The 140,953-nt window shown below is 49.8% G+C and overlaps 2 protein-coding genes across 14 annotated transcripts in view; both read right to left on the minus strand.

The window, feature by feature from the left end:
- Positions 1-4,201: 4,201 nt before the first annotated feature.
- Positions 4,202-69,217, minus strand: NLGN3 (neuroligin 3). Of its 6 annotated transcripts, XM_081897232.1 has the most exons (8): positions 69,031-69,217; positions 35,538-36,248; positions 34,171-34,230; positions 27,146-27,208; positions 23,075-23,224; positions 20,123-20,308; positions 8,603-9,392; positions 4,202-7,235 (listed from the first exon to the last, which is right to left on the minus strand). In XM_081897232.1, the coding sequence occupies exons 2-8, from the start codon at positions 36,016-36,018 to the stop codon at positions 6,389-6,391; spliced, it is 2,577 nt and encodes an 858-aa protein (XP_081753358.1). In that variant the 5' UTR covers positions 36,019-36,248; positions 69,031-69,217; the 3' UTR covers positions 4,202-6,388. The 6 variants fall into 6 exon arrangements, with proteins under 6 accessions (XP_081753358.1, XP_081753361.1, XP_081753359.1 ...); XM_081897235.1 differs by lacking the exon at positions 23,075-23,224; XM_081897233.1 differs by lacking the exon at positions 34,171-34,230 and having other exon boundaries at positions 69,031-69,216.
- A 24,811-nt stretch (positions 69,218-94,028) lies between these two features.
- MED12 (mediator complex subunit 12) overlaps positions 94,029-140,953 on the minus strand; it is a 50,200-nt gene continuing 3,275 nt past the window's right edge. Inside the window, exons 3-44 of one of the 8 annotated variants that reach the window (XM_081897070.1) lie at positions 140,511-140,702; positions 139,506-139,665; positions 137,906-138,081; positions 137,685-137,795; positions 136,603-136,857; positions 135,142-135,288; positions 134,792-134,891; positions 134,298-134,434; positions 131,768-131,899; positions 130,638-130,764; positions 130,258-130,484; positions 130,046-130,129; positions 129,267-129,440; positions 123,078-123,222; positions 121,715-121,833; positions 121,002-121,145; positions 119,131-119,294; positions 118,170-118,301; positions 117,841-118,068; positions 117,073-117,217; positions 116,029-116,149; positions 115,793-115,894; positions 114,602-114,715; positions 114,307-114,461; positions 112,928-113,107; positions 111,740-111,811; positions 111,144-111,298; positions 110,814-110,975; positions 110,597-110,708; positions 109,919-110,008; positions 109,476-109,585; positions 108,943-109,078; positions 107,848-108,009; positions 105,895-106,269; positions 105,077-105,227; positions 101,337-101,545; positions 100,675-100,752; positions 99,459-99,673; positions 98,131-98,284; positions 95,599-95,742; positions 95,400-95,481; positions 94,029-94,449 (exon numbers count right to left, since the gene is read on the minus strand). In XM_081897070.1, coding sequence (XP_081753196.1) covers positions 94,406-94,449; positions 95,400-95,481; positions 95,599-95,742; positions 98,131-98,284; positions 99,459-99,673; positions 100,675-100,752; positions 101,337-101,545; positions 105,077-105,227; positions 105,895-106,269; positions 107,848-108,009; positions 108,943-109,078; positions 109,476-109,585; positions 109,919-110,008; positions 110,597-110,708; positions 110,814-110,975; positions 111,144-111,298; positions 111,740-111,811; positions 112,928-113,107; positions 114,307-114,461; positions 114,602-114,715; positions 115,793-115,894; positions 116,029-116,149; positions 117,073-117,217; positions 117,841-118,068; positions 118,170-118,301; positions 119,131-119,294; positions 121,002-121,145; positions 121,715-121,833; positions 123,078-123,222; positions 129,267-129,440; positions 130,046-130,129; positions 130,258-130,484; positions 130,638-130,764; positions 131,768-131,899; positions 134,298-134,434; positions 134,792-134,891; positions 135,142-135,288; positions 136,603-136,857; positions 137,685-137,795; positions 137,906-138,081; positions 139,506-139,665; positions 140,511-140,702 — 6,222 coding nt within the window. In that variant the 3' untranslated portion in view covers positions 94,029-94,405. Of the gene's footprint in view, positions 94,450-95,399; positions 95,482-95,598; positions 95,743-98,130; positions 98,285-99,458; positions 99,674-100,674; positions 100,756-101,336; positions 101,546-105,076; positions 105,228-105,894; positions 106,270-107,847; positions 108,010-108,942; positions 109,079-109,475; positions 109,586-109,918; positions 110,009-110,596; positions 110,709-110,813; positions 110,976-111,143; positions 111,299-111,739; positions 111,812-112,927; positions 113,108-114,306; positions 114,462-114,601; positions 114,716-115,792; positions 115,895-116,028; positions 116,150-117,072; positions 117,218-117,840; positions 118,069-118,169; positions 118,302-119,130; positions 119,295-121,001; positions 121,146-121,714; positions 121,834-123,077; positions 123,223-129,266; positions 129,441-130,045; positions 130,130-130,257; positions 130,485-130,637; positions 130,765-131,767; positions 131,900-134,297; positions 134,435-134,791; positions 134,892-135,111; positions 135,289-136,602; positions 136,858-137,684; positions 137,796-137,905; positions 138,082-139,505; positions 139,666-140,510; positions 140,703-140,953 lie in introns of all 8 variants that reach the window. The other 7 variants (XM_081897069.1, XM_081897068.1, XM_081897067.1 and 4 more) reach the window with 7 other exon arrangements.

Genomic DNA, 140,953 nt, shown 5'->3' on the forward strand with positions numbered 1-140,953 from the left:
GGCTGTTATTATTAGGTACAAATTGAGTACACACCAGGGACTGGAACGCCTTGCGAGAAAAATAGACGAACACACACAAACCTCCAAGAGGAGTACAGTTAGAGGATACAGAATATCAAGCCAGGGAAGCGGGAAGCATCTCAATATTGTTCACTCCTCCTGCCCTCCAAAGCGACTGAACAATTCTCAGAGCTGGTGGTTGTAGGATCTAAAGAGAAGCGCCAGAGCTCAATGGCAGAGCAGCTGCTTTGCATGCAGAAGGTCCCCAATAGCTGGCGTAGGAACTGGCAATGACCCAGATCCACCCAGTGGCCTGGCTCTTCTTCCCCTTCCCTCTCTTCTGCACTGGAGGACTCCAGAGCTTCGGTGAAAGCTTAGCCAGTCCTGGAGACAACACAGAGAGCTCCATAACCTGAACTTGTTTCAGAGCTCAGAAGGCCAGCAGCTTCCATTTGAGCTTGTTGTGAATTCCTGCTGGAGGTCCATGCTTGGTGGCACAGCGTCCTCGTTGCCTGGAGAAGGTCCAGGGTTCAATCCTTACCATCTCGTGGTGGGTCTGGGAGAAACCCTTGCCTGAAACCTGAGAGCTGCTGCCAGTCAAGGTGGACCAGTGGCCTGGTTCAGGATAAGGCTGTTTCCTGCATTCTCACCATCTTTCTAGCGGATTCTCAAGGATGCTGCTCCAGGGCTAGCCCTCAACCTCAACCTTCAGGCCACGGTTTGGGTTTTGGGGGCAGAATTTGATGATGAGTCTCTGGATGGAGTGTTGGAAGCTTCCGGAGGTCTGGACCCTTCAGGAGCAATGCCGACGCTTTGTCCTTTTTGTCTTGTTTGCTGCCTTTCTGCTTCTGGACTTGACCTGCTTTGGCTGCAAGACCCCCCCACCCCACCCGCCCAGTCTGTTTGGGCTAAAGTCGTATGCAGGGGCCTCTACCACACAAAGACTAAATTAGGCAGTGCACTTCTTTCTGAGTCCCTGTGCTGCTCTCCCCTCCTCTGCCGAGGCTGCTGCCTCGTGGCTGTGCTGAGAACGTCAGCAATAAGCACCTGGATAGAACCACAAGGGTCCTTGCTGAGCTGTTATTTGGGGGGACAGGTGGCTACTGAGAACAGGGCTTCCTTCAGTCAATTGCATCGCCTCTCAATTGGATTTCAAAGAAAGCTCCCCTCCCCCCTTCTGTCCATGCCTGGTGTGCCCTGCGCAATGTAGGCCTCCCTGTTAGGACGCTTTGATCTGTGCATGTTGGAGTGAGGGGTCTGGTGCCCGTGGGTCACCTTGGCAGGTGTAGAGTCCAGCTCCGTGAAGCTGGGAGCTTGTTATTGCTCACTTGTTGTTTGTGGTGGTCTGGCAACGGCCAACATTGATGCTGAAATCCAGCATCGCCTGAGCTCTGTGAGTGCGGCTTTCTCCCAATTGAAGTGCAGAGTGTTTGAGGACCAGGACATTCGCAGGCAAACCAAAATGCTTGTTTACAAGCTATTGTACTACCAACCTTACTGTATGCTTGTGAAACATGGACCACTTATCAACGCCATCTCCAACTCCTCCAAAGATTCCATCAACGGTGTCTCCAAAAAATTTTACACATCGTTTGGGAAAACAGGTGAACTAATATCAGTGTACTGGAAGAAGCAAAGATCACCAGTGTTGAAGCAATGATTCTTCAACATCAACTTCGTTGGACTGGTCATGCTGTGCAGATGCCTGATGATTGTTTTCCAAAGCAACTACTCTATTCCAAACTTAAAAATGGAAAGCGTAATGCTGGTGGTCAACAAAAGAGGTTTAAAGACTGTATCAAGGCAAATCTAAAAAAAAGTAGTATAAACACCGACAACTGGGAAACACTGGCCTGCGAGTGCTCCAGTTGGAGAACAGCCTTGACCAAAGGTGTTATGGGCTTTGGAGACACTTGAACTCAGGACACAAGGGAGAAACGTGCTAAGAGGAAGGCACGCTTGGCCAATCCACACTGTGATCAACTCCTGCCCAGGAACCAATGTCCCCAGTGTGGAAGGACGTGTGGGTCCAGAATTGGCCTCCACAGTCACTTGCGGACTCATTGTTAAAACCGTGTTTATGGAAGACAATCTTACTCGGCTACGAGTGATTGCCAAAGAAGAAGAAAGAAGAAGGTGGTAACTGGGAGCAGGGCTTCCTTCAATGCACATTCAGTTGATCTCTTCAAATTGGTGCAAGGGGATGTGTGGGGCAGGGGGGCCTACTTGAATAAAATATTAGGGTGGGGCAAGTAAGGCCTGCTCCACATAAGCAATCGCAAGATGCAGCACATGCATGCCATATGAATGGCAGTGCCCCTCAACCTGGGAGGGGGCACTCCCCTCAAATATTTTATTGCAGGGACCAAAAGGACCTTGGCCCCCAGGACATGGCCCCTAGGTTAAGACCTGCAGCTCAGCAGTAGAGCTTTTGCTTTGCATGCAGAAGGTCCCAGGTTTGATTCTTAATGGCATCTCCAGGCAGAGCTGGAGAGACTCCCATTTCATTTTTAAAAAAAATATTATTAATTTTTCACAAAAATATATTTACATATTTTGACATAAACCGTAAATTGCTTTATCTGTTGACTTAGCGCCCTCCCCTTCCGTGGTTTCCATATTTACCCTTAAATGCTGCATATTCCGCCTGTACTATTCAATATATCCAATTTAACCTATTTGAATTAGAGAGACTCCTGTCTCAAAACCTGAAGGGCTGCTGCCAGTCAGTGCAGGGTACACTGAACTAGAGGGGCCTATGGGCTTGGAATGAAGGCAGCTTCCTGTCCCAGGAAGTGCCCTTGTAGCAGTGGGTACTTGGCAGAGCCTGGGCTGCCCCCAAAACTGCCTGCCTGCAATCCTTTCCCTATCCTGGCCCCCTTGCTCTTGAGAATCAGGGGCCACTCCTTCCGCCCTCTGTGGCTCCCCCTTCCCCAATGCACATGGGCCAGTCCATGCATGTGCAGAGTGTGCACCCGGCTCCCTGCTCTTCCCCCACCGCACACCATTCGCCCGGTGCAACGGACCATGTGCTCGCTGGGAGAGGACTCAGCCCTCAATTCCTGGTTGCCATGGAAACGCCATTAGAAATTGCATTAAAAAGAAATGAAACCAGGAGCTCCTTGGCTGGGCACGAAAGGAGATCAGGGAAAGAGCATCTGTGCGTGCATGTGCTTAGGGACCCGGGAGCCCCTTTCGCTTGGGCTGATGCAAGAACAGAGGGAGGGAGGGAGGGAGGGATGCAATGCTTCTGCCCCCCTGCTCCTGGACAGGCCCGGATACATGCAGAATCACCACGTTTGCTCTCAGGGATGTTTTGGTGTAGATGGATCTCTTGCAAGAAAACACAACAGCAGTGGGGCAGCACTGCTTTACTAAAGGGCAGTAGCTGTGGGGCAGGCAGAAAGTCAACAGGTGAAGCTTTGCCCTAGGCTTGAAGGGGTAAAAAATGGGTGGAAGGAGCAATAATGTGGGGTTACCCCTGGAGTACGTGGAAACGTTTGGGTCAGGGCCTTGAAAACTGAAATGTCTCTTTCTCCCATCCATGCAACAAAGTGGAGCGCCTCTCACTTCTCTGTGTGCTTCTAGGCAAGGAGCAATCTCTGGTCATTTTTGTGCTTGATGGGATATTGGGTCTCTGTGTGTGTGTGTGATGGGGTGGTTGCTAGGCAACCACAGGGCACAAGGTATCCTCATTATTCATGTACATTTATATATTTAAAAAAACTTTTTAAAAGGTGCTTCCTATTTCTGGGCTTTGTTGTCATCCTCTTGCTGGGCAGTGGTGGTCCTCCTCAATTAGGCTGTTTTTAGAGCATATTGCTCAGTGGCACAGCATCTGTGTGCAGGAAGACCCAGGGGTTCAATTCCCAATGAAAGCTCCAAGCATAGATGCCCTCTAGGTGGAACCCTGAACAGCCTCTGCAAGGCAGGGCAGGCGATGCTCGCTAGGTGGACCAATTCAGCCTCAGGTGGCTTTCTCTGTTCTCCGTTAAGTCAAAGTGGTCTTCTGACCCCCTGACAAAGATGCGGGGCAATTCTGGGGAGCAGGAGTTGTTCTCTGGGGGCCCAGATGGACCCTGCTGCACTGCTCCCCCACCCTCTAACTACAACAAAGAGCATGGGGAGCCACGGTCCCCCTCCCCCACTGCTGTGCCAACCCCCACACCCGCCCCAAGAAGCAGACAGGACAGCAGACAGCTAAAAATGCCCCTTCCGCTTTATTTGGATTTCTTTTCCTCTGCGCAGGTGATTGACAGGGCCGCGTAAATACATTCTCAGCCAGAACCGCTCGCCTGCAACCCACCTTCCGCTGCTGGCTCTGTAAGGTACCCTCTGAAGCGGGACAGGGGGGCAGGTCAGGTCTAGAGCCCTCTTAAATGCCCTCTGCACCCTGCCCCCCGAAGTTGAGTTTGCAGCTTCCAAGGGGGGGGGGGCGGGCAAACAAGCGGCACCAAACCATCCCGGCTCAGTCCCCATGTGGGTGACGCCTGCAGCCTCCCCAGCCTCGGTGTCCATCTGACCCTTGGGCGGTGCTCCTGCCTCTCCCTTAATCCTGCGCAGCCCCCGCCCCACCCCATTGCCACAAGCTGGGCCCAGCTCCTGCTGCCCAACGGCAGGGCTGTGCCACCTCCACCACAGGACCCCCATTCCCCCCCAGACCTCCAAGACCCCACCCCACCAAGCCCTGGTCCTACCATATTTGGGCTGGCTGCACCCCAGTCCCCCGGATCGGCCGGCGGCTGAGTTTCTGCCAGCTCTGCCAGAAGCACCCCCCACCCACCAAATGCAGCCCTCTGTGCCTTCCCCCATGACCTTGAGCACCTGGGTTTTGCAGTGGGCGAGGAAAGCCAATTGTGCGTGAACGCAGCACCCCTGCCATCTCCTTGGGCACACTGCATTTACACTGCGCTGCCCTGCAGCTGTACACCCTCCCCCCTGCCCAACCCTCCCAGTTGCTCCTCTCTGTGCCCAGCCTTCCCTTGGCCTCCTCCTTCTCCTGCCCCACCTAATGCCACTGAGGTCCATTGGCCTGATCCAACCCAAGAAGGCAAGGCGCTGGGGAGGCCAGGATAGGTGTGTCCGGCTGGCATGGAGCAGGGAGCGGTTGAGGGGGATGGGATGGTGGGCTTGGCCAAGCTCCAAAAGGGGTTTGAAAACTACGGGAGGTTTGGCACAGCGGGTGGGGAGGGGAACGGAGCAGGCTGGCCAATGCAATGGGGGGGGGGGCAGCAGCATGGAGGAGAGGCAGGAGGCGGAAGGAACTAGGTCATCCCTTGGGTGCCTCCAGGCCACAGGTTGGTTGGTTGTCACATACAGGAATGAATGGCTGCGGAAGGGCATATCAAAAGTACAAAAGGACCTGGTGGCCTGCTGGGGGCCACTGCTGCCCAAAGGGAAGTCTGGCTGGTTTCTCGGTTTGGCACAGGACAATGCTGGCAGGGCCACGGGGGTGGGCAGAGGGGGGCTACAGCACAGATGGGGTTGGCGGGTGCATGTCTGTGTTTCCCAGTGTATGGGGAGGGGTCTCTCTCTCTCTCTCTCTCTCTCTCTCTTTCTGTGTGTGTGTGTGTGTTTGTGGTGTGTGTGTGTGTGTGTGTGTGTGTGTGTGTCTAATTGGCTTTTTTTATATCAAGAACACTTAAGTTTAAAATCTTTACAAAGGACAAAACACGGCGTCTTCCGTTAGTGTTTTAAAGAACTAAAGATCTGCTTAAAAAAAGTCTCTTGGAAAGAAACAGACGGACAGGAAAAAAGTTTTCTCCACGACACGAAGGAGAGGCGTGAGGGTTGCGGGGGACGGGGCGGGGGGGGAAAGGAGAGCCACCTGGACAGCATCTGTTTGGGCCCAGACCAAGCGCAGGCTACATATCCAGGACACAGCACTGGGGCTTTGGGCACCGGATTGCACCTGCCCAGGGCTCCCTGGCATGCGGTCCCAAGCCGCTGTCTCGGCATGGCAACTCAGCCCACGAGAGTTGTTTTCCCATGGCACTGACTGGTAAATCTCTAGTGGTAAGGAGGGAATGGCAGGCAGGAGCCACCCCGAGGCCCACAGTTGGGATTCCCCAGGCAGTGCCCTGTGGCTCTGGGGAGGTGCCGGGAGGGGCCTCCAGCAGGCTCAGAGGGCTCCCCGATCCCCTCCTGCACAGTGTCTGGACTCGGGAGCAGGGAGCGAGGCGGCTCTGGTCGCAGTTTTTGGCCCCCTTCTGCTCGGCCAAGACCCTTGCCGGGCCTCCAGGAGAGTCAAAGCACTTGATACAAATGAAATCCCCAAAGGGCGAGTAGTCCAGGGACGCTTGCCACACCTTGCCGCCACTCCCCCCTCCCCCCGGCAGTGCCAGGTCCGGTGAGGGCGCACGGGGAGTGCACGGGTGCTTGGGGCAGGCTATACCCGGGTGGTGGAGTGTGAGTGCGGGAGCCCAGTACTGCTGAAGCTGGCGGCGAAGGTGTTGTAGGGGTGCAGGGTCTGCAGCCCCACCAGGGAGTTGGGGATCATCGTGATGGTGTTGGGCGTCATGAGCGGGATGTCGTCCGGCGAGCGACGAAGGGTGAGCGTGTAGTCGGGCAAGGCGGCAAGGCGCAGGGCGTCGTGGGGGGCCTCGCAGTCGCCATGGTGCGCCTGGTTTGCCTGCAGCGATGGCATCTCCTCCTCTGGGGTGTGACCGATGTCGTTGGCGGCGCTGGCGGCCCGCTGCGGGCTGGGCTGACGGTGTGTGTCCTGCCGGCGCTTGTCCTTGCGGTAGTAGAGGGCGGCGAAGGCCAGGACGTTGAGGAAGAGCAGCGAGGCACCCACGGCGATGGTGACGCTCAGCTCGGTGGAGTAGTCCCGGGGGTTCTCCACCAGCAGGGTCCCCGCCCCATCCTGCTCCGGGTTCCACTTCTCCTGTGAGCCCTCGCTGGTGTAGGCGGTGGAGATGGCTGGGCGCTTGGTGCTCCAGGCCTTGCCATTGGGCCGGCGGGTGATGTGGGAGTTCTGGGTAGTGTCGGGCGGCGGCACCTTGGTGGTGGTGGAGGTGTAGTGGAACATATCATGCAGGTTGTACAGGTGTGGCACCAGGTGCTTCCAGAAGGCAACCTTGGTGGCGCGGTAGTGATCTCGCACGCGCGGCTTGAGGCCGATGTGCAGGTAGAGCTGGTCGCGGGGGTTGTACTTGGACCACGCCACCTCCTCAAAGCGGTTGGCCTTGGTGTGGATGAACTTGGTGTCCTGAGGCACCGGTTTGTTGGGGTCCCTGGAAGTGTGAGAGAAAGAGGGAACACAAAGTCAGCAACGTGACGTTGGACAACATTATTATTATTATTAGATTAAATTTATCTACCGCCCTTCATAAATGGATCCCAGGGTGGTTCACAGAATAAAATACAAGCTAAAACACAAGTAAATAATTAAACCAAAACAATAACACACACACCCTCCCACAGATACATTTAAAAAGACTGCCATATTTTTATTTATTTATCACATTTATATGCCACTTTTTCCTCCTTGGAACCTCAAGGCAGTGTACATGGCGCTCCTTCTCCTCCGCTCCTCATCCTCACAACAACCCTGTGAAGTAGGTTAAGGTAAAAGATGCCCAAGGTGGTACCCAGTGAGCTTCACGGCTGAGTGGAGATTCAAACCCTGCCCTCCCAGATCCTAGTCCAACACTACGCCAGCTGGGCCCTCGAGGGAGAAAGAACCACTATGCCAGCTTCAGAGGCCTTAGAAAGACAAGTGGCCTATCCGGGGTAGTTAACATCAAAGCAGAAGCAACAAGGTATTAAAACATAGGCGGTTGATTTAAATGGCAGGCCCTGAAATTCTGGTTCTGTAAATCTGAGCTTAGTCTAGAGCAGGGATGGGGAAACTTTTTCAGGCCATGTTCCTGTCTAGGCAAGCTTCTGAGGAAAACATGCCACTCATGGGTGGGCCAGAGGTGAAGTGGGTGAAGCAACATGTGTAGTTCTAACCTCTGTCCAGTAAGCTGTGCATTCACTTCCCCACCCTCCATCTAAACATGCTTGAGATGTTACCAGAGTTCAAGGACACGTTCCAGCCAATCAGAAGCACTAGGGATGAGAGGGAGGGTCATAGCGGGGTGTGGCCTGGAGAGAGAGAGCCAGGGGCCAGGTGGAGAGCCCCGAAGAGCCTCATCTGGGACCAAGATTCCCCACCCCTGGTCTGGCAGATGGAGACGAGGCTTTTTTTGAGGAACCACCTTTTGCTTAGTCTGATGGTTGATCCTTTTTATTCTGTACTGCCCACTCCAGTGGGAAGTGGCCCCTTTTGACTTCAAACCCTTTTAACTGAAGGAGGTAGGGATCAGACCTAGGACCCTCATGCCTACACAGCCTAATGAGCTGCAGCCTTTGTCTCAACCTCCTGCTCCATCACCAAAATCAACCAACCTGTTTAATGCACAACTTTGCACAGGGAGGCAGCATGGCAGGAGGTGTCTACAGCTTGCAAGTAACACAGCCCCTGCAACCATTACATATCCCTGTCCTGCACCCCCCTCACCTCTTTTTTTGATTGAGGTTCTTCCACCAGGGAGATGACTGGTATCCCCCACCCACTTGGCCCCTGGGTTGGGAAGGGGTGGTGGTGGAAACCTACCCGGTCTTGGCAAAGTTTGTCCAGTAGGTCATGACCACAGCACTCAGCATGACATCGTTCTTGGAGAAGTTGCAGGGGAAGAGGTCAGTGGGCCCAATCATGGGGATCCCGAAGACGTAAGGCACCTCGTCCCCGTGGGCGGCGTCGGACCAGGGCGGCTTCATGAGGCTCTGACAGTGGTGGTAGAAGGCGTAAAAGTACGTGGGGGAGCCATAGCGGGCATGCAGGTCAGCGGTCACCACTGAGGGCTCCACCCACTGATGGTCAGTGAACAGGGCCACCAGCGTCTTGCGACGTGTCTCGGGGTTGTCCCGGTCAGCCCAGTCCGTGTACATGAACTTGATGGTCTCACGGAGCGTGTCCTTTCCCTCAGGGTAGCCGTACAGGTTGTCCACAAAGTTGGAGACGGAGTAGTCGAAGTCGCTGCCCGAGACACCGTCCTCTGGGTCCACCACGCCCTCCACGAACTTGAGCCCCTCGCCTTGGTTGACGCCCAGCATGATGTCGTAGTTGAGGAACTCGCCCTGTTCCATCAGGATCTCCGGGTCGTCAGGGATGACGTCCCCATCAATGACGGGCCCGAAGGCCACGTGGTAGCGTGCCGGCTGGATGTCCTGCTCCACCAGCTCCTTGGCGCTCTTCTGCCGCAGGCAGTCCACCATGTCCACCGTGTCCAGCACGTTGCAGCCAACCTTGTCAGCCAGCAGGCTGGTGTACTTCACTGGCTGGTAGTTGACAGCCCAACTGGAGAGGGCAGAGCCGCTCTGGATGATGGCTCTCTGGAAGAGGCCTGCAGGTGGGAGACACAGAGGTGAGCAGAAAAGGCTTGAGCATCAACATCAACCTTCTCTCTCTCTCTCCTGCCTAGGCTGAGGAACCCCTTAGGATGCCACCCTGCCACAAGTGCTGAAACGGCAGAACTGACTGCTGAATTAAGAGGATGTCATGACAAGAGTGTTTACGGAGGAACAGAAACCCCTGAGGGATCACCTACCAAAATATCAGCAATCTATGAAGTTGTGGGCGGGATTTGGCATACGAGCAGCAGATGAATGAAAGATTGAATGGTAGCGGGGTTTAGATAATGAAAATACATGTGTTATGAAACAGCTTATAAAAAGGAGTATAAACCAAACGTCAGGAAAGGAAGGGTGGTGGGAAGTCAAGAAGGAACTTGCATGTTTTTTAAAAAATGTATATGGTGACAAATGCTTTGAAATATTGCTGGAGACTTAATAAAAATGATATATGTACACATACAAACGCACAAACTATACGCCACCCTGTTTTCCTGCCCACAAACAATGTGGCAGCCATCAGCCTCTGCGGGAAGCTAGCTCTAAAGGGAGAGAACAGTTGATGCTGCCCTGCGGACCTTTGGCCTCTCCTGAACTATTTCTGGGAAACACAAGAAGCCACAAGACACACCCAACAGCCCCTCTTTCTGTTGCTGGGCTCCAGAAATGGGAAGAAACGGTGCCACTTTCTTCTTAGATGCTGGCCTGGCTGCAGAGTGTGGGGTGCCCTGGGGCATTAGCTGAAGCCCCCCCCTCCAGTGTTCACTAACCCATCACCAGCAGCCTCTGGTGGGATGGTCAGGCAGGGCCAAGTGTGGCTCCGTCCTGCCCCGCCCGCCACAATAAGCAGTAAGGGAAGGAGGGGGTGTTGGCAGCGGCCTCCCTCCTGCAGGCAGGGCTCTTGGAGGCTGCAGGCTGGCGGCTTGGGGGTTAAAGCCCCACACCACTTAACCCTGTGCATCCCACCGGGAGCAGCCCTCGCTTCCTGCCCAGCTGGGCCCCGCTCCGTGCCAATGCCCAGTGGCACAAAGAAGCCTTTTTGCTGGAGGGAACACAAGCGGCAGGGGCGGTGGTGGGGGTGGGGGGGCGGCGACGGCAACGCAGAGCCTAGGAAGCAGGCCCACAAAGGGCCTGGGGCTGGCAGAGGAATGCTGGGCTGGGCGCCAAGGCCCCTTCCATGCAGCTTGTCCTCTGAATACAAAAAGGCCCCAGGAAACGGCAGCCTCCGCAGCTGAGACAGGGGGAAGGGGCCAGAGGGCAGCGTTCCCTCTGCGGCGGCAGAAGCACTCAGCGCTTGGCCTGGGCTCCCCAAAAGAGCAATGCCACACAGGGAACCGAGGCCAGGCCTCGTCTCTCTGGATGGAGGAGGGAGAAGCCCCCTGGCTCCCGACCTGGGGAGGGGGGCAGATGTCTATTTATAATCACACACTCTCTTGCTGCAAAATATCCTCTCAACCAGCTGCATACCTCGTCAGCGTTAATTGCCTCTTGCCTACATTTTCTGTCGGTATTTTAACAACCGTTGCAAGGGCGCTGCGTCACCAAAGCCTTCCAGGACATCCGCCGAGTGGAGGAGGTCTTGAATCAGCCACTCAAGCGCAGCTGGGCATGCTTGGAAGGCATCCTGGCTCTTGCAAGGCTGGGGCAGCTAAAGAGACCAAGCTACGAGCTGGGGGAAATCCCTGGTTTGAATCTTGCCCCAGCCATGAGAACATAATGAGGGCCTGGCTGCTAGTTTGGGCCAAAGTCCAGCACCCTGACTGGGGCCAGCGGCCAGCTGGGGGTCTCGATTGGAAGCCCATATACCAGGCCTGAGCACAACAGGCAGCACTCTCCCCACCTGCAATTCCCAGGTATTCAGAGGCTCAGTGCCTCTGACCAAGGGCAAAGAACACAGCCAGATCCTCTGGGATTTGTCTAATCCTCTCTCAAAGTTGTCCAATTGAGTGGCCATCGCTGCATTGCAAGAGAGCAAAACTACATGCTGAACTATATGCTGTGAAGAGTTTTTCCTTTTGTCTCTTCTGAACATTCCAACATTCAGGTTCATGAGCGGCCTCAAGTTCTACGGTCACTGAGAGGGAGGAAAATACTTCTCATCCTCTCCCCCCCCCCTTTCACACTAGGTGTAATTGTACACACCTCTGCCATGTCTCCTGTCACTCGTTTTTCTTCTTCTAAACTTATTCACACACCCTCTGTCTTTTTTCTTCTGTAAGCCTCTAGCCACTGTTACACAGTGATAACGATGCTCCTCTACCTTACAGAGGTGTTGTAAGGCAGAGTTTTCCAGACTGTGTTGTGACACGTTAGCATGTCAGCTGCAGTGTGCAGGTGTGTTGCACGAACGCTTCCTGCACTGCTGCCGGGGCTGGAAAGGGGTTTGTTTAACTTCCAGTTTGCTAGTGAAACTGAATTACTGAATGATGATGCATGTCTAAAAAGTGTGTCACCAGCATGAATAGTTTAGAAAGATCTGTTGTAAGGATTACGAAGGGGCCCTTCTCTCAGTCCCACCACCCTTACAGGCATGCTTGGGGGACACACACACGGGACAGGGCTTCCTTGGTGGTGGCTGCTGCCCGACGACTTCAGAACTCCCTCCTGAGAGACACTAGACTGGCTCCCTCACTGTGGTCCTTCTGCAAGCAGGTGAATACTTCCTCGTTCCAAGAGGCTTTTGGGAACTGACTGCTTTTAAGAAAAGGGCTGGTGCCATGCTGTTTTTATAGTAATTGCTGGAACACACACACATACACACAATTTAAACTCTATCAATGTTTAATTTGTTTTTCAATTATTTTTTTTTTCTGTGTTTTAGCAGTTCTTATTTTTATCAGTAAACTGCCAGGGAAAAAGGCAGGGAACCCACAGGGACCTCCCTGCAGCATCACAACTGGGTCAGTGGGCATTTAAAACCAGTCCAAAACTAGCTTCCTCCCACAGCCCTCATCTGCGGATGCTGCCATCTGGGCTGTGAGTCCTGGAAGGCCTGCTGCCTGCCTTGCAGGCCTTTTTTCACCTGGACTGGGAGGCTGGGACCCGGTCTGACTCCAGCTGCAAAAGCTGAGGCTCCTGAAAATACACTTGGGCTGAGTCATTGTTTAGGGAGTGTTTTTTTTTTTTTTGAGGGAGGTGTTATTGCTATTATTTGTATCTTTATTTTAGATCTTGATGCACATGTGAAAATTCTTTAGTTTGGTTATGCATTTTTTAAATGTTTTATTTATTGCTTTTGTTATGTCGCAGCTATGTATTTTCTTTCATGCTGCAAGTCGCCTTGAACATGGTTTGAACTGTGCAAAAATATACAAATAAAACTACATATGCATGCATGTATGCCATGAGAAGAGGACCCTGGGTCCATTCCTTCTGCTGATCATATCAGCAAAGTCATAGCTACTGTTTGAGGGCTTATTTTTTTAAGAAAAGCAGCAAGTTGAAACTTTGGAAGCCCATTAACAACAGAAGCAAACACACATACACTTTCCTATCAATGGGGGGGGGCACCCTAGATGGGCACGTATTCTGACCTATGAACGGATATTCCAGTGCCTTTTCGGGAGGAGGGTGGAGTAGCGGGCAGCAGCACTAGGGGAGGGTAGTTGTTTTTAAAACCCTCCCCTCCCACCCCACAGGCCCAATATAAAAATCCACTCTTCCTCCCCTACCAGGAGCTATTATGGGAAACACAATATAAGTATCTGCATCCCCCCCCAAAAGAACTGCAGGTTTGGCGAAGGGGGGGGGGTTAAACCCGGCCGACAATGGCCGTGGAAGGAGAGGGACCCCCTTCTCACAGGGCTCTATCCTCAGTTGACACATCTCTCTTCCTCAGATACAAACACACAGGCTAGCTCTCTCCCCGTATATGTGTGCACACACACGTGGTTGGGTTTTTTGTTGTTGTTTTTTTTTTGTGTGTGTGTCTGTTTTTAACCAAAGAAAAAGTCACTGGGAGCTCTCATCGCGTCACTGTCTAGTTCTGGCCCCCTGGCACTTAACACGTCTCCCTTTCTCTGTGCTCCCAAACCAACGCCGTTTGTTCACTGTGACTCATCTTGGGCCTTCGCCTTGTTGGATGCAGTCCTGACAGCTTTGTGCTTTCCTTCTCCTTAGTCACATGTACTGCCTCCCGTTTCCTGTAAGTTCTGCTTTTATAAAATCTCCAGGCTGCTAGGAAATCTCCTTCTGCAGCCACATCAATCTGCTGGGGAATCGTTCCAGGTTGTCCTTTGCATCGGCACGCCACAAGGGTGTGCCTCTCCCCTATTGCCCTTCTGAAGAACTACCAGCCCCCAGCTCCCTCCTTTCCCCTCTTCTGTGCCCAGGACCAGATTTGCCGGTGTGCTGAAGCTCGTGCTATTGAACTTCACATCCTTCACTTGCCAAGCATCAACCCCACCCCCAACACACATCCTGCCACCACTGCAGGAAAATACAGAACGATGTGATTTTTATTGACATGTGAAATGTAGGTGATCACATTTCAACCTCTGCTGTATACACATTGGCTGGAACCGGAGGGAGCATTGTGCCTCCTGAATTCAGGTTTGGAAGGTGCTGACAGCCTACTAATTAAAGAGAGGAACCCATAGCCTGCAACCAAGTAGCCACTAATACTGAGCTCCCAGGACAGAGATGAAGGAACTGGGAGCCCTCCACATGTTCCTGGGCAACATCATGTTTCCTGACCATGGAAATTGGTGTTGAGTGACATTTGGAGGGTCCCAGTTTCCACACACCTACCCTTGAGACACACCAAGGGTACAAACCAACCAACCAACCAACCAACCAACCAACCAACCAACCAACCACCTCCTTGCCAATTGGTTAGATGAGCAGGTGTGACCATGAAACCTTATCTCAAAAGCTTTCTTTGAATATTTACTGCATTTCTATCATTAGCATTGCATGTATGTACCACCCTTCGTCCAAAGATCACAGAGCATTTACAAAATAAAAACACAAAACATTCATAAATAATAATCTTTTAAAAACACACAGAAAAAAAATCATGTTTAAAAGGCCATAGATTGTCTATCAGCCAAAGGCCTGGTTGAAGAGAAATGATTCCACTATGTTCAGCTGTGGACCGTGGTTGTGACACCTGTGATGAAGCCAGTGAGCAATACGAACAGATGAAGCAAAAGCAAGCAAACAAACAAACCCCACAAGCTTTCCCATATCCTCAGCATACAAGGATGCTAAAAGAAAACAACAGCCAGCTGCCCCAATGGAAAGTTTGCACAAGTGGGACACTGACTGTCTCCAGCAAAGGGGCTGTCTCCCGCCAGCCAACTTGCCCCCTTTCTCAGGAAGGGCAAAGGTTTGTGTCAATTCTGCTGCAGAACAGATGCATCAAAAGGTCCTTGAGAAAAGGGCCAAGCCTGTAGCTATTTCTGAAAGAGGGTGGTGGTGAGAATAGTTTTGTGGGGCTCATTAAACTGCATCGACATCTTCTCCCCCCATTCTCTTGGCTGGCCCTGAAAGGATCACTTCAAGGATCCCAGGGCAAGGAAGTGTTCGCTATGCAGTAGTTTGGTCACCTCTATGCGCTCACTAAATTAAAGGTGGGGAAGCTCAGGGCCCTGGGAATTAGGCAGTCCTCCAGGTCCCTAGAACTCTCCCCAGGACACATTCCTCACTGCCCCTGCTTTGCACCTTCCTCCTTGGATGCTTTTGCCTGGCTGGAATGTGTCCCTGGACTCTTGCTTGCCTGCATGGAGGACAGAGAGGGACGGGCGTGCATGCACATGCAAGCTACCCAATTGCACAAAGGTAAACCTGGCATTCATTGCTCTGCGCACTTTTGCCTCCAGCCCCGCTCGCCACTGGCATGTGGCCCTTGGAAAGCAGCACAGAAAGGGATGTGGTCCTCTGACTGAGCATTATTCCCCATCCCCGTAGCATGTGCAACAAAAGCAGCCATGTGCTAAAACTGTCCCTTGTATCTGCCCACATTGTGCTCACCACTAAGCTGCATGTCGGCCCATTTTTTGCTTCCTATATACACTTTTCCAGCATGGTTTCATTGGGTTCCAGTGGCCACAGGGGCATCCTTTGCCTTCCCAGCTCGACAGATAACAGATATTGCCTTTCAGTGAGGTAATATCCAAAAGGAAACATTCTCCCCGGTACATGCACTGGTAGGGGAAGGCACCCCACACCTGCTGCCATGCCATTAGAAAATGGTCTGCTAGCTCCCTCCTGCCTGGTCCTGGTCCCCTCCCCTGGCTGACTCAAAGAGGCCTGTTTATTCCTGCCAGCCTCCTTTGCTAGCACAGGATGATACCGCCTCTAGCTTGAGTGACAAGTTTTGCAGAAGCTGCACGACAGCAGCAGGGGGAGTGGCAGAGACCCTTCCTGCGTCTGCTGTTTTATGAGCCTCGGTAAAGTGCGAAGAGGTTCCATCACAGATGTACAAAAGCCTGTTTGGAATCAGTTCCCTGCAGGCAGAAGTGAGGAAGGCCAGGATGATGAGAGGTGTATTGCTGGCTCTTGACAGAACCATCAGCGGGCCAGAGAGAGATTGGCAGCAGCCTCTCTCCAACTTCTTTGGGGCTGCTTAAGGAAGATCTGTGGGGAAGTAAGACACCAGACTACGCATGCTAAGCACATGGCTCCTCCCAAACAATCATGGGCACTGTAGTTTGTTTGCAAAGGGTGCTGGAAACTGTAGTAAGATATTGGTAAGGTACAGTGCCCAGGATTCTTTGGGTGAAGCCATGCGCTTAAAATGTGTGATGGGGTTGTTGACCGAAAGGAGGGCCAAGTTCAGGAAGCATGCGCCAGCCATTCCTGAAGAGGCTTTCACTTGGCCTGAGGGGGACTCATATTGCTCTGTGCTTTATACCATGTATTTGTTTCTGTATTTTAAAGCTGAAAACTGCCTTGACGGAAAGGAGGCATATAAATGAATGAATGCTCTAGGCCTCTGCTCTGCAGGCTGGAATTTGACCAGAGTTTAATGCTTTAGAGCGACAGAGGGAAAGAGAGAGAACACAATCCTGGATGGGCTCAGCATGTGCAACATGAGCAATAGGCTCCCAGCATTTATCAGCACAGTGCAGACATGCCCTCCCCTGTAATCAGCGACATTCTGGGTGACCTTTTAATAATAATAATAATAATAATAATAATAATAATAATAATAATAATACAACAACAACAACCACCCTTTATCCAGAGATCCCAGGGTGGTGTACAACATCAAAAACATAATTTACACAGCATAATAATAATGACCAAAGATCTGGGTAAAGAGGAAAGTTTTCACCTGGCACCTAAAGTCCTGCAATGATGGTGCCAGGTGAGCCTCCCTGGGGAGAGCATTCCACAGATGGGGAGCCACTGCAGAAAAGGCCCACTATTGTGTTGTCACCCTCTGAACCTCTTAGGGAGGGGAGGACACAAAGAAGAGCCTCAGATGACGAGTGCAGGGTCTGGAACGATTCGTGAGGCGAGAGTTAATACGAACTACCTGCCGTTGCCCCACTCCCATCTTGCTAATTCAGTTTCCATTTACATATTCCATTAACACACACACACACACCTCTGAAGATCCATGCAGTGAAAGGCAAAGAATCATGGATCATGAAAGACTCATTAATGCTTCTCCTTATTTACATAACTGCTGCTAAAACATAAATATAATAAGGTCATATGAAACTGCCTTTATATCAAGGTCACCTGCATTGGCCCGGTCCTGTCATCTCTGACAATGGTTCTCAGAGGTCAACTTGGACAAAGGTGTTTCCTAGCCCTGTTGCCCAAGAACATTTTAACTGGGGTAGACTGATTCTGAGATTTTAGGCACACAAATGATAAGCTTTCCACTAAGCTATGAGCCTTTTCCATAAGTCAGCCTCTTCCATAGTGCAAGCTCACAGACAGAAATGACTGACAGCCTCCATCCTGCTCTATCTCTTTTAGCAGCAGCCAGTTTGGGTTTTCATTCTGGAAAATAGCACAAGGCACAAGCACAATTCATTCCACACATGCATCCAGAGACTCATGCACACATAGGTCACATTCCAGAAGACCAACAACAACCCTGCAATTTCAAATTCCTAGCAGAATTTCTGATTCTGCATTGCAGCGGTTTCCTAGCCCCAAACAAGTCAATGGAAAGATGAAATTAACTACACCAGAGTCAAGCAGCTTCTGGTCTAGTTAACTGCAGCCCAATTAAAATAGCTCTTAAATTGTGAGACAGTGCTGAGAAGGAAAGTGGCATGGCATTACTTTCTTCAATCTGTAAAAACAGATCATATGATTGTTTGGTCAGTTAATACATGGACCCAATACCCTTCTAAAAATGTTATGCAAAGCACTGATGTATCTGCTATGTGATGTCTTTGGTGATGTCACAGGCACTGCCCAATAGGGTCTGCTGACAACTGTTCACATTCAAACAACAGCAGTACCAATAGCGCCCCCGGGCTTGTACTGGGGCCTGTGATGTTCTTGATGTTGGCACCCATCTGTCTTAAGACAGAATGTTCTTGATGACCCAGCCTTGAATCAGCTCTGCCAGTTTCCACGGTCAGTTTACTAACCTCATTCTGCCCAACCTTTGCTTCACTTGTAAGATACTCTCACTGCAACCTGCCAGCCACGATTTAGAGTAAGTGAGAGCGTGAAGCCTTTGACCTAATTAAAACTCTTGAGTATTGCATTAGTCAGCCCCACAGGTTTTGTAAAATACAAATAAAAATAAAAGATTAAGCAGGTATTTTGTTCACAGCTTCCTTAGTTATGCATGGCAAGCTTCCAGACCTGTTTTACAAGGTCACTTGGAATGGATGGGCTGCTCTGGTTCTTTGCCGAAGCTGAGCAGAAACATCTCACAACAGACCTGACCTGCTGCAGCTGTTCTTTTTAGACTTGAAAAATGCCTCTACAGCACTTTTAACCCCTATCGGCCTTGGCTATTTCATGGGCTATCAAGCTGTTTCCCATCACTGCTGCTGATTTCCCCTTTAGGCCCATTATACAGCCACCATTTCTTTTAGCGTGGCTCCCTCTGGGGCTCACGAGTTTTGCATGCCTCTGTTCAACTCCTCATGCCTTCTATGAATCTGACCCTAGGAAGGTCCTCAGACCATCTTCAGTCCACCCAGCTCCTTTTTTCTTCTTCTCAAACGAACAGTTCCTTCTGCCACATTTGAACTCTACCGCCAAACCATTCCACACCAGCAAGAGCTATGTGTTTTCATTTCTTTGCAAGTGTGCAAAGCACAGCACAGGGCACCAAACTCAGCACCCTGAGAATCATCCTCATTACAGAGGTTTTCTACAAGAAATATCAAATGTAGAATGCTAACCCTCTTTCCAAACCATTCCAAACAGGAGTTTTTAACTTGGTTAAATATATTACAAACGTGCAGAAGAACCAGGTGCCTGTAGGAAACCCGCCAGCAGGACCCTGATATTTCTAGCAACTGGTATTCGGAAGCGTTGCTGCCTCTGACAGTGGAGGCAGAGCAGAGCCATAATGGCTAGTGGCCACTGATGGCCTTATCTTCCATGACTTTGTCTCATCATCTTTGAAAGCCATCCAAGTTGGTAGCCATCCCTGCTTCCTTTGGGAGCAAGTCCTGCAGTTGAACTATGCACTGCACAAAGAAATACCTCTGCCTCTCACATATATATGTGGATTTGCAACATTTCAGATAGATTGCTTGTTAATTTCATTTACCTGTTTCCTGTAAAGCAGAGGAGCAGCATAGGCACTTCCTGATCCCTCAGTGCCGACACTTTCAGAAGCCTTTGTTACCATGCGCCACTCCTTCTTTCCTGAATCTACTTTGCATTTTACTTAGATCTCCAAGATCTGGACCAAGGTACAAGAACCACACACTTGAAGGGCATGGTGCCTCTCAGCACTTGCTGGGTTAAAAACGGGGTTTTGTTCTGAACACCAGGACTGAGTAAAGGCCACTGTATTAACAATAATAACAATAACAATAATTTATTATTATTATTATTATTATTATTATTATTATTATTATTATTATTATTATACCCCACCCATCTGGCTGGGTTTCCCCCGCCACTCTGAGCGGCTTTCAACAGAACATTACAAATTTCCACAAAAAAATATTTTCCTATTTACCCCAAGGTCTCTTTGACAGTCTCATTTTGAGTGGAGGGCACTAATTTTGTGATTGATATTGTTAAAACAATCAGGAGTCCGAAATCCTTGCAAATTGCCCAAACCTCTACAAGTAGAGCCTGATCTGCCGACGCCTATGGTATATCTTTGCAGTCAAGATTATGTGAGCATTAATTCAGAATTACTTTAACAAGAAGAACAAAGAGGCATACACATACCGGCTAAGCACCCTGGAACCTGCCACTCCCAGAGGAGCTAATGCATCAATGGGAGGTGCACATGAATCCTGGGAACTGCAGCTTACCCCTCACAGAGCTACGGTTCCCAGCACCTTCGACAAACTACAATTCCCAGGATTCCTTGGGTTTGGGTGAAAGTCATGTGCCTTAAATGTATATGGTGTGTTTGTGCACAGCCATACATAAGGATAAGGAGGGTGAAAAGCACGGCTTCTCATGTCAGCACTGCTGGAGAGGCAGAGAAGTCCAGTAATTTCAGGATGGAGATAGGGAAAAATCTGCGCTCTTTCCATACCCTTCTCCGACACACTCCACCTACTTGGCAAACGCAGAACTGGGTGCTGGAATGACGCCGGTCTCTTACCCTCGGAGTGGTGCGACAGCGTGAGCAGGCTGACGCAGGAGGCACCAATGCCCGAACCGAAGACAGTGATGCGCAAGGGGTCGCCGCCAAAGAAGGCGATGTTTTCGCTGATCCAACGCAGAGCCTGGATCTGGTCCAGCAACCCATAGTTGCCCTTGGCAGCCTGGTCCCCGGTGCTCAGGAATCCTGCAGGCAAGATGATAGCAGTAAAATGGGCAGCACTGGCCCCAAGGCAATTCTCGCCTGCCCTTGCCCCCCATGCTACGCACTACAAAGGGCAAAGGCCACTGCCATGGGTCCCAGTTTCTCAGCTGCGACTGACCCCTTCCCTCCATCCCCTCTCAATATTGCGGAGATCGCCACACCGTGCATTTGAAGCGCACCTCCTCACCCTGGCCCAAAGAATCTTGGGGACTTGTCATTTACCCCCACAGAACTGCCATTCTCAGCATGCGTAACAAACTGTGGAGTTACTGGGATTCCTTTGGGTGGTGGTGGAGTTAATGTGCTTTAAATGTATGGTGCATACACAGCCAAGAAGAACAAATGGGTGCAGTCTGCTCTGCATGCGGCTGTGGCTCTTTTGGTGTCTGCCTGTGGCGTACAGCCATTTTGGAGGGCTTGCCTCAGGAACGAGCCACCGTATTTTGGGAGAAGTGATGGTCGTGTTTGTGTGGGTGTTGGGTCAAAACAAGTCAGCCCCTGTGCGAGGGGGCAGCTAGGACCTTGTCGGGGGTCAAGACTTGTCCTCTATTCCCTCACAGCTGACCCAGGCTCCCTCTGCCATCTTGGGCCTGCTGAGGGAATCTAAGGCCTCCAGGCCTTAACTAGGTCAGAGCCTTTACCTACTTTAGCACACTGAACAAAGCAGTTAGCCTTTTGGGGGAATATTTATCTGGTTCCTTTTGGATGCTTTTTTCCCTTTTTTTGGAACAATTGATATATTTTACAGACATACTTTCCTGCAAGCTGCTTTTGGGCAACGTTTAAAAAAGCAGCTTTCGGACACTAGTGAGTCAAGTGGGATGTTTTACTTTTTTGTTTTACACACACACACACACACACCCTGATGAATCTTAATGAGCTAGGTGCGGTTTGTTCTTCTCCCCTGATTTTATGGTGGATATTTCCTTTGGTTTCTGGCCCAGGCCTTCCCTCCCCATGTAGTTATGAATGCTGTGTGATTCTTGTTTTTATTTATTTATTGTATATGATATATATCTTAAGAGCAAATGTCTCTAACAAACATTAATTTGCTAGGATGCAAAATGCACAATTTGACCCTAGTGCTCCTGCTTAGAAGGGTTGCCAACTTACTAAAATCTTCTTTTAAAGTAGCAAATGTATCTTATTTCCAGACAGTGCCCCAGATTACCACACAGGAACCCACAAAATCAGAGATGCAGTTGCCATGAACAGTGGCCAAGGTCCCTCTGTCTTCCGGTGCAGAAGAAACAGGTCCTCGGGTAGGGACTTGTTAGGGAGGGTGGCTTGTTTGCTTTTTTGTAGGGCAGACTGAGCTCCAGGGTACAGTGAGCAATACTCCCTTAGGGAAAAGGGAAGGCCCATATTCAGAATGCAAAGGAACGTGGAAGCCTCCTCAGGTCCCCCAAAAGGTCTAGCAATGTTGCCCCTTTAGCAATTAGCCATTGCCAGTCCATTTCCAGAGGAGGCTTGGCTGCACCCCAGCGATGGGGACAGAGAATACTCCCTCTGGTGCAGCTCATTAGTGGCGCTTGCCAGGCTCCGCAGGAGGGAGGAGGTGAGTAAACACGTTTATTCAATATTTAACCGCAGATCAATATTTGCTCTGTGCTGTGTCAGGATGTGTAAATGAGAAAGAATTCCCAAGCAAGGGACCTAAAGCCCTTCTGCACAGCCGACTGGCCACTGCCACAGCTTCTAGCTTGGAGAGAAATGGAGGGTCTGTGCTGGAGACACGTTGCCCGTGGAGAAATGCCCCCACGCCAGCTAGACAGCAGGTATGGGGCAGGGGACCTTCCGCCACCACACCTTCTCAACATGCCTTTGGCACGTAGGTGGAGCAGTTAGGCAGGGGTGGAAGAAGGCAAGAGGGTCCCCTGCCAAGGAAACATCATTGGGGCAATGTCTGCGCCCCTCAAACACCTGGTCAGACATGCCCTTCCCACCCTTCACAGATATGTACACTGCCAGGAGGTGATGGTGTATTTATTAGTATCGAGGTTGCAAAATGCTCTGGCTGCTAGAAAATTAAGGGCGAGGCATTAGAAACAAACCAACCTAGAAGGGCGGGTGGGATGTTCTTTTGCTCCATCATGCACTAATTTATATGATGTCCCTTTTGTTCTGGAGAGGAAGTCTTATTTTAACCCCCCCCCTTCTTTTCCTTATGCATATCATCTGATGGAATGTTCCTGGTGCAATGTGTTAAAATTGACCATATTTCTGGGTATCGGACTGCAATAGAGCTAAGGCTCTAAGCGATAAAAGGTTCAGTTCAATTCGCCAGGCCAGGTCCTGGGGTGGTGGGGGTCAGCATGAAGCATAGCATTTGGGGGGAAGGGGTGGCTACTGAGAAGAAGGCGGGTTTGAACAGTCTTGCTTGTATCCAGGCACCAGCTCCATGCAGAGCAGAACAGGTCACACTCCCTTCCTCATCCTTGCAAAGTTTGCTCCCAACATGGAAAGGAGCCTACGAGGATGTGATGGAGATAGGCAAGGACAACTTGCTGAATGGCTGTGGTTGTGGCCATCCACCAATGTGGCTCTCACGGTGTCAAGAGAAGCCAGCATGCCTTTGGCCCAGCAGGAAAGTTGGGTCACCCAGATTCTGACCCACTCTGGTCTTGAAGGCACAGGTCGAAGCATCTCTGCCCATCTAGATGCTCATGACCTACTGCAATACCTCTTTCCCCCCTGCCCCCCACAGCACCTCTGCCCCCCTGTGAAGCGGGCCCATTGGATCCATACCCAGCACTCCCACACGGTAGTTGAGGGTGATGACGATGACATTGCCGTAGCTGGCCAGCACGCTGCCGTCAATCATGTTGCCTGTGCCTTCCATGTATGAGCCGCCATGGATGTACACCATCACCGGCTTGGCCCCACTGTCTCGGATGTCTGCAAGGGGGAGAAGCTAGAGACAGGAGTCCGACAGAACCACCTCCTCACCTCCAGCCTCATTGAGCCAATGGGGGGCAGCTCTTGGCACAGGGGTGTGGGGAAAGACGCCCAGCCCGCCCACCTGCATCCAGAGAGACCCCGGGCTGATGCTCAGCCCAATGACTTTTCCAGCAAGGCAGCCAGCATGAGGAAACCCTGAGGACTTGGCAGGATGCACAGCTCGGTTGAGTCTCAAATTGCTGCACTTCCAAAGCCAGACCCAGGATGGAAAAGGGCCAGGGGCGGCCGGCGCAGGACCAGCGTTCCACCTTGTGAATAAACCATTGTGGTTTGCATTGCCTCCCCTGGGAGGGGGCATGGGGAGCCAGGAAGGGAAATGGGCAACCCGCTCCCTCCCCCCAGATTTGTGTGATAAGAGGGTGATTTGAAAAGTGGGATGATTGGGGCCAATAAGGTCTCAGGGCCAGAGGGAGAGGACAGAAAGCAAACACCGCCTCTTCGCTCTGTCAGGGAACCAGCCCTTTCCACAGATGCTGCCAGAAAAGGCTTGCACCAGAGTGATCCCACCTTGCTCAGCCACCATATTCCCCTCTCTCTCTCTCTCTCTCTCTCTCTCTCTCTCTCTCTCTCTCTCTGTGGGGTGGGGTGGGGTGGGGGGGTGTTGCTCTTTAAAGACAACACATCCATCACAAGCAAGCTTTGTACTGGGAAGAGGCTTGGGAACGCCTCCTCCCAAAGAGCCCACCCATTCTGCTCTCATGGCCCCATTGCATCCACAACAGCTGTGCCTGACCCAGCTTCACGGAACTGGACTCTACACCTGCCAAGGTGACCCACGGGCACCAGACCCCTCACTCCAACATGCACAGATCAAAGCGTCCTAACAGGGAGGCCTACATTGCGCAGGGCACACCAGGCATGGACAGAAGGGGGGAGGGGAGCTTTCTTTGAAATCCAATTGAGAGGCGATGCAATTGACTGAAGGAAGCCCTGTTCTCAGTAGCCACCTGTCCCCCCAAATAACAGCTCAGCGAGGACCCTTGTGGTTCTATCCAGGTGCTTATTGCTGACGTTCTCAGCACAGCCACGAGGCAGCAGCCTCGGCAGAGGAGGGGAGAGCAGCACAGGGACTCAGAAAGAAGTGCACTGCCTAATTTAGTCTTTGTGTGGTAGAGGCCCCTGCATACGACTTTAGCCCAAACGGACTGGGCGGGTGGGGTGGGGGGGTCTTGCAGCCAAAGCAGGTCAAGTCCAGAAGCAGAAAGGCAGCAAACAAGACAAAAAGGACAAAGCGTCGGCATTGCTCCTGAAGGGTCCCGACCTCCGGAAGCTTCCAACACTCCATCCAGAGACTCATCATCAAATTCTGCCCCCAAAACCCAAACCGTGGCCTGAAGGTTGAGGTTGAGGGCTAGCCCTGGAGCAGCATCCTTGAGAATCCGCTAGAAAGATGGTGAGAATGCAGGAAACAGCCTTATCCTGAACCAGGCCACTGGTCCACCTTGACTGGCAGCAGCTCTCAGGTTTCAGGCAAGGGTTTCTCCCAGACCCACCACGAGATGGTAAGGATTGAACCCTGGACCTTCTCCAGGCAAAGAGGACGCTGTGCCACCAAGCATGGACCTCCAGCAGGAATTCACAACGAGCTCAAATGGAAGCTGCTGGCCTTCTGAGCTCTGAAACAAGTTCAGGTTATGGAGTCCTCCATTGCAGAAGAGAGGGAAGGGGAAGAAAGAAGAGTGTTGGCTCCTGGAATAGCTCTCCAAGTCCAGTCCCTGTTTGCTTTTCACAGAGGCTGCCCACTATCATGGGTGGCGAAGTTGCTCCATGGGGTTGGTGAAATGCCTTATCACAGTGGTGTTTCATTAAGTACTCAGAATTTTGACCCCCTGCTGGGAAAAAAGGCAAGTCTGATAATCAGCTTCCAACATGGGTACAGCTGGGTGGAGGTCGAGTTCATCAGTCTGAAGTGAAGCCATAGGTCCTTGACAACAGTGGGCATGATCTCAATGCCCACCCGCCCGCCCACCCACTTGCCTCCAATATATCATTGCAGCACTTCCGAAACTTTCCATGATGCAGAATGCTGTTCATGCCTGGTTTCCATTCTGCTGGTCTCTGGGGGTTACAGACACAGTCTTACGGTGGCTTCACAGCCTCCAGCTGATGCCTCAGTGCCCTGATCAGGGTGGTGGAAACAGTTGGGAAGTTACCACCTAGAAGGAAACACATAATGCTCCCCAAAGCATTATGAACCCATACGGGGGAAAAGCCAGGAGAGGTGTCTGGAAAATGGTTGAACGTCTCTTGACATTTTCAGCGTACCCAAAGAGTGAACCAATACAATGGGGCTTACAGTGTCCCCCCAGCATGGTAGCTGTTTTGTAAAATTTGGTGTCCATCAAGGAAGACAAGTTTATCCCTTGATTGATTATGATTCAGGAGTGGTGAGTGGTAGGCATGAGTTACCATGTGCTCTTTCAAAGGACTACACCACAAGGTATGCAATGGTATCCAACTTGAGCCTTTCAGATGCTGTGGACTTAAATTCCCACCAGTCCCAACCAGCAGAGCCAATGACCAGGCATAACACCTGGAGGGCACCACCCTGGCTACAGTCTCCCAGACTGGCAACCAATGTCAGATGGCTACTGGCGACTGTTGGTTCCAAGTTTAGTAGCTTGGGCTGTTGAAAGGTGGCTGCACACACACGCAATTAATTCATGAGTGAGTTCTTCATTGCAATGAATCTGCCAGTGCCCCAAAGAGGCACACATCTTGCAATTCAGGAGGGGGGCCTGGGATGGCCTGCTGCAGTCTCTGGCTTCTCCATCATCCACTGCATCTACCTGCCCTAAATACAGCCACTGCCTAAGGACAGCTTCATTCTCCACACCTGGGTGCTGGTGTGAGCATTCCATCTGCTGCAGAGTGATTTGACCTGGACCTTCTGCACATGAAGGTCTGTCCCCATTCCCCCCCCCCCCCAGATTCTGCATCTCCTGATCGCTTTGTCTGCCCTCTCGGCAACGGGATGGCTGCGTCCTCAGGATGCCTGCCTGGGTGCAAAAAAGAACAAGTCTCTTTTCAGCAATTTTTTTTGCAACAGTCAGGTGACAATGTCCTCCTGCTCCTGGCAGATGCAAAGCCCCTTCTGACCAACATGAGAGAGGCTGTTTGTGCCAGAGGGGCTCAATCTTGTTCCCCACCCCTCTGGGTATAGTTGCTTTGGGAAAAGATGCTGGCAGGCACAGCTGAGTGGAAGGCTACTCTCCCTCCTGGGGGTGGGGGGCAGGTGTCAAGTGTGAGAGAGAGAAACAGAGAGAAAGAGCTGTGAGAGACACGCATTGCTGGTTGCAGGGTGCACAGAGGTTCTTCAGACCTGAGCCTTCTCCTGCGACCACAATACATGCTCCCTGCAACAAGCCAGCAGGCAGCAGGCCTTTGGGAGACCAGACCTGCTGAGCAGGAAATCCAAAGGGGACACCTTTTTGTCCAAACAGGAGATTGGTGACAGCTGGTGTGTAACATTTATCCCAGCTCACCATGCTACCCACATCGCCAAGTGAGACAAGGTGGGGTTGGGGATGGGGGCAGTGAGCAGGCTCCCATAAGCAACCACACACCCAGATCTGGGTGCCCCTTCCATCTCCCTCCTTCACTGCCCCCTGCCTGCCCACCCTGCCCACCTCCCTGGAAGAGGAGGCCGAGGCTCAGAGAGCATCACCACCATGCCCCTCCCATGCAGCTGCTCAGCACAAGGAGACAGAAAGACACACACACAAAAAGAAAAAACCAGCGGGGACTTCCTGGGATGGCAGCAAATGAGGAGCGCGCATGAAAAGGAAAGCGTGAGAGAGAAAGAGAGAAAGAGAGCAGGTTCATGCAGCCACAGCCACCTGGCGCGCACACAAATACCTTCGTCTTCATCCCCGTCATTATCCGCTAAGTCCTCGCCCTGTTTCTTAGCACTGGAGCCGCCTGGGGGGGACCAAACATGAAGGAGACAGAACAAAAAAAGGGGGAGGGAGAAAATGAAGAGGAGGGTGGGGGGAAGGGAAGAAAAACAAAAAAGGAAGAAAAAGAGAAACAAAAGAAAAAAGAAACAAAAAGAGAATTCAAAAATAGCATGATTGCAGAGAAGGTGGCACGTTACCTGGGTAGCGCTTGGGCTCCACACTAAAAAGCATCTTTTTGCCCCCCATTCTCTCTGACCTCCAAAAGCAGCACTGGGGGGGGGGGAGGCAGGGGCTGTCTGGAGCAGTTTCCCTTCCATTTCCAGGTGAGGCAAGAGGCTACTCACAGCAAGGGGAGAAGGGCAAGCAGGGACACCTCCTTCAGGGTGCTCACCTGCCTGCCCTCTTCCAGGCAGGGGATTCTGGAAGTCAGGCCCGAGGAAGGTATGGGAAGAGAGGGGTTGATAGAACCCATGGGGACCCTTCACACTGCGGCTTCAGGCCAGGTACCCGCCTGTTCCCTTCCTTATCCCATGGCGGGCGGGGATGACTCCAGGACTGATGCCCGAGTTTTGGGAGGTACCAGTTCCCTTGGAAAAGTCAACAACCCTCAAGAGACCAGAGGGGAAGTTGTGGGGGAAGGAGAGAGAATTGCCACAGCTGCCTTTGCCTGGGGAGGCAGCAGCATACATGATCAGTGTATGCCTTGTGATCAGACTCAAGTCATCGGTTGCTTGCACATGGGTGCCAGTGAACAAGAAGGCCCTCACTTGCCCATTGCCAACCACGCTGTACATGCACAATTCCAGTGTGTGTTCGTGGGAGGGAAGGAGGGAGGGGAGGAAGAGGTGTGTGCGTGCACATTGGTGTGAGCATGCTCACATGCATGTGGCAGAGGCTGGTGGGACAGTGGGAAGTCCTAGCAAGGGACAGAGAGGAGCACCCCATCTTCCCCAGGTTCCTGGGGATAAGAGGCTGTGTCCATCTCATCTGGCCAACAACTTGGTTGCTCATGGCAGTAGAGCCTTCTATGAACATATGAAGCTTCCTTGGAGTGTTGATGCACCAAGCCCAATATACCACCTACTCAGACTGGCAGCAGCTCTCCAGGGTATCAGGCACAGAGAGGGCGAGGGGGGGGCTTTCCTGTCCACTTGTTTGATCTTTTCTACTGCAGTTGCCAAAGACTGGGACTTTCTGCATGCAATGCATAGATACAATATTCACCACAGGGAGGGCTCATTTAACTTTCCATCACTTTGCAGGGTGGTGTTGTGGAGGAGGCAGGCAGATTGCTACTTTAGGAGAACTGCAGAGAGGTAGTTCAGCAAGTTACTTCTTTGCCTGGCAAATCACAGGATGGCTCCTAGCAAGTTCACACGCATGGCACCACGGACGCCTTTTATTCTCTAATGCCTGAGCATTCTTCATGTGCTCCAGAAAGCATAAATGAGCCACTTGCTGAATCAAAGACATGTATTCTAGTATGAGTAGCCCTTTCATTATTATTTTTTTAATTCCCTTATTTTTCACTTCCCTTGTGAATGCACACTCCAGAAAGCCACCTAGCACAGACTACCTTTCGAGTTTCCCTTGCCTGAAGCCAGCTTGGTTTTCCAAATGTAGACAGCCAAGGGCTCTTTGCCTTGCAGGCCCATCACTGGCATGGCTGTCAGGAGACAGCTGGGAACAGAAACTTGGCTGTGTTCATCTTAAAAGTTATTGCTTGCTGGAAAACGGGCAAGCCAAAGGATATGCATAGAGGGAGCCATGGGCTCATGGAGCAGCCACAAGCAAAGACAAGCCAGCATATTTTTACCCAGAAGAACTAGGTTATCAGTTCAGCTTGCAGGACCCATTATGCTGCTCCCCACCACTGCCTCTGGAAGACAGAAAACCCTGACCTTAACCACCCACACAAGAGCACAGGCTAACAGCCCCAGTCACCTAGCCCTATATCACAGAAGCAATGAGTGACTTTTGTCAATTTGTTTTTCCAAGTTTTCATTTTTGCAATGTTCAGTGCATTGGTATTTCCACATCAGTTTGCAAAAATCTTTGGGGGGAAAGTCCTCATTTATCCTAATGTAAAGATTTTGCAAGCAGTTCCCCCAATGCAACACATTTCTGCATGTTATTTCCAGAAATATATGCATTTTAATGCAGACTTGCCCTTAGTTTCTGCTTCCTTGTGCACCTTTTGACTGGAGAAGTGCATTTCAATATTTGGGAAAGCACAAACTTTGGAGGATAGCAGTGCTTTGGTTTGCATAGCGTCTTGGGAAGTATGAAGTACACAGGTTTGCTTTACAATGTGAACCAAACTGACTTTATCCCCTCCATTTCTACTCTGCACAGGTGTCACTGTGACTGAGCCACAATTCCCTGGTCAGAGGGGATCACCTGCCTACACACTTTGCAGCAAACCATTCTGATTTTCCAGGCTGCAGGCAAGCTAGTGGCAGAAAAAAATGGGCTACAGTTAAACTAGTGGCCCTGAGCATCACCATCTCTCTCTGGTCTGCTGCAAAACAAATGGGCTCCCAATGCTCACCCCCACCCCGGCCAAAGCCGTTGGCAACCTGAAACACTTGCACCACCGTGCAAGGGAATCTGCATAGAAAAGCGTGAGGCAGGGAGGTAAAAAAGACCCTGCAACGCTGGGGGGCAGGAGATAGGCTGGGGCCAGAACAAAGCCTTGCCTGGACTGAACAAAGCTCCCCTGTCTGCAGCCGCAGTTCAGATTCCAGGCCTGCTCTGTTGCCATGGAAACCAAGGCAGAAAGAGACTGCATTTCCCATCAAGGAGCACCAGAGTCCCTCCCGCCTTCCGCTCGCTCCTATAGGGACCTCCATCCTGCCGGGGCTGGGCACAACATCTACCCGTTTCCCCTCCTGTTGTCACCCCCTTCTCCCCTCAAACGGAGCGGACTTTTGGAGACAAGAGGAATCCACGGGAGGTGGTAGCTCCTTGTTCCTGCCACCACTCCTCTCCCCGCATCCCCGCTTGCTGCATGCAGGACGTGGCAGCCTTTGGGGACCCCAGAAGGCCTAGACAATGCAATGCATCATTCCCAAGGCCAACTGCCGGCAGCAGAAAGAGAAAGGCACACTCACGCACCCAGGGACCAGTCTCTGCTGATGGGCTGGGGCTGCTGCTGCTGCCACCACGGAGAGCCAGGCAGAGATGGGAGATGAAGCTTCAGCTGCACCAGGCACAGGCATGCAGGGGTGAAGGAGGGTAGACAAAAACCAGGGTCCTTGGCAAAAACTTTCCATGGCATCTTCAGCAACAAAGCGTGGCCCAGAGAAACAGCCCTTTTATTTGCAAATGCAGTCAAGAATTGTAAAGGACATGCCTCCCTATTGTGCTCCAGACTGGGGCCTCAGGAATGGCTCATTACCCCACTGCCCTTAACTCCCTCTGTGTGTGCAGGTGCATGTTTGCAGCAGAGGGTACTCACCCTCCTATGCACTTGCCAGCCCAGTCCTGAAAGAGGGCAGGGGAGGAGAATGGTGTCACCCGACAGCCCTGGGCATCTCATTGCCTTCATTGGCTAGCTGAGTTCCTTTCTCTGAAGTGGAGAATGCAGCCTCCGTCCCCCACACCCAGAGAGGGTGGGTGAGGAACAAGTAAAAATTATCCCAGTCATTAGAACATAACAGATCTCTCTACTTACAATCAGAATCAGAAGCATGAGTGTTTGTGTTTGAATGGAAGTGTGCAAGGCTATACTACTTGAAATGACCATCTTGGTTCCTTTGTTTGTGAATGGTGCACAGTGGTGAGGCCCTCAACTTGAAATCTCACCACAGAGGAGCAAAAACTAAGCAATTCATCGAAATGGCACAGAATCAGGGTTCATTCCACTTTGAAGACTGATACTCAAGACTTGCATGTCTCTTAAATAATTTGAAGGTGGTTGTTGTTTCAAGTTAACTTTTACAGAGTAGCCAGGATGTAAGGACTAACAGCAAGGGACGCATGCAGCCTGCTTTAACCAAAGCCTTCTAAACAAGAGGCAAGAGAAATGCAAGATCTCATCTTGAAGAACAGTAAAGGCTGCTGCCAGTGGAATGAAGGGTTTAACACTTTCTCCCTGCATTGCAGTCCTGATCAAAAACACCCCTCCCACAAGCTGCTGCCCAGGGCCACATTATTTCTGTAAAACAGAGAAGGACATAGACTCCAAAGTGGCAGTCAAGGGACACGGCCTCATGGATAACATTTCCGGCTGCTAGCTTCAGTCAAGTTTCTCCCTTCCAGCACCAAAACCTCCAATGCAATTCTACTTCAGCATTAGTCAACAAAAAAGTTAACATTTCTGCAGATCAGCAATCCCCATCTCTTTCTCTCATTGAACTTTCTCTCAACAGACCTATAATCACAGAACCAAAGAACTGTAGAGTTGGAAGGGGCCCCAAAGGTTATCTCATCCAGCCCCCTGCAATGGAGGAATCAAAGAATCCCTGACAGATGGCCATCCAACCGCTGTTTAAAAACCTCCAATGAAGGAGAGACCCCTGGCTTCCAAGGGAGTGGGTGCAACTGTCAAACAGCTCTTACAAGCTCATTCCAGAGAGTGTTTGAGCAAATATGGGAATGCTTGCCCAGCTTGAAACAGTGGACACACCTGCACAGGGCCACACTGGAAGCTGTACCAAAGGGCTGGCACACCTTTCTTCAATGGGGTCTCCGTATTTGTGGCTATGCCTCCAATTTCCCCAGGTGCAGGTGACCTGGGAACCTGGCTGGGCCCATCTGAGATCAACCCCCCCTGGAGAAATCAGTGGAGTATTTCCACTGACACAGCTGTACTGGATATTTCAGTAGACTCAAGGATCCTGAAGGAGCCAAGTCTTGTTCTTCTGCAAAGTTTGTTTCCTAAGCTTGGCAAACTTTGAGGATAGCAACCTGCTTCCTCCTCCATCTTTTCCTTCAAATCTTGCCTTAAAACCCACCTTTTCTTCAAAGTCTTCAAGCACAATCTCCTTGTTCCCATCCTAGGCTGAGTACACAGACGCTCACATCCACAGTGTACATTTAAAGAACTCTTAAACAACTTTAACAGCCCTGGCTTCCCCCAAAGAATCCCAGGAACTGTGGTTTGTTAAAGGTACTGGGAACTGTAGCTCTGCAAGGGTCTCTCAACAACTCTTGGCACCCTTAGAAAACTAGAGTTCTCAGGATTCTTTGTGGGAAGCCATAATTGTTTAAAGTGATATCACAGTGCTTCAGATGTAACCCTGATATAATGTTATGTTCATTTCCCCACTTTAACCCATGCTCCTCCTTTGCTGAACATTACAACCACATCCTCCTTGGGGAAAGTGACCTGTTCTCCTATCCTTCGTGATGCACCATGCAAGTTCAATGCGCTGCAACAAAAACAAAGTGCACTTACATGCAGTTTGGGGGACTTTGACAACCTCCCAAGTGGTTTCCCCCTCTTCCACCACCCCAAGTGCTTTAGGTCTCTTGCCATGCATAGAAGGATATGAGCAGAGGACATTTCCTGTGGGGCTTCCACATTGACACCCTGGGGACTCAGTTGTGGAATAATGGAAATATATCCTGACAATATTTTTACTGTCGCATTATCCATCTGGAAGCTGCCATTCCATTGCTAAAGCTGAGCCAAATGCTTGCCAAGGAAGAAGGGAACAGGGTGTGCAGGCCATTCTGGGGCTTTGTGGATCTATGCCGATTTGGCAAGTGCTTGGAAGACCAGAGATCACTCTGAGGGCCCGTGCTGGGAGCCCCTCCAGGCAGAGCTGGATCTCCCTTCCCTGCCAGCCAGCCTTTCCTTGCCCGCTTCTGCACACCTGGAGTTAACAGGCCCAGCCAAGGAGCTTCAGGAGGTGAGCCAGAGCTTTGGAGTGGCCATGACAATGTGCCAGTGCTGGCCCCTTGAGAAGCAGCCCTGGTGCCCAGAGAGATGCTGTCTGAATAGCTGGGGCAGGCAGAAGCTGGCGAAGCAAAGTGAAGAGTCCGAAGAGAACCAGGGCAGGGTGAGGAATGAGAGCAAAGGCAGTTTGCCTTGTAAAGTACCAGCTGAGGAAGAGAAGGCCAAGCTCACCATGGCTCAGGTCAGGACCCCCTCTCAGAGGAGATGCACATGCTGCCTTACCCATCTCTGCCACGGCAGGAAGGAGGGGAGATAAGGAGGAAACCCACCCACCCCCAAAGCGAGTCGTGTTGAGAGGAGGGTCTCTTGGGGGAGCGCGTGAAAGAGAGGAAAGGCAGGGAGGGGGTTGCGGCTGGGTGCCCAGGTGTGTTTGGCAGCACAGCCCACCAAAGAAACTGGGGGGGGGGGCAGCAGCTCTACACAGGATGCAATGCCAGGACAGAGATGGCACAGGGAACAAGGCAGTTCCTATGGCAACCAGAGCCAGTCACGTCCCCCTAGCCACACACCCAACATACAAAGCTCGGGGCCTGGGGGGGGGAATGCCAGTGGAGGGGGACAGACTCCATTTTGTATGCCCTCTCCGCTTTGCTGCTACGCTGCCCACCCACCCCCATGCATGACATCCCTGGTCTGCTGCTGGAGAAGAAGCAGAACGGTTTTTCAGAGGCGGATGCTGTTGGGTGTTTCTCACAGCTCTGCCAGTGGGGAGGGCAAAGGGAACCCCCATATCTGAAGGCCCCTCCCCTCCCCAGATGACAGGCAGCCCACACCTACAGGGCAGCTTTGCATCACTAGGAAGACAAGCCCTGATCAGAGTGGGAACGGCAAAGGGAGAGAGTGGGGTGTTCCAAGGGGGAGCCACCTCCCTCCCAACAGAAGATGGACGGACAGAAAGACAGACAGATCCCCTCCCCTGTGAGCTCCAGAGGAGGGCCCTCCCCCTCCCTCCCAGAGAATGAGGAGGGGGGAACGCTGCTGTGGATGGGGCAGGCCAGGGCCCCCTCGCGCTCGCTCCCTCTCTCTTGCCTCTCTCTGCGCCCCTCTTGCCAGCCCCGCCCCCCCGGCTCGCTACCTACCTCCTTTCCTACATATTTTCTTGTTGGGTTTTCGGGCGCATTCCTTGGAAATCCGTTTTACTGTAAAATGAATAAAAGACTACAAAATAACAGGAGGCTCCAGCGGACGGCGCAGGCATGCAATCCAGCCTCATTGTAACCCCACCGGTCCCCCACCACCCACACCCTGCCCCCCTCCACCCGCAGCCTTTCCCTCCCCCCACCCTTGGGACTGACCGCAGGAGGAAGGAGAGGGGGAAATTCAGGGTGAGGGTTGCTGCTGCTCTGAGAGAAAAACTCTGGAGCCAAGAAAAAGTGAGCTGGGGGGGGAGAGGGGAGGGCACGCTAAGCAGGAAGCTGCCACCTCACCCATGGGGGGGGGAAGGGGTCACCAGCCCTCCCCAGTGCTGCTCTGTACAGACAAAAGCCCCCCCCTGCCCTGCCTTCCCCAATGTCTCTATGGCTGGGCTTCCCCTCCCCTTGTGGTGAGGCTGAAAAAAGGTCCTTTCCATGCTGTGCTACTTACGGTTGGAAGAAGGAGAACCCCCTGGAAAGGAAGGGTTAAAGGAGAAGGGCACCCAGCCTCACCACAAAGGGCCAGGCCCTCTTGTGCCCCCCCCATGCAAGCCCTTGTCACTAACAGTGGCACCAGAGAGAGAGGGAAGTCCTGTAACTCAGCCTTGGTTTCTGGGGAGTTTCAGAAGCAATGCTGTCCCAGCAAGAAAGAGAGAGAGAGAGAGAGAGAGAGAGAGAGAGAGAGAGAGAGAGAGAGAGAGAGAGAAAGTAGGAAAGGGAAGAGAGGGAGAAAAAGAGAGACAGTCCCTACTCCCTGCCCTCTGCAGAATAACAGCACATGAAACCTCAGAAAAGGTGTGGGGAGGGGGGAGAGAGAAAGAGAACAGGAAGGAGGGAAGGACAACCCCAAACCAAACTCAGGGCCGAACTTGGCCGAACCTGGGTGCCCGGGAACCAGCCACTCGCCATGAAGATCTGCAGTCAGCCAGAGAGTTTTCTTTGTTTTTGTTTTGTTGTTGTTATTGCAACACAAGAGAGGAGGCCGTGATGAGGATGAGGATGCCATGGCAGGAGAGGGGCATGATGGGCAGAGGCACAGCACATATGAGACAGAGAGAAAGGAGTGTACGCGGCAGAGAGAGAGAGAGAGAGGGAACAGGGAGAAAAAATGTCAGCCAGGAGGAGGGCACAATGCAAGCAGCGTGGGCAGAGAGAAGCATCTCCACGAACAGACAGACATGCGTTGGGCGGCCGGGGAGGGAGGAGCAGGAAGGGAAGGGGGTCAACGCTGGCATGCTGCAACCGCATGAGACCAACCACCGAGAAACAGAGAGCCGCCGCGTCTCCTGGAGGCAACCCCGCTGGGGACTCACCATCCTCAGTGGGGATGTAGATGTTGAGGTACAGGCAGTCCTCATTGGGGTCCTGGATGTAAGTGGCCACAATGTCCAGGTTCGAGGTGAACCAGATGGGCAGCATGATCTCGGGGACGGCTGTGTGGATGTTCTGCGGGCACACCGGGGAGAAGTGCGTGGCGTTGCGGATCCCCGACCAGGAGGGGGGTGGCTCGGGGGGCATGAACCGCTTCTCCCCGATGGGGGGCGCTGCGTAAGGGACCCCCAGGTACTGATCCACGGGCCCCAGGATCTCGCTAGGCAGGGGCACCCGCACGCCCCGCAGCTTCCCATAGTGCGTGTTGACGGTGGGAGAGTATGCCTGGCTCTCCATCTGCACCACGGCTGAGGCGAAGCTGAGGATCCACAGCGCCAGGCGGGCCTCCCAGCCGGTGGCAACTTCGGTCACTTGCAGAAAGGGGGAAAGGAGCGGTGGGCCTCGGAGGAGTGACCACCACATGGTCTGGGGAGGGTAGCACCGGAAGCCAGGCCTCAAGCAGATTCTTGGGGCTCACAGAACCCCCATGGCAGAGAGGGAAGGTTTTCTGAGAGGGGGTGGGGGTGCGGTGTCCAGAAGCAAGGCGGAGCAAGGCAGGTGGCAGCCAGCGGGTTTGTCTTCAGAGTCCTCGGTGTGCCCACGATGACCTCTCCCTTTTGGCAGGTGCTGCAGCTCCTCCGGTGCTGATGGTTCTGCGAAGAGGAAGAAGAGGAGGACACACAGGAGTTCAATAGTCACGGCCTCGTTGGGGGGTGACATCAGGCACTAAACATGTGCTATATTCCAGCATATTTATAGAACTCGCTTTGAAGTTGTGTGGCAGCTCAAATACAATGCAGATATTAAGTGTTAGGGGAAAATAAGTAAAACAGGGTAAGCTGCCATGTGAATGCAGCCTAAGATGCACTCTTGCTGATTATATCCCCAATCATTATACATTGCAGCGATGCCAACCTATCAGGAGGTCCATGCGCTACAATGAAAGAATTGGGACTTTAGCCTGGTGGCACCTAACATTTGGATCTCCCAGCTGCTTCATGTCAGACAGGCACCAGACCCCCTCTACTGTCTTTTTTGCACCTTACTGAAGACTTTCCTTTTTTCAACAAGCCTTTTAAGTGGAGGCCCGTATTCTAGTCTGCAACCACACTGGACTTTAAATGGCTTGTGTTTTCATTGTTGATGTTTTCATTGTTGCTTTTATAATTTTTTAAAATTGTTAATCACTTTATAGAATCATAAGAGTTGGAAGGGACCCCTGAGGGCCCTCTGCTCCAACCCCTGCAATGCAGGGATCTCAGCTAGATCATACATGAAAGGTGGCCAGCCAATGTCTGCTTTGAGATAAACGAAACAGAACAAGATAAATAAACAACGATAATTTATAGGTTCCAGGTTGGGTGGTGAGCAACCTTTCAGAGAAACAAACTCTTCATGCCCCCCAAGGAGTATGCCCCCAGCTCCCTCCACCTACTGAGTGGAAAGGGCAGGGCAATTCTGCTCAGAGCAGCAGAGGTGTAGTCCAAACAGGTTGGCCTGGTCAAGCAGAACAACCCCTGCAATGGCTGGAGACCCCACTACTGCTTTGCCAGCCCAACCTTCCCAGGTGCCTTGAGAAGGCTATTTATAGGGTTGGTCGGACCTATATAACTGTTGCCCCAGGCTTGGATCCTTCATCTGAGCAATGTAGCTGTGAGAGGAGGTGCTGAGCCAGGGGTAGGGAGCCTTCCTTTGGGGTTTCAAGGGAACAATCAGGAGGTTAAAATGAGCTCCTGGTTGTTCTTTGCTGGTCTATGGTGCACTCCCACCCACATATCAGCTGAAGGGTTATGGGAGGTCACAGAAGTGCAGGGGAAGCTGCTTCTCCCTTCCAGGACTGCTCCTTGAATTTCCAAGAAAACCAGAGGTTCAGGTGTTGCTATGCTTTCAAGCCCGATTGCCAGGACTACAAAGTGCAGTGTGAGGCTGTTTTGAAAGCATTTTGTAAATAGCCCACTAATAGATCATTCCACAGTCTGGCCCTAGCTAGTGGGAGAGACGGATTAGAATAAAGAAAGTAGAAGAGAGGCGTAGATGAAGCTCAGTGTTAAGGCTTCAGGTTTTTGGGGGTCAAAAAGATCGCATTTTTAAGGTGAAAACAGAAGCATATAAGCAAAAGAGTAAGGGTATAGCGACAAAGCATCAAGGTAACAAGTGAGTTAAGCAGCTGATTATGTGCAACAGCAGGGCAAAGATGTGAAGGCAGTTCCTCCTCAAAGTGTCCTAACAAATCCCAGGCTTGCAGGTAAATCAACCCAATAAGCTACAGAAACATATATGCAGGTGGAAAGTCAATAGGGGCGTGGGAGCTATTTTGCACAGAATGTCACATGTACAGTGACCTGTCCACTGAACAGAATTTGTGTGTGTGTGTGTGTGCTCAGTGCAATGAGCTTCTGGTCTTCAGGGAATGAGATTGCTCCTCCTGAGGCCACAAAGGGTGGACGACCTGGAGACGCTGAGAGAGGCACAGAGGCTGTTGGGTGAGGCCTCTACGGTTGTGATGGCTTGTGTCCGGCTTCCACAGTATGACAACTTCCTTGCTGCCATGGAGAACAAGTGTCTTGGTGAAGGAGAGCATCAACTCAGGTGAAGAAGTTATTATTCCTTAGCATAAGGAACTCATTCTTCGGGGAGGGGGAGCAAGTCGTTAGCATCTCATGCCAAGGGTTATCCTCCAGAGGCTGGAGTTTTCCTAGTAATGGAAGGAGCCCACCATTAGGGACACAGACAGCCTGTGTTTGTGATGGGTGTGCAGATTGCAACATAACAGGCCTGCCCTAGTTGTAGATGTCCTAGGCGATCTAAACAGCCTGGTGGATAGTGCTCAGGAGTAGTGTGTGGTCATGGTCCATTTTAGGGAGTTGGGGAAATGCTAGTTGTGCTGTCCAGGAAGCAAAGTATGCACTAGTGGCCAAAATTGTGGAAACCTTTTGGGGAAAGTATTTCTGAGGTTTGATGGCTCACCAACACCACTTTTTTGGAGTAATACCGTAAAATTATATATCAATGGAAAGATATTTAATGAAGAATGTAATGCAGCAAGGTTTGTTCAATTATTTGTATCCTATCAAAAGTTATAGCCAAATAACCAGAAAAGGGAGGCACAACTTGCTTAGGTTGATATGCAGCAGCTTTCCTTCATTTGAATGTAGCCAATGAGTAGGAGTGTTTAGAGAGGCAATCAGGTGTTATGAGCCATCAAACCCTGGAAATACATTTTCACCAAAAGGTTCCACAATTTTGGCCACTAGAGCAGGCTGCTAGGTAGGAGGTTGGTAGCCAGAACCTTCAGGGTAGCTTTCTCAGAGTGCTTCTGGTGTTCATGTGCAGAACCAGCTAGACAGGCACAGAGATGCAGTCTCAAAGCATGGATGAGGTGGTGGCATCTGAGGGAGAGGTTAGGATTTGTTAAGTTACTGGGCAATGTGTTCAGTTGAAATGGACCTGTGCAAAATAAGATGGGCTCCACTTGAACCAGGACAGAGCCAGGCTGCTGTACTTAAAACCAATAGATTTTAAACTGATTGCAGAGGAAGGTTTGGAACAAATTATCCTCACCCACCCCCAGAATGAACATGAAAGGTTTTGATGCACCAGGCGCACCTGGAGGTACGGTCCGCAAACAAGAGGTAACGATGGCCACCAAATCGGATGGCTTTAAAACAAGATCAGATAAGTCCATGGAGAATAAAGCTACCAGTGGCTGTTTGCCACAACAACTATATGTTCTCCCTCTACCATCATAGGTGGTATGCCTCTGAATACCAGCTGCTAGGATCCCAAGTGAGGAGAGTGCTGCTGTGCTCTGGTCCTGCTTGAAACCACTATATCAGAGTCTCTGCTAGAACAGAGTCAAGGAAGCTATTAGAGGTAAGAAGACTTCCTTCAGAGAAGGGACATCTTGCCCAAGAGGGAACAAAAGGAATGTGGAATTTGGCAAAAAGAAATGGAGACAGACAATAAGGAGTGCAAAGAAAGATTTCAAGGAGCATGTGGCTAAAAATAAAGACTCACAACATAAAAATTATTTAGACACGTTAGTAGCAGGAGACGAGTTAGAGAGGTGGTTGGACCTTCGGATGACACCAGAGTGAAAAGGGTGCTCAAGGAGGAAAAGGAGATTTTAGAGAAGCTGAATGAACTCTCTGCATCTGTCTCCACAGTGTAAAATGCACCCTTATTGACAAATTTTAAATTGACAAATCACTGGGTCCAGATGGCATTCATGCAAGAGTTATTTAAGAATTCAGATGTGAATTTGCTGCGCTTCTAACAAAACTTTGTATCTTGTCTTTAAGATCAGCTTCCGCACCTGAGAGAAGTGGCCAATTTAGCATCTGCTCTGGGAAACCGGAGGTATGCATTATTAACGATAGAATCATAAAACAACATAGAAGATCCACTGCACTGAAGCAGACCACTCTCACTAACCTTTTAGAGTTCTTTGATAGCTTCAATAAGCACATAGAGGTGATCCAGTCAACACTGTGTCCTCAGACTTTCAAAAAGCTTTTGATACACTACCTCACCTAAGACTCCTGAGTAAGCTTAGCAGTCATGGGATAAGAAGAGAAGTCCTCTTATGGATCAGTTACTACTTAAGCAAAATGAAGCACAGAGCAGGAATAAATGGTCATTTTTCCTAATGGAGGGATGTAAAATGCCAAGTCCCCTAAGGATCAATATTGAGACCTGTGCTTTTTAACTTCTTCCTAAATGATCCAGGGTTGGGGGTGAGCTATGAGGTGGCATATGTGCTTATGATACTAAATTGTTCAAAGAGGTGGGGTTTTTTTGTTTTGTTTCTTGTTTTAACAAAGGGATTGTAAGGAGCTCCAAAATGACCTCTCCAAACTGTGTTGGCAGCAACATGGTAAATGCAGTTCCATGTAAACAAGGGTAAAATGGTCACAATGGGGCAACACAACACCCCCCCCCAAGTTTAAACATACAGGCGTACCTCTGCTTACATATCCCTCTGGATACGTAAACTTCAGGATGCGAACACGGCAAACCCGGAAGTATTTTTCCGGGTTTTGCCCCATGCGCATGAGCAGAAGTGCTCTACACGCCACACGCATGCATAGAAGCAGTAAATGGCACCACACGCATGTGCAGAAGCAGCAAATTCCTCGGGGTGCAGCCAGACCTCCAGAACGGATCCTGTTTGCAACCGGAGGTACCACGGTACTCTAATCAGGTGCACCAACTCCTAGGGGTGGAGGGGTCTTTGACCCCTCAATATTTGCTGGCAGGGGGCCAGCCCTCCTCAATGTTGAGGGGGCAGAGGACGACAAATGCAGTGCGGTTCAGTGGCTGACTTCTCCTGAGCACAAGAGAGAAAGCCCTGCCACACTGGGCTCTGCACTGGGCCTCCTCCCAATGTCATGTGTGCATGACATCATGCACATGCGACACAAGTCAGCCCCCTAGTCTTGGGCACGACACAAACAGTATTTGAACTGGTGGTGAATAAGCAGGATCTGGGGTGACCTTAAAGTCACAGTGGACAACATAGTAAATATGTTGACCCACTGTGTGGCACTTGCTTAAAAGAAATAGCATGTTTGGGATTATTAGGAAAGAGATTGAAAATAAGCTGCCGCACTTCTTGTAACTGCTTTTCTGGTTCCCGTCCAAACCGATTTGCTTAAAGGTACATCAGAACTCTCTGTGTTCCTTGCTCCCCATTGTTACCTGGCTGCATGTTAAAGCCTTTGAAGAGCTCTGTCGTTAAACCAATGTCTATTTGTTTAACAAATATGCCACGTTTCACAGAGCTCACTTCTGAGTAGAAAGGTTTAGAATTACCCTGTAAGATTCTTTTAAAAAAGATTCTCAGTTTCTCAATGAAAGCATGAGGAACAGTAGTATTAACACCCCACTCAAATACTTTTCATTAAAAAAAATCTCCACCTTTCCCTCTCCATCATTATATGGCTGCATGCTTAAGGCTTTGAATAGTTCTTAAACCAATCTATCTGTTTAACAAATATGCCACTTTCTCAGAAGTAAGTTGCACAGAATTCAGTGGCACTTCGTTTTTCATAGGCAGGTATGGGGCAGCAGAGCAGAGATCAATGAAGACATTTTCAAGCTTGGCAGATCAGAGCTCAACAATAGAACTGAGATTGCCAACAATGTTTTTTGTGATGGGCTGAGAGGTACCTCTAATGCAGGGGTCCCCAAACTAAGGCCCGCAGGCCAAATAAGGCCTGCAGGACTCGTTTATCCGGCCCGCGGCGACCCTCACCGGCTGCTGCCGTCGCCCGGTCTTACTGCCCGCTGTGCTGCAGAAATAGCTTGTGCTCTTCCGACCCGGAAGTGTGCCAGAAATAGCGTGTGCACATGCATATGGGCATGCGCTCCCCCACCCTCTGGCCCACTGCGTGATTGGTGCTGGAGGTACCAACCCAAGGCGCGGTAAGTTTGCCGACCCCTGCTCTAATGCAAACCGCATTTTGAAACTATCCCAGGCGGCATGACAAAAAAACCACAAGCGTTAGCTGAGCACAGACAAGAAACAAGCCCATCCCCAGCTGGGAATCACAAGTGGGGAGTGGTGCTGTTGCACAGAGGTCCTGCTTCCACACCTCCCATTAGGACATTTGATTGGCCACTGTGAGAACAGGATGAGGGACTACTAGACAAGTCCTCTTTGGCTGTGATGCAACAGGGCCCTTGTTACATTCTTATGGCAGTCACGAAGGCCTAAAAACTTTCCCTGCTGACTTTCCTTAAGCAATTTCAGTAGTCTAATTCAGCATCACTCATGGCTCAGTGGTCTCAGCTCACACATAACAGTAAGTTATGGCTCATTAAACCATGATTTTGTACTATGTGTGGACACTGCTCAGTGGCCTAACCATGGTTTGTTTACTGCCAACAGATGTGACCTGAAACTGTGGCTTCTTGTTTGCTTATGAACCTTGCTCTGCTTTAACTATGACTTAGTGTCACAGGGGGACGCGGGTGGCGCTGTGGGTTAAAGCCTCAGCGCCTAGGGCTTGCCGATCGAAAGGTTGGCGGTTCGAATCCCCGCGGTGGGGTGCGCTCCCGTTGTTCGGTCCCAGCGCCTGCCAACCTAGCAGTTCGAAAGCACCCTCGGGTGCAAGTAGATAAATAGGGACCGCTTTCTAGCGGGAAGGTAAACGGCGTTTCCGTGTGCAGCTCTGGCTTGCCAGAGCAGCGATGTCACGCTGGCCACGTGACCCGGAAGTGTCTGGCCTCTTGAGTGAGATGGGCGCACAACCCCAGAGTCTGGCAAGACTGGCCCGTACGGGCAGGGGTACCTTTACCTTTACCTAGTGTTACAGGAGAACCCAGCACCCTTCCTTTAACCATGGTTTGTTTGGTGCACCACCCCGGATGCTCACCAAGCTACAAAGTTCACAAGGCAAGAGTTGGCCGGAAAACAAAACAAACTCTAGGGAAACAAGCCATGGTTTGTTTGACCATCTAGTTTCTTAAAGAAGCCAGGCCTTAGTTTTATGAGCAAACCAGGGGTAGTTTCCAACTGTGCTCAGAATAGACCCATTTAAAACAAGTTTTTAGTGTTTGATGTTGTATTGTGGTTTTATCATTTTTGGGGGGAGCTACCCAGGGTAGCCGGGGCAACCCAGTCAAATGGGCGGCATATAAATAATAAGATGTTATTACTACTGTAATGCATGTAAGTTAGTCATGTCCATTAATTTAAACAAGTTTACAGTGGTACCTCGGGTTACATACGCTTCAGGTTACAGACTCCGCTAACCCAGAAATAGTACCTCGGGTTAAGAACTTTGCTTCAGGATGAGAACAGAAATCGCATGGCAGCGGCGGGAAGCCCCATTAGCTAAAGTGGTGCTTCAGGTTAAGAACAGTTTCAGGTTAAGAACGGAGCTCCAGAACGAATTAAGTTCTTAACCCAAGGTACCACTGTATTGTGAGTAGAACTTGCACTGGATACAACCCAGGGCACTGCTTCTTATTCCGCCTGAGAGTCTATTGCTTTTATTTAAAAATATGTATAGATCACTGTTGATCAGAACACTTTCAAGGCAACCTGCACACAAATAAAAATGCAACTTTTAAACAGTGATAAAAGAAAATGCAATACAAAACCTTCAAAACAACCATAACACTGATATAACCAGGAACAGCACGTACATATCTAGCATGGAAACAAAGGACACTTTTAGCAAATCCATCAAGCAAAAGGAGTACAGTAAAGCAAAGGGAATAACACTTGTGAGAACAAGTGGCTATTCAAGGCCATTCTGAAATCCTGAAATGTGGCAACTTTACGCAGGTCAGCTAGAAGCGAATTCCAGAGCTGTGGGGTCAAAAAGCCTTCCTATTCCTCTCTGTAAAATGCTTTGAGAGAGACTTGACCTGAAAAGCAACAAGCAATTAACTGGAGTCAATCAATCAATGAATGAATGAATGACCCAGGGGCAAGAAAGATGTATTCTGTACATGCTCATATGCCTTCAGCATAACTCTGTAAGTTTCAGGGCTAATCCTGCCAGCTGAGTTTAAGCCACTATCCAAAGCTTTGCACTAGGCAGAGTTTGCAATGTGATTGCATGGTTCGCGCCAATGAAACTGAATCCATGAGGACTCAAAAGGAAAGCACCAAGGGCTGGAGGGGTCTGACACAACCACAGCTCAGAGCCCCCACAAAAGCAGCTCCTGGTGGGTTCCTACATATCTTATTACCTTGCCTCTAAGTTTTGCACATGGAGGGGTCTCTCCCTAACACACTGTTCTGATCATTATTCCGCTGGATCATTTTTACTGAACCAACAGCTTTAGTTACAGGTAGGTAGCTGTGCTGCTCTGCCGTATTAAAAAAAAATTCCTTCCAGTAGCATCTTAGAGACCAACTAAGTTTGTCACTGGTATGAGCTTTCGTGTGCATGCACACTTCTTCATGAAAGCTCATACCAATAACAAACTTAGTTGGTCTCTAAGGTGCTACTGGAAGGATTTTTGTTTTTGTTTTTGTTTAAACAGCTTTAGTGTTCCACAAGGCTAACACAATTTAAGCACTTGACTGGCTTCACTCAGGTGTCTGAAGGTACAATTAGCATCCTTAACTTCACCTTGTAACCAGCCCAGTACCTCCTTGCTCACCTCCCCCGTCACTCGTTAAATGAGGTTTTTGGCCTGCGTCCTTAGTAAGTCCAAATCTCAGATGCAAACATTATGTTCTTCCGCCTTATATTTTAGATAAAAGCTTTGCTATGCCAGGATTTTTATTTTTTTTTAAGATCTCTGAATCTGGCAGTGTGAGATGTGTTCCTGTGAGACTTTGTGCTTTACAGAGATGCCAGCCAGGACATGCAAAGCAGATCAAGTGACACATCTTAAAGCTTATTAAGTTATATATTTTGGAGCTTGGGCAGGAAAGCATCCCTCAGTCTACACCAGACAGTGGCTCACCAGTCCAGAAAATGGAAACTTGGTGCTTAGTTTCTTTAGTTTGTAGGAACTGTTCAAAGGAGTCACTAAAAAGAAAAAAAGGCTTCTGATAGGATAGGTATTTTCACTCTGCGCGAACTTTATCCAACTTACATCTTCTTGCGTTAGAATTTCATAGATGGGGAGGGGCTGGGATTTTAAAACCTCTTAAAAACGAACACTGACCTACCTGCAGTACTGCAGTTGTAAGGCATGCCAAGATAATGCGCATGACGTGCACTTGGGGAAAGCAGCATATATTGATAGCCAGAGCAGCATAGTGGTGAGTGCTGGGATAGAAACCTAAGAACCTAATAAGAGCCTGCTGGGTCAGGCCAATGGCCCATTTAGTCCAGCGTCCTGTTCTCACAGTCGGTGGTGACCAGATGCCTGTGGGAAACCTGCAAACAGGATTCGAGCACAAGAGCCGCTTTCCCCTCCTGTGGTTTCCAGCAGCTGGTAATCAGAAGCATTACTGCCTCCTGCTATGAAGGCACAGCCTGGCCATCATGGCTAGCAGCCATTGAAAGCGCTCTACCTCCATGAATGTGTCTAATTCTCTGTTAAAGCCACCTAGGCTGGTGGCCATAACTATGCACCACACAAAGAATCCTTTCTTTTATCCACCCTGAATCTTTCAACATTCAGCTTCATTGGATGTCCCCAACTCCTGTCATTATTCTCTAAACTAAAAAGTTCTAAACACTGCAACCTTCGTTTATAAGAGAGCTGCTCCATCCCCTTGATAATTACGCTTGCTGTTTTCTGAAGCTTGGGAAAGTTCACTAGCTGGCCTTGGGCCAGCTGTTATATCTCAGCCTGACCTACTGCACAGGGTTGTTGTGAGGGTAAAATGGAAATGGGGTGGGTGGGAGAACCATTTATGCCACCTTAAACTCCCTGACAGAAAGACGGATAGAAATGCTGTAATAAAAGAAATCAGTAAATAGACAAATAAACATGAATATTATCACTGATGACGATGGCAGTGGACCATGTTCTAGGCCCTGCCATGGGCCCTCATTATCTGCCAGCTCAACCCCTCCTCTCTGGGAGGCAGCTGGCTCTGAGATGGGCGCCACCATCCCTCTCAATACCAGGGAAGCAGTGGAACCAGGTCAGTGTGACAACTTCATGAACAATTACAACAGAAAGTAAACACACCTGCCTTTGGCAGCCCTGGCGATAAGGGGGAGGGGAAATTCATTGATCTGGGAAGACACGGGGTGGTGCAGAGTTTGGATGGGTTGGGCAGGGAGATGCCAGCGAGACAACCAGTCTGCTTAGATCGGCAATGCCAAACCTCACCTACAATCACCCCGAAGCATCTCAGCATCATGCAATGAGCAGCAAGGCAGGTTTCCCCTCACCCCAGACAAGAGCTGCCTTCTGCAAGGAAGCAGGCAAAGGGAAAGAAGCAAGTGCAGGTTGCAGAGAAGGGAAGCAGGGAAATCAGGAAGTCGGGAGAACCCTGATGAAAACGGAATTTTTGCTTTAGCAAAAATTGCTAAAGTTTGATTTATTGTCCAGCAGAAAAGTAACTGATCCGGCGAACACTGACTGGTATTCGCTGTTGGGGGTGGAGGGGTTAAAGTCCACAAATTATAGAGGGGGGGGGGGTTCCCATTTAAATTGTCTGTCCTTAGCATTGAACTAAACGGCCTTTGCATAGAAAGGAATGGTGTGGAATTAATTACGTCATTCATTACATTAAATGCAAAGCTTACATAAATAATTAGGTGAATTACATTAAATAGCAGGCAATGAGATGAATAACGTCGTATTTGGCAGGCACCAAACTGCAGTGGAACAAAACAGTGATGGTTGTGAATGGAAATGGCTGCTGCCTTATGTCCCTATGGAGAAATACATGTGGAGAAGTCTACATGTGGTGAGGCCGTAAGAGGACGAGGTGGAAGGGCCAAGCCAAACTGCTTAAATTGCGCCCTATGTAGCAGGTGGGGACCACTGCGGACCAAACCACGTGAGGCTTCCCCACCACCACTGCTAGAACAATAATACCATTGTACAAATCTGTGGTGCAAGGCGCACCTGGGATACTGTTCACAGTTCTGGATGCCTCGTCTCAAAAGCAGTAAGGTAGAGCTGGAAATGATTCAGAAAAGGGCAGCCAAAATAATCAGCAGGATGGAGCAACTCCCCTATGAGAAAAGATAATAACATTTGAGGCTTTTTTGTTTAGAGAAAAGCAGAGTGAAAGGAGACAGGATAGACGGGCTTATAATTATGTATGTTGCAGAGAAAGTGGATTGGGATAAGATTTTTTCCCCTTTTCTCTCTCTGCTAATATGACGGACATCAAGTGAAGTGGGATGTTGGAAGGTTAAAGAAAGAGTCCTTTTTTCACCCAGCAAATAGTTCAAACAACGGCATTCACTCACAAAGGACGTAGTGATGTCCACCTACTTGGATGGCTTTAAGCAGTAGACAATTTCATGCAGGACAAGGCTATCAGTGGCTCCTAGCAATGATGGCTTTGCTTTGCCACTGCAGTTGGAGACAATTCTTCTGAATGCCGCAGGACGGAAGAATGCTCCTGCGCTTTGGTGCTGTGCCCCATTGTGCCCAGTAGCCATTTGAGAGCCCTTCATGTGTCACATAATTAAACTGTGGAACTCGCCGCCACAGGAAGCAGTGAAAGCGGCCAGCCTTTAAAAGGGGATTTAGATAAATTAATGGAGGCGGCCATGACTATGGTAGCTATGCTTTGCCTCCACTGTTGGAGGTGTTATGCCTCTGAATCCCTGCTAATGGCAACTGCTAATGGTTGGGAGAGGGCTGTTGCGCTCGGATTTCCCAAGAGGCCCCTGGTTGGCCCCTGTGAGAACAGGGTATTGGGCTGGATGACCCACTGGCCTGACTCAGCAGGCTCTGCCTATGTTCTTGTGAGGGCGCTGAGACACAGGAGACGATGGGAGGAAGACAGTAATTTCCTTGAATCCAGCAGATGATTCTTTGGGGAGGGCTCAAAAGGGCTCTGCCAAGCCGCTTCTGAATTACTGGAGCATGAGAAAGTGGCCTGCCGGCTGCAGAGGCAGCTCTGGGCAAGTGGCGCTTGCTCACATCTAGAGCGGCTCCATTGAAAGCAGCAATGTGGGGTAGCGGAGTGGCCGGGGTGGGGGCAGGGAAACAGACCCGAGGAGCTTGCATTGCAATGGAGCCAGGACTGGGCCAGGACGAAACCCAGGGAAGCATGCTCAGTGCTGAGCACCACCATGCCATTGGTGGGAACAGGGTCAGCTAGAGAGGTGAGGAGTGCTTCCAGGCAGAGGGCTGCAGCTGGCCAGGTGGCAGCCCTGCCGACCCAGGTTCAGCATGGTCCAAACAAACCATCCAAATGCTCTATCTCCATTGTACACAAGCTGGCAGGAGAGATGCCTCCCATGGGCCTCCCTCTCCTTCTCTTGTTCAGTGCCTGCACGTGCTCAGAGGCCACAGCCAACGAAGGAGGTGGGGGGGCCATCTTCCAGCCCCAGAGGCCACATTCCATTGTGGGCAGCCTTCCGGGGAGGAACAATGGATTGGACCCTTTCCTATGCATGGGAGGCTACATTGCAGCCACATGCAAAATCCAGAGGTTTCCACACATCAACACACCCCTCTCCCCATCTGTCCAGGCATGGCCTTCAGAGACTCCCAGTGCCTGGCAGTGTGGCTACAGAAGCACCAGTTGCCTAAGCCAGTGGTTCTCAAGCTGTTTCCTCTGGGCCATGATTTCGGAATAAAAACTTTCTCGTGCCACATTGATTTTTTAATTGGTAAGGAATACATTGGAAAAACAAAAAAGGAGCAACTCTGATCAGGGCTCGATTTATACAACACAGAACACAACTACTTTATTATATCATCACGGAGCATCAGAAAGTATAAAAACAAAGCAGGTTACCTAAGAACATGAACTGCTCCCAAAATATAACTATAAACGAGCCTCTTACGTATGTACCTTAAGTATGTAGACAAACTCAGTGAGAGGTGTGAACTTGCTTTTGCTGGGTGATCTCATTTATACGAGGTCTAATTTGAGACAGTCAAGCTCTCATCTCCTCATCAACACAAGGGAGCCTTTCTCTTTTCTGATCATTCACATGTTTGCAACAAAATGTTGTGGAGAACTGTAGAAGAATAGACAATGCCATTCTCCAGCACTCTGAATGGTGACACCGGATCACAACCAGGATTGTCCACAGTATCCCTTGATGCTCTCATTTTGGGGGGGAAAATTAATCTCTATCCATATTCTGAAAATAAAAATATTTTCATACTAAACTACACTGAAATGTTTAAACGTTTGATTGTCCTAGAATCTTCCTGCCACGTTTGCCAACCTCTCCTGCTGCACTCTTTGAGAACTACTGGCCTAGGAAACTGCCCAGCAAGAAACCCCAGTAAGACAGGGCAAGAACTGGGAACAAGGGAAATCTGCCTAATACTAGGCTGAACTATTCATCCCGCCAGTCCAGGACTGTCTGCTCCCCAGGACCTCAGGCAAAGAAGAAGGGTCTTCCCTGGTGCTGGCTGCTTGGAGGTGCAGGGGGTTGAACTTGGGGCCTTCTGCACCCAAAGCAGGTGATCTCAGTGGTGGCTGGTGACCATAGGGACTGGGGGAAAGCAGGGAGGCCAGCTGTAGGAGGAGCTGGAGACAAAGGCAGCCAGAGCCAAATGGTTCTCGTTTTATCCCTGTGCTCCTCCCTGCCGAGTTCTGCTCCTCCCTGCTGAGTTCTGCAAGGGCAACACTGGGACCAAGGAGGAGGAAGTGGGCAGGAAGAAAGCAAGTGAGCGTGAAGGAATCAAGAGGCAGGCTGGTGAGGCAGTGCTCCATTTGTCCTAATGGAACAGCTTCCACTGGGTGTGCTGCCCCCAGAGCTATGGTTCCCTCTCCTAGCACGTTTGCGACACTGAGCCCCAAAACTATTGTTACTATATTGGCACAAATATAAGCCACCCCCAAATATAAGCTGTGCCTTTAAAGCTGGAGGGGGGAGAGAAAAAGAAAAAGAAAAAAATACCCATATATAAGCCAGTCACTTCCTTGCTGCTTCTGGTTGCATACGTGGTGGTGGTGGTGGTGGTGGTGGGGGAGCTGCGTTGTTGGCAGTCTTTCCCCTTCCTCCCTTTCCCCCTTCCTGGCCTTGGGGGAGAGGATGGGGGACTACATATGGGGCAGGCACCGCTTTGCTGTGCTCCTGGCACTGTTTGCCCCGTGCTCCTGGCTGCGCACTGTAAGATCGCAAATATAAGCCACACTATAACTTTTCAAGGTCGAAATTTGGCAAAAAGTGAGGCTTATATTCAGGCCAATACGGTACAAGGTGACATCTCCATAAGCCAACCTGTTCCAGAGGAGTCTGGTGCAGCAAAATGGCATGTCAGGTTTGCAACTCATTGCTCCTGCCTGTCTCCCACTTGCTCTTCTGTGAGTGCTGCCTGCAGGAACACAGCCACCTTCTTCCAGTCACAGTGGAAGAGGGGAAATCTTGGCTGCACACACCCCACACATTTAAAGCATGTACTCCCACCCCCAAGTATGCTGGGGACTGTAGCTTGCTAAGGGAGCTGGGAACTATAGCTCTATGTGGGATAAGCTACAGTTCCTAGGAGTCTCTGGAGGGACATGCTTTAAACACATGGTTGGCATGCAGCCCTGGTGTCACCCTGCAAAGTGAGGGCAATGCTATTTCCCACCTCCCACCCGTGAAAATGGCAGCAAGTGCTGGAAAATTCACAGGTTCCAGCAGCAGCAGCAGCAGCAGCAGGCAAATAAATGGGCTGCTCAAAATGGCGCAAGGGCAGGGGAATGGACTTGTGGCGTATCTGCCCATAATGATGCCATGAGTGCGGTCCAGTAGGTGCCAAGGCAGCCAGTCCCCAGGGCAAAAGGTTCTTTCCCGGCAACTACATTTAGCAGTCTTGAGTGCTCAGGAGAAAAGGGGAGATGGTTTCCTGACAATGGTACATCTAGGTGGATTAGGGACAGCAGTGCAGTCTGCTTGGAAGGGAGAAACCACAGAGTCTGTGAAAGCCCCAATAATGTGCCATTGTCTGGTATATCGCAATCATTACTTTGGGAGTGGGGAGGCTGAAAACTGTCGCCCCCATTGTAAGAAGGAGCTGTTTAGTCCGGCCTTCTGATGGATGCCTTTTAACAGCAGCCACCCCCCCCCCGAAGGATATTCCTTTTTCAATGCTGTCATTCCTTAGGTATTTCAGAAAACCAAAGGCTTTTCCAAACTAATGAATAGCTTTGCACATCTTTCCATCACGATAACAGTCCATTTATTTATATTGTGGCTGCATATAGCCCAAGGTGTTACCACCTCAAAAAAACCACTCCTGTCCCTAATCTCAGCTGGAGGAGTAGCTCTTGGTGAAGAGGCACCAAGCTCTAAAAAAAGGCACAAATTATCAGTGTCCACCTTAATTTACCGTATTTTTCGCTCTATAAGACGCACCAGACCACAAGACGCACCTAGTTTTTGGAGGAGGAAAACAAGAAAAAAAGTATTCTGAATCTCAGAAGCCAGAACAGCAAGAGGGATCGCTGCACAGTGAAATCAGCGATCCCTCTTGCTGTTCTGGCTTCTGGGATAGCTGCGCAGCCTGCATTTGCTCCATAAGACGCACACACACATTTCCCCTTAATTTTTAGGAGGGAAAAAGTGAGTCTTATAGAGCAAAAAATACGGTACTTGCTTAAGCAGACTCCCTGCTTAACCTCAAGACACAAGCCCCAGCCTACCACTTCTCTGTTGCTGAGCAAAGCAGCCATTTGGTGCCCTCAGTTAAGATAGCCACCATTTCTTCACAGCCATTGGAGAGCACCCTAGAAGCACTGGATCTCAGCCTTTGCGAAGGCAGTAGGCAAGGAATTGCCCTGAAGGGACATGGCTGAAACTGCAGTCCCACAGAAAGCATGTTTGGTCTTTGTTTTAAGACTGCCCACCTACACAACAAATACACTGTTTTAACTGTGGCACACATCCTACCTTTAAGCACATGGCTTCTTCCAAAGAACCCTGAGGGCTGTAGTTTGTTGAGCATGCTGGAAATTGTAGTTCCATGGGGGTGTTAAACTACAGTTCCCAAGATTATCTGGTGGAAGCCACATGCTTTAAATGCATGAGCTGCACACAGTGGCTAATGCCTGGGTCAGAAAACCAGCTATGGCCACAATGACAAACAAGCAGTTATGACCACAAACAAACAAACAAAACCACACACCCCAAATCCCACAGCCCTCTGGGAACAGTTAGCGTACTGATGGCTAAGTAATACTGCCTGTGTCCAATGGGGTGGGGGCTGTTTATACAATCAAAAGTCAGATCTTCAAGGGTTATCCTAAGATGGTAGTATCTGACAGTTCCAGAATTTCTTGTCCACATTTATCGCTTGTTTTTACATATTTATATTCTGCTTTTAAGCAGAGAGAGGTAGTTTCACAGCAAGGCAGCTTGCAAAACAGCTAAAAATGATCACAACGAAAAAAGCAACAACAAAACAAGTCAGCCTGCCACAATAAAAATCCTAAAAGGCTTTCCTGACTAAAGCCTCTTGGGTTACCCCAGCCCTCCTCTTCTGTTGCAGAGCTGTGAGCCTCCCCATAGAAGAAACCAGTCCTCCTTCTACTTCTGCTTGTCTCACGAAGAATTGCTCTCGAAAGGAAGCTGGGTAATATGGAAGAATGAGGCTCTGCCCCCCAGAAAATGCCAGCAACCTTTCTGGCATCCTGAATTCTGGTGCCACTTCTGGCGTTGATGCCAGGCTCAAATGATCCAGAGGCTTCTTACAGACTGCTTATCCAGGAAGCCGACACGGGAACCCCTTTCTGCCAGAATCCCTTCCTGGATCCCTTCAGCCTTGGATCCCTTACCAGACTAAGCCCTTGCCTCTATCCCCACTTCCCCACGGATTAAAAACAAGCAAACACAAAACCCCATCCTGGCTTCAGCAGAGCGGCATCCGCTCTGGTCTTCCACAGTTCTCTGTAGCAGGATGGCAGAGAATCCTACCTTTGTCTCCAAAAGCCTTGGCGCCTGATACATATGGAGCAGCTGCTCATGGGCCACAGTGCCAGCCCTGCCAGGAAGAACCCTGGGCTGAGCAGCAGCAGCAGCTACCCCTTCTCTCTTGGGCTGCTGGCATCCCCAGCAACCAGGAATTTCCGACCCTCAGAAATTGCTATTTATGTAATCTGCTAGTCACCTAACAGCTTGGTTGGTAGAGCATGAGGCTCTTAATCTCAGGGTTGTGGGTTTGAGCCCCACCTTGCACATAGGATTCCTGAACTGTAGGGGGTTGGACTAGATGACCCCTTGTGGTCCCTTCCAACTCTACAATTCTAAGATTCTATGAAAAACATGGGGGGGTTGCACATCTACTTTGGTGTGTGTTCTACTTTGAGTAGGACTTTGCTGAGTACAACCCATGCATTATTATTTTTTGTAAGAAGGACAATTGTCAAAATTTAAGCAATCGAATCAATGCATAAAACACTAAGTTCTGCTGGGTCAGCAAATTAGGGTGAGGAATGGGACATAGTAGCAACTAGAGTGGCAACAACATCAAGGTTTTCTCATTGAGCAGAGTTTTTAGCAAACAGGAGTGGGGTTTTTTAAGCTATTAACTTGCAGTCCAAAGTGTTACAGTCTGTTCCACCAAATGTAGGGAATTCTCTCTCTCTCTCTCTCTCTCTTTCTCTCTCTCTCTCACACACGGTCAAAGTGCAAGGTAGGAAACAGTTTTATATTTTCCCAGAACTGACCACTCTCTTTGAGCCAAGATGACCCTCTGCTTCCCAACATTCAAAACCCCTGACTGCCTATCTAAATATTTACCCAGGAATACTCAGGTGAAGCAGAAGGTCCTTCTCCCGACAGAATGAGGAAGCCGACAGCAGGGATACTAAAAATATGCAGGACTCCCTGGAACTCAGATTTTCACCCAAGAGTCCAGCCCTCAAGATACTACAGATTACTTAGATAACTAAGAAGGAGAGGGAAGAACCTCAGCAACCCTCTCTGTAAGATTTTCAGGAATTACCCCAAAGGTTAAGGCCAGGGGTGGGGAAACTCTGGCTCCCTAGATGCTGGACTACAACTCCCATGTGCCATCATCGCTGATCACTGGCCATGCTGGCTGCAAGGACCTATGGGATTTGAAGTCCAAAAGCATCTGGAGAAGCCCAATAGGTTCCCCATCCCAAGTCTCAACCTTTGGGATCATCCCTGAAAACCTTACAGGGAGGGTCTCTCCCTACCTGTTGGGTATTTTATTACAATCAAAAAGATATAAATCCCATGAAATAAGTAAATGCTGCTTGGGTTAGACCTTCAGTGTAAAGCAAGGCCCATCTTAGCAAGTCAAACCGTGAGGAAATCTTACTTGAATGGCCCACGACTAAGGACATGTTGAACGCTGGCTCTGCACCAAGGCACAAGCAAACCTGGCCTAGAACCCTTCTCACAAACAGAGGTGAAGTGGCCCAGGGTCATGGGGAGTCGTGGATCTGTTCTTATTTCTGCACCATCTCCAGCCTCCTACAGCTGTCCAATCAGCATGAAAGGGGAGCCTTTATAGCTGCTGCAAAGAAGCCTTCACACCCAGAGTGAGAGGAGGCGAGTCAGACACGGAGGATTGGCTCCCGGGGTCATTCCAGGGGAGGCATGTGGCAAGAGCCCCCAGGAGGAATCATTCTGTGTGCTCCAAAGCTGAGGAACACTTCAGTTTCAAGAGTGTGTTGTGCAAGTGCTGTTGCTCATGATGGAACTTCAAGGAAAACACAAGTTAAGGCACTCTGAAAGAAGACACTTGAGCACTTCAAACCATTTGCCCATTGCTGTGCACTAGCTCTAGCAGAAAGGTAGTGCGGAAAAATCTGTCCTGATCACTGCAATGCACCCCTCATTATTATCACTGTATGATTATAAGATTATTGCATAATATTGGGTTGCTGTATAATCTTAGAAGGGGGCATGGCTGTGGATACCATGAAGGGGGCTTTCACTTCTGAATTTGCCGCAAGCAGCCTCTACCACTTTAGACCCATGTGATGGATTGCTCCTCCATACAGAACAAGAAAAGCACACTCACTGCAGAATTAGGTGTCAGGAAGGGACCCATATATAGCCTTTCCCCCAACATGCTACTTCTGTTATCTGCATGGGCTTTCTTTGTTTAAGGAAGACATTAAGGTTATGGTGTGAGGCTCTGCTTGCAGTCTGAAGTTGCAAAGGCCAGAGACACTGTCAGGGTTTCTGGGAGAGAGGAGGAGATGACAGAGGAGACGGAGAGCGAGTGGGAGGAGGGGCAGAAGGATGAGGAAGAAGATGACGGAATTCTGAGGGAATCCACGAGTCTGAGCAGCGAGTCAGAGGATTCTCAAAAGGGGGTTACCTTAATCAAGCAAAAGGGCGGAAGTGGAGAGAGCTCAGGGGAGGAGCCCGGCCCCAAAGCCAGAAGGAGGGGGGAAGAGGCGGCAGAGGATTCAGCCTCAGGCGAGTCACGGAGAGAGGGAACCCAGGGGGGCAGGAAGACCCTGCGGAAAAGAAAGGAGAGGAAGAGGTGGTCTAGAGCCAGGCTATTAAGTTGGTGTGGAAGAGGGGAGGAGTCAGAGGGGACTTCAGCGGTCTAACGTGACAGACGTACGGCCACGATGCTGAACTGTACGAGAAGCAGAAATCTTCAATAAACTTTTCCTGTAAATAAACTGCAACGGAGTGAGGTCTCTTGTGAGCTGGGACCCCTCCTGGGTGGCCGTGACAGACACGTTCTGCAAGTTTGAGAACAGTGATAAGAAAGTTCACCTTCCTTCCTCACACAGCAATGGGCAGGAGGGGTCCCTTCAGTGCCACCCAGTCCTGTCTCAGCAGAAAACAGAAGACAGAAGAGAATAGAAGCATGGGAGACCTACCTGGATATTCTCTGTCGCCTATTCAGCCCCTGGTCAACTTAGGAAAGCAAAGCTACTGCTTTATTCCATTAGGAACACTTTGCAATGCAAGGTGAAGACTAACAAAATAAGAGGAGCTATACATTGCGCACAGTAGACCTCAGGTCTAATCCCCAGTGACGTTTCCAGGTAGGAACAGAAACGACTCGAAGCCCTGGGGAGCCACTGCCAACCAATGTAGACAATATTGGGTGAGGTGGAGCCATGGTCTGACTTAGTGTAAGGCAGCTTCCAATGTCAAAGACATTTGCCTAGAGGAACGATCATAGCTCCGTGACAGAACATCTGCTTTGCATGCAGAATGTTCCAGGTTCAATCCCCAATGGCACCTGCAGGTTGGCCTGGGAGACTCTGAAACCCTGGAGAGCAACTGCCAGTCAGTGCAAACAGTGCCAAGCTTGATGGAACAATGGGTCTGGTTCACTATCAGGTAGCTTCCTTTGCTCCCGAGAGATCCCCAAAGATCTCACCAACAAATAAAGAACAATAAAAGCTAAACGGCCTATGTGTGATTAGGAGAGGAGCCACGGAAAGTAAGAACGGCAACTTTTGAGCCCTGGTGGACAGAGAGGACCACTCCACCTTCTCAGATGCGGGGGACTAACCTGGTCAGATGTGGGGATGGTGAAAGGAAACCAAGAGCTTCATCCTCGTGTTCAGATTAGTCACTGCAGCCATTGGGGAAGTGGCAGGGAACCCCCAGTCTCAGCAGGACACTTGTGGTGCAAAGAGGCATGAAGGGATCCTGACCGTCTTAGCGGAAGGAAAGACCCACAGCAGCAGCAAGCTTCCCCTTCACCTCCCCCCCCCCAAGGCTTCCCAGAGGTTCCTGCGGCAGCTGCTGCTCCTCCAGCATGACGTAAGGCTCCCCGGGGGAGGCAGGCAGCGAGGCTGCATTTAGCATGCAGCCAACAACCTGCCCAGACTTGGTGTAAAAGCCCAGCGAAAGAGGCCTGCTCTTCACTAGCCACAGGTTGCCTACAAATTGAATTTCACACTTGTGCACCCTTGAACAAAGCCCAGGTTTGTTCCCAGGAGGGAGGGTGGTAGAGGTGGCTGAATCAGGCTTTCCTGAGTGGTGCTGGCCTGCATACTCACTGGAGGCCCAGCCTTTCTGCCACCTGCGGTGTCCCTTCCTCTGAACCACAAGCATGCCTTGGCTGACCTGCTACTGGGGAGAGAAAGAACTGGCTGAGTCACAGGTCTGTTTTAGGGGAGGCTGCACAAAAACCCACCTCACATGCAGAAGGTCCCAGGTTCAATCCCTGATGACATCTCCACTTAGGGTCAGGAATGTCCCCCTGGCCTGAAAGCCCCAAGAGCTGCTGTCAGTCAGCAGAGATCACTCACTAGTCTAGAACTGGAGGGTAGTAGGCACGGCTTGGTCCGAGGTGGGTTGTTGCAGCAGCAGCAGCAGCAGCAGCAGCAGCAGCAGCAGCAGCAGCAGCAGCAGCATTTTCACCATGTAAATATATTGTAAAGGATTGAGGAATGCCACCCTCCATGCATGTTTGTGTTAAAAGTGGGTCCTGGGTTCAAGAAGGTTGAAGGCTACTTGCATAGGCAATGCAGAGCTAAATGGACCAATGGGTATATTCCCATGCTCCCAATTGAATCAGCTCTTCATTCAGAACCATGAGGACTAGAATCTTACTTTCTTTTTAGGTGATGGGCCATAGCTCAGTGGCAGAGCACCTGCTCCATACCCAGAAGGTCTCAGGCTCAGCTCAATCTGTGATGGCATCTCCCGATAGAGCTGGAAAAGCCCCCTGCCCAAAACTCTTTCCCTCTCCCTCGCACGGCGGCACCTCCTCCCTCCCTCCTCCTGGCTTCTCCCTGCCCTGCCTAGAGGAGGAAGGGGGCTGGGCTTTGTTGGTGCCAGCAGCAGCAGCAACGCTCGAGGGCAGCCATTTTAAACAGCTCCTCTCCGGAGCCCTTTCGTGCGCCGCTCATCGTCCTGCCACCACTGCCAGCCCCTGCTGCTCACAAGACACAGGTAAGCAGCCACTGGGGCTTGTGGTGTTCTTGCATCATTTTTTTCCTTCAAAATATAATTTGGCCCCCCACAAGGTCTGAGGGACAGTGGACTGGCCCTCTGCTGAAAAAGTTTGCTGACCCCTGGATAAAAGGGCCTTGGGCCAGGGCCAGGACACCTGCTTTGCATGCTGAAGGTCCTAAGCTCGATCTCCAGCATCTCCAGGTAGGGCTAGGAAAGAGTTGAGAGCTGCTGCCAGCCAGTGTAAACAGTACAGAGATAGATAGACCAATGGCCAGAAGCAGTACAAGGCAGCTTCCCATTCTCTTCCTCCCATGTTTGAACAAACTATAGTTTGTTGAGCTGTTAGGCAAGGTTAAAAACAATCTCTGCCTCCAGAAACCACTGCTGAGGGAAGGTGCTCAGTGGCGGAGCATCTGCTTCGCATGTTTCAGGTCTGAGGTCCAATCCCTGGCATCTCCAGGTGGAGTTGGGAATGTCCCCTACCTAAAACCCTGGAGAGGCGCTGCCAGTCAGTGTAGGCAGTGTTGAGCCAATGGTCTGACTCAGTAGAAGTCAGGTTCCTAAATTCCAGAGTCTTTCTGTGTAGAGTCTGAGACCAGACATGCCTTACTCCAAGCCCACATCACACTTTAATAGGAAGCATTTCACACTTTCGGCTGAGACTCATTAAGAGAAGCAGGGAGACGTGTCTGGACCAGCCTTGAGCCATCAGCCAGCGGATGATAAGCATCAGCTTAGCACACCAACATGTGGATAGGACTCAGTGTCCTGATATGCCAAAGGAAGTCGGGCAACTGGCACAGAATCTGTATTCTTGGGGAAACTCAGCTTAAATCTCTCCCTCCAGCAAAAAAAAAAAAAGGGGGGGGGAGGTTTCTGGCTTTACATCTGCGAAGCTGCAGATAATGCTGCCCAGTGGCCAATCTGCCTGGTGGCTTCCATCGCTCACTAGCCTCTTTCCTTCCAGCCTCTGTGCCACTCTTGGCCATGAAATCCCAACTCCTGCCAAGGCTCAAATCCTGGTGTCAGAGTCAAGCATGAGAGAAGGGAGAGCTAATGCAAAATGCATGAGTCAACGGATTAGTACGCGAACACGGTCTTTCTTTTCACAAGGTGCCAAGCGAATCATCCCCGTGCAGAACACAAGCTGGTCACTGAGTACATCTAAGTCCCTTTCTGCCTATCTCTCCCCAGCAAGCAGCCAGCCCACCTGGGGCAGCCACCTGTAGAGATCAGGTGTGGGGACCCTATGGCCCACAAGGTTGAACTGTTGAACTGCAACACCCATCACCCATCCCTGGCCACAAGCCATGCTTGCTGAGGCTGATGGGAGTTGTAGTTCAGCCAAAGGCTTTCCACACCTCGAGGCAGAGGCTGGTTTGGGTGGCAGCAGACATACTCTGCGTATCAGTGGCACTTTTCTGCACGTTTCACACACAATGAATCCTAGAGTTGGAAGGCACCACAAGGGTCATCAAGTCCATCCCCCTGCAATGCAGGAATCCTTTTGCCCAATGTGGGGCTCAAACCCACAACACTGAGATTATGTTCTACTGACTGAGCTATCCAACATCGGTTGCTCTCAGTAATCTTTACAACAACCACACAGGGTAGGCAAGCAGCAGCATCCCTACATTGTGGACTGGAGGGCAGAGCTAAGAGGAGAGTACTTTGCCTTCCCAAATCTGGGCCCCTCCAGATGTTCTGGACAATATTGCTGGTACTGATCAAGAGTGCTTATTTGAAAACACATCTGGAGGACAGCAAGGTGGGGATAGATAAACTTTTTTTTTTTTTGGCTAAAGTTAGGATCTAAAAATTGTCAGCTCATTTGTGTACCTCCACAAATTCCTAATAGGATGTATCCTAATTGTAAATTGTTTAGAGAAGAAATCTTGTGTAAAAAGTGGGGTATAAAATAAAGAGGAACAACCGTTTTTTTTGAACTGTGAATAGACTGTCCATCTGAGCAAGTCATTATAAGAATCCTGTAACATCAAACATGTGGTGCCTGATTTTAGCTCACTTTCCTCTTCTCTCCTCATCCCGTTTTTCCTTTTGTGTCAAGTCTTTTTTACACTGCAAGCCTGATGGCGTGCTCCGTGTCATTTTACTGCTTTGCAAGCCACTGTGTGAGCTTTTCCAGCTGAATGAAGGAATGCTCTCAGTCACTGCAGTTACATCAGTTCTCCTGTGGTGGCTGTTAGTCTGGTCTTATTACCCAGACTCTGTAATCTGAGTGCATGAGTGAAACCACTGGCCCAGCTGGCTTGCTACTGGACACTCCGGCCAGCAGAAACCACACACCCCTGCCCCACCCAGCAAAGTCTCAAGCAAAAAAGAGGCACTTCCAGGTCTGCTTTAACTGGAGAGGCATGTCCTCCACCACTGAGCAATGGACCATACCTGAGAAAACACCTTTACAATAGCACATCACCACAATAATCCCCACTTTTTGGACCATTTGCAGTGGAGCACAACCATCTCTGCATGTGGCAACTGTGACCATGAGGAGCACCTTAAAGCAACCTCTACATCACACCTGCAAAGCCCTTGCTTCTCTGAGGCAGAGAAATAAGCTACGATCTTTAGCTGAATACTCTTTGGGTGCATCCTGCATGGGGCCCTGAGCAGCCACCAGGATCAGTCAATATATGACAAGAGCTTGCGGCTCCTAAGGGGGAGGGGCTCAGTGGCAGAGCACCTACTTTGCATGCAGAAGGTCCCTGGTTCGATCCGCAATGGCATCTCCAGGTAGAGCCGGGAGACAACCCTGCTTGGAACGCTGCAGAGCGGCTGGCAGTCAGTGTAGACAATACAGAGCTAGGCAGACCAATTGTCTGATTCAACACAAGGCAGGTTCCTGTCTCTCCAAGCCCTACCTGCAGATGCCAGGAATAGAGCCTGGGACCATCTGGAAATGCTTCCTCCCCTTCCTGTCCGCCTGAAACCCTGCCTGTCAGCATAGACCACCCTGGACCAAGTGTCTCACTCACCATAAGATGACATCCACAGAGAGTGCTGCTTGTTTATCCGACCAAGGTAGGCCTTTCCTTCTCTGACCAACGAAGCCACAGGCTGCATATTCCAAGACATTTTGGTGGCAGCTTGGTTGGCATAGGCGTTGCCCTAACCCTGAACTTTGGAATCTTCCTTATGGGCCAGAGTTGTCCTCCTGTGGTTGATCTGTTTACTATCTAGCCTGAGAAACAGTTCTGAAGAACTCGGAAGTTTGCACACTATTTTGTGATGTTGTGTTTTGTCCTAAAAAAAGGAGGGTATTGCTCTGATAGCAAGAGAGTGGTGCAGAGAATAAGCTTTTCTGTTGGAATTGGTCTGGCACCATGCACATCCTCCTGCTGCGGCTCCTGTCCACCCAGATAACCTGGCCCCAAATGCAGACTCCTTCCTACAGCTCTACTAAGATTCCAATCCTGCTACTGCAGCTGGGAGGAGAAACTTCAACTGATACAACAAACACACTCAGGAGAAGAAGGCTCTTTGAAGTCATGTGGGGTATCACCTGCTGCAGACAGCAGAGAACAATGTATGGGAGGGAATCTCTGGCCCAGGGGCCAAAAGGCTCTCTATCAGGTCCTCGGGGCCTTCTCAAAGGCGCACCTCCCACTTGTCCACAGACCCCATTCCTCCCTGGGCCTGTTCTGTATGATTCTTGAGAGCTTTCCCCTGGCCAGAGATGTGCCCTTGAAGTCTGTTCATACCGCTTAGTTGCCTGGATGGAAGACAGGTGTGTGCAGTGCTAGGAACCAGCCAGGTGCCGGGCGCATATTGCGACTGACATGGGTCCACTTGTGACCATGTGGAGCTCTCTGGATGCCAGGCTGGCGACTGGGGGAAGCAAAATGTCACTTGGAGAAGGATCTGAAATATTTTCCTTGAAGCTTGAATTTATTTTATTCCGAATTGTTTAATTTGATGCTTTAATGTGTTGCAAACCACTTTGAGACCTGCTCTTTAAAATATGAAGCACTAGAGAAATGAAATTTATCATAATAATAAACTCCATGGGGGGGAGGTGCCTAGACATTCCATTGTGTGGCCTAGGTTTAAGGTGCCGTTTGGCGACTGAATTATATGCCAGAGTTTCTGAGACTGTGTGTGTGTGTGTGTGAGAGAGAGAGAGACAGAGAGACAGAGAGACAGAGAGAGAGAGAGAGAGAGAGAGGGCGGTGTGCGTAGAAACTTGTCTACTGCACACAATGCTCCACTCGCTTTTGCCTCTGGCCCTGCCCACCGCTGGCATGTGGCCCCTGGAAGGTTAAGGCGAAGGGAACGCGGCCCTCAGGCCAATAGGGAGAATGGTAGAGAAGAGGACTTCAAGTCTCTGACTGCCTCTGAACATATATAGACATATATAGAGAGACATATATATATATAGACATATAGAGAGTCAGACTGAAGAAGGACTAATAGGAGGAGCGCAGAGGACGCCTTCATCTTCCCCACCTGAAACAAAACATGTCTCTCTGCAGCAGGCCCTGTGACTCTCCAACAGTTTGACTTCACACGCAAAGACACTCCTCCATCATCTCCTGAGCTAAACAACTTAAGCCTTAGACTGAGCAGAGCCATGACCAATTCCCCAGATGGACCCAGGTTACCTTGGGTCAGCTAGTCTCACTCAGCCTAACCTTCCTCATTGCATCATTGTGAGGAGAAAAGGGAGCTGGGGGAATCATATAGGCTCCCTTGAGCTTTTATAGACATGTTATAAATAATGCGGGTGGCACTGTGGTCTAAACCACAGAGCCTAGGACTTGCTGATCAGAAGGTCGGCGGTTCGAATCCCCGCAACGGGGTGAGTTCCCGTTGCTCGGTCCCTGCTCCTGCCCACCTAGCAGTTCGAAAGCACATCAAAGTGCAAGTAGATAAATAGGTACCGCTCTGGCGGGAAGGTAAATGGCGTTTCTGTGCGCTGCTCTGGTTCGCCAGAAGCGGCTTAATCCTGCTGGCCACATGACCCGGAAGCTGTACGCCGGCTCCCTTGGCCAGTAAAGCGAGATGAGCGCCGCAACCCCAGAGTTATCCGCAACTGGACCTAATGGTCAGGGGTCCCTTTACCTTTAATAAATAAGAGCAAAGAGTTTGGGACCACAGGACTCATGGTAAATGGAGGCAGCACCTCCTAAAACCATACCTGGCAGGGAATGTCAATAAAGATGCACACAAACACATACAAATAAACTTTGGGTTTGTTTTGTTTTAACCCCAGAATCTGCTGTCAGGTCCTTTTCATGACAGTATTGCTACTGCTGCCAATTTATCCTTTTTTGGAGGAAGTGAGAGAAAACAGGACATTCCAGTTAAGCAAGTAAGAATACAAAAGCCACTGGCCAATAAAAAATACTAACCAACCCGCCCCACTATAGTAGTCTTTTGTGGCTTTCCAATGGCTTCAATGAGAAAGGGAGAGGACAAACTCTTTCCACATTTCTCTGCCAGGGCACTAGAGAGGATCCTTCATTGCCTGTGGCTCAGAGGCAGAGCACCTGCTTTGCATGCAGAATGTCGCATCTCCAGGTAGGGCTGAGAATGTCTTCCGCTTGAAACCGCATTGAGTTGCTGCCGGTCAGTGTTGACAATACTGGGGTAGATGGACCAATGGTCTGACTCAGGATAAGGCAGCTTCCTATATACAGTGGTACCTCAGGTTAAGTACTTAATTCGTTCCGGAGCTCCGTACTTAACCTGAAACTGTTTTTAACCTGAAGCACCACTTTACCTAATGGGGCCTCCTTCTGCCGCCGCACGATTTCTGTTCTCATCCTGAAGCAAAGTTCTTAACCTGAAGCACTATTTCTGGGTTAGCGGAGTCTGTAACCTGAAGTGTATGTAACCTGAAGCGTATGTAACCCGAGGTACCACTGAATAGCTCAGTCGGTAGAGCATAGAATCTTGGAATTGTAGAGGGGAAGGGACCCTGAGGCCATGGTGGAGGGAGCCACTTGGGTGCCTGGGGTGGGGCGAGCAGCCCATAGGCGTGGGGGCAGGACCGGATGTGATGATTTAGGTTTGAGGATGAAGGTAATGGGGCCCTTTATATGTCCAGCTGTCCTTATTGCTTTTTTGTGTTGAATATACGCTATATGGTCATTGATGGACCTAATAGGTATCTAAAGCCATTTGCACATAACAAAATATGTATTTTATCAAAATAATTGTTGTACTGAAATACAATTAAGAAGCATATTAATAGTGAAATTCTTTTAAATATTTTTGGGGCCCCCAGGAGAGTGGGGCCCTAAGGTATAGCTTGTTTAGCTTATGCGTAAATCTGGCACTGGGCAGGGTGAGCCACCCATAGGAGCGGGGCGCACTGCAGGACCTCTGGAGTCTCAACCGCCCTACAGCTGGAGGGAGGCAGCAGGCAGACCATTTGGGCAGCACAGAGCCTGCATGCGCTCAAGCCACCACATCTCTCCCAGGAAAGACGTTCAGGCGTGCTGCAGGCGCCGCGGTGAGTTCTGCCCAGCATTTTGTCACCCCCCTCAGTGGTAACACCTGGGGTGGCCTGCACCCAGCACATACCCCTTCCTGCACTCCTGCCCTGAGGATCGTCTAGTCCAGGGGTCAGCAAATTGTTTTAGCCACGGGCTGGTCCACTGTCCCTCTGACCTTGTGGCGGGCAGGAGAAGCGGCATGGGGGGGGGACTGGAAGAAGAGGTGAGGGGGGCAAGTACTCCTCCCCACCCCTCAACTGATGCACTAAATTTCCCAGGGGCTGCCACTGCCACCGCCACCACCACCGCCGCCGTTGCTTCTCGTGGGTAAGCAGAGCGAGCTCATCCGCTCTGCTCTCTGGCCACAGGAGCACCAGGGCGGTGGCGGAGGGACAATGAGCAGCGCGAAAGGGCTGGTTCCGGAGAGGGGCTGCTTAAAATGGCACTCAGCCAGCTCAGCCCAGCCCCCTTCCTCCTCTAGGCAGGGCGGGGAGAAGCCAGGAGGAGGGAGGGAGGAGGCGCTGCCATGGGGGGAATGGAATGGTGCGGGGTGGCGCATCCCAAACAAACAGAATCCCCACGCTGATCCACGGACAGTCTGTGGGCCAGATCCTGAAGGCAATTGGGCCTGATCCGGCCCGCGGACCTTAGTTTGCCGACCCCTGGTCTAGTCCAACCTCCTGCAGTGGGACGAGGGTCAGGGTCGTATGTTCATGGGTTGTACTAGAGCAGGGCTGTTCAACAGGTGGATCGCAATCTACTGTTCGATCAGGGGGTGTCAACAACTCTGGCTTCCTAAAAAAAGCTCAACAGCTCTGACAATGAGTAGATCACTGCCAGTTTTTTAATACTGTGAGTAGATGGCAGACTCTTGGAAGTTGAACACCCTTGGACTAGAGGATGCTTGTACAGTCATACCTCGGGTTACAGACACTTCAGGTTGCGTTTTTTTTGGGTGGCGGACTGCCGAAACCTGGAAGTACCGGAACGGGTTATTTCCGGGTTTTGGCAGTCGCAAATGCACAGAAGACCAAATCGCAACCCGTGCGTGCGCAGACATGCCCCTGGGGGGTTGCAAACGTGCATCCCGCACGGATCACGTTCGCAACCCGAGCGTCCACTGTACAGTCATACCTCGGGTTACAGATGCTTCTTGTGCGTTTTTGGGTTGCGCACCACGCCAAACCAAGAAGTACCAGAATGGGTTACTTCTGGGTTTCGGTGCTCGCGCATGCGCAAAAACACTAAATCGTGCTTTGCGCATGCGCAGAAGCGACTAATCGTGCATGCGCAGATGGGGTGCTGCGGGTTGCGAATGTGCCTCCCACATGGATGACGTTCACAACCCAAGCGTCCACTGTAGTCCCTTCCAACGCCACAATTCTAGGATTCTGTGATTTATAGGCTTATCCCGAGAGCATGGCTTGAGTTCAGGCAATCTCCAACCCAAGATTAACCACTGTTTGCCGGGGCCTGATTCAGACCCTTTTCCACTGGCCAGTTGCCTTTTGACCCTCACAGTAACCTCTGTGCGAGCCTGGCCACTTACCTCCATGGACAGATCCTTGGACGAGGGCTATGAAGCCCTAGGCTTAGCACATGCGGTTACTGCTCAAGGATTTGGACTTCCAAGCCTTGAACCACATCCAGTTCTCAGCAGATCATCTGTGCTTCTGAACAACACCAGCACAATGCAAACATTGCGACTGGCCTGATCCAGTACAGGAGGCAGCTTATTATAGCAGGAACCATGGGGGAGGGGGTTTATGGTGGAAATCTTCTGGGATGACTGCAATACCCACTGCCATCAGCAAAGCCTTGTGGCAACAGGGTGTGCATGAGGGCAACCGTGTCCCTTTCATCCATACATGTGAACTAGACATAAGTTCACTTCCATGGAGCAGGGAGAATCTCTTTAATCTCCTTCCCAGAGCCTGCTATGCTGATGGTCAAGAGTAGAGACACACACAATCTTCTTCATTGCAGCCCTTTCCCTTCGCTTCAGTTGCATTAGAAAAAATGAAAAGGAACTTTGTTTGGAACAAGGAAAAGGAATTGCAAAATGGGAACACCCTCAAAAAAGGGTGTAAATTTTGTACACACACACACACACACACACACACCTACCTCAGGGCTCCATCGATCTGTGAGGTACCCTGGTCCTAAGTTTTTGGATAACTCAGTTGGTTAGAGCATGGTGCTGATAACACCAAGGTTGCAGATTCGATCCCCATATCGGACAACTGCATATTCCGGCATTGCAGGGGGTTGGACTAGATGATCCACAGGGTCCCTTCTAGCTCTACAGTTCTATGATTCTGTGCCATTCTCCCAGCTTGCAACTAGATATGCCAGTGGGAAGCCTGCATAAAGGACCTAAGAGCTAAGAATCATTCTTTCTGCTTGTGATTCCCAGCAAGCGGAATTAAATGGTGTGCAGTGGGAGCAGAACAGGACCATTCTGGCCAGTAGTGTTCTGCTCCCCTGTGAATTTTGTCTAAGCCTCTTTTAAGTCCATCCAAACTCGTGGCCATCACTCCCCCCCCCCCGCCAGTATCCTGGCAGAGAGGCAGCTGGGAGACTTCAGCAAGTCCTAGTTCACTGGTGATGCCCACACAGCTGTAAGACAGAGTAGCAGGAGCCCCCTTGTCCAGCCAGGCTTCCTCCATCCTTGCTTCAAGAGAGTCTCAGCAAGAAGCTCTACCCAAGCGGAATGAGCCCTTTTCTGACAAACACGTGGAGGGTCAAATCGAAGTTACTAGTCCCTCGGGAGGAGAGAGACACCGACCTAATTCTACAGCACGCTGAAGCATATCTTAACACACACCACAGTGTGCTGGCAAGCATGAAGCCAAGGGTAAGTGCTACAGCTAGTCCTATCTGGTCTTCCCTTCAGTTTCACTCCTGCGAAAGGGTCAACCTCCAGGTCTCCAGCGCTGAAATCCGGAGGAGACTGGAACAGCCAGTCGGAGGGGCTGCAAAGTTTCCTGCCCTCTGCTAGAGGGAGGGAGTTGTGTAACCATGGGAACTAGGCCGGAAGGAGGGCCAATCAGGTGCCCTCCAGGTGTTTTGAACTACAGCTTGCAGCCGCCCCAGCCAGCATGCCCTGGGTGGCACAGAAGGGCACCAGGCTGCAAGAGTCGGGCTCACATGGCTCAGCTGCAAGGAGGAGATGCCCCTGCTGGAGCCGTCCCTCTTTCTCTACAGAAGCCCAACACTGCAGGCTTCCCTTCTGCCACTCCTTCTCTCCTCACCCACTAGGTGAGGGGAGGGTGTGCTCGTCTGCACCAACACACGCACAAACGGAGGCAGGGGTACCTCAACCAGGATGGGACCGGGAAGGCTCCCAAAGGCAGCCAAGAGGGAGCATACGAGAAAGGCACTCTCTGCACATGCTCACGGGCCCCTGGCTCTCTTACGCGCCACTGCAGGGGGAGGCTTCTGCGTGCCAAAGGTGTGCCTGGACCAACCTTGGTACGGATGCACAATCCAATGGCCACACTCCCGTAGGGACATCACCAATGCTCCTCTTGCCTCCATAGGGAAAGGCTCGCCAGCCTTCCGGAGATTTGGGGGAGGAGGGCCGAGCAGGCCGCCGCTCCCTAAGGGCCCTGTCTGCCAGCTTTGGGCCCCGAGTTCCCACCCCCATTAGTCTGCCCGCTTGCCCCGAGGCCCTCCGTACCCCAGGATCGAGGCCAAAGGGCCGGAAAGCGGCGTCCCAGCAGGCCTGGTCCGCCGCGGCAGCAGGAGGGGTGACGAGGCCTGCTGTCGGGGCTCCCCAAGGAGAAGGGGGAGGGCGCGCGACGGGGACGCGCAGGGGAGGCTGTGCACCCTCGTGGGCAGGCCCTCCAGCCATAATCATGGCGGATTGGGGCCACCCCACGCGCCAAGCTCCCCCTCCCCCGCAAGCACAAACCTCGATGCCGGCCACCCACCCAGACCCCGTCCTCGGCAACAAGGGGCGGGGAGTGAGGGAACGAGCGCCCGGTCACGCGCCCCCAAGGCACAGGCACACCGACAACCATCGCCGGTTATAGAAATTTCGGGATGGGGGTTGGGGAGGGTGCGCGGAGAGGTGATGGAGACGCGCGCCTGGACCGACAGTTGGATGGACCGGGGCTCCTGTCCGGGGCTCCTGTCCGGGGAAAACCGCTCCCACCCGTGTTTCTACCTCTTACGCCTAAAAAAAAAAAAGAATGGGGGGGATGCTCTCCTCTATGCCATCCTCCTCCGCACCGTCTCCATGGCAACGCCACAGAGACCGGTCACAGCAGCAGCAACCCCCCCCCCCGCTCCTCCGCCACCCCCGCACTTGCTCCCATCCTCCACCCAGACCGACGGACATCGCCCCTGAAATGGAGACGGGAATCGGGAAGAGCGCTCGAAGCTGCAGCTGGAGGGAAGGATTGCGAAGGGGGATTCCCGCTGTCTGCAACCCACCCGGCGGCGCAGGGCGGGTGAGGGGGTGGGGGGAAGCCTTCGTTCTGCCTGTCGGTCCTCCTGCCGCCCGTCGGTCGGTCGGTCCATCTCCCTCCCTCCCTCCTCGCTCGGCCACTCACCCGACGCGCTCCTGCTGCGCTGGGCTGGGGCGAGGAGAAGGAGGCGGTAGCGCGGGGTACCCCGCGGCGGCAGCCATGCCGGGCTAGTCCAGTCCGAGCCGTGGCGAGCGGTGGTGGCTTGGCGGCGGCGCGGGAGGAGGGGCGGCTAGGCGGGCGCGGGAGGGCTCCTGCAACGGCCGCCGTCAGCGCCGCCGAAGTCCCCGCCCCGCACGCGCGTGCCTGCCTCCCCTCGCCAGGCGCCTCGTCGTCGGCGTCTTTTGGTTCTCGCCTCTTCGCCCAGCCGGCCCCGAGAGCGCGCCCGGGCGGAGCACGCGGGAGCGAGGGGCGCGCGCGTGCACGGCGGAGAGGGGGGCGAGGAGGAGAAGGGGCTGCTGGGCCGGTAACCCCTTCATCGCCGCTGCCCGATGATGCAAGGAGGGACCACCTCCCTCTCCCCCAAAAAGGGACCCCCTCTTTTTGAGACTCGCCTTTGCGGGGGGAGGGGCTTGTTTCTAGCAGAGAAGGGTCGTCTGGGCATCTCCCCCTCCCGAGATACCACCCTCCCCCCCAGAGCATCCTATTCCTTTTTGCAGCTCACCTGGAGCACAGTTCCTGACAGTCTCTCCCACCGCCCGCTTTAGGCTCGGCCTATGACTCTCCCCCATTCCCCCTGCGTCCCATGGTTGCGCAAGCGATTCATATTGTACCGAGGGGTGGGGTGGTAAGGGGGCAAGCAAGTTCCTGCTCTGGAACTCTGAGGCTGCTCCACCTTCTCCCAGAGCCCCCCCCCCAGCCTTGGAGGTGAGTCGCCCGCTCAGGACAGGAGGCGGGATGGGCTCTGCCTTTGACACTGTGGAATCCCCAGCCCCCCAGAAGGGGAACAGACTTTGGTCCTGTGCAGGAAACATGGGGAGTCGGTGGGAGAGCACCTGCTTTGCCAGCAGAAGGTCCCAAGTTCAATTCCCTGCAGCATCTCCAGGTAGGCCTGGACATGTCCCCTCCCTGAAACCTCAAAGAGTTCCTGCCAGTGAGCATAGGCAGTACTGAGCGAGATGGACCAGTGGTCTGACTCAATTTAAGGAGGTTTCCTGTGCTCCAGTTCTCTCCCTCCCTGATTTGAGCAAGCTGTAGGTTGTTGAGATGTCCAAACGCAAAGCAGAATCAGAAACCACTGCTTAGGAAAGTTGCTCACAGGTAGAGCACCTGCCTTGCATTCGGAAGGCCCACCCTTGGCCTGGGCTGGACAAGACCACTTCATGCAGACAACAGGTGTACCAAAGGTTTGACTCTGTGCAATGCATCTTCCTAAGTTTCGCCTAAGACTAACTTGGCCGTGTGAGAGGGGAGATGTTGCACCCCACGTGCAGTGCCACATGCATAAGCACTTGGCAACATGCGGTGGTCATCCCAATATCTGGGAGGTGTCTAGAATGTCAAGGATGGCCACAGGAAGGTGAGCCAGGGAGCTGCTGGTGCTGCCTGGTCCCCCCAACATCTGCCACCTGAGGCATTTACCTTAATATCAGGGCTGGCCCTGATCCTAGTTACAGAAAGGCAGGAGTCCCATGGGGAACCACTGCAAGAATATGACTGGGACCTATTCCAGATCGATCATCCATAAATGTGATACCATCTGGTCAGCCACTTTAAAAGTTACTAGTTATTGGCTGTTCCAGAAAGTTTACAAGACTCCACAGCCTCTTGACACCTGGTAGCTGTCTGTTTGGGTACCCACCTTAGGGGAGTGCTGAGAAGAGCTGGAATGGAACAAGGGTCAAGGTTGGAAACCTCTTGCCACTGGGTTAATGTAGTGCTGTCGCCCTCTGGTGGCTGACACAAAGGTGGTGAGTTACTGGTAGCCTATCTTTCTTGTCCTTGGGTGAGCGAAACCTATTGGGTCTCTTGGCTTGAGCCCAAGATATGGACCTTGTTGTTGGTATCCATCTGTGGATCTAACAATGGAGTTGCCTTCAGGGGTGAAGTCAAACTGCTAGAGAATCACAGTGCATGCTGTGGCTGCAGAGGCCAGCAACTCATAACTCCTGCCTCCTGCGTTGCCTTTGCTGCATTAGCAGCACCAAAATGGCCTCTCCCGGGTGCAAGCCTGGGCAGTGTGTCTGGAGGTCCTGGGCAGCCCAGATGACAAGACCAGCCTTGCTGATATGGTTCAAAGGAAAGGAGAGCAAGATGTTTGGCATCAGCTTGGCTGCAGGAGTGGCTGGAAGGAAGTGTACAAGGTGCCGTTGAATCAGCTTAGGGACTTTACACTGAATTTGCATAGGGTTTACTCCTTAGCCTTTTCTTCTCTCAAAGAACTTCTGAGTAGGTAACAATATGGTATTCTTCACATCCAGATGCACTTTGAAAAGTAAAAGATAGCTAAAAAGCCAATGTTCTTGATAGAGGCTCGGAATTAGGAATGCTCAAACACAAGAGGAACCATGCTGGATTAGGCCAAGGAGCCATTGGATTCAGCCTGCTGCTTCCCCACCATAGAATCATAGAGTTGGAGGATCATCTAGTCCAATCATTTGCAGCTGACCCCTACAGGGATCAAACCTGCAACCTTGGTGTTATCAGCACCACACTGAGCTATCCAGGCTGGATGCCTCGGGGAAGCCCAGAAGCAGGATAGGAGTGCAAAAGCACTCTCCCAATGCAACTAGCATTCAGTGATATGTTGTGTCTGATCCTGGTGGTGGTTGTATTCAACCTTCATTATGACCAGTTACCACCAGCCTTGTCCCCCACCATGAATTTGTCTAATATTTCCATATTACAAAGAGCCTGATCTTTTGGGGAAGATGGTTTTATTGCATAAGCCTTCTCAATGAACACGGATTGCACAACCTAAAGTTGCCAGTATGTGAGTGAATCCCACCCCAAAATAGTGACCGTTTGGAAGCACCCTGTGTTTGCTCAGGAGTAAGTCTATAGAATTCATTGGGGTTTACACCCAGAAAAGTGGGGTTATGATGTTGGAATGAAGTTATATGGCTTTAGCAGAAATGTTATAAGGAACTAAGTACAAATAGATTATTAGTGTATTAAAGGGGAAAAAATAAGGTTAGAATATGTTAAGATAAATTACAGGACAGAAAACAGAGGAAGATGGAAAGGAATTGCTGAAACAGTTAATTGAAGTGGAATACAAAAAGGGAGGTGTGAGGAGGTCATGGAAACAAATGAAGGAAAGATAAGATACTGAAATTATTGGATGTGGTTTGAATTGTGTTTGTTTTGTTTTGTTGATTCAATGTTTTAGTGTTGGTGTTATGTAGTGTTTTTATTTTTGTATTGTTTTGTTTTGTTTAATTCTTTTTTTCTCTTTTGTAGTCTTTAAACTGTTAATAAATATTATTATTTTTTTTAAAAAAAGAAAAGTGGGGTTATGATTGCACCCTAAGCTTGGGGGGGGGCAGGGATGACAAGGCTGTGCATCAGGGTGGGAGAGGAACTCTCATGACCTTCCTTTTGCCACAACAATCTGGAGAGATTCAAAGTCTGGCACACACTTGGGTGGGGGGCAAGCAAGACCCTGCCGTGTGGCCCCCAAGGGCCCATTTATTCATTTAGACGCTTTCTATTTTGCTTGTTTAGAATATATTCTGTGTAAAAATATCTGTAAGCAGCATGCAGAAAACTAAAAAATGTTGCAACACACACACACACACACACACACACACACACACACAAACCCCATAAATACAAATTACTAATAAATATATGCAGATACTACTTCCTTTGACACACCTTTCCATACAACACTTCTCGGCCTCCTGCCTCTTGCCCGGGGGCCTAAACTAACTCACCATCACTGGCCCTAGCCGTTATGATTTTAGGCTTGCTTTTATGGCACCAAGGTGGGTGGAACTTCCTGAGGCTGCCCCCAGGCATCTGTTCTCAGAGGAAACTGCATCCAAAGCCCCCACCACCATGGCAAAGGAATGGACAAATCTGGCCCTGGGGGGAGCATTGGAAGAGTCATTTTGGGTAAACTATCACAGATCCTGTCTAGAGTTTTAAGACAACCGGAGACATAAACCAGTAAGGGAGACTCCACAGAGCACCTCTATTTCGGTTAACAGCCAATTAACCTTCCCTTGTCCATTTTCTGCTGTGTGAATTGAGTTTATTCCGATCTTCCATGAAACCAAGCCTGCACGACCCTCAGCTGAAGAGTGCTGCTTTCTGCCAGCAGTTGCCTCAGAAGCAATTGACTCTTTGGAGCAAAGGTTTTCCATTTTTGCCCTGGTGGTGCTTCTTGAGCCACAAACAATACGGCTCAAGCTCCACCAAGGTCAGCCAGGACAACCACTCCCCTGATGAGCAGATCTGCCCTTGCCCTCTCTCAGCCTTACCTTCAGTCTGAATGATGCCAAGCTGTCAAAAGGAAAGTGGGGAACGCAAGTGTCCTAAGTTGTCTTTGAAACACATGCAAGGGATGTTAGAAGGGCTGGGGGGGGGGGCAAAATCTGTCAGAGACAATGCAGTCACAAGGGACAGCTTTGCTCCTGCGGGAGGGCTCACCTTCATCTTCCAAAACAGTAGCTTGACAGCTTTTTCTTTGAGGAGATGGCTTACACAGTGGGGCATATTAGAAAAAGTTCTGCTAAGCCAGCCCTGCAGTGTCAGAGGCAGTATGTCTCCCTATACCAGTTTCTAGGAATTGCACATGGGGGGAGCACCACTGCGCTCAGGTCCTGCTTTGGAGCTTCTTGTGAGGGCAGGTGCAGGAGACTTTTGGCCCTCCAGGTGCTGCTGAACTAGAACTCCCACCAGCCTTGCCAGCATGTGCAATGACCAGGGAAGGTGAGTGTTGTAGTCCAGCCACATCTGGAGGGCTACAGGTTATCCACACCTGCATTGGGGCATCTGGTCAGTCCCTGTGAGAACAGGATGCTGGATGGGATGAACCATTGGTCTGACAGCACCTCCAGTAGCAGGAGAGGAGCAACAGCTGGGACAACTGCAAAGCAGGTAAAACTTTTGCCACCATCTCCCTGCTTTGCTTTGCCACTGCTCCCCCTGAAAGGAGAAACCCTGGACCCACTCATCACTGATTTAAAGCAGATAGCCTGATGTGAAACTTCTGGGTATGATGGGGAAGCTAAAAGGAGGGGGGGAAGAAAAATGTTGGTTTGACATGGTGTTGGGGTAGGGATTGAGGGTTTTTTATCTGCTAGTTAGTGGGTGGGAGTATTGCTGTGTTTATTGTTTGAGTATTACTATTGTTTTCATTACTGTTTAGGGGACTGGTGTGTTCACCCTATGAAATGTCAACATATCATACAATTTATTTTTTCATGTGGTATAAAGTATTCACATATATTTTTCTTTAATCTAAGGTGCTTGTAGACCTTCGGGTGACATAAATAAACAAATCAAAATGTTCCTGTTTAGAAGCCATGTATGTCCTTCTCTGCTAGGGAGCACAAAAGGGCTGCATCTATCTCCACAGGAATCTAGATGTGTACCTGCCATCTGGAATTTTGCCTGCCAGTCACATTTGGGCCAAACATTCCCAGAAAGGTGCAAGGGATAATAATATCCACCCTTCTCCATTCCTCAGGCCTGCACCAGTTTCCTTTGATTGAGAGGGTGCTCCGTAGGGACTTGATCCCTCGTCTCCCAGGTCCTAGTCCAACACTCTAACCTCTGCACTATCACTGGCTCAAATGCTCTAAGACCCAAAAAACAAAGAGGGTGTGTGTGTAGAATGAGGGGGGGGTGATGCTCTTTTGCAGATCTGGCATTTCTCTCATCCCTCTTCCCGTTGAGTTCTGTGGAGCCCTGCTTTTGCCACAGAACAAATGAGAAACACAACAGAACGGTCACATCTGAGAAACACAGAAGGTGATACTGAGGCGATAGCTTTTTGTCAAACAGACCCTAGACCTTTCAAACCCCTCTGCAAGCATTTTAGCCACATGTAGGTTTTGCTTTTCTATTGTCCACCACACACAGGTGATCATAGCAAAAAGTAGGGTAGGGGGGAGGCTTGAAGCTTTAACTGTTTCAGCTCCATTTAGAGATGTGACAGAAGCGCCTCATATTATTCATAGTGTAGAAGAAATGGAGAGATGTTTCTTTCTCTCCCTCAGAGTGCTAGAACTCAGCGGGGTCATCCAGTGAGGACAGCTTTAAAAGAGGATTGGGCAAATCTGTGCAGGGTAAGACTGTCAGTGGCCACTAGCCAAGGTGGGTCCATGGTCAGAGGCTGAATGCCTTTCAGTACCAGTCACTGGGAATCACAAGAGGGGAGAGTTGCTGCTGCTGCTGCTGCACGATGGTCCTGTCTGTGGACGTCCTACAGGCAGCTGGTTAGCCACAGTGAGATCAGGACAGGGGACAAGATGGGCCTTGGTGGCCTGATTCTGCCATTCCTATTTACTGTGTTCTTTGCTCTGATTGCTTTTCTTTTTGGGTGCCTGTGAAGTATACAGCTTTCTTTCTTTCTCCTGACTTGAAAGCAGCCCAGTAACATGGCACCTCTCTTATTTCCTGTCCATTACAAGATTCTGGTCCATTCTCTAAATAAACAAGCCCTACGCATCAAAGAAAGCAAAACCCGCTAGCTAGCCAGCAAGTTCTGTCTGGCATTTATATGAAGGAACATGCCTAGAAGTTGGAATAATGGAGTTTTATTTGGGAGTTGGAAGGTAGGAGGAGAAGGCAGCAAACACAGAACCAGTCAGAAGAAACTGAAGCACCCACTTCTGGGAGTCGCTGAGTATGGGAAGCGCAATTCAGAGGAGCTAAATTTATGGACAGAAGTATCTCTGTTAAAGTCTATCTGTATTATAAGGCCCAGGTATAACACCCTAACCCAGAAAAGAAAAGTAGATTGCTTTGATGTTGATGAAATTTAATTCCTAGTTTGGGTGAAACCAATCAGCAGCTCCCCACCTTCTGTCTGGTGCATATGATCTGGGACTCTACTGTGAGAAGCGCCTTAAACAAAAATGAAGTGAGAGGAAAGTGTCAGGACCTTGGAGAGCACCACCGCACAAGTGGAAAATCTACCACCTTAAAAAGCATAACCAGAAAAGATGTTCTTGCCTTTAGAAGACATCCAATGAAGTTGAATGTTGGAAGATTCCAGACATATAAAAGAAAATGCTTCTTATTTTCATTATTTATTAATTTTTATACCACTCTTCATCTGCAGATCTCAGGGCTGTTCACAATATAGAAATACAACATAAAAACACAAAATATATAATATAAACAACAACAAAACACAAACCAGTAAACCCATCCTTTCCCACAAACACATATAAAAGGGGTATAAGATGACAATCAGCCAAAAGCCTGGCTGAAGAGGAATGTTTTCAAGTGGTGCCTTGTGGTGTATGGAGGTGCCCCTCTTTTCAGCTGAGCTTCCCCCAGCCCTGCTTTTTGTGAATGTGCAGGTGTGAAAACCTGGACAAGCTACCTCTTCCTAATAGGGTTTTCCCCTGCACCTCCCTTGTGCCAGTTTAATACTCTTCTGAAACAGGGCACTCAGCTTGTGTCCTTCCAGATATAGCTGAACTACAGTTCCCATCATTCTTCACCATTGATTAGGTTGGCTGCAGCTGATTGGAGCTGGAATCCAGAGACATCCAGATGCCCAAAGATTCTCTGCTGCTGATCTAAGCTAAACATAGCAGGTTCCTCTTTGATCCTTCCCTTCTCCTTTCTTATATGCCACCCACCTTCTCAATTTATCAACATTTCTCCTGAAATGCACTTAACACTGTGTTTCAAAAGGCCTCTCAATATGCCATGCTGAGTGGAGCAACCCATTTGGCTGCCTCCTGTATCTTAGGTACATTCCACCAGCTAATGCATCCTTAAAGCACATCACCTTCTAATCTCATGTAAGTGGCTGAGGCCGGCATTGCTCTGCCCTGGCTACTGTTGTTTGTGCGTGTGTGCAGGCATGTGTTTTTGTGAGAGAGGTTTGTGTGAACATCAGTTGTGGATCTGATGACATGCTTGAGCCCTGATAATAGCTCTCCATCCCCAAAAGGGTACTTGCTTTCCATTCAGGAATGCCTGGTTTTGGAAGAGACAACCTGACAGGCAGTCAGCAAACCTTGCACAGAAGGTGCAATTCCTCTTCAAAGCCTGCAATTGATGTAGGTGGACGGTGCTGAGTCTGCTGCTGAGGCAGAATCTACTGCAGAGCACAAGGGCCAGAGACAATGATTTATCTGGGGCAGCCAGCTGGGGATAGCAAAACAGCAGAGGCAACTCCATTGGTATTTTGCACCACCAGGAGCTCGGTAGATTGCACACATTACTGCAAATGATCAGGTCAGGAGTCAACAGCAAAATAACCACAATCACCCACAGCCAGCCAGGCTGTGGCATAGACAGAGGGAGAGGAAGGCACCTCCTCCCTGGATTTCCCATGCATAGGAGAAGGAGGAGACTCCACCGTCACATGTGCTTGAGAACGGGATCTTGGCCAGGTGGCCAGAAGGGGGGTGGCATTAGAAGAGAGGCTTTGTTGCTGTCTCAGGGGTCCTGAGCCCTGTAAGCAAAATGCAGCGCACCTGAGCTGCCTGTTACCAGGCCTAAAGGCTTTGCCAGATTCACACTTTCCTCCTCTCCCATCCATCTAGGATGAAAGTCTCTGTGCTAGTTTAAAAGAGTACAGCCTCCATTTGGAGAGTGCCAAATAGCATTCCACATGGCATAACTCCATGTGGGTGGGTGCAGTGTACATTTGTGGCCTTGCACCAGCGTTGACGTCCTTTTCTCCAGTAAGGGGAGTTGGGCTGAGAGCTGTTGTCCAGGTTTATTGTTCGATTCGATTTAAAAGTGAGGAGCAGCCTGGACAGCCCCTCCTCCCCACTCAGCTTTCCCACACATCCATGGCTGGGCCTGCGGGATAGCCAAAGTAGCGCTGCTTTGCCTAGTCCCGAATCCTCTGCCTGAATTGCTTTGGAAAACCCCAATCAGGTTGCTTTATGACCTGCCCTGTGGGGGAATCCGGAGCAGCTGCCAAGAGGGAGGCTGGTTTTCTCTCCGCATGCACGTGGGAGCCCCAAGAGATGGCCCTTGCTGAGCTCAAGCAATTCATCCTGATTAGCGGCTGCTATTTGAAGGGATAATTGTTACATAATTATTCCGTGTGCTCAAAACACTGCTGTACATCTGTGGTCCCCAGGCCTTCCCTTGTTCTTTTCCCTGAACTAAACCAAGATTTCTGCTCCCCCTGCATAGAACAGGGGTCAGAGGAGCCATTCTCTGGGCAGGCATCGTTGGAGAGGTTAGGAACAGGCTATAGCCCAGTGGCAGAGCCTGGAGAAGGTCCTGGGTTCAATCTCCAATGGCAATATCCAGGTAGGGCTGGGAATGTTCCTTGTCTGAAACCCACAGGAGCTGCTGCCAGTCAGTGAAGACAATGAGTGGAAAGCGCAAAAGCAATTGTTCTATCAGCACATCTTTGCACAATGAAACGTTTCCCCCCTCTCACCCACCCCTGCTCCCCTTAAATCTGTCTTAAATCCTCAACCCTCTGGATCAGATTGTGGGGACGAGGAATGCATGAGGAAGAGGGACTCCCATTGCACAAGGAGAATTCCTTGCGCTTATGGGACTTATTTGTAGAATACCACCCAGTTTTAACCTAGATGGACCATTGGTCTATGGCAATGGTTCTCGAAGCGTGCGCCACCCTGGTGTGGCAGAAGAGGGTGGCAAATGTGGCAGGAAGATTCAAGGACAATCAAAGAAACATTTAAACATTCCAGGGAGTGTAGCGTAGTATAGTATATTAAAAAAATCATTTTTAATTGCAGAATATGGATACATGTCTTTTCAAAATGAGAGCAAGAGCATCAAGTGATAGTGAGAACAATCCCAGTTGTGATCCAGAGTTGTTGGTTGAACAGAGTGCAACTCTGAGGGTTTTTCCCAAGCAATCAGAGACAGTGCCTGTGTGCCATCTGTCTTTGCTCTGCCTGGTTCATGCCTCTCCTGATTCTGGGAGACAAGCAAGAAGGGGAGCTTGTTGCAGCAGGAGTGGGAGACACCTGTGACTCTTCACCAGCTTCTTCACTGCCTTTTGACCTGCCTCCTCCCACTTTCCTGCTTCAGCTTCTACCTCTGATTCTGGACTGCTCTCTGCCACAGACTCTCTCTGCTCATTAAGCCCTGTTACCCCTTCAGCTTCCAACACCACCTCCCAGTCCTCTCCCTCTGACTACTCATCATCATCCCACCACCACTCCCTGGGCTCTGAGCCTTCTTCTTTTGGGGGTTCCCTAGCTAGTTCCTCCCACCATTCCTCTGCATTCAACTAGTCCGTGACACTCATGGAGGGTGCAAAGCAGAGCCAGTGAGGGATGTGGCATGGGGAGGGTTCCCAGGGCCATTTGGCCCTCCCCAGGCCTGAGGCACCCTATCTTTGCTGTAGAGGTATAAGGATACCTGGTGCAGACACTTTGCTGGTGCCAATCTGGACTGGGAAGGCAGGGAGCCCAACTGCAGTTAGAGCCAGAGCCAGTGATAAGCAAAGCCAACTCATCCTAGTTTCGTCCTCACCCTCCTGCTCTCTGCTGAGTTCTGCCAGGGCACCACTGAGACTAAGGAGGAGGTGGCTGGCTGAGAGCAGTCTGAAGCTGGTAGTACAGTGCCACCCTCTGCCCTAAATAGGCCAGCTTCCACTGGGTGAAGCTGAGCAGGTCTTGGTGCCTGGATAGGGGATCACCTGGGAGCATCCCCACCTAACCCATTGTATGCTGCCTTGAGGTGCGTGGGAGAAATGTAGGATATAAATGTAACACTTGTTTGATTTTTCCTTCCAAAAACATGACAAGTCTCTAATTTCATCTGACAATGCTGGAGGCTTTGCTACAGCAATAGCAGTAGCAGGAAGATGCACCACACAATCCAGGAAGATGCCCCATGTTTGTCCTCTTTTCTGGAAAGAAGTGTTGCAGAGCAGGTTCTTTGTCTCATTCTGATGAAGACAGATGCCTCACCCATACTTCTGCATGCTTTCTAGGCATGGATCCAAGTGGTTTTCCATGTGCCCCACCGTCTTCCCCAGGCAAACCCACTCTTTACTGCTGAATCAGAGTAAATATGAATCCACAGCAAACCCAACTGTTGTTTGTTGTGATTCAACAATAAGGAGCCGGTTTCTCCAGGAGAAAGTACCTGGACAAGAGGAATCATGGGTGAGCCCAGACACTGCTATAAGCTTTAAACTGGACCCTTTTACTTAACAACACCCACCATTATTGGTTACGGCAGCAGTGAGGAGGAACAATGTAAGAGAAGCTAAATTCACAGCTCAGGAAGGCCACACATTAACCATTTAGCGTCTATTCTCTCTCAGTACTAATTAATTAATTAAAAACTGTTGCTTATTCAAGCAAGGTGTGAGCTTACCCTCTCCATCACTTGGACAACTGGGCTATTATTATTGTTGTTGTTGTTGTTATTTTGTGGCATGCGTGGTTGTGGAACACAGATTTGAGGCCAAGACATCCCAGGTCTACTTAACCTTAAGCCCAGTTTCTGCAGTGCCAGATCACAGAAAATGATTGTTATCTCAAGGTATTTGTTGGCCCTAACATTCTTGGCCATGGGTGGCGCTGTGGGTTAAACCACAGAGCCTAGGACTTGCCGATCAGAAGGTCGGAGGTTCGAATCCCTGTGACGGGGTGAGCTCCCGTTGCTCGGTACCTGCTCCTGCCAACCTAGCAGTTCGAAAGCACGTCACAGTGCAAGTAGATAAATAGCGGGAAGGTAAACGGTGTTTCTGTGCACTGCTCTGGTTCGCCAGAAGCGGCTTAGTCATGCTGGCCACATGACCCAGAAGCTGTACGCTGGCTCCCTTGGCCAATAAAGCAAGATGAGTGCCGCAACCCCAGAGTCGTCCGTGACTGGACCTAATGGTCAGGGGTCCCTTTACCTTTACATTCTTGGCAGAGGTTAAGTCCCAACAGATATCAGGGTAGTTGAAGTCTCCCATGATGATGATGACTACTATATCTCTCATTTTGGAATGTTTGGTAATCTGTTCTAGGAAGGTATCATCCATGACTTCAGTTTGGCTTAGAGGTCTATAGTAGACCCCACTTAAGTCACTGTTGTTTCCCCCTCCTAAAATTTTTACCCCAGTACTTTCAACATGCCTTCCAAGCTGAAACCCCTCACAGGTGTACACATCCTTTACATTTAATACTATTCCTCCTCCCATCGAGTTTGGTCTTTTCTTTTTGAATAAATTATACCCCTCAATTACTGCATTCCTGTCATCAGTTGCATCTCACCAGGTTTCAGTAATGCCCATTATGCCTTATTTGCCAACCTGTGTTAAGAGCTCATCTTTATTTCCTATGCTCTGTGCATTAGTACAAAGAAAAGTGAAACGACGAGTCATTCCCCCTCATTACTTTATGGTCCCCCCCATCCTTTTGCAGGTTCTTGTGCCACAGTCTCTTGTACACATAGGCGCCGACTCCATGGGGCCTGAGGGGGCCCGAGCCCCCTCAAAAATTCGTTTGGGGGGGCTCTGCCCCCCCAATAATTTAAGAAAATTATTGAGCGAATGTGTGGTCCCTGGAGCCGGAGCGCAGGGGCAAAAATCAGATTGGGTGGTCGGGCGGAGGGAAGGCAGAAGCTGCTGCTTTCCTGCATTCTGCCTCAGGGTCTTACTGCCCACCCGCTTCTGTTGCTGCGTTTGCTCAAACTCAACAAAGAGCAGGTAATCCCCTGCCCTCCTGGCAAGCAGAGGGTTAAGGAAAGGATCGAGTCCTTCCTTCTAATTCTTTCCTAGTCACACTGCGTGCAGGCTCCAGCCCACCACCTCCCCCTCTAGGGACTCGCAGGCAGCCGAAAAACATGCAGGTGGGAGAGAGAGAGAGAGGGCTGGCTTGGGGGGGGGACTTTTGCCTTCCTTTCCTCCCCCCCCACCCCTTTAAACTCCTCCCCTGCATTCTTAGCCAGCTGCTTCTCCGCACACCCCTCTTGTGCTTCTTGTCCCTTCTGTGTTTTTCCTTCCCTCCCCATTTAAAACGTGGTGACAAAGCACGGATCCACATGGATCCTCAGGATTTTTGCATCGGGTCACCCCAAATTCACCATCAGATCACATTACATGTCCATGGCTACAGTCTGTACCAAAAAAATCACGCACCCACTGTTGCCTGGGGCTGCAATGGTGCAAAAACGTGGTTACAAAGCATGGATCCTCAGGATCTTTGCACTGGGTCACCCCAAATTCACCATCAGATAACATAGCATGTCCATGGCTACAGCCTGCACCAAAAAAATCACGCACCCACTGTGGCCTGGGGTCACAGTGGTGCAAAAACGTGGTTACAAAGCACGGATCCACATGGATCCTCAGGATTTTTGCACTGGGTCACCCCAAATTCACCATCAGATCACATAGCATGTCCATGGCTACATCTTGCACCAAAAAAATCACGCACCCACTGTTGCCTAGGGTCACAGTGGTGCAAAAACGTGGTTACAAAGCACGGATCCACATGGATCCTCAGGATCTTTGCATTGGGTCACCCCAAATTCACCATCAGATCACATAGCATGTCCATGGCTACATCTTGCACCAAAAAAATCACGCACCCACTGTTGCCTAGGGTCACAGTGGTGCAAAAACGTGGTTACAAAGCATGGATCCACCTGGATCCTCAGGATTTTTGCATTGGGCTACTCCAAACTCACTGTCAGATATTAAAAATCTTTATAAAATAGAGAATTAAATACATACAGAATGTTAAATTTTCAGTTTCGAAATATTAGTACTAGTTTAGTACTGTATTTCTATATTACTATAGTACTGTATTAGTTATTTTCAAATACTTAAATATTTTTAGGGTGTAAGACCCAATTAAAGCCCGTTATTTACATACAGTATTACAGTATTTACATACAGTATTAGGCATACTGTATTAACTTTATTAACTGTATTAAAGCATTAACTTTGAGATATTATTTTTATTTAATGAACCCTCAGCCTTATTCAAAGTAAGCTTAAATTAGCTATTTCACTTATTAATCAAAGCGCTATTACTGTGCGACAGCAATATTTTATGTTTTATTCTTTTAATGATAGTTTAGGATTTATTTAAATATCATTTCAGTCTTTTCAGAGCTATATATTCACTGCTCTGTAATAGTCTATAAGCATAATTGTTACTGTAAATTAAATTAGCTTTTTACGAAAATACTGTGCGTGTTTATGTTTTGTTTCTTTTTTCAAAGCCAAAAAGTGTTTCAGGCTTGTCGAGTTTCCCGGAGTGTGGAGTTATAGAGAGTCGAGTTTTCGGGGTTCTAATGTTGATCATATGACTCTAAAATACTTTTAAAAAACTTTAAAACTCACTAATTTTCATCTAAAATTTAGAAAACTTCCCGGGGCAGGACCCCGGTATGGGCCCCCCCAATATTTTTTATAAGTCTGCGCCCCTGCTTGTACATCAATGAAGTGATTATCTCCAGTACTTGGTGCCTGCACCACAGTCTCAGGGTTTAGTTTAAAGCTTTCCTTATTATTTTAAAGCTTTCCTTATCAGGTTTGCAAGTCTCCTAGCAAATACATTCTTACCAACCACTGAGAGGTACAAGAGCTCCCACGCCCACACACAATTGAGATGTGCGGAGAAACATAGTCTTCAGATGCTCCTGAGTTGAACTCTCAACTCCAAACATCCTGGATCATCTATGCCACTAGCCCATGGGCTCTGCCCTATAACCCAGATGGTTGTTTAGCTGGATCATGACAGCAGCAATGCCCAGAGTCTGGCAGCATATGCTACTCTAGAGCCCCAGCCTGTCTATTACTGAGAGTAGCAACTGGGCTGGGATGAACAGGCCCGCAGAAGGGCAAGGAGACAGCTCTGACAGTGGCATGCAAGGAGACTGCTCATCCCCGCTGGCTCTGGCACAAGTAGTGTTTAGCAGCAACTTGGAGAAGATGAGAGTCAAGAGAAAAGAGGCTGGGATCTGTCAGTCCAGCTTAACATAGAAGCTGGCTGGTGCTAACAGACAGGGTACCAGCCCACCCTGACAGCTAAGCTGCCAGAGGCCTGGCCTTGGTGTGTCTGTCAGGACAGAGGGGCATAGCCCCTGCACGGGTCAGGAAAGCCTTGACCCAACATCAGGCCCCCAAGCTGGGACAAGGGGAAATGTTTTTGTAGTTGGAGTGCAAGTGGGTATCGCAGCTCTGCAATCTCAGAAAGAAAGGACATTTGGCTACCATGTATGATGTTGCAGGCGTGGTCTGCTATAAAGCAAGTAGGCTTCCAGCAAGGCTGATGGTGCATTGGCAGGGGGAAGTGGGTATCCACAGCAGGGGAGAGAGGAGGCTTGCTTGAGCAACTGGAAATAGCATAGCTTCCTTCTGCACTGAGTGTTTCGCCTTGTACTCAGATCTTTACTTGTCTTGGCATAGGTACTCATCCTTTACCCTATGTTTGTCATGTCATAACAAACTGGGATCTGGACATGTAAAAAGCAATATGCAGTGGGCTAGTTTAAGAATTCAGCACATATACTGAATATGCACTCCCTAGTTGAGGACTGGGGCTGATGTCAGTCTTCAGCTGCACCTCCCCGCAAAGAGTTCCTGGTGCCCCTGTCTTCGGCCCACAACCCAAGAAGCCCTATGTCCAAACAAAGGCCTGCCTTTAACATAAGAACAACCTGCTGGATCAGGTCACAGGCCCATCCAGCTTAGTCTGTTCTCACAGTGGCCAACCAGAAGACTGTGGGAAGCTTGCAAGCAAGATCTGAAACCAACAGACATCTAAGCACCTCCAACACTAGAGAAGTGTAGCCATCAGCATGGTGCTGCTAACACCAAGTCTGCAGGTTCAATCCCCTTATGGGATAGCTGCATATTCCTGCATTGCAGGGGGTTGGACTAGATGGTCCTCAGGGTCCCTTCTAACTCTACAATTCTATGATTCATTGTGGCTAGTAGCCACTGATACTTTTATGCTCCATGGATTTATCTAACCATCCTTTAAAGCTGCCCTTGTTGGTGGCCATCAGGAATAACTTGGTGAACTGCGTAGTTTAACTACGTGCTGAGCAAATAAACGTACAGTCATACCTCAGGTTACAGATGCGTCGGGTTGCGCGATTTCGGGTTGCGCATCACGCCGAACCTGGAAGTACCGGAATGGTTACTTCTGGGTTTCGGCACTTGCGCATGCACAGAAACGCTAAATTGTGCTTTGCGCATGGACAGAAGCACCAAATCGCAGCCTGCACATGCACAGACACATGGGTCATGGGTTGCGAACGCTGCGGGTTGCGAACATGCCTCCCGCACGGATCACGTTCACAACCTGAGCGTCCACTGTACTTCCTTTTGTCCATCCTGAATCTTCAGCTTCATTGGATAGATTCATACAGTTCTAGTTTTGTGTGGCATAGTGGTTAGTGTGTTGGCCTGAGACCTGGGAGACCAGGGTTGCTCACTGGGGGATCTTGGGCCAGTCTCCGTCTCTCAGCTTAACCTACCCCATGAGGAAGGGAGAACCATACACCCCACCTTGAAGGAGAAGGCACTATATAAATGTAGTAAATAAACATAAATAAACTTCCACCCACTTTTCTCTACATTTTGCATAATCTTATGTGCCATTTCAGCTTTGCATAGGAGACAGGTTGTAACTGAGCATGCAATTACAGTGACAAAGAACATGTAGCCTGCAACTCAGATACCCTCTTTTATGTGGCTGGGATCATTTGATTAAAGACATCCAAACTGTTTCCCCGAATTGTATATTGGTGGAGATCAGGAATGGGGAATCTGTGGTCCCCCATACGTTCCTGGACTATAACTCCCATCACCCCTGCCCACTGGGTCATGCTAGCTGGGGCTTATGGGAGATAGAATCCAACAACACCTGGAGGGCGCAGGTTCCCCATCCCTGGTGAAGACGTGTCTTGATGTAGGCAGACCTGAACTCCCCCAGAAGCTATTTCCATGGCCCAGCCTTGGCCCTCATGAATTGCAATGAAAGGGAGTGCACTTGAACATGTGCAGTGCTTCCCCTCACCCACTTCAGTAAATGGGGAAAATGTCACTGGGGGCCACAGACCACAGCCACATCAAAGTGGCATAGATGGTGGAAGAACCCTGAGTGAAAGACAGGGAAGTGAAGATTTCTCAGAGTGAGAGACTGGGAGAGAAGAAGAGAGCTCCCAAATGAGAGCTGGGAAGTTCTTGCATTTTCTGTAGGGGTGGAGATTAAGACCTTTGGATAGATAGAAGGTTCTACAGTTGTGCATTTTTTTGTATTTTAGATGCTCATTATTCTTTCTAATTTTTAGCACTGTTACACATATATTTCTTATCATGTATTTCTTACTATGATTGTGTTTGCATTATGCTCTATAGATATTGCTTTGTTGACTTTTGTGTTCTGTGCTGTAATAATAATAATAATAAATAATAAATAATAATAATAATAATAATTTGTACCCCGCCCATCTGGCTGGGTTTCCCTAGCCACTCTGGGCAGCTTCCAACAAAGATTAAAAATACATTAAAATGTCACACATTAAAAACTTCTCTAACCAGGGCTGCCTTCAGATGTCTTCTAAATGTCAGGTTTATCTCTTTGACATCTGATGGGAGGGCGTTCCACAGGGCGGGCGCCACTACCGAGAAGGTTCCCTGCAGCTTTCCTTCTCACACTGAGGGAACCGCCAGAAGGCCCTCGGTGCTGGACCTCAGTGTCCGGGTAGAACAATGTGGGTGGAGACACTCCTTCGGGTATACTGGGCAGAGGCCACTTAGGGCTTTAAAGGTCAGGACCAACACTTTGAATTGTGCTTGGAACGTACTGAGAGCCAATGTAGGTCTTTCAAGACTGCTGATATATGGTCTTGGCGGCCGCTCCAAGTCAACAGTCTAGCTGCTGCATTCTGGATTAGTTGTAGTTTCCGGGTCACCTTCAAAGGTAGCCCCAAGTAGAGCACATTGCAGTAGTCCAAGCGGGAGATAACTAGAGCATGCACCACTCTGGTGGGACAGTCCACGGGCAGGTTGGGTCTCAGCCTGTGTACCAGATGGAGCTGGTAGACAGCTGCCCTGGATACAGAATTGACCTGCACCTCCATGGACAGCTGTGAGTCCAAAATGATTCCCTGGCTCAACACCTGGTCCTTCAGGGGCACAGTTACCCCATTCAGGACCAGGAAATCCTCCACACCTGCCCACCCCCTGTCCCCCAAGAACAGTACTTCTGTCTTGTCAGGATTCAACCTCAATCTGTTAGCCTCCATCCACCCTCCAACCGCCTCCAGGCACTCACACAGGACCTTTACCGCCTTCACTGGTTCTGATTTAAAAGAGAGGTAGAGCTGAGTATCATCTGCATATTGATGGGACACCAGGCCCAAACCCCCTGATCTCTCCCAGTGGCTTAATGTAGATGTTAAAAAGCATGGGGGAGAGGATGGAACCCTGAGGCACCCCACAAGTGAGGGCCCAGGGGTCTGAACACTCACCCCCCAACACTACTTTCTGGACACGGCCCAGGAGGAAGGAACAGAACCACTGTATAACACTGTCCCCAGCTCCTCTAGACGGTCCAGAAGGATGTTATGGTCGATGGTGTCAAAGGCCGCTGAGAGATCCAGCAGAACTAAGAAACAGCTCTCACCTTTGTCCCTAGCCCACTGGAGATCATCGACCACTGCGACCAAGGCAGTTTCAGTCCCATGATGAGGCCTGACTCTTTATTGGAAGGGATCCGAATGGTCCGCATCCTCCAGGCGTGCCTGGAGTTGTTCAGCAACCACCCGCTCAATCACCTTGCCCAAGAATGGAAGATTTGAGATTGGGTGATAGTTGGCCATATTGGCCGGGTCTAAAGATGGTTTTTTAAGAAGCGGTTTAATGACCGCCTCTTTCAGCAGGTCTGGGAATGTTCCCTCACAGAGGGAAGCATTCACCACCCCGTAGAGCCCATTGCCCAGCCCTTCCCGGCTTGCTTTTATTAGCCAGGATGGGCAAGGATCAAGGAGACAGATGGTTGGTTTCACACGTCCAAGCAAGCCTGTCCACATCCTCAGGGGTAACAGACTGAAACTGATTCCATGCAACTCGACCAGACAAGGGACACGGGTGGCGCTGTGGGTTAAACCACAGAGCCTAGGACTTGCCAATCAGAAGGTTGGCGGTTCGAATCCCCACGACGGGGTGAGCTCCCGTTGCTCGGTCCCTGCTCCTGCCAACCTAGCAGTTTGAAAGCACGTCAAAGTGCAAGTAGATAAATAGCGGGAAGGTAAACGGTGTTTCCGTGCGCTGCTCTGGCTCACCAGAAGCGGCTTAGTCATGCTGGCCACATGACCGGGAAGCTGTACGCTGGCTCCCTCGGCCAATAAAGCGAGATGAGCGCCACAACCCCAGAGTCGGTCATGTATGGACCTAATGGTCAGGGGTCCCTTTACCTTTAACTCGACCAGACAGGGCTCTAGCACTCTCCTGCCCCGGCCCTGCTCCCATGGTGGTGTCTACCTCCTTCCGAATCTGAGCGACTTTATCTGCAAAAAACTTTGCAGAATCATTGCAGGAGATCTTGGGGTCTTTACAAATCCCCAATGGTAAAGGTGGTTCTGTTAAATTGCGGACCACCTGAAAGAGTCTCCTGCTACTATTTTCTGCAGATGCAGTAGAGGCGGTGAAGAAAGTCTTCTTCGCCGTCGCTATCGTCACTTGGTAGGTTCGATGTTGAGCTCTAACCAATGTCCAGTCTGATTCAGAATGAGTTTTCTGCTACCGGCACTCTAGCCATAACAGCGATTGTTTCATTGCCCTCAGATCCATGGAAAACCATGGGGTTGTCCGGGCTCCATGCAATCGGAGAGGGCGCTTCGGAGCCAGACAGTTGATAGCCCTTGTTAATTCCGCATTCCAGCGGGCCACCAGGGAATCAGCTGAAAGGCCATCAACATGGGATAAAGCATCCCCTACGATTCTCTGGAAACCATTTGGATCCATTAAGTGGCAGGGGCAGACCATCCGAATTGGTCCCACCTCCCTGAATAGGGGAAGGGTCGTGGAGAAGTCCAGTTGCACCAGGAAGTGATCTGACCATGGCACTTCTTTTGTTTTACTTTTACTTACTGTCTGATTACCCACATCACTAGAGGTGAACACCAGGTCTAAGGCATGTCCATGACTATGAGTTGGGACAAACTTATTCAGGAACAGCCCCATGGAGGCCATGCTTTCCACGAAGTCCCTAGCTGCCCCTTGTAAGGTCGTGTCGGCATGGATGTTAAAATCCCCTAGGACAACCAAACTAGGTGTCTCCAGGAGAACATCCACCATGACCTGAAGCAACTCAGGCAGGGAATCCTTGATGCAGCGGGGAGGTTGGTACACCAAAAGGAATCCTGCACTGCCCCTATTGCCCAACTTCCAGAACATGCACTCGGAAAACTGGGTCTTCCCAATAAAATGCCTGATGCAAGCTAGTGACTTTCTAAAAATCACTGCAACCCCCCCTCCCCACCCACATGACCTGGGTTGCTGTGTGTAAGAGAAACCTGGTGGGCAAGCAGCGGCAAGGACAGGCCCACCTGATTCATCCCACCAAGTCTCTGTTACACATGCCAGGTCAAGTCCTCCATCCACGCTGTGGTCTTTTGATGAAGGGTACTATATCAATTTTTTAAATAATAATAATAATAATAATAATAATAATAATAATAATAATAATAATAATATATAGCATCAAGCAGCAGCAGCAGCAGCAGCAGCAATACTGACACCAAATTAGGCCCTGGGTTGGGAAGCTCAGCCTGGCACTGGCCTCCAGCTGTTTTGGAAAGCGACTTCCAATTGTGCTGGCTGCAGCTGATGGGATTTGTAGTCCAGAGCAGCTGGTGAAGGCTGGGAGAGGACACCCAGCTCCTGGAAACCTCAGCTCAGCAAAGCCCTTGTGAAGGATCTGCACAAACTCAAAAAAAGCCAGATGCCGATGGCAGATTTTTTGGCAGCTGTTGCTGGACCGGCCAAAGAGCTGTTAGCTGGTCTAAATTAGCTGGCCTGGGATCATTAGCCTAGATTAGCTCTGGTGGGTTATAGCTGAATCCTGATTAGTTCATCTGTGTTGCTGAAATCCAGATTAGCGTCTCTGTCTTTGTTAGCCCAGATTAAAGCTTTATAGTGGGGCAGGGGCGGGTTTGATACACTCCAGTTACAGATGAAAGCAGGGACCAAAGTGCAGCAAGGAAAGGCAGACAGACTGTGGGCTCTCTCTCTCTGTGTGTCTGCCTCCAAACAGAAGTTTGCTTGGATCAGTGTGGGTCACATGGAACTCAGCCTGCCATCCAACAGGTGAAGTTGCCCTGCAGGTGCGCCAAGACTCTGGTTGTTCTGATGGATCTGTTAAGAGTCTGATAATGATGGCAGAAGAAACACAGACATTGGGGTGGGTGGGGCTTGCCTTGGCTCTTTCTGTGCCCTTGCAAAGCCCACTCAACCTGAACATTAGTACATTTGCAAGACCTGTTGCCCAGCCTCAAGACCAGATTTGGAGCCTTTCCCTTTTGACTGAGTAGTGCCCCTTTCCAGGCATCTCCTGTATGTTTTGGCCCTTGGCTCTGCTCTGCTTAAAACATCTCGTGTCACAAAGGCAGAAGGTCACTAACCCCAGTGGAATAGGGTACTTGCCATCCACTGCTAGACTCCATGATCCCTGCCAGCTTCAGGGCTGTTCAGCAACAAATATACCTTGTGTATGGGAGCTCTAAACACCAAGCTTGAGATGTGGCTGGATAGCCAAAGACAGGGTGGAGGTTTCTTTGGAAGCAGGCCAGCCTGATTGTGTGCTTGCTTCTGTGTCCTTTCAAAGTCTGCTCAACCTGTATGCTTACACATAAAAAGTATTACAAAGGCACTGCTACAGTCTCCAGAAGCTTTCCTCCAAAGGGAGCTTCATGAAAGGGCCTCTAGATTTCAATTGCTCGAAGGTGAGCAGCACAAAACACTGTTTTCTGCCAAAAAAAAAATGTTGTATGGGCATACTTGCCCTGTTTTCTTGAAATTGTAGTGATTATTTATAAATTTGCTTTTCTCTCCAAATATAAGTAGTAGCATATGCAGACCCACGTCCTCTCTTGGGGCAATGCACAAGTGGCCACACTTGGCCCCATTACGAAAGGGTGCAGGGGGCTCATCTAGCCCAGAGAAGGCTCTGGGGGAAGAGGGTGGTGTGCTGCAGCCCAGCAGAGGTGGCTGCTCCCAGACCTGGAAGCTGATTGAACAGGACAGGTTGGGAAGTGCACAGGAAGCAGCTCTGCCCAGAGCTGTCCCCCCTCATTAGCAGAGAAGTCTGTCTCTTTCAGCTCTGATCAGGTTTTGTGGGCCCAGCCAGCTCACACGTGGTTTGCACGGAGGGCAGCTCTGCAACCCAAAGCTGCACAATACTTGGAATTGGGGGGGGGGGGAGAGCATTGCAAGTAGGGGGCAACTGAACCCTCCTGGAAACATTTTGACCTGGAGTTAACACAGCCTCCCCACCCCAATGCTGCATGTAGACTGATATACCCAGGCACCAGTGATTTCAAAGCCATTAGATCAAGAAGCCCTGCAAACCTTCCTCTCACTCAATAGCTGTGGGCAGTGAAGTGCCATGGAGTGAACAAGCACCTTGTTTAAAGAATTTCTACCTTGATCTTCAGTCAAAAAGTTTCCATGCACAGCAGGGGTTCCCAGTGTTTCCCCATCCCCAGGAGCCTCTAGGTCCCCCCTTCCCTTGGGCAAGAGATGGGTACCTTTTTCTCCCTTGGAAAGTACATAGAGCTAAAGAAAGAAACTGCAAGAGCGGCACTCCTTCCCACCTCCTCTTCCAGCTCCTGTTCAGAGGGAACAGGGGAGAGAGAAGACGCCCAGCCCTCATTCAAAAATCCAAAAGCCCTGAGGTCTAAAAAGGATGGTGCCCCCTGACCTGTGGGTAACATTACATGTGTGAAGCACATCTTTATGCACCCCCTCGCCCAGCTTGTCCGGAGTTTTGGGCTGGGTTGCCATCAGTATGCTGATGACACCCAACTCTATCTGTTGATGGATGGTCATCCTGATTCGGCCCCAGACACACTGACCAGACGTCTGGAAGCTGTGGCTGGATGGTTATGTGGGAGCCGGTTGAAGTTAAATCCTTTGAAGACAGAGGTCCTCTGGCTGGGGCGGGACGATATGGGATTGAGGGGGCAACTCCCATCTCTTGCGGGGGTGCAATTAGTGCCAGCACCGTCCGTTAAGAGTTTGGGTGCAATCTTCGATACCTCCCTCTCTATGGAGGCGCAGATTACAGCTATAACAAAGGCGGCATTTTTTCATCTCCACCAAGCTAAGCAGTTGGCCCCTTATCTCTGTCGCCCTGACCTAGCCACTGTGATCCATGCGACGGCCACCTCCAGACTGGATTATTGTAACTCACTCTATGTGGGGCTGCCCTTGAGACTGACCCAGAAACTCCAGCGGGTGCAGAATGCCGCGGGGAGACTCCTTATGGGGTCTTCGCTGCGAGATCACATTCATCCGGTACTATACCAGCTGCACTGGCTCCCGGTGGAGTACAGGGTCAGGTTTAAGGTGCTGGTTTTAACCTTTAAAACCCCATACGGCCTAGGACCCTCGTACCTACGGGACCGCCTCTCCTGGTATGCCCCACAGAGAAACCTACGGTCTGCAAATAATAACATCCTCAAGGTACCAGGCCTCAGAGAGGTTAGGCTGGCCTCAACTAGAGCAAGGGCCTTCTCGGCTGCGGCTCCAATCTGGTGGAACGCTCTGTCACAAGAGACATGGGCCCTGCGGGACCTGACATCTTTCCGCAGGGCCTGCAAGACAGAGTTGTTCCACCAGGCCTTTGGTCAGGGCGCAGCCTGACTCCCTCCTCTGGCAACCTGCACAGAATTTTGCTTAATCGGTTGCCATCAATTTGATTTTAATTAATTTTTATAATGAAATATTTTTAGAATGTGTGATTATTTGACTGTTTGATTATTTGATTGTTGTTAGCCGCCCTGAGCCCGGCTTCAGCTGGGGAGGGCGGGATATAAATAAAATTTATTATTATTAATTTATTATACTCCCTCCCCTGCAAATGCACCTACAAGTGTGCTGCCAGGAAGTGGGCCAGAAGCCTTACAGAAAGGAGAGATCTGAGTTTACCCCGTTCCCCTTGCTCAGTTAACTCATGTGCCCAAGTACTCAGTGTGTGTCACAAATCATTCTGTATTTTCAGTTACTAGCAACAGAACGTGGGCCCAGGAGGGGAAGCACAGGGCAGCCAATGCTCTGGTGCTGCCTTATAAATCAACGGTATAGTCACAGCTCACCCATTCCTGGATACTTTCCCCACTTCGACAGATACGTATTTTGCTGAAGGAACAGCAAGGGAGGTCTCTAATATACAATAAGAGAGAGCCACAGGTGGTGCAGTGGTAAGAGCATAAACCAGGGACCTGGGGGGCCAGGGCTCAAATCCCCACTTGGCCACGAAGATTTCACTGAGTGACCTTGGGCCATTCTCTATCCCACCCTACCAGGTTGGGGTGGGGATTAAATAAGGGGGGGGGGGACCATGTATGCCACCTTGAGCTCCTTAGAGAAAAAGGTGGGATATACAAACAAGCAAACAAAACAAACTGCTTTAAAAAAAACAAATGATGACATTTGCTACCCACGTCCGACTGCCTCAAAAAGAATGTCAGAAGTTCCCTTTAAGCGCAAAGTTAAATTCTCAAATCTGCATCAAGTTATGCAAATGTGTAAGCATGCCTTTCGTTTGTGTAATTAAAAGTTGCGGCAGGCTGCCTCTGCGTGTCTGGAGCAGATTGAGGACGGGGGAGGGCGTGTAACACCAAAATGCTGCTTCAGCCCCCGCTGAGGCATGGTGGCGCCAGCCGCCTTTTTGGTTTGCTGGCGGATATCCAGGCGCTGAGGAAAGGCAGGAGGGAGATGCCTCAGAGCCTTGCCCACCCACTACGGACACACGACACGCATCGCCTTCTGGAAAGTACGCTCTCTGTATTTGTTTCAGAACATCTGTGATACAGGGTTTCATCCGGTATAAATAAAGTAGAAAATCTTACAATTCATTTTCGTCATTATTTTAACAAAAATACCAAAAAACTTATTAAACCTGAAATTAAAGGTGGGGAGACTCTAGCAATCACACGGGATTCCAAATCACTGGTAGAAAGGGGAGATCAAAAACACTCGTTGGGCATTATTAACCTTCTCTCTGCCCCGGGTGGCAAGGTGCTGCTGCTGCTGCAGAGCAGGTGCCCCAGAGGGCGGTGGGGTGGGTGGCAAGCCGTTGGTGGCCCCAAGCAGACAGAGCCCCCCTCAAGTCCACTGCGAGGCCTCTCTCTTTGCTGGGCCTCAGTACCGTACAAAGGGGTTGCTGTTCTGCTGGGTCTGCGTATCTGTTTGGACCAAAACACAAGAGTTAGAATCTACGGAGGTGAGGAAACGCCAGTTCCTCTGAGGCATGAGCTCCACATCCTCCTCCTCCCAGGGGTGTGTGTGTGTGTGTGATGCACCCTCACCCACAGCTCTCAATGCTCCAGCCAAGCTGAAGCAGCAGCACTCACCTCCCTCTCTGGAATGCATGGCTCTTCCCCAGCACACGGGCATGCGCGAAAGTGTGAAACCATTCCACAGCCCACAATACGGAGTGCTCAAGAAAGGAATCTTGGGCTGCCCTCCTCTCTGCCACCCCGCCCCCCACCTCGCCCTGCAGAAACCTCTTTTTGCAAAAGCCATATGTATTCAGTAGGTCAGATCACAGCTGCTTAGCACGCTTCCCTTGCTCAACCCTCACAAGCTAGGGAAAGGTCTCTTTCACACAGGGAAACAAGGGCAGCTCCCTCCTGGGAGCCTGGACTGAAACCAGCCTTGCAAAAAGCTGCAAGCTAGATGAGGGACAGGGGAGGGGGTGAGAAAAACAACCCTCCACCAAGAGGCTCTTTCCAAGCTGGGGCTTGACACTCTTACGTCTGGGGACTCTTAGCTCCCTGCTGCGTTCAAAGCCCATCTTCTTCTCGTGCACCATTGGGGCCATGCATGGCTGCTGCTGCTCACTTGGGGAAGAGAAGGCAGGGGCGGCTGACTATCACAGAGGGAGAAGAGGGGCCTTGCTGGAGGGTATTCGTGTAAGAGATCACATTTCCTATGATCTTTGAAGAGACGGCTTTCACTCTCTCCTGCGCTTTCTTCTCTACAGAGCATCTTGAGCGCCACTTAGTAACTCCTGCAGCTGGCCAGGAGGACCTTGCTGTGCTCCCATGCCTCATTCGCCTTGCCTGCATTCTCCACTAGTGTGGAGGAAGGGGCTGTGCCCAGGGGACTGGGGGAGAAGGGACCTGGGCCTTACTGGAAAGCTGTTGCTGGAGCTGCCGAACCAAAGCTGCCGTCTGCTGCTGCTGCTGAGTCTGCTGGAGGCCTTGCCGCTGGAACTGCACAGAAAGGAGTCAGGGAGAGAGGGAGTGAGAGAAAGAACAGATGTTAGAGGCTGGGTGGGAAAGAGGGAGAGGCAGCTGCCCTGGGGAGCTGAAGGGGCAGGGCATACTCACCAGAGGCTGCTGAGGAGGGATCCCCAGACCGGGAGGCTGCCCTTGGGCCTGAGCCTGGGGGACGGTGGGGACCTGGGGCTGCTGCTGGGACTGCTGAGGTGGGGGCTGCGGTTGCTGCTGCTGTGGCTGCTGCTGCTGTTGCTGCAGGGGAGGAGGAAGAAAGGGAAAGAAGTACAGCATGTTAACAAGGCTGGAAACATCATATTGGCTGTGTTCCTTCTTCCACAGGGGCAGTGGCTGCCTCTGAATACCAGCTGCCAGAAGTGGAGAGGCTGGGTGCTGCACCCAGGTCCTGCTTTTGGGTCTTCCCATGGTAATCTGTTTGGTCCCTGTGAGAGCAGGATGCTGGGCTAGGTGGGCCTCTGCCCTGATCCAGAAGAGCTTTTTTTCATGGTCCAATGTTTTGCACAGCAAGGTAGGAGATGTGTTTCGTTCTCATAATCTGGGGGAACCTATTGCCTTCCAGCCCCAAACAGCAAGGCCAGTAGCCCTAGATGAGGGGAACTTTTGTTCCCATACCATCTGTGAAGGCTACAGATTCTCCACCCCTGTTCTAATGCATGGACACAGAATGTTCTCAGCTACGCTGGGAGCAGTGAAGGGACCAGCACAGGTGTCTGCAACAAGGCTTAGCCAAAAGTCATCCATCCTTCCACTAGTGGCGATGTCTGCTAGCATAGGTGTCTTTGAAGAGAAATTTTAAAAACCCACCCAGATGTTTGGCTCATCCACGGTTGCTTGCCACAGAAGCTTAATGGAGCCTCCAGATGCAAAAGCATTGTACCAGAGGTGCAGGACAAACAGCAGAGGATGGCTCTTCCACTGCCATCTGGCTGGCTGGTTACGGATGATCTGCCAAGGCTGTTCTCAGGTTCTACTGAAGACCTATTACTTCCCAATCCGCCACCCCATCCTCTCACCTGGTCTGCAGCACAACCCTTGGGGAGCTCCGAGGAAGATGTCTGGGAGGAAGGAAGGTAAGGCGAGTTGAGTTGCCCACGCATCATATATTTACTGCACATTTAAAGCACATGCACACCAAGAATCCTTGGAACTGTAGTTTGCCCTTCACAGAGATATAATGCCCAGCACTCTTAACGAACTACAGCTCCCATGATTCTTCTTTTTTGGGGGGGTGCTTTAAATGTATGGTGTGTACCCAACCATTGTGAGGGGTTAATGGGGCAACCACATCCAGACCCTATTGTGCAAAACACCAGCTTGTGTTGTGAAAAAAGGCACCTCAAGGTTTCCACTCAGCTTGAAGAAAACTTTCTTCTGACACCAACCAGGCCCCATTACTTCACAAGGTCTTGAAGATAAGACAAGAACGAGGACAGTGAGGCACTTGTTTTTTTAAAAGAATGTGAAGGAAGGAAGGAACACGAAAAAAGCAGCTGGGGTCACATGACACACTGAGGGATGATCCCCACTTTGGGAGTTCCTTTGTGAGCACAATCCTAACCAGTCTTTACTCCTCCTTCAGGAATACAAAAATAAAACAAGATGAAATATCAAACACATGCAAAATAAAATGAAATCAAGATGTAATTTCTCGAGTAACAAGAGGGAGAGAAGCAAGGATAAAGATCATGGGTGGGTGTTTCTCTATACGGCAAGAGAGCAGTCCAGTCACGATTTAAATTCAGAATCGTTCTTATAGTGAACAGGAATCAAGTTTTCAATAGATGAACATTGTTATGTATAATTTTGGTGGAAAAGGCCATTTGTTTTCAATAAGGGACCCAGCTCCCCAGGATTTCAGGAGCGGGCTTTCTCTCCATCTGGAGATGTCACTGGGGAAAGAACTTGGGACCCTCCACATGCAAAACAGATCATTGTTTAAAATTCTCATTGTTCTAGGAGCATTTTGCAACAGGGAATTTCATTAGGGTGAGCTGCTTCTGAGCTCTGGGTGCAGCACTGTGCCAAGTGCTTTTTTCTAAAAGAATGTTTAGGGGTACTCTCATTCCATCTGAGACTCAGGAAACACCATGACAGGAAATGAGGCCACCATTGGGGGTAGAAACAGAACTGATGATTCAACGTGCTACAGAAAAAAAACTAAAAAATCTAAAAACTTTAGTTTCTTATCTCATTAGATTCACAAAATGTTTAGCGGTATGCATAGCCCTGTGTTCCACCAGAAAAAAAGCAATGACTGTGCCTATGATTTCAGATTAAAACTGCAAGTTTTATTCTCTTTTTAATGTTCTGTTGAAAGCTGCCCAGAGTGGCTGGGGAAACCCAGCCAGATGGGCGGGGTAGAAATGATAAATTATTGTTGTTGTTGTGCCCATAACTTAGATTTAAGGTGCCATTTAGTTCCTAGCTTTCATATCTCAGTTTCTAACACTGAAACAGATGCTTCACCACTGATTTATAGTAAATAAATCGAAATATTAAAATGGCACGCCCAATGGCTGGTGGGGCATCTGAAAGGAAGAACTGAGCAGAAAAAAAGAGAGGGAGCCAAGTTGGGCAAGAGGAACAGGCAACGCAGGTTGGTGGCAGCTCTGCCCTAATGCTTACCCTCAGCATCTGCTGCTGCTGCTGCTGCCGCAGGTACTGCTGCTGCTGGTCTGGCAGGAGCTGGCTAGGTCGGATCCCTGATGGGACGCCCTGAGCACTCATGTGGTTTAACCCGCTTATCATGGCGGCTTGCTGCATTGACTGATGAGGAAACCTGCAACCAGAAAAAGGGAAGGAGAACGTGGCAGTGTGCCTTGTAGCAACCAAAAGGAAAGGATGCCCCAGTTGGTTTGGAAAGAACTCCCTGCGGCTCTTGGTGGTTAGCAGCGCTATACGCTCTTCTTCAGGAAATCTCCGTGTTGTTCTCTGCCAACAGAAATCTCTTCCGGAGGGCAGACCAGATCTTCACTTCCTTCACCTCCTTCTCCTGCTAGGCCAAGTGTGGGGAACCTCAGGCTCTCTGACATTGCTCATTGACTGCTCCCACCACCTCTGGCCACTTGGCCATGCTTGCTTTTGGGAGTTGCAGCTGCAGAACATCTGGAGGGCCAAAGGTTCCCCACATCTGCCCTAGCCCATTTTGGCAGGCAGGTGGAGCCTGCCCTCATCACACACACATCATTTTATTTGTTCACCACCTTTCCATGGTTGAAACTAGGGCTGGGCAATATCTAGTTGTCAACATCATGATATATCACCAGCTAAGCATTGTGATATACTGATAGATCACCAATATCTGAAATAAGGATGGAGCTATGTAGAGGCATGGGCTGGCTTCATGGTTTTTCTTGCATCGTGATTTTTGCATGGCACACGGGTACACACACACACATCATGATTTGCAATATAATGCCAGGTCAAAAATTATGAAACCGATATCATGACATGGGCTTCAAACTGGTTCTGGAGGATATATCAATATATTGCCCAGCCCTAGTTGAAACCAAGCTCAAGGCGGCTCACGTAATTGTGAATGTAACAAAAATAGTCAGAAACAATAAATAAAATGCATAAAAAATGTGCTGTGACACCAGGTGGCAGCTTTCAAAGTGGTTTGCTTTCAGCAACGATCAGCTGATCTCAGCAGGGCTCACTGTCGGCAAGCCCTGCTTGGAAAGGAATAGCCAGGAGCTCACATTAACCTCCCCACTGTTTGGCTGTTCTTTCCAAGTGTCCTTACCTACCATTGCACATGGCATCAGGTATGGCCGGAGGAAGAAACAGCCTTGTTTGCCAAGCTGGGACCCTGTGCCAGCTCTAATTAGACGAACAAATTGGGGGTTCCCCACCCATGCTTCATTGCTTTGGTGAATGGTTCAAAATTCAGCCAAGCAGTCCCTCACCCACCACCCCTGCTTGGAGACCTGGTGCCTGGTCCCAGGAAGTACCTCTGGGCCGCGTTCAGGGCGTGTCCGTAGCCAGGTGCCTGCTGGTGGACATAGCCGCTGGGTCTCTGCATCGGCCTGACGGGGTCGACAAAGGCAGGGTTGGAGCCAGGGTGCGTGCTTTGATAGGTCTGGCTGGAGTAGGTGGGGGGCACCATGGCGCTCGACTGGGAGGGGTGAGGCTGGAGGCCAACGTGGGAGACGTAGGGGGTGTAGCCCTGCAAGGAACAAAGTTGTGTGCTTTGTTAAAATCAGAGGGGCTGGGCTCCTTCATGAGGAAGGACAGGATCTAAACTAAACAAATAAACAAGATGGCTGACGGAAACAGGAGACAAGAAAGAGTTGTTTGCCAGCTATTATGATATAAAGTCCTCAACCCCCTTTAGAATCAGTTTACTTGAAAGGTCACCTTCACTCACAAATGCCCACTCAACTGTTTTGATCAGCAGAACTGTCAACTCTACAAGTGCCACATAATGTTCGTTCTGCACTTGTAAAAAAAATAGTCTTTTAGTGTGGGAGCTCTTGCACCCTGGAACTCCTTGCCCATTGACACCACGCAGGCCCCTTCGCTGTGTTCCTTTCTGTGCCTGCTAGAAATTTTTTGCTTAGGCAATCTTAACCAGACCTGTAAAGCTGACCTATATTTTAATCTGCAGCTTTAGCTTGCAATGTAAACTTTATAACAACAATTTTGGTTTTTTAGCAGACAATCTCAATGTACACTTTATACCCTTTGCAAAGCGCTTGGACGTTTTGTTTACAGTTTAAGTGGTACACAGATTTTGTTGAATAACAACAGAGTGATATCTAAAAAGGTGTGGTGTCATGTTTGAAATCTGCCGGATGAGGGGCTGTGGGATTTGCCCACTATGTCAGCAGAGCACTAGAGATGATGACCTCCTGACAGAGACGCTGGCAGAGCATACCATCAGGAGGACTGTTCTGCCATCAAAGGCATGAGGGCAAAAGAGGGGTGGGATGCGAGAGGCACAGAGGTGGGCATGGTGAACTTACTATTTCCATTTCCTATCCCCTTGCCTCCCCCAACCTGATCCCTCCTTTGTCTCCCTTTCCTTTCCATGGTTCTGAAGTAATCCCATTCCTACAGATGCTCAAAGTGCATCAAGCAAAAGGTTCCGGGTGAGAGTGAGTCCCAGGTGGGAACTGTGGTGCAGACCCCACGCACAGGCCCAGCACCTGCCCAGCCCCATCTTACCTGTGACGGCTGCACAGATCCATAGGCCGGGGCAGGGGCCATCTGGCGCACGGGTGGTTGCCCCAACATTCCTTGGCTCTGCTGGAAAAGCAGCAGAGAGGTGTGGTTAGCAAAGGTGGCCCCAGGGAACCTCCGGCAAGGCAGGGAAGGAAAAGCCCGTAGCCTGCTTTGGGTGGAGGCTGTGGGGTGCGGCAGGGTGCCAGAATTTGGGGGAAAGCGGGCCTGAGACGCTGTCAAAGGCCTCTGCCAGCTGCACTCAAACAACCAGGCTTGAATCAAGTTGTGTATTTGAGATAAAGACAGCCTGAAGAAGTAGAGATGGCCACAAATTCTGCCAGCTTGGGGAGTAAGTTAAGAATAATTCATGGAGGTTAAGGCTATCGGTGGCCAACTACTAACCATTTCAGCTGTGTACTTCCACCAGCGGTATACCTGCAAATGGCACTCCTTCCTGGATGCAAGGACCCACCCCACACCCAACCTGGACTGTAGGATCACTGAGGCACCAACACTTAAGCCCTGATGCTTTGGTCTAAATGGCAGAGGTAGCTGAAAGGAAGGGGAGAGTGCAAGGAGTGGAACACAGTGTTCTTGAGCCCTCTCTCCGTCACTCTAGTTCATGGGCTGGGCGGGGGTAGGGTGGCTGAGGGCAGGATCCTTACCAGCTTGGCTTGCAGCTGCTGCCGAAGGAGCTGCCCCTGAGGACCAGGCGGCTGCTGCTGTCTGTAGATGGACGACTTGTAGGAAGGGTCGATTCCCATCATGCCCCCCATGCTCGTGGGCAAGACCCCAGTGTAGGGAGGGCGGCTTGGAACCCGTGTTCCCATTGGCATGCGCATCGGCCGGTAAGAGGTATCTAACCGTGGTCCACCTGAAGCGAGGGAGGAAGATGGGTAACATTACGGACATGACCACCCCCCTCCTGGACCTGGGTTCTCACAAGGCATAGAGGAAGACGTTGATGAGGTTCAGGGTGCCACCCGCCAAGGGAGGATGCTTCCTTTTCGCTGTTCGAGCTAGAGCATGCAGCCTTAGCCCCCACACCCAGATCTTGGAAGGAAAAGCCACACGGCCTTCTCCTCAACTCTGCAGATGAAGAATGCAATGATGACCAAGATGATCAAGGGTATGGAAACCAAGCCTTATGAGGAATGGTTGAGGTAGTTGGGAAGTTTTAGGCTGGGAAAGAAGAGACTGAGAGGTCATCTGCAAATACCATATTTTTCGCCCCATAGGATGCACTTTCCCCCTCCCAAAATGAAGGGGAAATGTGTGTGCATCCAATGGGGCAAATGCAGGCTTCCGGAAGCTATCCGGAAGCCGTGGGAGAGCTGCCTGCACCCCGAAGCCTGGGGCGCGCTGAGCTCAGCGCCCCCCAGGCTTCAGGTTTCCCGCGGCTCTCCGCAAGCCGTGAGAGAGCTGTGTGAAGTCACGCAGCTCTCCCACCTCTTGCGGAGAGCTGCCTGCACCCAGAAGCCTGGGGCACGCTGAGCTCAGCGCCCCCAAGCTTCGGGCTTTCCGTAGCTCTCCCACGGCTTGCGGATAGCAGCCTGTTCTGGGGGCTGGGGTCAGGGGAAGCTCGGGCTTCCCCCGCCCCAGCCCCGCACCTGGGGGAAAATACTTTTCTCCCCTTTATTTCCCCCCCAAAAAACTAGGTGCACCCTATGGGCCGGTGAGCCCTATGGGGCGAAAAATACGGTACTTAAATGACTGTCCCATGTGACAGAGGGAGCAAGCTTGTTTTCTTCTGTTCTGGAGGGTAAGACCTGAACCAATGGCCCTTAGATGTTTTTAAGCAAAGGATAAGATTGCCGGAAGAAATATCAACAACCTCAGATATGCAGATGACACAACCTTGATGGCAGAAAGTGAGGAGGAATTAAAGAACCTTTTAATGAGGGTGAAAGAGGAGAGCGCAAAGTATGGTCTGAAGCTCAACATCAAAAAAACGAAGATCATGGCCACTGGGCCCATCACCTCCTGGCAAATAGAAGGGGAAGAAATTGAGGCAGTGAGAGATTTTACTTTCTTGGGCTCCATGATCACTGCAGATGGTGACAGCAGTCACGAAATTAAAAGACACCTGTTTCTTGGGAGAAAAGCAATGATAAACCTAGACAGCATCTTAAAAAGCAGATGCCATCACCTTGCCAACAATGGTCCGTAAAGTTAAAGCTATGGTTTTCCCAGTAGTGATGTATGGAAGTGAGAGCTGGACCATCAAGAAGGCTGATCGCCGAAGAATGGATGCTTTTGAATTATGGTGCTGGAGTAGATTCTTGAGAGTCCCATGGACTGCAAGAAAATCAAATGTATCCATTCTTAAGGAAATCAGTCCTGCGTGCTCATTGGTAGATCCTGAAGCTGAGGCTCCAATACTCTGGCCACCTCATGAGAAGAGAAGACTCCCTGGAAAAGACCCTGATGTTGGGAAAGATGGAGGGCACAAGGAGAAGGGGATGACAGAGGACGAGATGGTTGGACAGTGTTCTTGAAGCTATGAACATGAGTTTGACCAAACTGCGGGAGGCAGTGGAAGACAGGAGTGCCTGGCGTGCTCTGGTCCATGGGGGTCACGAAGAGTCAGACACAACTAAACAACAACAACAGATGGCTATCTAGCTAGGGATGCTTTAGTTGGGATTCCTGCACTGTAGGAGGTTGGACTAGATGATCCACGGGGTCCCTTCCAACTCTACAGTTCTAATGTGTACATCCCACAATTCCCAGAAGGTGGGGCTGACTGTGGAAGAAGACTCACTTGCCCTTATAAGCCGTCAGGTGTCTCCTACCTCTTGCTGTGGCAGCATCTCTCTTTGCTGCCTATTTAAGAAAGCCCAGACAGGCCCGACTCACTGGGAGCTCTCCAAGGTGCTGATCTGTTTTACCTAATCTGTAGGGCTCTATGATTATTCTTGATGCGGCTGCACCTACTGAAACACTGTGGCAGGTGTAGCTTTCAGCCAAGGGCCGCATTCCCTTCTGGGCAACTTTCCAAGGACCACATGGGATTGGTGGGTGGGGTCAGAGGCAAAAGTGGATGGAGCACAGTTAGGCCAGTTCCCTCCCACTTTCCCTTTCTATCCTCCATCCTGGCGAGCAAGCTCAAAGTTCAAGGTGGTTCGAGCCCTCCCAGGGACTGCTGTGGGCATGATTCCTGCATTGCAGGGGGTGGACTAGAGGATCCTTGGCATTCCTTCCAACTCCACAGTTCTTTGATTCTAAGATTCTGTGACTCAGCTCAGGCAGGCAAAAACACTTGTGGTGCAAAGGTGCACCAGTAATGAATGCTGCTTGGGGAGATTTCAGAGGAGCTGATAAAGACACATTTAGGGCTGCATTCAACTCCTGAGCTGGAGGTTCCTGGCCTCTATTCTGCTGGATGTGTGAAGTACATGACGGTGACTATTCCAATTCGTTGCTAACTGCTGAGTGTCCCCTGAAGAAAAAATCCTGGACCCTTGCAAAGGTTTATTTCTCACACACAGCTTAGCTAGATGCCAAAATGCAGAGTCTCAGAATCTGGCACAAATTTTAATCTCATTATTCCACAAAACTTTGCTGTTAACCCTCAAAGTTTGTACTCGGAAGGCAGCAGGCAAACCACTTCCACCACTTCCCCAATTCTGCACTGATCTTGTGGTTTGGATTGTTTGAAAACTTTTTTAAGCTCTGCAGGATTTGGAAGAATGCCAGTTTGGGAGGAGGGGTTGGAGCTCTGGGTTTGTAGGCAAGGACTTGGGTCCAATCTGCTACTCAGCCTCCATTAAACTTGCTGGTTGACCCTTTGGGACAAGCCACCCAGTATTGGCTTCATGTGGGTGCTAAAAAGACCCAAAGCCAACAGCAATGGAAGTACTGAAAATGCTAGTGAAATAATAAACGGCAATTAAAAGGGTTGTGAATAGCACAGCAGGCAGCAGGAGTGAAAAAACCAGAGCAGCACTCTGGGGACTGGAAGCCACAAAATACACATTTATATGGGTGTGTCAGTGTGCATGCCTGTCTGCACTTTGCACATTGTGGGTGGCATTCAACAATGTTCAACTTTGAAACATACCCATTGAAATTAATGAACCAAAGTTAGACTTCATTGTGTCTGCCCTGCTTTGGAGTAGCATTAAATGCCACCCAAGGAGCATGCACATTCCTGCAAGGCTACATCGCCCAAACTGAGTGTGAATCTATCAAGTATTCCCAAAGGCACCACTGTTTGGAACACAAAAGTCACAACTGCAGCATGTACAATATGGGTCCAGACTTAAAACCCAACAGTTCTACGTATCCTGGGCTCCCCATCAGGCTCTGTGCCACCAAAGAACAGGTGCAGAATACCTCCCCTTCCAAGGCAGGATCTGGAATGGGCTGGAGCCCCCCACCCCACTCACAAGTCTTGGCTCACCTGCTGGCAGAGGCTGGTTCTGGGCATAGAGGCCCATTGGAGACTGCCCGTAGGCCAGCCGTGACATGGGGTTCCCCGTCTGATGGTGTAGGAGGTCGGTGGGCATGCCACTTCCATAGGAGACCCCTCGGCCTGTGCTCATCATGTAGTCCTGCAGGGGGAAAGGCTGTGAAAAAGCAACACACACAGCAGGGCAAGCCAAGATTGGCAACAACAGAGAAAAGAGCAAGAGAGAGTGTAGCACGCTGCTGGGGAACACTTCTTTTGCCCCACTGGGCGGCGGAGGGTGGGGGGAACTCTGAGAAACTGGGAGCTTGCTTTCCTAAGATACCACCCCATCCAATAACAGCAATGACAGCAGTAGCAACAACAACAACAACATTATTAGTAGCATTTATAATTAGTAAGAATATAATATTAGCAATTAATAGTAGTAGCAATAGAAGTAGCAGGAGTGGTACTAATGAGCCACGCTTCACCAGTAGGTTCCAGGGTAGCCTACAAAATTTTATAATTATTATTAGCAGTAGCACTACCACTAGTTATCTGCCCTTCACCAGCAAGTCCCAGAACAACACACACAAATGTACTACTCAGCATTGAAACCTATTTAAAAACATCACAGTTGCAGGAATAGGTTGGCTGTATATATCAGGTGCATATATACTGCATAAACTATATAACAACCTGGGTGGCCACTGTCAGAACAGGATGCTGATGGGCCCCCTGTGGCCTGATCCAGCAGCCAGGCTCATATTCAGTTCTTAAGTGGCTGAGACCTGTTTGGCACCCCAGGAAAAACTGCAACGCCCTCTTACCTCGTTCTTGTTGGCGGGTGGGGGCCTCTTCTTCGTCTTGGTCTTCTTTTTGGGCTCAGTGGCAGAGTTGGTAGGATTCGCACTGGTTTTCTCCACCTTGGTCGGCTCAACAGCCTTCTTCTCTGGCTCCAGGGCGACTGGCGTGGGGGGCTCCTCCTCTTCGGGAGGCAGCGGCAGGGGCTCCAGGTAGTAGCTCCGGGGCTTCGGCTTTAAGTGCGTGTGGTACAGCAGCAGCCTCTGCTGCTCCTCGAAGCGGGACACCTTGCGGTCCACCCGCACCGTCCCGAACCAGCCCCAGGAGAGTGGGGCAGAGTGCTTCACACCTTCAAAGAGGTCCCAGGGGGAGATTTTCTGCTTGGTGGACACCTGCAGGCCCTGGGGAGGGAGGGAAAGGAAGAAAATGGAAAGCCAGCCAACAGCAGCAGGAACTCATCCTCCTTGGTCCAGGTTCACAGGGCCAGAGGAGAGATGCTACCTTCTCCTTGCTCTCACAAAGCATTGGAAAGTGACTCCTTTACCTGTGCATACAATCATCAGCACAGATACCTGGGACACCCTCTTGCAGCTGCTGTCAATTTCATCACATATATATATATATATATATATATATATATATATATATATATATATATATATATATGCTTTCGTAGATTTTCACGGGTACAGGAATGCAGGTTTTGGTGTCCTCGGGTGTCTTCCCGTGTAAAAGTTGGGGTGTCTAGGCGACGTTTCGACGAGGTCTCACTCGTCATCTTCAGGCTGGTGCTTTCGGCTTCTTGTTACTGGAACAGAGCAGGATCTCAGTGTTTGAGTTCCTATAAATACTGTTGAGGGGGTGTGGTGTATAGCCTCCAATGTTCTGGGCAGAGAGGAAGTTCCCAGGCTAGTGTGCGACACATCCCGCTTGCCAGACATCTGGAAATTAGCCCTCCCCACAAAAACTGACACCAGATCCAGAGGCACACAGAACGCCATCACCAATCAACCACACCAGACCCAAACCCAGACCCTCTCCACAGATAAATTACAGACACCATCCAGTAGCCAAACCATGGTGGCACCTCCGGATGCTGCACCCCCCTGCAATCCCTACACAGATCTGGCTGACACAAGCCACAAAACCACAGCTCGCCCCTATACACGAAGCCAAGCCAGAGCACAACTAAGTGCAGTACAGCCATCTTCTCAGAAAAACTCTTCACAAAGTTCAAGAGGTCAAGACACAAAGACTTTAGCAACTAATCCACACCTAATGACCCACCTAAGTGGTACTCAGGATATCACTCAAGAAATCACTCAGGATATCCCTCAAGTAATTAAGGAACAAAAGAAGAAAAGGCACACTAGCCTGGGAACTTCCTCTCTGCCCAGAACATTGGAGGCTATACACCACACCCCCTCAACAGTATTTATAGGAACTCAAACACTGAGATCCTGCTCTGTTCCAGTAACAAGAAGCCGAAAGCACCAGCCTGAAGATGACGAGTGAGACCTCGTCGAAACGTCGCCTAGACACCCCAACTTTTACACGGGAAGACACCCGAGGACACCAAAACCTGCATTCCTGTACCCGTGAAAATCTACGAAAGCATATATATATATATATATATATATAAACAAACTCATTCCTTATCGGTAACAGGATCCCCAGGTGGGGTACAAAATAAAACACATTAGACCAAACACAGTACAACAATTTCAGAGAGGAATTGGGTGGTAGTGGGAAACAACACAGAGGTTGCCCAAGAAAGAAATTATACTACCTGAATATGCAGGTTTGTATTGACTAGGCACCAAAATGAAAACAGCGTGCTGTGCTTGCAAGGGGAGGGCACTCCACCAATGAAGTTGTGGGTGGGGCAACGCACACACCCTCACACCCCTTTCCCACACCACCCTACACACTCAGAAGATGCAGCCACTCCAGGGCTGGTGGTCAGGGAAGCTACTTGCCTCCTTCTTGAAAATGGAGTCAAAGCCAGCGATCTTGTTGCCTTTGGTGTCAATGAGGGAGCCCTGAGGCTCACAGGTGATCACGTCCCGAGTCTGCTTGGGCAGGGGCAGCAGCTGCCGCACCTTCTCCAGGCTGTCAGACTGGCGGTCGCCCAGCTCCTTCTGCGGAGAAAGGAAGCCACAAAGAGGGCTGTTGAGAGGCCTGGCCTGCAGGAGCTCCTCCTGGAGCCCCTTTGCACTTCGGCCATCCCTGCTACACGTAAAAATCATCACATCTCACTACACTATGGCTTGGGCCAAAATGCTACTTACTCTGTAAGACAGGACTGTCTGCCTGCCTTTCCGAGGAAGTGGTGGGGTGCATGGCTCTGAAGCTGAAACTAAGCTGTGCAAAAATAAGCATGCAAGCTTGCTCTGCATCATGTCATTGGGGAAATTCCCTTGCTTTACATCAGACAAACAAAGGATGAGGAACTTTTTCTCCCCTCCTGGAGAACATGCTAGTGGTGGGCAGGGTCAGAGGTGGAACAATGAGGTAAACATGAAAGTAAAGGACCCCTGGACGGTTAAGTCCAGTCAAAGGTGACTATGGGGTTGTGGCGCTCATCTCGCTTTCAGGCCAAGGGAACCGGTCTTTGTCTACAGGCAGTTTTCCAGGTCATGTGGCCAGCAGGACTAAACTGCTTCTGGCGCAACAGGACACCATGATGGAAATCAGAGCGCACGGAAATGCTGTTTGCCTTCCTGCTGCAGCGGTACCTATTTATCTACTTGCACTGGTGTGCTAGGTTGGCAGGAGCTGGAACAGAGCAACAGTTCACCTGTTCACCTTCTGATCAGCAAGCCAAAGAGGCTCGGTGGTTTAGACCACAGCGCCACCCAATGAGTGCAGTTTCTACATTTGTACATTCGACCAGGTCCTATGGATGAATATCCCTCTCTCTGCAAGAGGTATTATCATAGTTCAAGCACGTCTTCCAGCCAGGCAAAAGCACCCAATGGGTGTGTGAAGCAGGCCAGTAGGGGTTGTGGCAGGGTAGAGCCCCAAGAGCCGGAGGGACGGGGCACAGAATTCCAAGGTGGGCTCCTACTTACTCGGAGTTTCTTGACCAGGTTCATGTAGGCCCGCTTATTTTCCTCCATGCTGCCCTGTGAGATGCTGGACATATCTGCCGCAAGTGTACCATTGATAAGCACACTCAGCATGTCCAGCACTGTGGTGAAGAGCTCGCTGCCGGGTTAGAGCAAAGAGAAAGGGGAGAAGGTCACAGGAGGAAATGCAACTGCAGCAGCTGTTGTCCCAGTCCCAACCTGCATTTCTAAGCGGCAGGGAACGCCGCTGTGGTCACCCATGCCAAAACAACCCCCACCTTGGGTGCCCTCCTGACGTTAAGACCCAAGGGCAAGGATGCCTCCAAGGGCCGGGAGCCTGCATTCCTTAGGCGCATCCCTTCTTCCCAGGCCCTGCTGAAATGACGGGATGATTTGGCACACACACCTCAGCTCCTCCACTGTCATCCAGTGGCATCAGGGATGAACTCAACAAGGTTCAGGCTGAGCCTGCTGCCTTTCCTAACTCGGCACAGTTGATGGGAGAAGTGTGTGTGCATGCGCACCAAAGCACTCACTTGTTAGACTGCATGTCAACAGTGCCACTGCTGATGATATCCAAGAGGAGCACAGCCCATTCTGTGGTCTGCTGGGTGCTGCGCTGCACCGTGTCAAACATGCCCCCCACCTAAGAACGAGAACAAGAGGCTGCGTTGGCCTGAAGGAAGCACACTTGGAGGATGGCACAATGAGCACAACACCTATGGGGAACCCTGATGGAAAGGGAAGGAGAGGACAAGCACCAAGTGTCCCCACCACGCTGGCACAGTCAAGCCGCATTAACTAGAACAGACCCTCCCTAGTTTGTGCAAGGCAGAGGAACAAAGGTGAGTCAGGAGGAAAAGGTTGGGTCCAATCCTCAGGCTTATGGTCCTGCCAGCTGGAGACATTCCTTGTTCTTTTTTTCTGGCAGCACCTTGGAAGCCAGAGGAACTTGTGCCCCACCTCCCCTGGCACTTACCAGATTGAGCCTCAGCTTCAGCGCCTCGTGCATCAGCTGCTTCGCTTTGCAGTCATCCTGGTACTGATCTTCTCGCCAGTTGGTCACAATCTAGGTGGGCAGAGAGGAGACTTGCATCTGGCTAAAGGCCAAGCATGGAGTGTCCAGCCCCGCAGCCCCAGAAGCTCAGAGCAATGCCACCCTTAACATGCTCCTGTGACTCAATGCATGAAGAACAAAACAGGTGCTCGGGCCTTCATATGAGGCAAGAAAATAGCTCCAGGGATGACCGAAGTAGCCTCCCTCTTTTTCTCCCTCTCTCCCACAACCACAGCCATTGAACATGCCCTGGGGATTTTGCAGGAAGGGCTTCTGGCAGTAAATTCCAGGTTCAATCTGTGGCATCTCTAGGTAGAGCAGGCAAGGTCCCCTGCTTGAAACCCTCAAGAGTCACTGCCAGTCAGTGTTGATTGACTGGTATAACTTGGTATAAGGCAGCTTCCTATGTCCCTGGAAACCTGGAGAAATGCCACCAGTCCATGCGGACAACACTAAGTTAGACAGATCAATGGTGCATGTTCTCTGGAGCCCCTTAGCTTTAACACTCAAGTCACCACCTGTGGTTTTCCCAAGAATCATAGTGGGAGTTGCGGAAAGGGTCCCTTTGCACTTCTGATGTGGCCACAGCAAAGATCTTACCTGCTGAACCTGGCTGTACAAGGAAGTGAGGAGGCCCTCGCGCTGCTCATCCTGGCCTTTCAGGCAGGTCAAGACCAGGGACAGAAAAGGCTGCTGGCTCAGCAGGGACATGCTGCAGGTGCACCATGGTGCGAAGAAAGAAAGAGAGAAGGGTTGAGTGATGGCTTCTAAGACAGCCTCCCCAAACCCAGCCTCCTTCTCCTTTGGGCCCCCTCACCTCTTCTGTTTCTGGCGGTCCCGTTCCTTGCGGGATGAGGAGCCCAAGTGCTGCCCTTTCTCCAGCTCGTCTCCTGCAGCCTTCAACACGTAGCCTTGCACAGAAGTTGGGAGCTTGGCAATGAGAGGGGCCACCAGCCACACACCTGATCTCTCCAAGGAGCTGGGGAAGGCAGGAAAGAAGAGTTGTGGTAAGCCTCTCCTTATTATTTCCTGCAAGCTTCCTCATTTCCTGCCAATTTCTTTTTTTCCTTACAAACTTCCTTGTTTTTTTGCAGGAATCCCTTCCCACCACTGCCTTGTTCTCCTGTGCCTTTTTGCAGACACTCACCTGAGGATGGGCTTGGCTTTGGTGCTTGCTGGCACAAAGCTTGTGGAGCTGCAAAGGCTGACGATGCCGTTGCTGGCCGAGTTGGTCTCAGCTGACTGCTGGAACACTTCAATGGTGGCCTTGGCAATGTTCTCCAGGAGGGAGTTCATTTCCTGCTGCAGAGAGGTGAAGCGGAGCTTTTGAGCAGCCAACTTCCTCATTTGCTCCAAAGAAGTCCCCGTGCCAAAAAGTCTGTTGCCACTTGTTCACTCTCCAACTCCCTGCCCCAGGCACCCACCCCTTCTGAGCACCCTTTGCAATCACATCTTATGCTGAGGAAGAGCCATGGCTCCGTGGGAGAGCATCTGCTTTGCATGCAGAAGGTCCCAAGTTTGATTCCAAGCATCTTCAGACAGGACTGGGACTCCCTGCCTGAAACCCTGGAGAGTTGCTGCCAGTCAAAATAGATAATTACAGCACAAGAAGGACCAAGGGTCTGGATTCAGTATAAGGCAGCTTTCTGTGTTACTATGTTGCTGCACACAAACATGAGGAGAGTGGCCCTTGAATACCCCATCATTCCTATGCTATCCCCAAATGTGGCACTGGATGCTTACGTTGTTTGCCGTCTGCTTGATCATGAGCTGCAGCTCAAGCAACGACTGTCGCATTGTCCACTGGTCCAGGTTCTGGAACAAAAACAGACATGCTGCCCATCACCCACCTGCTAGCTGTGGCAGTAAAACTCACTTGCATCTCTACCCCTCCTCTACTTTCCCAGTGCAAGACTGAATTTTTTGGCACCCTTTGCTGGGTTTCCCCAGCCACTCTGGGTGGCTTCCAATCGAATATTAAAAACACAATACAGCATTAAATATTAAAAACTTCCCTAAACAGGGCTGCCTTCAGATGTCTTTTAAAATTAGGATAGTTGCTTATTTCCTTGACATCTGATGGAAGGGCATTCCACAGGGCAGGTGCCACTACTGAGAAGGCCCACTGCCTGGTTCTATGTAACCTCACTTCTCACAGTGGGGGAACCACCAGAAGGCCCTTGGAGGTGGATCTCAGTGTCTGGGCTGATCAATGGGGGTGGAGACGCTCCTTCAGGTATACAGGAACAAGGCCGTGTAGGACTTTAAAGGTCAGCACCTACACTTTGAATTGTGCTCGGAAATGTACTGGGAGTCAATGCAGGTGTCTCAGGACTAGAGTTATATGGTCCCGGCGGCCACTCCCAGTCACCAGTCTAACTGCCGCATTCTGGATTAATTGCAGTTTCTGAGTCACCTTCAAAGCTAGCCCCATGTTTATTTATTTTTCCAGCTGTCCCACAGCCTTCTTATACACACCCCAAAATGCATCTTCCTTACAAACCTATGAACAGGGCCATGTTTAAAGGAAGAGGGGCTGGGAGAAATTAATTCTGTGCTGATGCAGGCTGATTCTTAAGTGACCAACCTCAATTGTAGAAACTAAGCAAAAGTGAATCTAATTATTTTGCACCTTGCTTGCACTAGATTTTTAGGAAGAAGAAAAAAAGAAGTCTCATCTTCCAACCACAGAATATCCTCTTGCTAGCATTTCCCATGTATGCAATTAAACATTCTTGCATCCTAAGGGTCTAGAAAGATTTAACAAAAATAAAAGTGAGTGTCTGCTGAATTTAGCAGTGAATTGTAAAGAGCAAGGCTCTCACTGGAGCTCACACTGCCACGAGCTTCAATCACAATGCAGGCTTGCCCTGCAGCCCACTGGGAACTCCATGTTTAGAAATGCCCCAAGGAAACTGTAGCTGCTTGCACCTGTAAGATGCGCTTGATCCTCTGCCGCTGGGGATTCTCGCCCTCCTCGTTGTCGAGCAGCCGGTGCGGGTAACAGATCAGCTGCATCAGCCTCTGGGCCTGGGTGCTGCTCAGGACAGGATCCTGCAGGTCATTGCTGTCTTCACACAAGGATTTCAAGCACCGCTCACCCACCCACTCCTGCAGGTGGAAGAGAGCATACAGGGGTGACAGTGCCCCACTCAGCCTGGGAGGCCTTGCCTCTGGGACCCACCATCTGAAAAGGCTGGTGCCTCTTCACCACACCACTTTTGCTGGTCTGCACTGGCTGCTGCTCCATGCACACAGCCCTGGCATCTAGACACCCAAGCTTCTTGGAGAAGTTTGTATGCGAAGCATGTTACCAAAGTCACATGGCACAAGGCAAAGAGCAGCCTCTGGCCAGCTGAGTCACAGCTGGACTGCTGCAGAGTGAGCCAAGGCTCCCACACTGGGCCCTTTCTCTTGCACTGTAGAGGGAGACACTCCCTAGAAGAGTCTAAAACTGCAGGGCAGGGAAGGAGAAAGGACAGTCTAGGTCTTTGGGAGTTTGAAGTTCACAATACAGTGGTACCTCTGGTTATGAACTTAATTTGTTCTGGAGGTCCGTTCTTAAGCTGAAACCATTCTTATCCTGAGGCGCACTTTTGCTAATAGGGCCTCCCACTGCATGTGTGCCTCTGGTGCACGATTTCTGTTCACATCCTGGGGCAAAGTTCGCAACCAAGAGCAGCTACTTCCTAGTTAGTGGAGCTCATAACATGAAGCGTTCATAACCAGAAGCATTCGTAATCAGAGGTACCACTGTAGCGTAATGAAAAGAACAGGACCTTGGATAGCTCCAAGGGCGCCTGCTAAGGGAAGCTATTGTAAACATTGTCTCTGCAGGGGGCTGATGTCTAAGGGTCGGCTGACCAGAGCTGGAGTGTCTCTCAAGAGCTGCTGACTGCTTGGTTAAAATCATCATCCTCATCATCGTTAGAGGGCCTTCACCTTATTTTGCAGCCTCTGGTTTCTGTGGAAATCCTCTGAATTTGAGGACAGTGGTAGGGCTGTGTCCATGAGGGCCACATAGGAAGTGCCAGGGGCAATTCCTAACCCACCGGATGTAGACTGAACATTCCCTTGTCTGATTTCTCTGCCAAGGTCTCCAGATTGTGGGTCTCAATAAGAAGAGTCCCCTGGTCCATTCATATTCTGGAACTCAACCATGTCCCCATAGTTTTCTAAGGCATGGCAACGAACCCATGGGGACCTCACACAACAAGCCAGAACTCTGGCTGAAACCTGTCCACCACCCATGTCTCTGTGGAACAAGAGGCAGGAGCAACAGAAGGGCAAACAAAACCCACTATGCTCACCTGCTGACAGATGCTCCTCAGGACGTACTTGGCATAAACGTCCAGGCTGGCTGTCTCTATGGAGACCATCCGGCTTGCAGGCTTCTTGTCATCTTCCACAAGATCATCCACCCCGGCCGGATGGGAAAAACCAGAGCCCTTCAGTTCGGCGTCCCCTGCAACCAGAAGCAAGGGTAACCCAGGGTAGAGACCCACATGTAACGGCCACATGTTGCTGTGCCTCTCAGATGAGGCAGGACTGTGCCCATCTCCTCACGTTCCTGGAGACAGGAACCTACATTCCCCAGGCACATACCCAGTACGAAGACAGCCTTCAACACAGCAAACACGGCTCCGTCCACAATGCGGTTCTGGGAAGCAGCCAGCAGGTGTCGATCACAGGAAGAGCGGATGCCCACTGACGGCTTGCCTGTAGCAAGGTGACAAGGGAAGGGAAAAGCTCTTGCCGTGAACCGACTATGAATACTCCAGACCAAGCTGGGAGACAAAAAGGCACCCAAAGGCAATGCAGTAGCTGGTGAACACAGAGCAGCCAAGATGGTGTCATTGTACAGAACATTTAGTCATTGCTTATTGTTAAAGCCTTGGTGCTTGGGAAAGCTACAGTGATAAAAATTCTGGTCAAGAATGGAGCCTTCAGGACATTGTGAGAAGTGTTTGTTGGCCTCCTCCCTGGGACATTGGGCAAACCTTGGTTTCTTTGTGATCTTTTTGGAAACAGTTATGATAGCCCTGTAAATAAGCCTACAAAGTTACTCACCTACAAAGTTACTCTCCTGCTTTTTAATTTTTTTTTGTAAACTGCTTTTGGGTTTTTTCTTGACAATCAAGCAGTGAATGGAATGGAATGGTGGCCAGACCCAGCCACAGTGCTCAAGACACCTGCTGGCTCTCAACCTAAGAGGAGCCCCAAAAGGGGTTCCTATCATGCTTAGCCAGCATAACCAATGGCTAGAGATTATGGAAGCTGGAGTCTGATAACTCTTGGGACTGTCACAGGGTCTGCATCCCAGCAATAAATGGAGACTTCCATTTAGCCATCCCAGCTAGTAGCTACTGTGTAGATATTTAGGGCCATGCAGTGCATTACTGTGGCCACAGGGAGTCACCATAAGGCACCAGAGGCCTGACTGGCCACCAGGGCAAAGGCTGGCTCAGTCAATGTGGGAAGGTGGTTTTGACCAGCCATGAGAAAGAAGGGCAGATGTCACCAGCTGGCCAAGTCAGGAGACACAGCAAACGAGGAAGCAAGGAAGAGGTGGTAAAAGAGTGTCTGTTTAGGATCAGTTAATGGAGTTAAGGGAAGAACTTGCAGACACCACCCCATGGGGATGCTCTGCCCCATAGGCTGAAGAGACAACTGTCAGCAGCAACAGGTTGACCACGAAACTGCACAGCAGGAAAGAGGGTTCGGGGAGAGCAGCATCCTCCATCAGGGCAAGAAGAGACACGGAAGAGGAAACGCCCCAAAGAAGCGATCACTTACTGCTGTCCTGCTGGCAGGGGTTCAGCTGCGGGGTCTTGAAGAGGTGGAGCAAAATCCGGCAGGTCAGGCGGGCTCCGGGTTCCGAGTCCTGCTCGCTGCAAGCTGCAGAAAGGTAAAACCACCAGTGGCAATTGATCTGAGCTGACCCTCTACTTTTCAAGGAGGGTGGGCAGGCCTCCATTTGCAAGGCCCCTTACGAGGCAGCAGGGTCCCAGCCATTGCAATCAGGCACTCACCAGCATTGAGCAACGAAGGGATGGCAGCACAGCGGATCAGGTCCTCGAGGAGGAGGCACTGGCGCGCAATGAGGATGGCCACGAACGTGGCAAGAGAGTCATGGAAAGACAAGTCACTCACCTAAGGGAAGGAGAAGGCCACAGCTGAGGCTTTTTTAATTAAAAAAAAAGTTGCTTCTGTGGAACTGGAATCACTCAAGAGCAATCCACACACAAGACCTCGTCACGACATAGCCTCAGGCTGGGGAGTATTTTTCTTTCTCTTTCTTTCTTTTAAATAAAGTTTTATTAAGACTTTTCATAATATAAGAAACAAACTGATGTAAACAACAACAAAAATAAAAAGGAAAGAGATAAAAAAAGGATTAAAAATTACAAAAAGTCCTCTCTCATCTTAACTTTTGTCCCATAAGAAAAGGTGGCATCCTCAAAGCTCTCACCTGGGAGCATCCCTTTCTTCCCCCAGCCTCTGACCCTGGGATCTCACCTTCCCTGCCTCTCACACAGGGTCCTTTACCAACTGTCTGTCACTTTCACCTGCATACAGTTCTTACCAAAATATAGTAGGAGAGAATGTTAAAGGGAATAATAACAGAATAAAGAGAGAGAGAAAAGGTAAAGAAATGAAAAAAGAAATGTCTTGTGAGAGAGATTAAAATTCCTCAGGGTAAAGCCCTTCAAGCAAATGCAGCACTCCACAGTATATATTTAGCTAGCAGCAGAAATAGGAACACAGGAAGCTGCTTCGAACTGAGCCAGACCATTGGTCTATCTCGCTCAGTACTGTTTACACTGGCCAGCAGCTGCTCTCCAGGGTTTCAGGCAGATTCCCTACAAGGAGATGCCAGGACTGAGCCTGTGACCTTCTGCGTGTAAAACAAGCGCCTTTCCTCTTTCTAGCACCCTGTGTATTGCCTTGAGTTGCTCCTCAAGGATTTCACACCCTGACGCTTCTCCAGGTACCCTCAGCAGCCTCCACGCACACTCTATCCAGCACAACCTCCAATGTCCCCACCCCCATCACAGCCCAGGCCCTGCCCTTACGTCCACATTGCAGAGGAGGTCATTGAAGCCACAAGTCCCGTTGTTGGAGGAGCAGCACAAAGCCTTCAGCACACCCAGCCACTCGGCACTGAGTGACTTGCAGTAGCCCGTCAGTTCAGCGCACAGGATCGCGATGTCGTTGACCCTGCACAAGAAAAGGCATTGGTGGTGGTGATGATGGCCCCTGGCCTGAATGGCTTCAAAAGAGGCGATTAAGACATACTAAATGGAGAAGAAACCTAGCAGTGGTTATTTAATTGTGGCGGTCAAATGGAACCTCCACGTGCAGAGGCAGTATACCTCTTAAGAGACCTGCACTTCTTTAGGCAAGTCTGTCCAGAAATGTAGAATGGCTCTTTTGATTTCGGTGTTTTGATCCTAGTTTTAGCTTATCAGTGACTTTTAATTATTTCTGAAGGTATTAAATAATTGTTTTCAACTGGTTTTTTATGGTGAATTTATTGGTTTATTCTTTTTGTAAATCGCTTCGAGGCTCTTCCACTTACAATCAAGCAGTATGAAAAGCATCACAATTTTTTAAAAAAGTTTTAAAATGCTATATGCTTCTAGGAGGGAGGCAAAAATGTAGGCAAGGCCTATTGGATCCATACTTTTCTTCTGAAGTGCCTATTGGCCCCTGTAGGAGAAGGGCTGGTGGGCCGGACGGCTCTGCTCTAGTCTAACCCACCCAGAGCTCTTACATGGTTAAAAAGTGTCACTAAGAGGAGAGGTAGCCCAGAGGCCCAACCAGCCTAGTCCAGCTCTCACCGATCAGGGTCGTGGTGCCCCACACAAACGTGCATGAGGGCGTTGCACACAAAGCTGTAGCGGTTGGCCGGGTTGTCGGTGAGGCTCTTGCCCAGGTTGGTGTAGGTGAAGTTGTGGGCCGACGGATTCTCGATGGTGTCGATCATGAACAAGGGCTCCCATAGCATGTTCGAGTCGGATGGCTCCACGTTGCAGTAGATGGTGTTCTTCACCTTGGAGCAGAAGTCGCTGGTGGGGAGAAGGAAGGAAGGTGGATGAGGACCTTTTAGGTAGGAGAAACAAAACACACTTCCCTGCGTCACCTCCCTCGACAGCCAGATGGCGCTCACCTGAACAGCTCTCCAAATTTACTCTTCAGGTGGCTGCAGGAAGTGTAGAGGTCATAGAGGTACGCTAGGATGCAGCGTTCCGCAGAAGATCCGTCGGAGCGGTTCATGCCGTGCTTCACCACCCCACACAACCTGAAGGGGCAGAAGAAAGCAGGGTTTAAGGAGTGGTGAGAGGGTTGGATTAAGACAGGGAGGGTTTCAATCCTCCACTTGGTCACCTTGGGGCAAGCCACAGTCTCTCAGCCCAACCTTCTGTCATCAGCGCACCCCCTCCCCATCACCAGTCTGGTGTATAGGCAGCTATTCCCAGGTCTGTGCTCTACGGAGCACCTGCAGCAACAGAGGGCCACACACTCCTTCCACCTGCATGGAAGCTGCCGCTGTGCTTCCCTCTTCAATCCCCTCCTGGTTCTGGGAGACAATGGTGCAAGAAAGGGCAGGGAAGCTCCTAGCCCTTCACTTGCCCAACTGGCCTCTTCCTCCTCTTTTTCTGACCAACCCTGCGTCCTGCCTCCCATCTCTGAAGCTTTCCCTGCCTCTGACTCTTGCCTACTGACTAGTACAGGTCCCCACAAACCACTGCCCCCTTCTCATGACTCCAGCCCCCTTTCCCCTCAGGCACACTCATCAGCATCCTGCCAGTCCCTGACACAATTGTTGTGAGGATTAAAAGTGGAAGGGAGGGGGAGAAACATGTATGCCACCTCGAGCTCCTTGGAAAAAATAGTGGGATATAAATGTAGCAACAGGTTTACAAATAAAGTGAGAGAAACTGTGATGGAAGGCAGGGTGGTGAGGGGAAACTCAACATGCAGGGGGCAAGCAGGGCTGTCCACGCCTCCCCCGCCCACAGGGCATTTCCGGGCATTAAAGATGGGGAGCTGCACCAACAAGAAGCTCTTACGCAATGCAAGGCCCCTGACACCCTTAGAGCAGCAGATGAGAAGCACTGGATTCCTACCCTTCGAATACTTGAGCCATCTGGTCCTGATTCAGGATAAGGCAGGAATGATAGTGCCGCAACACGGCCACGATGCACAGGCACAGGCTGGTGGTGTAGCTGCCCACCAGGTTAGAGGACTTCAGCAGCAGCTCTGCCTCCACCACACTCAGCTCATTCAGCAGCTGGATTCAACACAAGAAAACGTAAAGATTAAAGGAGGCATGTGTGAGTGACACAGCAGACTAGTTCACAGACCACTATCCCCAGCCCCTTACAAAAGCTGTTTCTGTTGACAGAAATAGGTCAGGAGTTGAAGTTTTCCAAAAGAATAGTGAGGGGCTTGGAGATGTAGGTCTGTGGCCCCCTCACCCATGAACTCTCTAAGTAGCCAGTGGCCAATTCCCCACGGGGCTTTGTGCTCACACAGTCCCTCCTCTCTCCCAAATGCTTAAATGAATTACTTTCCCCTTTGGGGCAAAGCCACAATTTGTTGTAACACTTGATCCAGGAAGCTGTGACTTGCACATAGCCTCCAAACAAGGATCACCAACCATCTGCAAACAACAGCTTGGAATCTTGGGTCTGGAGAACACAATCAAACCAGAGTTTGCAGGCCAGGCATCACAGTGGCAAGTGATGGGCCTTTTAAAGTGAAAATGCATCCAAGTTTTGCTTTTTGTTTTGGTAAATGAAGCTGCAAGATTTCTCTCGAGGCAGCTCAGCTTCAAGGTTTGCTGGACTACAACAAGCTAGCAGAGCCAGTGGTCAGGGATGATGTGAACTAAAATCCAAAAACAGGTGGAGACTCAGGTTTGAGAAACATTGTACTAAACTAACTCCAATATCAGAGACAGCATGCTCCAGAATAAGTTGCTGGGGAGCACAAGTGAAAAGAGCACTATTGCACTCCTGTCCTGCTTGTGGCATTCTTAAGCGAACCTGGTTCACCGCTGTACAACAACATGGTTCTGAACCCTTGGCCTGACCCAGCAGGGCTCTTCTGGTGTTCCTATGGAACAGAGGAGGGAGAAGCAGACTGGAGAAAGGCAAGAAGCAGACTTCTCTTTTATGAAATACAAAAGACAGAACATGAGAGGAAAGAACAGAAAAGATGCTCTGATCCTGGTTGGTGGGTGGAGACAGCTCACTTGGACGCCTCTCTCCCTCTGGACTAACAAAAGTAAGGTGCAAATGGTTTGTGTACAGTCATATCTGGGGTTAAATATGCTTCAGGTTGAGCGTTTTCAAGTTACACTCTGCGGCAACCCAGAAGTAACGGAGCACGTTACTTCCGGGTTTAGCCACTCGTGCATGCGCAGATGCTCAAAATGACATCACACGCATGCACGGAAGCGGCGAAATGCGACCCGAGCACACGCGTATTACGTTCTACTCAGGATGCGAACAGGGCTCTGGAACGGATCCCGTTCTAGAGGTACCACTGTATTACATGCACTTCCATTTGGTATGTACAATTTTGTTCTGTCTGTTCATTCTCACTGCTATCCTTTCACTGCTATTGTATTTGGTAACGTAAGAAGAGCTCTGCTGCATCACCTGACCATTGGAGATGATGGGAACTGTGAGTCCAACCATGTTTGAAAGACAATTGCTTTCTCCATCCCTGACTTAACCAAGCACAAGGTTTCTGGAAGGGGTGGGGTCAACGCATACAGCAGCAGGACCCAACCAAGTGCCATCCAGGTGCCTTGGACCACCAGTCGCAACAGCCCAAGCCAGCTGTGCTGATGGGTGCAGGTGGCGTTGTAGTCTGAAACATCTAAAGGGTATCAGGCTGGAAAGGCTGCTATAAGAAAGAGGGGAGGGAGAGAAATGAAGAAGGGACCGAGGCGGGTTCTATCATCAGCCCCCAGCTTCGAGATGCCCACCTGGATGGCGAAGTCGATGAGCCCACTGATGTTGAGCGAGTACTCCATCAGGTCGAAGATGAACTGGACATGCTGCACCAGGGGCAGGTGGTAGGACATCCCTAAGGCAAAGCTGGTGATCTGCTCTAAGACGTTGCGTGATACCTGGAGTTGGGGAGCAGGGGGTCAACAGCCACCGATTATGAAGCCCTGGGGGGGGGTCCAGGTGCAGCCCTCCAGGCCTCTCTGTCTGTCCCGGGCCATGCCCCCTCCCCAGGCCACACCCCTCACTGGCCCTGTTCTGTCCCCTCCTCTAGGGACTTTACCTGGGCGGAATGTGTCCTTGCACTGTGATGGGATCTCTTGCTTGCCTGGATGAAGGATGGAGAGCGGGGTGTGTAGGTGTGTCTAGCCATGCCTACTTTAGCCACACCCACCACTGGCATCCCCCCCAAAAAAACTTTCACACAATGGAATATGGCCCATGGCCTGAAGAAGGATCTGCATGCCTGATGTAGCCCAATACTGTCTTCACTGACCGGCAGCAGCTTTCTTTCTTTCTTTTTCTCAACATTTGCTGCGTGAAGCTATAGACCAGAGATGCCAGGGATTGAACCCGGGACCTTCTATGTACATAGCACATGCTCTGCCCCTGAGACATATGTGCCTTTCAGTAGTCAGCTGAAAGGCACATGACCAAAGAAGATCCCTGTCCTCACGTGCAAGGCACACACCTGAGAGGTGACAAGGTGCTGGTCAAAATGAGAAAGGTGTTGGAACTTAGCAAAGATGTCCTCGGCTGTCGGGAAGGCCTCTGGCTTGTTCCGTTTCCTTTTCTGCCCCTCCTCTCCCCCTATACAGAAGGAAGGAGAGAAAACAAAACAAAGCAAAACCAGACGGCTGCTGCTTAGTTTTTGCTTAGAAATGTAAGCCCCACATTTTTCATTTGCATAAACACAAAGAGCAGCTTCAGGAAAACCATAAGCAATACAATCTCAGTAGAAAATCAATGTGAAAATGGCAATGAATTTTGCAATTACTTGGTAAGTACAAAAAGCAGCAGTTTACAGTATGGTAGTTGGGAATTAGAAGCACTGTATATTATTGTCCCCCAAAGAACCTCAGCAAACAGAGTGGTTTTTAATCTGGTGCCCAAAACGTATCTCAGAGAGGGCCCCTGAATATCCTGGAAGATAGCATTCCATAGGCTAGGTGCCTCAAAATAAAAAGCCTCCTCTCCAGGTGTGGCTCACCTAACCTTTGCAGGAGGCCTTCAGAGGATGACCTTAGCAGGCTGGCAGATCATCAGTTCATTACCTAAGTAATTAGGCCCCAGATATTGGAAAGGCTGCTTCCTTCCCTGGAGACCCTCTCATATGTTAAGATCCTCTTGGTAGCTCCACCACCCTCAGACTGTATGAAAGCAGCCCAGGAGAGTGTTCACTATCTGTGGCAGCACTTAAGCTATGGAATTCATTCCCCACAGAGGCACATGTAGCATCTTCACAGGACAGCTTCCGTCCCATGCTGAACTCGCACCTCTTTATTCTGGCATTCAGAGCCTGAGGTGTGTGTTTCTAGGAGCCGCCCTATTCTTTTGACTGTAAATTGCTTTAACTGACTTTAATATCATGTTTTTACAGTGCTCTAATGTGGCCCTGGGACCTTACGGTGAAGAAACATGACGCAGATAAGAAATGTAATAATGGTAACAATAAGATGATAGTGATATTGGAGATGACCATTCAGGTAACCTGGTCACAGGCCACTTGAGTCAAAAGCAGCACTCTGAAGTAGGCCAGGAAGCCAACACAATTATTTCAATACTGACCAAATGTGATCTTACCCACAAGCACTGCCATATTTTGAACACATTGTCCTTTCCAGTGTTCAAAAGAAGCCCCATGTAAAGTGCACGAACCCATAACACAGGGTTTCCCAACTTTGGGACTCCAACTGTTTTTGGACTACAATTTCCATCATCCCTGTCCACTGGTCTTGCTAGGTAGGGATGATTGGAGTTGTAGTCCAACAACAATGGCTGGAGACCCAAGTTTGGGAAACCCTGCTCTTTGGACACACAGGTGCCCCACAGACCTGTCTCTGCTGTGCTCTTCCTGTTTAACACCTTCAGGATATCTTTGGTTATCTTCTTGATGGCATGCCGTGCCTCATCACGCTGCTTCCCAACACCAAAAAGGACCACAAGCCGCTGGTTGCATTCGTGGCTGCTTGACTCCTCCTGAGAAGCAAGAGATTGGAAGGGGTGGGTGTCAGCTGCTGATGCCAGGCGGGGAGCTTTTCCAGCTACCAATGTTAAGAGGCCCTTGCCTACCTCACAAACCCAATGAAGCAGGGTGGGGGACCTCAAAGACATTTCCCCTAAACCATGCTCACCTACCCCACACCTGATGTCAGGTGCAGTGGGCAGGTACTGGAGTGGCTGCAAAGGGACAACTAGGCAGGAGCAAGGTGCACCTCCACCAGCATTGAAACTGCTGCCAAAATAGAGGGAGAAAACCTCAGCTCTAATGGTCATTTCAATGCAAACAGCTTGGTGCTGCAGCAACAGCAAAGCCCCTTGCAAGGCAGTTCCCAAGCGCCTGACCACCAACTGGCTTCCAGGCGCTTGGGAAGTGCTGCACAATGGACTTCAACAGGCGGGTTGCGCAGAGAAAAGTCTGGCCTGCTGAACCAAAAACAGTACTCTTTAGTGCAGGGTTGGTGAACCAAGGCAGAGAACATAAAGCATTCCATAACGTAGCAGGCAGTGGGAAATGCTTTTGATAAAAATGCAAGAGTTGCTCATAGGAAGGTGCCATGTTGTAAATCAGAACTTTTGTCCACCCAGCCCATGATGGGCCTTAGCAGTTTGCAAGAGTCTCAGAAAATGAGATCTTTCCCATCACCTCCTATCTAAAGCCTTTGGCTGAAAATGCCAGCAGTCAGACCTGGGAAGTTCTGCATGCAAAGCGCACACTCTGCCACTGAGCTGTGCCCTCTCTCCTAAATCTACATGCATAAAGTAGCTGGCAGAGAAAAGTTTATATGGCGCATTTGCCATCTTTGCCACACTGCACCATGCACTAGATCAAGGGTGGGAAAGTTGTGGCCCAGCGGATGATGCTGGACTTCAATCATCCCTTGCCAGTGGCCATGCTGGCTGCTGGGGCTGCTGGGAGTTGGAGTCCAGCAACATCTGGAGGGCCACAGCCCCCACCCCGCTCCAGATCACAGTCTAAGAAGCTGCCTCCAAGTTTCTACTTTGCAAGTTGTTTCCAAGTCACTCTGAGTTCATGTTTCTGAAAAAAGCAGCTAATGAATATTAATCATAATAAGATGGCTGATAGGTCGCTTAGTTTTGTGTCAGTAGCCAAGCCCTGCTAGTTACCATACTACCTTTTTTAAAAGGGGGGACAGCCACATTAATGTTTTTATAAATCCGGTGGGGGGCGGGGAGAGGAAGCATGCACAAATTAATGTTCTAACTCAGGGCTTTCACATTTCCTAGAGTCCTCCCACCTTCTTCCAAAAGGTGGGAAAGCACTAACTAGCACACTGTCAGAGCCCTCAAACCTCCTTCCCAGAGTGCCAGGCTTACTCGGCTTTGGGAAGGCAGCGCAAGCACGGGGGGCGGGCATGTCAAATGCTGAGGGCTGACAAAAGAGGCCTTGAAGGCTGCATGTTGGACCACCCTGTTCTAACCCAGAAAGGTAGCAAAACCCAAATGATGCAGGTCATGGGCAGAGAAGTTTGCAGAGAAGTTTGACAAGCACACAGAAGCAACTTCCGCAAATGATATCTCCCTCGTGTTCTTGAGGATGTAATGAGGGGAAAGTGACAGCATCTCAACTACACAGAAGGCAGTGGTGAGGAGGGAATTAAGTGGTGTCAGGTGGAATATGCAGCTTGTCAAACCCTAGATGGATTTCTGCAGTGCTAAAAGTTGGAGAGGGACTGCTGCAGGCAGAAGCCACCTCAAACACCATACTAAGTGGCCTGTTCCCATTTAGCAATATAAATTTATGCACAACAGGTGTCTTCTGCCAACAGAAACACAAGGCCCAAATTATACACAACCTATTGTTCTTGTTTACATATGAAAAACACACACAACAAAGAATCTACTTAGAGAGCCTTAAGGGGAAAAGTGCCAAACAAGATTTCCTTCACTGTAAATACAATGGTGCACATGACATCAAAACACAACAAGACCTACAAATTCTTGGCAGGATTATCTAAAACAACCATTAAAGGACATTATGAATATGATTTTAAATACGGGCGAGCTGCCAAAATCATGGAAGAATTCTTATATAATTTTGATTCCTAAACAAAGCATTTGATAATGTGTCCTGCGATTTTATGTTTAAAGTTTTAGAATATATGGGTTGTGGAGACACTTATATAAAAGGAGTTAAGGTAATATATACTGACCAGTCAGCTAAGCTGATGGTATATAGTGTTCTGATTGAGAAGTGTAAAGTAACTAAAGGAACAAGACAAGGCTGTCTGTTGTCACCTTTGTTGTTTATAATAGTTTTAGAAGTTTTGGCGCAAAGAATAAGATGTAATCAAGATTACAGACGTAAGAGTGGAACAGAGACAATATAAATTAAAAGCATGTGCAGATGATGTGGTGATATCTGTAGAAGAACCAATAGAGTCAATCTTCAAAGTATTATAAGAGATTTTAAAAAATTGACGAAATAGCAGATTAATAAAGGCAAAACCAAACTCTTGCTTAAAAATATAAAGAGTAAGAGTAAGAACAAATTACAAGATGTATCCAGTTTAAAGATTGAAAGAAAGGTTAAATATTTAGGTGTATGAGAGACAATTATATTAAAACCTGGTAAGATATTAAAATAAATTTGCAAATTTGGAACAGAATGAATCTTTCATTATTAGGCAGACTGTAGACCATAAAGATAAATGTGTTGTCCAGAATGTTATTTCTGTTTCAATTGATTCTGGTGATTGACAGGACAGATTGTTTCAATGTATGGCAAAAAGATATCTCCAAATATATTTGGCAAGGGGAAAAACTGAGAATAAAATATAAAATAATGATAGATGCAAAAGAAAGCGGAGGTTTTTCCCTGCTGGATATGAAATTTTATTATGAGGCATCCTGTCTTTGTTGGTTGAAGGAATGGATGTTAGAAAATTGGCATATTTTAGACTTAGTAGATCATGATAATATTTTTGGCTGGCACACTTATTTATGGTACAAAAGGTGAAAGTTCATAAAGAATGTACAAATCATATAATTAGGAAAAACTTGTATAGAGTATGGGATAAATACAATGATTTATTAGAAGTAATAAATTAATTTTAAAAATTAAATTAAAAATTATAAAAAATGGCTCTCACCACTGGAAGCTATAGTGGTAAAGAAAAATAATATGATAGAAGGGTGGGCAACTTGTAGAAAACTATTAAAACAAGAGGGAGGAGAATATAAATTAAAAGAATTTAAGGAATTATCAGGGACATTAACAACATGGTTACAATATCATCATTTGAATGAAGTATTTAAGAAAGATAAGATATGAGGGTTTGGGGAACAAATATCAAAACTGGAGTGAGGCCTGTTGGAATATAATGTATAAGGTGTCTAAAATGTCTAAAATATTATTGGAATGGGAGACAAAGAATGTGCAAGTACAATCCGCAATGATACACTGGGCAATAGATATTGGTCATTATATAGACATGGAAGCATGAGAACGATTGTGGAATATGAATACAGTGGTACTTTGGGTTCAGAACGTAATTCATTCTGGAGGTCCGTTCTTAACCTGAAATGGTACCACTTTAGCTAATGGGGCCTCCCACTGCCACACGATTTCTGTTCTCATCCTGAAGCAAAGTTCTTAACCCAAGGTACTATTTCTAGGTTAGCGGAGTCTGTAACCTGAAGCGTCTGTAACCTGAAGCGTATGTAACCCGAGGTACCACCGTATAAAATTTACAGCGTGTTATGGTTTAAAAGAAAATTATATGAAAATGATATATTGTTGGTACCTAACACCGAGTAAACTGGCAAAAATGTATAAATCTAAATCAAGGAAGTGTTGGGAATGCAAAGCGAAAGAAGGTTTTTTTTATCGTATGTGGTGGTCTTGTAGTAAGGTTAAAGCCTACTGGGAAATTGAATTGAGAAGGATGTTTAAAATAACATTTGTAAAAAACAACAACACAGAAGCTTTTCTTTTGGGAATTATAGGAACAGAACTACCCAGACTGTACAGAAATTTATTAATGTATGCGACTACAGCACCAAGAATGTCACTCGCCTCAAAATGGAAAGAAGTCCCAGGAAAGGAAGAATGGATACAGAAACTTATGGAATATGCAGAAATGGCGAAACTTACCAGAAGAATAATAAATCAAGATAACAAACTTTTAATAAATGAATGGAAACGGTTTATTGAATATATACAGTTAAACTGTAAAAAGATTTAAAAATTGGCAGGATTATTGTAATAACCTGCAGTTTCCTAAGAGTATACATTTAGAGTAGATAATTAAATGAGAAAATTAAATGAGTTTGGATATGCAGAAGATATTAAAAAATAAATTTAAGGAACTGCAGAAAGAGGGGGAAGGAAGTCAAACCTTGAAACGTTAAAATGATTGTAAAATTAATGAAATGTATAAATTTGAAAAGTATAAATAATATTTTTTAAAAGAAAAGACCTACAAATTCTAATGGAGATTACATTTTTCAAAGTGGCACAGGAGAAATTTGAATCCATACTACCTGCATGTTGCATTAGTCACTATATCGGTCAAATATCTTGTTTATAGAATGTAAGCTGATGTTATTGTTAAGTGTATTAAACATTACCGGCTCTCTTTATTCAGACAAGGGGAAGACAAATAGACAGTTATGTTTAATTTGTTTTATTTATTTATTGAACTTATATAGCGCCCAATACCCAGAGGTCATTGGGCGGTTCGCAGAACAAAATCAAAATATAAAACCATAAACTATATAATCGGAATAAAAACAACCACCCAATAACCCCCGCCCCCCCAAAAAACCCCACATTTTGAAAGGGCATAGCATGTCAATCAAATCAACCAACGGCCTGGTTAAAAAAGAACGTTTTTGCCTGGCGCCTAAAGAGGCGCCAGGCGAACTTCCCTGGGGAGAGCATTCCAGATGGGGAGTAAATGCAGAGAAGGCCTGTCCTCACATGAAGGAGGGCCTCAGAAGATGATCTCATAGGTTCATATGTAAAAAGGCGGCCCTTGAGGTATTGCAGTCCTGAGCCATTTAAGGGTTTATAGGTTAAAACTAGCACTTTGAATTGGGCCTGGAAACTAATTGGTAGCCAGTGCAGTCATACCAGGATCAGTGTAATATGCTCAAACCATTTTGCTATGGTGAGCAACCTGGCTGCTGAATTCTGCACTAGCTGAAGTTTCAGCTAGCTGAACAGCAGTAGGCAGTTCATCACCTGCCTACTGCAGCATAACATCATCAAAAATAAAAAAGTAAAATAGTGGAAACAGGCAGATAGACTCAGTTTGCAATGTAAGCCGTTTAAAATCAATTTGACAAATAAATTTTCTGAAACCAGGGTTATTTTCTAAAAGGGAGGGTTAGTCTTATTTTTTTTTAGGTGCCAGACAAAAACTTTCCTCTGTAGCCAGGTCTTCGGCCTAGAACCATCAACAGCCTTGTAGACATGGGTGGAATGTTTTTAATGTAGGTTGTGTTTTTTTTACCCTATGGTTTTAATGTATCTAGTGAGCTTTAATTGTCTGTCTGGTTGGTTGGTTGGAAGTTGCTCTGGGTTGTCCTGGGCAAGATAAAGCAACTAACAAATTTAATTAATTGGCCTGGTTGTGTTGAATATTTGTTTGGAACTCGAGAGGCAGGTTTCTTTTGATTTATGAAAGGTTTTGATTGCAAATTGACATGATGGTATGCAAAAATGAATGTGCGTTGTAGGAAAATTTCATATGGATACCAAACAAGAGGCAAGCTTTCCAGCCTAGCTACAACTTAAGTGGAGTTCAGAAGAAATAGCTAACTTCTAGTTCCTTGGGAGTGTGTGTAGTGGAAATGACCTTCATTTGTATTCCACTGTTTAGTAAACATGGTATGCATTTATCTGGAATGTGTTGTTATTCACTGCAGCATGTGCTGTGGGCTTCTCACAACTGATAGCATAATACAATCATTTTATTTAGAGGAGATTAGGTCTTATGCATCAGATTTCTACTCCTCTCCATCCAGAGCAAGCCTTGAGCTGCTTCCTCTCCTACCTGTGGAATAGGGAAGTGCATGGAGTACTGGATATGCCGAGGCTGCTCATAGAGGGACGCCAGCATTCCATCTGCAACTCTGTCCTTCAGGAGAGGCTTGATGTCCTTCTCAAGATCCAGTTTCTCCGGAGAAGGGCTGGCTTTAGACTCACAGTGCATGGGAGGGGAAAACATCTGGTGGGGGGAGAAGAGAGATGCACACGCAGAAGGCAAGGTGAGGTCACTGAACTAGTTGGAAAGGGGGAGAAAAAAGGCTACCTTCAAAAAAAGCAGTCTCGGAAGGATACCAAAGCAAGGTTGCTATAGTCACGTGGCCAACACACCAAACAGGCCTGTCACTCACTGCATGCCTTTCATTGAGCACCAGGCAGTGCAGGAGGAGGCGGGAGCCTGGGGTAATCAGCTGGTTACCAAGGATTCCAACGACTTGCTTCTGTCTCTCCCACTAAACCCACATTTACGCTGTCAGGGCCACCTGACTCCCTGCACGCAACCCCACTTTGGCTGCCACGAAAAGGTGACTTTGGCTGTGCCAAGCTCTGCCCTCATCCCTGGCTGCCTCTTTGAATACTGAAATAAAACAGGCATTCAGGGAGCAGAATGCTTATGGGCTGTGCCCTCTCTGCAGCATACCAGGCAGAGAAAACCAAAGGCATGCACTACTCCCCTCCCCCAAGCACTGGGACGAGGGGCACACACCAAAACCCCCCATTATTTTATGAAGTCACAAGTATAGGACTTAGAAAGGGGCCTAGCCAGGCCACCCTGGCAGGTCATACCGAGAAATCTGTCTTCTCCATATCATCAAAAATCACGCTGGAGTTGTGGTCAATGTCCATCTGGCACTCTGACAGGCCCGTGTCCTGGGAGAGACAGGAAACAAGGCGCAGCTGTTCAGATTCTAAAAGCCCCACAAGCAAGCCCCAAAGTCCCCCAACAGCAACTGCCCCTTTTTCTCCTGCACTATCTCCTTCTCTTCCCTGGCCCACACCTCCAGCTTCATGCTGCTGCTCCCTTCCACCTCCTTCCTGTCGTGCTCGTCGGCTGTGTCGTCAAAGGGCGAGGGAGGGCGAGGCCCATGCTCAATGGCCAGGTCCCCGCGGGAGATCAGCGTGCACATGTACATGTTGTGGGAGAAGACGTCGTGCCTGATCAGCTCACAGAACAGCAGGACCAGGTTGAAGAACTCCACCCTCTCGTTCTCGTTGCTGGGGTCGGCTGCCAGGGAAAGGGAGAAGAGCAGGTGAGGAAGCAGCAGTGTAGCCACATTTCCCCAAAGGAAGGGTAAGCAAAGGAGGGCAATGCTTTCCCAACTGCCGCCTCGGGACCTGCCAGGAGTTGAAGGTGAGAGCCATACACCAGAGCCCATACTTAGCACGGGAGCCTGGGTGTCCAGGAACTGCATGAGGACGTCCTGAAAGACGGGCGTAACGACTGGCGAGAGGGAACCTGAGGAGATGGAGCCTTTCTCGTCCACCACTTCTGAGTCTCCGCACCTCTGGGCAGAAAGGGATGTGGTTAGTCCCCAGCCCCTCAACCGTCAAAACAAAGACCATCCCGCTTCTGCAGTTTGCTACCTTTGGATGAAGCAAAAGCCTGCCCCAGTAACCGAGGGCTTCACAGCATAGGAACCAGGGTATCTTAACAACATCTTTCTCCTGTATGGGCCTCTCAGCTCTCTAAGGATGTCAGCTGCCACCCTGTTCTACATTGCGTTAGATAGGTGGGCGAGTGGCTGCTTTTTGCACTGCACTCTACACTCTCCCCACTTGTGATTTCCAACAACTGGTATTCAGAGGTACAGTGCCTCCAGTTTTTTGCGACTACGTTCTCTTCCACCAAGTTATGTTGTGTTGTTATGTGTTATGTTATGTTACACTATGTTATGTTTTTGTTTGTTTTAGATAGAATTCTATTACCGTTTTTATTTTGGGGATTTTCTAAACAGCTTTTTTTTTGTTTTTTTAACAGAAGAGTTGGTTATAATTTTGAAGCAAACAAAGCTACTGCCATGGTCATCCACACAAGAATGACACCAATATCCTGGAGGTGATAACAGAAGCTGTTACTAGCATTTTGTCCAAGGACATCTAGTGAGCTTCAGAGTTACCCCTCAACTCAAACTCTGCATCAAACCTTAATAACCAGGTCTAGGTGGAAGAGTGGGATTTTAAGAGTACTTACCCCAGCTTTTCCCAACCTAGTGCCTTCCAGGACTACAATTCCCATCAGTCCCAGGGGCTGATGGAGAGTTGTAGCCCAAACATCTGGAGGACACCAGGTTGTGGGAGACTGCTTTCCCCAAATCACTAGATTCCTTGCAAATTTTTCTTTTCTTCCACCCCTACAAGTTCTCCCTACAGCAAGGATGATGAATCTGTCACTGTCCTGATGCTGTTGGACTGCTGTTAGCCCCAGCCAGAACAGCTAATCAGTTATGCATCATGGACATTGTAGTCCATGCTGCCCGGCTCTGCAGTTGAAAGTGCTCCCACACTCACCTCCGCTTCAATCTCAGAGTTCCGCTTCTCCAGCAGCTTGGCCACAACCATTGCCCTGTGGCGCCCGGATCGCTTGTGGCTGACAGCCCACTCACACAGAAGGGCCACCACTGCATCATCATCTGGGGAGATCTGCCAGGAAACAGGTTGAGTAGAGCAGCAGTTCTCAAGCTCCCCTCTGCCCCTGACCAGTTGAAAACTGCTGATGGTCCTAGCGGATCACTTAATGATGTTTTTTTCTGCCTGTTGTAGCAATTGTAATGCACTGTACTAGATGCTGTGTGATTTCTAACTGCATTTTTATCACTTCTTTTATTTCTTCTGTAACAGATTCCACAAACTGCGAACAGTAATGCACGGAAACACAATGTCAGAAACAAAAGAAGCTTCTGTTTATTGCTTCTTCTTTTTATTGTGTTTTGGTGCATTATAGTTAAATATCAATATGAATATTTAACGCAGACATGCCCAAGACCACCTGAATTAAGCTTGTAGACCACCCACAATTTTGGAACCCCTGGTGCAGGGTATCTAAATGTGCCAGGGGCTGGTGACAGGCTCCATTTCTGCAGACTGACCATGAAAGGGTTCTGAGGTCCCATAGCTTCAAACAATCCCTACCCACAGACCCTGTGCTCTCCTCCCACATTGCTCAGAGAGAAAATGCTCTAGCAGAGGCCCAGAGATCAGGCCAGGTCAGGATATAAATTCAGGTCTGCAACACCAGCTGTTGCTTTCCTTCAGTCACAGTGTTAAACAAAGCAAACATTAATGCCAGAAGAGGCCTGCTAGAGTGATCCAAGGTGAGAGGATTATGACTGCTCCTCTCCCCCCCCCCCAAAAAAAAGCAAAACTGCAATTGGCTTACGTTAGAAACCATGATAAACAACCTAAAGTTACACACACATAGACACAAACAGTTCAAACTCAGTGCCACTCCACTAAAGATAAGCAGAACATTAAGGACCAAATGCCTGGGGAAAACAAGAATGTTTTCATATGGTGCCTCAGAACAGAGAGTGATGATCACTAGCTGCTCCTAACAGACTCCTGCATAAAAGTCTTCAGTCCCTTGCGAAAGCTTCTAGAACAGTTTCATTACTCCAATTTCTAGACTGACGGTGGTGACTTGCTGAGAAGCAACCTTCCCTTAGCCAATGACTGGACTTTCCCTCCGTTCTTGACCCTGGACTGTACTCTGGCTTTGCTCTCTGGAACATCCCGTAAACTGACTCTGAACCCCTGGAACAACCCTGTCTCCTGAAGCAGGTGGCACACACTGCTCCTAAACCCCGGAGGTTACTGACAGCAGCCACTGACCGACCCCCTCCTACTTCTCCGCCTCTACAAATTTGCCTGATCCTCTTTTAAAGTCATCTAAGCCAGCTGCTGTCACCACATCTTGTGGCAGTGAGTTCCAGAGATGCAGAATACATTGTCTGGATAACTATTTTATTTTGTTTGTCCTGAATCTCCCAATATTCAGCATCACAAGGTGGTTCCGAGTTCTGGTATTATGGAAAAACAGAGGGAGGGGGCAGGAACGGACTTACTTCTACCCACATTCTCTGCACAGTGCATGGCTTTTGTCCTATGTGCTTTGACATTGTGAAGATGAAACAAGAGGTGGTGAACGCTATGGATTGAACTGGAATCGATGCAACAGACCACAGTCTCCACATGAAACCTGCTTCCAACATTCTCTGGCTGCATATACCATAGAACTATAGAACTCAACACAAATCTGGACAGTTGGAAGGCACCTTGTACACCTCCTTCCAGCAACTCCAGAGCCCAGCTGGTACCAAAGTTTTGCTCTGCTTTCTTTTGGACCACATCAGTGAGGCTGAGAGGGGGTGTCTTGTCATCTGGTCACCCAGGGCCTTCATTCATGCTGCCCTGGCTTAAGCACTGGGGAGGTCACTTGGGTGCTGCCAACACTGTGGTTTGACTTCACCCCTAGCACACTCCACTGTCTCCCAAGATAGATAGATGCCAACAACAACTATATGTACCCCTCAAAAAAGGGGGGGGAATCATGCAAACTGTACTTTACCCCTTACAGAGCTACAATTTTCAGCACCCTTAAAACAACAGTTCCAAGGATTCTTTTGGGGGGTGCCTTACGTGTACGGTGTGTACGCAGCCTCAGCCACACAGACAAAGGGCCAGGGCTCAGTGGCACAGCACTTGCTATGCATGCAGAATGTTCCAGGTTCAATCTCTGGCATCTCCAGGTAGGGCTAGGAATGTCCCCTTCCTGAAACCCTGGAAAGGCACTGCCTATCAGTGTGGATGTTACAGTGAGCTAGCTGGAACAATGGCTTAAGGAATGCTCTTATTCATATCAGCCCATAATCCAGAACCATGAGGACTGGAACCTTACTTTATTTTTAAGGGAAGGACCAAAGCTCAGTGCAGGACTCAGAAAACTGCTGGCAGCCAGTGTGGATGATGCTGAACTAGAGGGGTAAAGAGGATTTGACTCTGCAAAGGGCAGCTTCCTATTGCTTTGTGCAATAGTCCTCACCTCGTGGCTGTCTTTGCTCGGTCCTCCCCCAAATATCCTGTTGTACAAGGAATCCAAAGAGTTGCTGAAGTCTGATCTCTCGAAGCTGTGGCTATCTAGCACTTCCAAGGTGTGCAGCACACGGCTTATTGTGAAACCTGGAATGGAAGAGGAAAGCAGAAGAGATACAGAGGCCGTCCTGCGGCAGGTGGCAGACTCTCCTTCCTTGGGAGGTTTTCAAGCAGAGGTTGGGTGTGGCCATCTGTCATGCTCTAGCTGAGATCCCCTGCACTGCAGGGGGTTTGATGACCCTCAGGGGGGTTCCTTTTAACTCTACAATTCTAGAACTCCCCAAGTAGAAGAGAAACAGCCAGGCTGCCTGGAGAGTGAGAGGAAAGGCTCCTTAACAACCAGCAGAACAGATAAAAGCACACGTGCCAACACATCAGGGCGTGGGGGTGGGGACATGAAGAGCAAACCACACTTCACGTGGGCAAAGTTGCAGCATGGCCTACCTGCAGTGGCTTCTTGGCATTTGTCAAAGGACCAGCGCACCTCCACTGCCTGGCCCCGCTCCTTGATCTGCTGCTCGATCTCCCGGAGTCTCGCTCGGACCTGACAAGGAAGGCACGTTGGAGAGGATGTGGTGCAACCCCTAGAAGCACTAGAGGGGCTGCCACCATTTAGCCCCAAACACCCGAGAGGGGACCAAGCAGGGTGAGCCAGGGGTGACAGGGAAAGCCTGGCATGTCTCTCCTGCAGCTGGGCTACTGGCCCAGCAAGCTGTGGGAATCGAGACCGACCGAGATGAGGGGCTCCAGGCCCTGGTGCTCACCTGCTGCTCATTCCGGTCCCTGCTGCTCACCTGCTGCATAAAGCCAGCGCTGACCCCAGGCATGGGCAGGTTGGAGGGGGAGATGGGCAGGTGGTCAAGTGGGGAGCCAGTCTTTATTCGGCTGTCGGTTAGGGAGTAATGCCAGACGAGGGCACTGGGGCAACACAGGACAATGCTCTGAAGAAATACAGTAGAAAGAGGGACTGAGTTCCCTGGAAGGTCGGCAGGCTCCTCTTCCCTGTCCTCCTTCTATTCCATGCTTGCTATAAACATCCTGAAGCCTTTGGACCATTTCCCCTTTTGCCCAGTATTAAAAACTCTCCACAAAGCATCTGGTCCTCACAAACCTGCTGTAACCAGATCCAGGTACATGTTAACTAAAATCATTGCATGTTATTTCTGTTTGCCGTTGCCTTGACCTCTCTCCTCATCTCCCCTGCCGTCTCCTTGTCTTGAAATATAGGCCCCATCCAGCACCTCACATTTAAAGCAGTATTATACAGGCACAGCTTACTCCAAAGAATCCTAGGACCTGTAGTTTGCTAACAGAGTTCTTAGGAGACCCCTGCTCTCCTCACAGAGCTACTGTTCTCAAAGTGGTTCATACATCAATCCCTCTTCCCAGGGAAATCTAGGAATTGTAGCTCTGTGTGGGGAACAGGGGCTCCTAACAACTTTCAGCACCCTTCGCAAACTACATTTCCCAGGATTCTTTGGGTGGGAGGAAGCCATTACCTGTTTCAAGTGGTATGGCACTGATTTATACATATATAACACAGATGGAATTATATATTTCAAGCCTCCCAGAGTAAGGACTTGTCCTTGGTGAAGCATCACGCACACAAATCAGATGAGAATAAATTTGTTTTACATGTGCCCAGCTTGGTTGTCCCCACTTTGCCTAGTACTGCATTCCATCCCACTCAGGGTGACACAGCCTGGCACTGCTTATTCCTTATTTGCCATCCTGTTAAGGTCAGGAGCCTCCGACCAAGATGGTCAAATGCTGCCTTCCAAGCCTGCATATCTGGCCATGAGAATTCTCCTAAGATCGTTCCACTGATTCACACCCTCCTCCAATGTCCTTCCTGGCTAGAATGCATCTTTGGACTCTGGTCACGCCTCCTGCTTGCCTGAATGTAGGATGGAGAGAGGTGTGCAAGTATGTGCAGAAACTAAGCTACTGTACAAAGGTAAAGTTTACATTTATTTCTCCACCCACTTATGCTTTGGGCCTGCTCCTCTGGAAGGTTGCCCAGAAGGGAAGGGGTCCCTTCGGCTGAAAAGGGTTCTCTGACAATGTGCTAAAATGATCACAGCAGTAAAAGGGCAAATATCTGTAGGATTTCCCAAAGTCCCTTCTATGAACAATCCTATTCCACCAGTTGTCTAAACCCTCCTGGACATTAGATGTGCCCGCTTTCCCACCCCCACCCCCTTAAACCGTCCCATCACTCCATTGACCAGGCATCTGCCTCTACCCTGACTTGCCTGGAGGATGCAGCTTAGCCCATAAACCACAGGGCGGTGCTGTGGGCAATGCAGCAGGTCACCGAATGGACTGGGAGGGGGGTTCCCCGCAGCCGGCTGAGGGGTGGGTGTGGATGGAAGAGCAGGGGTGCTCTGCGCTGTGAGGTGGTGGGCAGGATGCCCACCAATGCTGTCCAGCAGTATGGCAAGGCGGCGGGTGCAGAAGTAGGCAAGACGCCTGGACAAGTAGGCTGACTGCACGAACTCACCGGAATACTGTTGCGGAGAAAGGAAGGAAGGAAAACTTGTTCATTGCCAGGATGGAGGACCTGCCCCTCTGCATGCAAAGCAGCTCCGGACAGGAAGAGCAACTTCAACCCTGGCCAGACTTTGAAGCCGAGGAGAAGGACCAAGGGGGAGAAGGAGCTTCCACCAGGTCACCACACTGCCAGATACCCTGAAGAAGCAATGGCCCCAGGACCAGGCATCCCCACACCAGCTGCCTGCATCCCTGGGCAGTTCTCTAACTCCCACCCGCTACTCATTATCTTTGCCAGGGACTACTGGAGTGATTGGGCACCCAGGAGCTCCAGAGTCACTGCCAAAGGGCCTGGCTGGCTACTCAGGAGCAGGGGAAAGTGCATGGAAGCCACATGCCTGGATCAGGGCCCGGTTAGAGCCTCCAGCTCCTACATAAGCTCCAAGTCGTAGCTGCTTCACTGATGAAGAAACAACTATCCTCCAGGCTCCAGTCTTCCTGACCTGGTATCAGTCAGTGCAAAAATCTTCCTTCACAACAAACATGCCATGGGCAGCCATACCAGCAGCCATTCTATCAAGGGAGAGGAAGAGATGGACTCATTCCCAAGGCATAATTGAGAGACCAGCTAGCATTTGAGGCCTCTTCCCCATCAGCTGTTTCCATTCAAGCTGGTTATTATAACAAATTTGTGGTTTTAAGAACTGGGGCCCAATACTATTTCCTTCCACTCTTCTCTCCTTGTCCCTTTTTCCTTTCATGCCATGTTTTTCAGACTCTTAAGTCTGCAGGCAGGGAGTGTCCTGCTTGTCATGGTTGTTGCAGAGGAAGGGGGTAAGCTGACCTGCAACAGAAGGGGAAGAAGCAGCTTCAGGAGTTCATCTTCGCCTGGTCGAATCTTCTCAAAACACTCAAGAACCCAGGTCAGGAACTCGTGTCTATCCAGCATCCCATCCTGGAAGCAAAAAATTAGACCTTTCCCTAGATGGGAGCCAGAGCGTTTGAACCTCTGACAAGAGAAATGACAAGTATAGTCAAAAGGAGCAGTTACACCCTTTCCCTCACCTGGAACATGAACATAGCTAACTTCTCATTGTAGTCCCACTGCTTCACAGAGTACTCCACTTCCTGGGGCATGAGGCTAGAGGGAGATGCACAGGCCTGTGCCAGCAGCTGCCGATGGAAGTCCGAAATCTTCTGCAGCTGCTCCCACAGAAACTTGGTGATGATCTGCGTCCACTCTGGAAGGAAAGAAAAGCTAATGGAGAGGTAGAAGGGGCTGGGCCTCAAGGGCTGCAAAGAAAAGCGCACTGACGAGGGAGAAGTAAGAAGGGAGTCGCGGGAAGCCAGGGCAAGCTGTGGACTCAAGAGGCTGAGCTGCAGCATCAGAAGCACAAGCTGGTCCTGCCCCAGGAACAGGAGAAATAAATGAGCAGACAAGTACCAAAGGTCAAGGACAAGGGTGGGGAGCCTGTGGCACTCCAGATGTTGTTGGACCATCAGCCCCGTCTAGAAAGGCCAGCCATCAAGATGAGGGGAGCTATGGTCCAACTACATGTGGAAGCCACAGGTCCCCCACCTCTGGTCTCAAAGCAAGGGTGGGGAGCCTTTTTCAGCCTGAGGACCACAACCTTCCCAGAGTCGCATGCCAGTGGTGGGCGAGGCCAGAGGCATAGGGGACGGAGCAACTAATGTCAACTTTGCCAATGTCCAGTAGGCTTGTTTCTACACACCCACTCCCATCTCTCTCTCTCTCTCTCTCTCTCTCTCTCTCTCTCTCTCTCTCTCTCCTCCATTCAGGCAAGAAAGAAGCAGTAACTTTCTCCATCCAGGCAAAGATGCTAGGTCTGCAAAGCAGGCTCAGTGAGGGCTGTGGCCTGGGGAAGGTTTCGGGGGCCATATAAAGAGGCCTTGGTGCCAGGAGCAGGTCAGCAATAACTCACACAAGTTCAGTGAACTCTTTATTCAAAGAAACAGGGTAGCTCAGGAGGCCAAGCCTAGTGGGCACAACAACCCTTCCTGGTAGAATTTGAACCTATGAGGCAGTTGTGAGGACTGAAGGTCCCTGCCTTCCTACAGTTCCCTAAGTCTCCTCCTCCCCCCCTGGTTCTTTCTCAAGCAATCTGAGACTCTGTTGTCTTGCCTGTCCTTACTTCACCCTCTTCATACCTCCTCTGGTTCTGGGAAACAAGGGGCAGGGAAGAGCTGGTTGCAGCAGGAGTGAGAGACACCTGTGACTCTTCACCAGCCTGACTCATCTCTGCCTCTTGGCTCCAATCCACTCCAGTTTCCTCTTCTGCCTCTGATTCTGGACTTATCTCTGCCACAGCCTCTTCCTGCTCACTAAACCCTGTTACCTCTTATGCTTCCAACACCTCTTATCCCTCTGACCACTCATCATTGTACCACCACCAATCTCCTGACTCTGAGCCTTCTTGTCTGAGGGGTTCCCTTGGGGGTTCCCTAGCTGATGCCTTCCACCGCTCCTCTGCATCCATCCCATCCATAATACCCAGGAACCACATTTGGCCCATGCATGGTCTTGAAGAATAATGACACGCAACAGCTGGAAGAAGAAGAAATCTCTAAGAAACCCAAGCCTGTCTAGTCCCACACTGCTGTATGGGTCTAGATGGCATTTGCAATGGGAAGAAGCAGTCCTTACCACTGAATGGATCGATGACATGCCGTTTCTTCACTTTAGTTTCTGTGATGGCTGCATAATAGGCACAGGTCATTTTGATCAGCCAGGCTGCCCTCATCACAGGCACGGTGTACTTTGCTAGGTAACCAAAGACCTCCTCTTTCTTACTGAAGATGGGCACCTGACAGAGGGAGGGTGGAGGGTGAGAGCTGTAATTGGAGAGGGGCTGTCCAGCAACAACAACTGCTGGAGCTGAAGGCAGCTTGCTGGTGGATGCAAAACAAACAGTGCTCCTGTTCTGCCCCAGCTTTGAAAGAAGTTAAAGGTGCTTAAAGTCATGGCTTCCCCCAAAGAATACTAGGAAGTGTAGCTTGTTAAGGAGTCTGAGAGTCGTGAGGAGACTCCTATCCCCTTCACAGAACTACAGCTCCCAGATATGCCTGGGAAGAGATTGATTGTTGAACCACTGTGAGAACTGTAGATCTAATAGCGGGGAATAGGGATCTCCTCATCTGCAGTACCCTTAACAAACTACGTTCCCCATGATTCTTTGGGGGAAGCCATGACTGTTTAAACTGATACTGCTTTTTATGTATTGTGTAGATGAGGTCTTTCCTTATAAGGAGAAGAAGGCCATATTTGGAAAGTCAACATATGACCTGGTGCCACAGTTTCTGCCACAGCCATGGAAATCCCTCCCCAAAAGTTCACCAGCCCTTTCTCTACCAAATTCCATGCCTATCAACTCTTCTGAATCACTCTTGCATCTCCAAACTGTCCCAAATAGTTCCTCTTTATCCTCTTCCCATTCAGCCCCTGAACCCAAGTCTGCTCTTCTTTTCTTTTCTAGCCACTATTCTCAGAGACATCTCTCCTCCCGCCCCAGAAAGGGTCTATCCTAGAATCACAGCAAGGAGGAGGTCATTTAGCTTCTGGGTCACAGTTCAGCCGTCCCTACACTACAACTCCCCCCTCCCCTTCTTCCTAGCAGCCTAAGCTAAAAGAAAAAAGGGGAGGGGGAAGTACCTTTTTAGCCAGGTGAGTGAGGGGCTTGGTCCCAGCCAGATCGTTGAACCAGTTGTTAATAGCACTCTGGGAGCGGGCTGTCACCAGCCAAAAGTTATCCTTCTGGTTCACCTGGGGTTTTCGGCGGCCTGTGTCAGGCAGAGTGTTGCAGCGCAGCTTCTCAGCAATGATGCTGCTAAAGTTTGAACTGATCTGGAAAATGGAAAAGAACGAGGTGGTGGAGCTCCCAAAGAGACCCTGCTGCCCACACTCTGCAAAGACTCACTAGCCACAGCACATTCAGCGTTAATCGTCAGCCACATACTGTCTTCATCTCAGCTATGAAAGCTTCGTGTAGCGGATCCAAGACACACTCTCTCTTTCTCTCTCTCTCTCACACACATGAACACACAAGGGAAAGATAGCAGAACCATGCTCCCAGACCAAAGGCACTTTCCACCTGT

Source organism: Podarcis melisellensis (assembly GCF_964234715.1).
Source record: "Podarcis melisellensis genome assembly, chromosome: Z".
NCBI lineage: Eukaryota > Metazoa > Chordata > Lepidosauria > Squamata > Lacertidae > Podarcis > Podarcis melisellensis.

What these genes read in the sequence shown, in the direction of transcription:
- NLGN3 (XM_081897232.1), bottom strand. Translation starts at nt 36,018, where the DNA reads ATGTGGTGGTCACTCCTCCGAGGCCCACCGCTCCTTTCCCCCTTTCTG. An exon ending in TGACGGGGATGAAGACGAAG is followed by an intron (nt 23,225 to 27,145) that starts GTATTTGTGTGC and finishes TCCCCCTTGCAG; the next exon opens with ACATCCGAGACAGTGGGGCC. An exon ending in GCTGTCGCACCACTCCGAGG is followed by an intron (nt 9,393 to 20,122) that starts GTAAGAGACCGG and finishes TCCCACCTGCAG; the next exon opens with GCCTCTTCCAGAGAGCCATC.